This window comes from Macaca mulatta, chromosome 12, assembly GCF_049350105.2.
Source record: "Macaca mulatta isolate MMU2019108-1 chromosome 12, T2T-MMU8v2.0, whole genome shotgun sequence".
NCBI classification, from domain to species: Eukaryota; Metazoa; Chordata; class Mammalia; order Primates; family Cercopithecidae; genus Macaca; species Macaca mulatta.
This window is the reverse complement of record NC_133417.1, coordinates 80,842,641-80,986,819: the sequence shown is the minus strand read 5'-3', so window position 1 is coordinate 80,986,819 and position 144,179 is coordinate 80,842,641. Positions and strand designations below refer to the sequence as shown.

Below are 144,179 nucleotides of genomic sequence, written 5' to 3'. Positions count from 1 at the left end.
TTGCTGATTCCAGTGTGTAACCAAAGTAGAAAAACTGCTTTATTCCCTTTTTGTGGATGGGGAAGCTGACTTCCAGAGAGCTTGTGTGTTCTGCCCATGTTAGGTGGTGGGTGGAAATGAACAAAGAACTGAGGCATCCTAACACCTCTTCTAACACACTTTCTATGGTGCTATTCATCTTGGCTTGAGATGAACAGTACTCTCCACTGGGGCAGCCCTCAGTTCACAGGCACCCTGGAGCCTGCTTGCCTTCCAATTTTAGGAGAAAAGATTAGAAAGCAGCTATCATACTTCTCCTTCTAAAATATCACCAAATAGTGTTGGGGGTGGGGGATAGGAAAACAGTATCACTTTCTTCCTTGTCATTTTAGTGAAGGGAATAATCTTACTTTTTACAACATTCCATTTTTCCTGTGGGACTTTGTAAAAGTAATTTCATTTTGAATAAAAACAAAATGCCATTTGTAAACATTGTAATTGATGACTGAATTGGCTTTTGTGTGTCAAGTATGTTTACCAGCAACCTAGGATACAATGTTTAAGCCAGTTTGTTGTTGCCTCTGCCTTAGGTAAGACAGACGGGTGCTGCCCACCATCCAAATATTTCTCAAAATTTTCCAAAGCTTGTCCGAGCACTCCTTCTTAACCATACCACTCTTCTAGATATTTAGGAGCCACTAGGTCAATCCATTTACAGAAAGTAGAGAGAGCATGTTCTGGTTATTTATTGCTGTATGACAGATTATCCTGAAACCTAGCAGCTTAAAACAACAACTATTTTATTATGTCTCATGATTTTGAGAGACAGGGCAGGGCTCAGATGTCTGGCACCTGTGCAGAGATGGCTGGAAGGTCGAGATCAGCTAGGACTGTCAACCAGAGCACCTACATGTTTCCTCTCCAGCATGTTGGTCTCAGAGTATGAGGAGTTGTTTAAAAAAAAATTACATAACTTGCCAACTTTTTCTTGTATTTTTATTTATTGTTTGGTAAAATATTCATTACATAAAATTTACCTTTTTAATCACAGAAAACCTATAACCAGTAAGCAATAACTTCCTCTTTCCCTTCCCCTAAGCCCCTGGTAACCTATTGTATTAGTCCATTTTCACACTGATATAAAGACACTATCTGGGACTGGGTAACTTATAAACAAAAGAGGTTTGATTGGCTCACAGTTTTGCACGGCTGGGGAGGCCTCAGGAAACTTACAATCATGGCGGAAGAAGAAGCAGACACATCTTACATGGCAGCCGGTGAGAGAAGAGCATGTGTAGGAGGAACTGTCAAACACTTGTAAAACCATCAGATCTTGCTGGGCGCAGTGGCTCATGCCTGTAATCTCAGCACTTTGGAGGTCGAGTGGGCGGATCACCTGAGGTTGGGAGTTGGAGACCAGCCTGACCAAAATGGAGAAACTCTGTCTCTACTAAAAATACAAAATTACCCGGGAGTGGTGGCTCATGGCTGCAATCCCAGCTACTCGGGAGGCTGAGGAAAGAGAATGGCTTGAACCTGGAAGGCGGAGATTGCGGTGAGCCAAGATCACGCCATTGCATTCCAGCCTGGGCAACAGGGGCGAAACTCCGTCTCAAAAAAAAGAAAAGAAGACGAAACCATCAGATCTCATGAGAACTCACTCACTACCCCGAGAACAGCATGGGGGAAGCTACCCCCATGATCCAATCACCTCCCTCCCTCAACACATGGGGACTGCAATTCGAGATAAGATTTGGGTGAGGTTACAGAGCAAAACCATATCACCTCTATTTACTTTCTGCCTCTATGAATTTGCCTATTCTAGATTCTAGGTATTTTATATAAGTGCAGTTTTAAATATTCATCCTTTTGAGTCTGGTTGATTCGACTTAGCATAATGTCTTCAAGGTTCATCCCTATTGTAGCATATATCTGAATTTCATTCCTTTTTATGGATAAACAATGTTCCATTTTATATATGTACCATATTTTGTTTAGCCATTCATCCACTGATGGACACTTGATGAGCAGTTTCCACCTTTTTGTTGTGGTGAATAATACTGCCAAGAAGATGGTTATACAAACATCTGCTAAGTCTCTGCTTTTAATTACTTTGGGTGTATACCTAGAAGTGGAATTGTTGGATTATATGATGATTCTATGTTTAGCTTTTTGAGGAACCACCCAACTGTTTTTTCCATATTGGCTAAACCAATTTATGGTCCCACCAGCAATGCACAAATGTTTCAATTTCTAATTATCCTTGACAATATTTTAAATTTTCTATTACAGTCAGAATATCATAATGGGTATGAAGTGGTATCTCATTGTGTTTTGGTGTGTTTTGTTTTGTTTTGTTTTTGAGATAGGGTCTTACTTTGTCACCCAGGCTGGAAGCCAGTGGTGTGATCATGGCTCACTGCAGCCTGGACCTCTCAGGCTCAAGTGATCCTCCCACCTTAGCCCCCCAAGTGGCTAGGACTACACACATGTGCCACCAGTCCTGGCTGATTTTTGTATTTTTTGTAGAGACAGAGTTTTGCTATGTTGCCCAGGCTGATCTCCAACTCCTGGGCTCAAGTAATCTGCCCTCCTTGGCTTCCCAACGTGCTGGGATTACAGGTGTGAGCCACCTCGCCCAGCTCATTGTGGTATTTATTTGCATTTTCCTACTGATTACTGAGGCTGAGCATCTTTTCATGTGTTTACTGGCCATCAATATATCTTCTTTGGGGAAGTTATTGATGCGTTGGGCCATTACATTTGTTTTTTCCTTGTAGTTGTTAGGTTGTGTCAGACTTTTGTGACAGTTCAGGGTGTTCAGAGAGAGGATTCCAAAAGACCTGGATAGAAGCTGCAAGACTTCTTATGACTAAGCATCAGAAGTCCCAGGATCTCAAGGTTGGGTGCAGTGTGGCACGTGGCTATAGTTCTAGATACGCAGAAGGCTGAGGCAGTAGGATTGCTTGAGCCCAGGAGTTTGAAGCAATGATCAGATCCATGAAGAGCCACTGCACTCCAGCCTGGGCAACACAGCAAGACCCGTCTCTAACAAAAAAAAGTCCCAGGACCTCACTTCTGCCCAGTTCTATAAGTCATGCAGGTCACTGAGATCAGCCTAGATTCCAGGAAAAGGGTAGTGAAAATTTGTGGCCATCTTTAGTCTACCAAAGTATGATATTAAAATTAACTTTAAAAAGTCAATTGAGCCAGGCACGGTGGCTCAAGCCTGTAATCCCAGCACTTTGGGAGGCTGAGGCGGGTGGATCCCAAGGTCAGGAGATCAAGACAATCCTAGGTTGGAAGTGTGAGACCAGCCTGACCAAAATGGAGCAACCCTGTCTCTACTAAAAATACAAAATTAGCCGGGCGTGGTGGCACTTGCCTGTAATCCCAGCTACTCGGGAGGTTGAAGCAGGAGAATTGCTTGAACCCAAGAGGTGGAGGCTGTGGTGAGCTGAGATCACGCCATTGCACTCCAGCCTGGGCTCAAAAAAAGAAAAGAAAAGAAAAAAATGGAGCAACTCTGTCTCTACTAAAAATACAAAATTAGCCAGGCGTGGTGGCACTTGCCTGTAATCCCAGCTACTCGGGAGGTTGAGGCAGGAGAATTGCTTGAACCCAAGAGGTGGAGGCTGTGGTGAGCTGAGATCATGCCATTGCACTCCAGCCTGGGCTCAAAAAAAAAAAAAAAAGAAAAGAAAAAAAAACTCAATTGTTTGAACAGCAGTGACAACAATAATTAATGCTGCTACAACTTTGGATTAATACGGCTTCTTTTCTCCTGTGGTATTAAAGTATTTTCATCTATAAAAGTCTTCACTATGGCATTTTTGCACATTTTAGAGATCCTTAATTCTCTCCTTCCTTCCTTCTTTCTTTCCTTCTTTCCTTCTTTCCTTCCTTCCTTCTCTCCTTCCTTCCCTCCTTCCTTCCTTCCTTCCTTGCTTCTTTCTTTCTCTCTCTTTCCTTCCTTCCTTCCTTCCTTCCTTCCTTCCTTCCTTCCTTCCTTCCTTCCTTCCTTCCTTCCCTCTTTCTTTCTTTCTTTCTTTCTTTCTTTCTTTCTTTCTTTCTTTCTTTCTTTCTTTCTTTCTTTCTTTCTTTCTTCTTCTTTCTTTCTTTCTCTTTTTTTCTCTCTCTCTCTTTCTTTTCTTTTCTTTTATTTTGAGACAGAGTTTTCCTCTTGTTGCCCAGGCTGGAGTTCAATGGCGCAATCTTGGCTCACTGCAATCTTCGCCTCCTGGGTTCAAGCAACTCTCCTGCCTCAGCCTTCTGAGTAGCTGGAATTACAGGTGCCCACCACCATGCCTGGCTAATTTTTTGTATTTTTAGTAGAGATAGGGGTTCACCATGTTGGTCAGGCTGGTCTTGAACTCCTGAACTCAGGTGATCCACCTGCCTTGGCCCCCCAAAGTGCTGGGATTACAGGCATGAGCCACTGCGCTCGGCCTAGTTATGTTTTTCTTTCTTTTTCCTTTTTCTATTTTTAGAGATGGAGTCTTGCTCTGTCTCCCAGGCTGGAGTGCAGTAGCACAGTCATAGCCCACTGCAGGCTTGAACTACTGAGCTCTAGTGATACTCTTACCTTGGCCTCCCAAGTGGCTGGACTACAGGTGCATGCCACCATGTCTAGCTCAAGATCTCTAACTATGATATAGAGATGATTACTTGATTTTTAAAAATCACTTAGCCAGTCCACTTTATAATGATGGGTTGAAGCAGGAACCCTGAGTTTCAATCTCTTTTTATTTTTTTTTTTTAGCCCAGAGGTCTTTTACTATTGTTATTATTATTTTTTAACACCTATTATGCCATGAAGTCATAGGGAATAGGTTCCAGCAGCTCAGGCTCCTTCCCATTGGTTCTCACAAAGTGTGTTTCTCTGGGTGGAGCAGGCTGGCGCTTCAGTTGAACCCAGGTAACTTTCTCTTTGGCTTCTTTCTTTTTCTGATCATTTTCCTTCACGCGTTTCAGGAAGCTATCTCGGCTCTTAGAGTGCTTTATGTGCTCAATACGCACATTAATTCTCTTGGCAAGAATCTTGCCCTTAACTTTTTTGTTTACAACAATGCCAACAGCATGCTGGGTAACATTGTAGACTCTTCCAGTTTTGCCATGGTAACACTTGTGGGGCATTCCTTTTTGAACAGTACCCATTCCCTTGATGTCTACGATATCACCTTTCTTATAGATTCGCATATACGTGGCCAAAGGAACAACTCCATGTTTTCTAAAAGGCCTAGAGAACATATATCGGGTGCCTCTCCTTTTTCCCTTTGTGTTCATCATTTTGGTGAATTACTGGAAGAGTGGTTCCGGCTGAAAGGGAGTTTCAGTCTTGGCTCTGCCATTAACTGGCTGAGTGGCTTCTCTTTGAGAATGGGCTAGATATCCTCTAACTTCTCTTTCAGCTCTGAAACTGTACAAAAAGATGATGAATTTGATCAAGCATTAGGATGTTATAAAAATGTCTGAGTACAGAGTGATTTGTTACCTAGAAATATTCCCATGTGTCATTTATTTACTGGGCCAGAGAAATAACTTCAGTTTAATGACAATTATTATAATGGGATTGAATAATAGGATCAGCAAACACACAGTTATTATGGGAGCTAAAGGAGTTCTGAAGAAATGTCTTAAGGAACATTGACACAGAAGGGCAAGAAGGTGAGAAATAGAGCAGTTTACAGGTTTCCCAGGTGCAAAAGAACAAAAAATATGGTTTCTGGCTGAATAAATGTCTTATTCTAAGAGTGGTGTATATCAACGAGATCTGTAAACAGAGTCTAAAACCATAAACAAAATATGCAGCAATGAGGATAGTGCAGTGAGGGGAGTGGTGGTGATGGTGGTGAGGAGAGACAACTCCTAACATCGGCATTGTGTGCCTGTCATATACCAAGCACAGGGCCAATTGTTTTTCATAGTGAACTCATTTGCCTCTCACAGGGAGCCACACACTAGGTATTACTTTTTTCTTCTGTCTCATATATTTTTTTTTTTGAGACACAGTCTCGCTCAGTTGCCCAGGCTGGAGTGCAGTGGTACAATCTCGACTCACTGCAGCCAAGCTTCTAGGTTCAAGCTCTTCTTCTGAATCAGCCTCCCGAGTAGCTGAGATTACAGGTGTACACCACCATGCTCAGCTAATTTTTTATATATTTAGTAGAGACGGCGTCTCACCATGTTGGCCAGCCTGGTCTCGATCTCCTGACCTCAAGTGACCCTCCTGCCTCGGCCTCCCAAAGTGTTGGGATTACAGGCGTGAGCCACCGTGGCTGGCCCTTCCCTCTCATTTTAAAGATGAGGAAACTGATGCTCAACATTCTACTCATGGTCCCACAGCTAAAGGCTGGGGAGACATCAACGCTCATGTTTTTTTCTACACAAGCAGGCTTCAATAAGCCAAGAAATCATATATATGGGAGAATAGTGTTTGAGAAGGATCCTTCTGAAACATTAATTATCTCAATCTTGCCTTATTGTTGTCATACAATTTATTTCTACATATGTTTTGACCCTTAAAGTACTATTTTTTTCTTCAGATAGTCAGATAGTACTATTTTTCCCTCAGGCAGTTGATTATGTTTTAAAGTGATTAAAAGTAAATTAAGGCCAGGCACAGGGGTTCACACCTGTAATTCTAGCACTTTTGGAGGCCGAGGCAGGTGGATTGCTTGAGCCCAGGAGTTTGAGACCAGCCTGGGCAACATGGTGAAACCCTACCTCTACCAAAAAATACATATCTATATGAAAATTAGCTGCATGTGGTGGCACACGCCTGTAGTCCCAGCTACTTGAGGGGCTGAGGTGGGAGGATCTTCTGAGGCTGAGTGGCTGAAGCCTCAGGGAACTGTGATTGTGCCACTGCACTCCAGCCTGGACAACAGGGTGAGATGCTGTCTCAAAAAAACAAAAGAAAAAAGGTAAAATTTAAAAAATTAGCTTTATTTTTATAATTTCTGGAGCTCTTTATTTCTTCATGTATGCAGATCTCTATCTAATATCATACTCCTGCCCATAGAAATTCTTTAAACGTTTCTTTTAGTGCAGATCTGTTGGAAAATTCTCTCAGCCTTTTTTTTTTCCCCAAAAGTCTATTATTTCATCTTTAGTTTTGCAAGATCTTTTGCAGGGTATAGAATTCTAGGATGACAGGTATTTTTTCTTTCAGTACTTTAAGATGTTGCTTCATTGTTTTGGCTTATGTAGTTTCCAATGAGAAGTATATTGTAAGTAATATGTCGTCTTTGTTTTTCTGTCTGCATTGCTTTTTCCTCTGCCTTCAAAATTTTCTCTTTATCTTACCTTTTCAGTAGTTTGACTTTCATGTCATTGATATTTATTTGATTTATTTTCCTCTTTGGGGCACTTAGAGTTTTTTTGGATGTGTGGTTTGTTTTCTTGTTTTCTTTCATGATGATGATGATTATTTTTTAAATGGAGTCTCACTCTGTCACCCAGGCTGGAGTGCAATGGCACAATCTTGGCTCACTGCAACCTCTGCCTTCTGGATTCAAATAATGCTCATGCCTCAGCCTCTTGAGCAGCGGGGATTACAGATGCGTGCCACCACACCTGGCTAATTTTTGTATTTTTTAGTAGAGACAGGGTTTCACCATGTCGGCCAGGCTGGTCTCAAGCTCCTGAGACCAGGAGCTCCTGGTCCAAGCTGCTGGGTAAAACCCTGTCTCTATTAAAAATAAAAAAAAATTAGCCGGGCATGGTGGTGCATGCCTGTAGTCCCAGCTACTCAGGGAGGCCAAGGCAGGAGAATTGCTTGAACCCAGGAGGTGGAGGCTGCAGTGAGCCAAGATGGCTCCACTGCACTCCAGCCTAGGTGACAGAGCCAGACTCTGTCTCAAAAAAATAAAATATTATACATAGTTATTTTAAAGTACCAGCCTAATAATTCTAACACCTGAGTCATCTCTGAATTTAGATTTTAATTAATTATTGCTTTATCACTTGACAATATGTCTTTTTTCTTGCTTTCTTTGTTGTTTAATGTATTGGTCTGTTTTCATGCTGCTGCTAAACACATACCCGAGACTAGGCAATTTACCAAAGAAAGGGGTTTAATGGACTTATGGTTTCAGGTAGCTGGGGAGACCTCACAATCATGGCAGAAGGTGAAAGGCACACCTCACATGGCAGCAGACAAGAGAAGAGAGCTTGTGCAGTGAAACTCTTTTTTAAAACCATCAGATCTTGTGAGACTTAGTCACTATCACAAGAACAGCCTGGGAAAGACCCACCCCCATGATTCAATTATCTCCTACCGGGTCCCTCCCACAACACACGGGAATTATGGGAGCTACAAGATGAGATTTGGGTGGGGACACAGAGCCAAACCATATCATTTAATTTTTTCTTTAATGGCAGATATGTGTAGAACAGTAGAGACTGAGGCAAAGAGTATGTAAGTCCAGCGATGAGCACACCTCTTCTTTTTGTCAGCATGTTAGTGTGGTAGAATTAGTCAATTAAGTCAGCCATTGAGCTGGTTTTGCCATGTTGCTGCTATCTCTGTCTTCAGTGCACAACAGATTCAAATGCCTCTGGCAGGGGATGGCTATTTCCTTGTGTTTGATGTTAGGCCTGGGGTGCTGGAGAGATGCTCCATGTTTGTGGTTCACTTTCAGTTGTCAACTGTTCCTGAATATCTGTACCACGGAGGGGAGGGCTCCCTCTATGGTCTTGTCCCTCCCCTGCTAGTAGACAGCCATTTACACCAATTTAGTGCTAGGTTCATTGTAGGACCAGGGAGATCTTGGTTTTCGTGATCCATCTGCAGTCTTCAGCAGGGCCTGTGTGCCTGGGCCTGAGGGATGGAGCCTCTTCAGTGTTCCTCCTGATGGATGCCCCTCTCAAAGAAGTCAGACATCTGTGCTGAGTCTTGGGCAGGGGAGAGTTTCCAGCTTCTCCCTATTTGGAGCAGACCCTTGCTTTGTATTACTGCAGTATCCCAGGCCCAGGAGGTTTTTATACCTCTCCCAGGGCCAAGGGGCTTTTGTTTCTATTCTTTCCCCGGAAGTAGTTGATTTTTCTTTTCTTTTCTTCTTTGAGACAGGGTGTCACTCTGTCCACCAGGCTGGAGTGCAGTGGCATGCTCACAGCTCAGTGAAGCCTTTACCTCCCCGGGCTCAGGTGATACTCCCACCTCAGCCTCCTGAGTAGCTGGGGCTACAGGCATGTACGTCCATGCCCGGCTAATTTTTGTATTTTTTATAGAGACACGGTTTTGCCATATTGCCCAGGCTGGTCTTGAAACCCTGGGATCAAGCAGTCTGCAACCTTGGCCTCCCAAAGTACTGGGATTACAGGCATGAGCTATGACACCTGGCCAGAAGCAGTGGATCTTTGCCTGGATTCTTGGTATGACAAGCTCTGCTACTACTCTCCTCCCCTTAAGCTGCTTACAGCTTTTATGTTGTTAAGAGAGAAGGTTCTGGGGAGGTGGACTCTGTTTCATACCACTCCGCCCTGCAGCTGGTCTTACCTGTATGACTGAGTCTCCAAAGGGGGCTCTGCCCTATCTCCAACTATTCCTCCCAATCTATTTTGTGGTCACTGGGTGCATAAGAGCTTGGGAATAAATGCAAAGTTCCTTGTAGAGGCCCAGGGTTCCCATTTATTCTAAATTGATACACTAGCCCACATCTAGTCTTTAGGCATTTGTTAAAAATATTGCTCCTTTTTTTCTAACCTACCTTAAATGGTAGTCACCTCTTCCTTCTGTGCTGTGACAAAGGTAAAAATTTAAGTGTTCCTTTTTTTCCTCGAAGAAGTTTGTCAGTCTTCGGAATTTAGTTCATACAGTTGCCTTTATCCTCAGGGTCTCTAATGGGTTAAAGAAAAATTATGATTTTGTAAATTATCCATTTTTTTTTCTTGTTGTTAGGATGGGAGCGATGTTATCTTGAAACTTTCTAGATCCTAAATAGAAGTGGAGCTCCAGATGATATTTTAAAAACTTTTTTATTATAGAAATTTTCAAACTTTCAAAAAAGTAGAGAGAAAAGTAAGTACTCACCACGCAGCTTCTGCAAGAATTTATTATTGACATTCTTTCATACCAATACATACAGATCCACTTCATTCTTTTTAGCAGAGGTATAGTATTGTACAGTCTCAACATACTTCAGCTTATATAACCATTCTCATACTAATGGCTATTTAGGTTGTCTTCAACCAATAATAATATTGTACCAAACATTTTTTGTACATATTTCCTTGTGCTCTAGTGTGAGTTTTTATTCTGGATGGGTTACTAGAAGTAGACTTAATGGGTTATATATATTTTACATTTTGATAGATAATATCAAATTGTCCTTCCAAAAGTCTTTACCAAGTATATTCCCACTAACATTGTATGAATGGCACCAAAAGTCTTAATGTAACCTAAAAAGCTGAAGCTGCCAACTCTAAAGAAAAACGATAAAGTAGTTAGGTTTCCAGTTTGATTCACTGAAAGATATTCTCATTACAAAAGTCTATTTGCCATTTCAAAAAAGCATTTCATAGAAGGAAGTAAACATTGGTTTTTGGTCCTTTCAGTCCCATATTTATAGCTGAAGCTATTTGCTCTCAAGTGCAATTCATCAATAGTTAGGGCTTAACCACGTGAACAACATTTCTGGTTTCTATTAGCTGTATATTCTTGTACATCAGTGACTTTAGTAATGGCTCTGATGACTGGTGTCACAAGCAATGAGTGCCTTAGGCATTAAATAAAAAGTTGCTGAATGACAATCTATAGCTTCCAAGTTAAAAGAAAAAAAACAGAAAAACATCAAACACATTTGCTTAAGTCCTCATTCTTCTGATTATTGTAAATTCTAGCATCTCATAAGTATTTTTTCATTCAATATATACTTATATTTAGTTCCTACAACATACTCGTGTATGCTGCTATTTACTACAGATTTTAAAAAGTACACATGGATCCTTTTCCATAGAACTTAACTACATGCAAGTTGAGCATTCCTAATTTGAAAATCTGAAATCCAAAATGCTCCAAAACCTGAAACTTTGTGAGCACCAACATGACACCACAAGAGGAAAATTCTACATCTGACCTTATCTGAGGGGTTGCAGTCAAAACACAGGCACACAACACACAATTTATTCCAGGTCCTCAAGGGAAAAATAAAATTACCTTTAGGCTATGTGTACAGGGTTCATATGAAACATAAATACATTTTGTGTTTAGACTTGGGTCCCATCCCCAAGATATCTCTTTATGTATATGCAAATATGCCAAAACCCCCACAAAAATTGAAATCCAAAACACTTCTGGTCCCAAGTATTTTAGATGAGGGATACTGAATTTGTATATACATATCTATATATCTATGTATAGCTATCTGTTCACCTATCTATTTAGAGGAATCTGTTTATTCATCTAACAATTAAACCATTTATTTGTTCAGTAAACATTTGTCTCTAATGTTTACTCTGTTGTAGTAATGCTGTGGGAACTCAAGTTGAATAAAAAATGGTTCCTGTCCTCAATAAAGGAAAAATCTAGTGGAGAAATAGATAATGTTCACATCCTACTGGGGGTTTAGCGAAGGCTTTCTAGGAGATGTGGCATTATAGATGTTTGAAGGGTATGTCAATAGATGCCCTAGAAGGAAGTTCATTCCAGGCTGAGAAAATGTGCTGGGCAAAGGCTTGGGAGTGCGGAAGTGCATTGGAGAACAGGTAGGGGGCATGTTGAGTCAGCATACAGCCGATGCTGAAATTGAAATTGGAAAAAAACTGGCTAGAGTCAGTAAGGAGAAGTGGGCATCTTATAGGGTAAAGGCTATTTGGGGAAGGGCTTGTAGAAAAGGAGGAAGTACTTAAATAGGATTTTGAAGGATGAGTAGGATTTGATAGACAGGTTGGAGGTAGAAAAAAAATACCAGAGGCAGAGAGACCAACACGGAGCACAGTATTCTTAGGGGATCAAAGGAGTGAATTCATATGGAGGATAAGTGAGTGGTATCCAACATTGTGTTATATTCTTTCCTGTCTGGGGTTTTCACATAACCCATAATGTTTCACATAGCATTTCCTCTGCCTAGAGTCCCCTTTGCCAGTAACAGTTAAAATACTTTCGTTGCTATTAACAGAAAAGCAAGCTGGAAAGATCACGGATGGTTCAGGCTTCTGTTCATAATGCCATCAGGATTCTGGTTCACTGTGGTGATCCTGATTCTGCCTTCTCCTCCCTGCTGGCTTTACTTTCAAGCTGGCCTTTCTTCGGATAGAGAGAGAGCTGCTGCTGGCTCCTGGGCTGCATGTCCTAGCTCACATTCAAGAAGGGGAGGCAACTTTTCCCCCATCTTCAGACAAAAGTCCTGAGTCTCAGTTTGATTATCCAAATTTGGGTCACACTCCCCTTCTTCCCCCCAAGAACCAACTACTGTGACTTGTGAAGACTGTCATGTGCTGATTGGTTCTGGCCAGTTCATCTTTGAACCAATCACCATGGCAAGGAGATTAAATTGGACCAGTCAGGGCCCAATGCTTGAATGAGGGCAGATCTATACCAGCTCAAACCTACCTATGTAAGGAAAGTCTGTGGTGAGGGATAGGGAGGGAAGCAATCCCAGTCTACTCTGTTGATCCACTTGCGTGCCTAGTCAACTCATTCTTTCTTTAGTTTTCACCTTAGAGATCAGATATGCAGAATGGATTTCCTTGATATCCCAAACTGAGTCAGAATCTTCCTGTTCTAGCTCTTGGCACGCTATAGTCTTCCTTCATAATACTTACTGCCTTTAAACTACGGTAGTTTCCCCTTATTCCAGGGAGATGTTTTTCAAGACCCTCAGTGGATGCCTGAACCAGGGGATAGTACTGAACCCTATATGTACTGTTTTTTCCTATACGTGCATACCTGTGATAAAGTTTAACTTGTAAATTAGGCACAGGAAGAGATTAACAATAATTAACAATAAAATAGAGCAATTATAACCATATACTGTAATAAAAGTTATATGAATCTTTTTTTTCTCTCTCTCTCAAAATATTTTATTATCCTGTACTCATCTATTTTCAGACCACGTCTTACCATGGGTAACAGAAACTGTGGAAAAGAAAGTGAAACCAGGGATCAAGAGGACTACTGTATACACTTATTTGTGTGATTATTTGTTAAAAGTCTGGCTCCTTCACTAGACTTTAAGCTACATGAAAGCAGGGACCATGACTTTTTCTCAGCACAGATCCCTAACTGGTACATAAAAGACACTCTATAAAAATGGGCTGGGTGCGGTGCTCATGCCTGTAATTCCAGTACTTTGGGAGGTCTAGGTGGGTGCATTGATTGAGCCCAGGAGTTCAAGACCAGCCTGGGCAAAATGGTGAAACTCAGTCTTTCCAAAAAAAAAAAAAAAAATTAGCCAGGGGTGGTGCATGGTGCATGCCTGTGGTCCCAGGTACTTGTGAGGGAGGGGTGGGAGGATCACCTGAGCCTAGGAAGGTTGAGACTGCAATGAGCCATGATTGCACCATTGTACTCCTCCCGGGCTGCTGCCCAGTGAGACTTTTTTCTTCAAAAAAGAAAAAATTTTTGTGTGTGAAATGAATGAAAAAATTAGTGTCAACTTCTCTTCAATGATGAAAAATCTTATTTGATCAGCTTCAAAACTGGCATGGTACCGGGAAGGAAGAATATAAAAGTGAATACTAAGCACAAAGCTATATTGCAATGTGACCAAAAACTAAATATTATGCACAACAGAAAGATACTCCAGGAATTACATAGATTAAAAAACTCAGTTATTGTAAGTGACACTGTCAAATGCCAGTTCTGCATTCAAAAATCTTGTCATTTGTAATAATATTCATTCCCACTCTCTTTTGTTATCAAGGTTATGTTTCTTAGCAGTGCAAATCTTAAATGCACTTACATAGTCAGGACTGTTTTACTTTTCTTATAATAAACTGCATCAGAAATGTACAATCTCGGAACCAAGGCTATAAAGAGGTTTTTATCTGGGCTAAAGAAATGATTATAAGCCAGTGGAACTGCTGTCATTCAAAATACGCATTTTGACTCCTGCTGTTTTAAATTTTATTTTCATATTAATTTTTGGTAGCTTTCAAATAGAGTCTAGGAAAAATCAAGTTTCAACATTCTGAAATATTTATATCATCAAATGTAGATTTACTCCCTCCCACCAAATCTTAGCATTCTGGTCAAAGATGTTTGGTAATTCCACTTATAGAGCATCAATTAAATTTCATCAAATTATTTGAATATCTGTACTGTAATTACTTTGTATTCTTTCAGTGGAAAAAAGTCTCATTTTTTGATTGGTTGTGAATAAACAATGAAGTGTTTTTGTGACCACTAATTACTGATTTTGTCACTTTTTCATAAAAGCATATTTTTGTGCTATTGTGCAGAAACAACCATATTATCATATGTTTAGATTTCAATTGAAATATGTGAAGAAGGCCAGGCACAGTGGCTCACACCCATAATCCCAGCACTTTGGTAGGCCACCTGGATCACCTGAGGTCAGGAGTTCAGGACCAGCCTGGCCAACATGGTGAAACTCCATCTGTACTAAAAATACAAAATTAGCCAGGTGTGCTAGCACATGCCTGTAATTCCAGCAACTTGGAGGACCGAGGCAGGCGAATCGCTTGAACCTGGGAGGTGTTGGTTACAGTGAGCCAAGATCGCACCACTACACTCCATCCTGGGCAATAGAGTGAGACCCTGTCTTAAAAAAAAAAAAAAAAAAGTGAAGAAATTTATATTTAGTTTGACATCATCTTATAGTCTTTTATGTGTTCTTATATTATTTTGTGTTTACAGAGACTGAAATTTTCAATTCAGTAGTAGTGATGTATAAAGATCGGAGTGATATGATATTTGTTCCATAGGGAATCCATTATCAGCTTTGGCATGGTAAATGTGGGCTAATCTGTTTAATATAGCTTCTCTGTTAGTCAGTCTTTGGGTATAGCCACTCATTAGAGAAAATAATCAATCCACAGGGACCCTTTCTCCTCCTGATCCTCACCCATTTTTTTTGTCCTTAGTATTGATTGAAAATTATATAAATCCAGTCTGTCACTGATGGACATTTGGGTTGATTCCAAGTCTTTGCTATTGTGAATAGTGCCGCAATAAACATTCGTGTGCATGTGTCTTTATAGCAGCATGATTTATAATCCTTTGGGTATATACCCAGTAATGGGATGGCTGGGTCATATGGTACATCTAGTTCTAGATCCTTGAGGAATCGCCATACTGTTTTCCATAATGGTTGAACTAGTTTACAGTCCCACCAACAGTGTAAAGGTGTTCCTATTTCTCCACATCCTCTCCAGCACCTGTTGTTTCCTGACTTTTTAATGATCGCCATTCTAACTGGTGTGAGATGGTGTCTCATTGTGGTTTTGATTTGCATTTCTCTGATGGCCAGTGATGATGAGCATTTTTTCATGTGTCTGTTGGTGGCACATATACACCATGGAATACTATGCAGCCATAAAAAAGGATGAGTTTGTGTCCTTTGTAGGGACATGGATGCAGCTGGAAACCATCATTCTTAGCAAACTATCACAAGAACAGAAAACCAAACACCGCATATTCTCACTCATAGGTGGGAACTGAACAATGAGATCACTTGGACTCGGGAAGGGGAACATCACACACCGGGGCCTATCATGGGGAGGGGGGAGGGGGGAGGGATTGCATTGGGAGTTATACCTGATGTAAATGACGAGTTGATGGGTGCTGACGAGTTGATGGGTGCAGCACAGCAACATGGCACAAGTATACATATGTAACAAACCTGCACGTTATGCACATGTACCCTAGAACTTAAAGTATAATAATAATAAAAAAAATTTAAAAAAAGAAAATTATATAAATCCTATTATATGAAGACATAAAGACAATATATACAATTAAAGAAATAAAAGTCTTGGGCCCTACTTGACAACAAGACATTTTTTTTTTTCAGATTAAGCAAGACACAGGTAAAGCAGTGAGATGAATTTTTGGGTGACTTAAGGATTTGTTGGCCTTTCTTTTGGTGAGTCACATTTACATCTCAGTCTTTTTTTTTTTTCAAATTTGAATTTTATTTTATTTTATTTTATTATTTATTATTATTATTATTATACTTTAAGTTCTAGGGTATATGTGCATAACGTGCAGGTTTGTTACATATGTATACTTGTGCCATGTTGGTGTGCTGCACCCATCAACTTGTCAGCACCCATCAACTCGTCATTTACATCAGGTTTAACTCCCAATGCAATCCCTCCCCCCACCATGATAGGCCCCTTATTTTGCTTTGCTCATGGAAGATATGTTTGCAAAAATATGTTTCTCATTGCAGATATGTTTGAAACCATTACCCCCTTCACAAAACCAAAGCAAAAAACTGGCTGTTTCTGAAAACTGAAGTTCCTGACTGTTTCTCAAACCTAAGGTGAATTTTTAATAACCCATTAAGAGAACCAACTTACCCTAGTGAGATAAACTGACATTAGGACATCTGTGTTCCAGTCCTACCTTAATAGTAACTTTGGATGCCTGTCCAACATTTCTGTGCCTCAGTTTCTTCATCCATAAGATGCTTTCTAGTAGGTGTTCAATGCTTGTTGAATGAATGAATGAAATAATAATAAGCAACATTTACTAAGTGCTAATCACATACTGGGCACTTTGTATGTATTATCTCATTTAAGCCTTATGAAGCAGATGCTGTTATTAACTCTAATTGATAGAGGAGAAAGCTGAGCTTAAATTAACATTCCCAAAGTCACCAGCCAGCAGTGTGTGAATTTTGAACCCAGACTGCCTAAATCCAGTGCCAGTCTTCTTATGCATGCTATGTCTAAGTCCTCCCTCTGGCTCCAGGAAGAGAAAGTCAGCTAAAGGCAACTATCAGCACTCCAGCTATCTTTTGCCCGGTGAATTTGTGTCTGTGTTTTGTCATGTCACACCATGTGAAAAAGTAACTCAGCGGGGCTGGAATCTCTTTCTATGCACTGTCGGTAATTTTGGATGCAGGAAAACTACTTTACCTTTCGTGTTTTGAAGAGTACATAACTAACGTCCTTCTAAACCAAAGAGACAGAGTAATTGGCTTCAAAATATGTCCTGCCCTTTGATCTCTGTGGGGGTAAATGAGGGGCATTGAACTATTACTGTCATCTTACTCAGAAATCTAAATATAACATGCTTAAAGAGAAATAACACCTGGTGAAACAAATGGCCAATGGATGCTTCATACTCAAATGGCAGTGGTTGGAGGTTTGAAGGAGGAGGCCCCAGTATAGTTTATTGAAGCCACAGACGGTATCCTAATTAATATTTGGAAAGTGTATGCCTGGGCAGTGAGGCTGAGTTCATATAACTCTGAAACCTTCATTTCGTCTTGAAAACACTCAATGCCACATAGTGACCTAGCTGTGTGGAGTTTGAGATGAGATTCTACGTTCTTCCTTATGGTTTAGAAATACATTCCATATTTTGGAATCATATTGAAATGTGATTTATATAGTGAGCACATTTTAGGGCATAAACTGAATATTTCAGAAAGCTGAAGCTAACTGAGAGCGACTCTAGTTACATTGTGAGTGTCAAGGGTATGCAGAGACAGAGCTAACCTTGTGAATCTTGAACAAAATTGGAGATGCTACTGCACTTGTGAAAGGCCAAGGGGAGTGCCCAACCTATAAGGTCAGGCATGAACGGATAACATAACTGAACAAGTTTATACCTTCACCAATTTGTTTTTCAAATATCCTTTTTTTTTTTTTTTTTTTTTTTTTTTGAGACGGAGTCTCGCTCTGTTGCCCAGGCTGGAGTGCAGTGGCGCGATCTCGGCTCACTGCAAGCTCCGCCTCCCGGGTTCACGCCATTCTCCTGCCTCAGCCTCCCGAGCACCTGGGACTACAGGCGCCCACAACCGCGCCCGGCTAATTTTTTGTATTTTTAGTAGAGACGGGGTTTCACCGTGGTCTCGATCTCCTGACCTTGTGATCCGCCCGCCTCGGCCTCCCAAAGTGCTGGGATTACAGGCGTGAGCCACCGCGCCCGGCTCAAATATCCTTTTTAAATGCAGTTGGGACAAGAGGAGGAGAACAGAGAAGCAACCCTGGAAGGTGGCTGGGATAGACAGAGGAAATGTGATTGCTGAGTGTTTTCTCACCCAAAACAACGTATCTAAAAGTGATTACTGCCTAATAAGCTCTCAAAAGTACTTGTCAGGGCCTGGCATAGTGGCTTATGCCTATAATCCCAGCACTTTGGGAGGCCAAAGTGGGAGAATTGCTTGAGCTCAGGAATTCGAGACCAGCCTAGGCAACATAAGGAGACCCCATTTCTACCAAAAAAAAAAAAAAAAAGAAAAAAAAATCAGTCAACTGTGATAGTGCATGCCTGTAGTCCCAGCTACTCAGGAGGCTGAGGTGGGAGGATCACCTGAGTCTGGGGAGGCTGAGGCTGCAGTGAGCCATGATCACACCACTGCACTCCAGCTTGGGCAACAGAGCAAGACCCTGTCTCAAAAAAAAAAAGAGAAGTACTTATCAAAACACATAAGAAATTGTTAACTCTTCTCCTACCCTTAAAAAAGCCATATTAAGACTGTGATGCATGCCAACAGGCAGTAAAATACCCTCTCTGTTAATTTTGGAAACTTACCATGTGTCATAATAACACAATAGAATGCTATTTTAATGTCTGTCTTAACATGTCCTGTGGTGTTTGAGTGTGAATGACACAGTATCTTTTTGGTTTAACTGTGCATTTTTTTTTTTGCTTCCTTTGGTTTCTGTCAAAACAAAAGTATTCTAATGTTGTTGCATAAAAATATAAATACATTAATAGTTAATAATAGAACAATTTAATATGCTTGAAATATTATTAAAACTCAAAGCAAAGCATCCTTAAAATATTTTTACAACTATCAATTAGAAGTTCTAAAAGCAGTTTTCTATGTAATAATTTATGTTCTAAATTACATTTAGGGAGAGAGGTTTTAACGTGGCTGTTCAAATTGTATACATCATTTATTTAAATAAGTAAATGTAAAAAATAGAGAGCAGTAGTTCTGAAGAAATTAGTAAAATTAGTATTGTTAACTCAGAAAACTGAGTACCATAAATGTTCATTATACATTTATCATATCTTAGCATAATTACTTGTATTTACTAGAGTATTTTTCCTTGTATGAAATATCTAAATAACTACCCTTTAATCATTTGAAATACATTTATATGCATTTAAGATACTATGTTCATAGAATCAAAATCAATTAAATGTCTAAATATTTGATTATATATAATTTGTTTATTAGAAAAATTGAAAAAATGATAAAATTATTTAGTCCACATTAAGCCAATATTAATACTAATTCACTCAACAATGAGGACAAACAGAAGTCTTCCTATAAAACCATACAGGGAAAGATTATCTTTCATTTTCCCATAGTCCGTTTTATACTTAAAGGAAACCCCTCTTTCTAAATAATTAAGGATAATAAAATATTATGATTACTTTAACATTCTGGGTAATGAAAAAATTGTCACACATAAGAAACTTTTAGAGCTGGATCAAAAATTTCAAGGAAATACAATGTAACAAGATGGCTTTAAGACTAAATCAGACAATTGGACTGCTTTGTGGTTCAGAGGGCACTTTCAGCTTGCAGGTTCTTAGGACTATCAATAAGAACATAAATTATCCTTGTCTATGACTACAAAACATTCTGTTATTTGGGTCTGGTAGACAGGAGCTTATGTATTTGCTTCAGTTCTCCTTTTGACTCCATGTATGTGGTACTTTCAGTGATATGATTTTCAGAACTTCTCTTGACGGTCTTTTGTAGTACAGTAGACACTCCCTGTGTTAGATATTTTCTTCAGAACTAAAAATCATGGTAACGTGATATTTGCTAATTTACTTATTTAATATGTTATTAACTAATACTATATACATTAAATCAGAAGTAAAAGTTTCTGTGTATCTATCCATGTATCTATCTGTCTGTCTTGGTATCAGGTAAATCAATGTGAGATTACATTTATAAGATACATGACTGAATAGTGCTTCAGTGTTAGAAACCAAGTTTACTTGGAAGATCAGTGAGGGGCATACATCCTTTTAAACTTTTCAATTTTTGAAACTATGTACCTGTATTACTGTTCCAAAAAAGAAAACAAAATAACTAACATCTTACTAAGCTAGAATGGGGGCAATAATATTCTGTTAGTTTTACCACATACGGTAAGATGCCTTATTTTAAAATGTATCTTGAAGAGTCAGAATTATAATATTACCCAATTCTCTCTCATTGCCTTTTTCTGGTAATGCTATTTGACTTTCAGCTACTATAACTTCACTATTTGTTATAAATATAACAAATCACCCATCTTATAAGAACATTATGATTAAGGTTAGGGAATCCTGAAACACATTCTTTAATGTTTTGGGAAAACACATAACATGTTAGAAAAATCCTTATTATGTGGGACTTAAGAAAATGTACTTAGGGGCCAGTTTCACAGTGGTCCTCTTAAAGAAGTTGACATTTCCCATATTGGAATGTGTAGAAAACAGGTGCATGGCTGCAGGGAAGTTTATTTTCCCATCCAACCTAATAAAACCACATATATCCACTTATGTTTTATTCATGAGAAAACACTGGAAATGTATATTATTGTTTATTTTAACTCAGGATAGTTTAAGACAAAATATAGAACCAATTATCCTGTGTTTCAGTGGAATTATAAAGGCAGAATGATATTAGCTACTTGATTTTTGTGCCAGAAGTTGAGATTTGTAAACTGGTGACATCTCAATTTTTTGAAGTGGCTGCCAGGCAGCCTTAGTAATGGCAGTCACATAATTCTTATTTGGCTATGTCTTCAAATTTATTAGTGGTTTTTAATGAAAATGTTTTATTGACTTCACTGATGAGATGATTTTGTAAGATAACTTCCCTCATCCTCCTTAGAGAATCTTGTATGGGTCTGAATGTTTAGCCGAGTATATCATAGCAATGGTTTATTTTTATTTAATGCTTACCATGTGCAAAACATTTTACATGAGTTATGTCATTCATTCCTTAAAAAATCCTTATAATGTAGGTATTAATATTATTTGTATTTTACTGGTAAGAAAACTGAGACTCAGAGAAGTGAAGAAACTTGCCCAAGGACCTGTTCATAAATGTCAGAAGTGGGATTGATTCAGGTCTGTCTGACTCGAAAATTTGACCTGTTTTTACCATGCCATTGTCAGACTGCGGATCTTACTTTTATAATTGATTAGTCAGACAATATTTTGTTAAAAATACAATAGGCCGGGCACGGTGGCTCACGCCTGTAATCCCAGCACTTTGGGAGGCCGAGATGGGCGGATCACGAGGTCAGGAGATCGAGACCACCCTGGCTAACACAGTGAAACCTCATCTCTACTAAAAATACAAAAATTAGCTGGGCGTGGTGGCGGGCGCCTGTAGTCCCAGCTACACGGGAGGCTGAGGCAGGAGAATGGCATGAACCCGAGAGGCGGAGCTTGCTGTGAGTGGAGATCACGCCACTGCACTTCAGCCTGGGCGACAGAGCCAGACTCTGTCTCAAAAAAACAAAACAAAACAAAACAATAATTTATTACAAATTAAGCACCTCTAAAGGCTTTAACATATCAGCCTTAATACATAGCATTACCTAATAGATTACTTCTGGAGGTTAGTGTTGTTCCTGCTCATTATTAATTAAGTTTTATTATCTATAGTGTTTATTTTATTTATTTATTTATTTATTTATTTTTTGAGATGGAGTCTTACTGTCACCTAGGCTGGAGTGCAGTGGCGTGATCTCGGCTCACTGCAGCCTCTGCCTCCCGGGTTCAAGCAATTCTCCTGCCGCAGCCTCCTGAGTAGCTAGTATTACAGGCATCTGCCACCACGCCTGGCTAATTTTTATATTTTTAGTTGAGATGGGGTTTCACTATGTTGATCAGGCTGGTCTTGAACTCCTGACCTCAGGTGACCCACCTGCCTCAGCCTCCCAAAGTGCTAGGATTACAGGCGTGAGCCACTGCACCTGGCCTCTTTTTGTATTTTTATAGTTTTATTATCTATAGTTCTTTTTCTATTTTTATAGATTGGACTGTAATCTGTACCTAAACTATATATAGTGATATTCCAGATCTTTAAAAATGACTTACATGATAAAGTGTGTCTCATTTGTAGTTTCTTGCTGCATTTTGTGAGAGCCATTGTCTTTATATCTTTTTTTTTTGTTTGGAGACAGGGTCTCACTCTGTCACCCAGGCTGGAGTGCAGTGGTGCAATCTTGGCTTACTGCAATCTCCACCTCCCAGGTTCAAGAGATTCTCCTGCCTCAGCCTCCGGATTAGCTGGGATTACAGGTGTGTGACACCACACCCGGGTAATTTTTGTATTTTTAGTGGAGACAGGGTTTGTGCTATGTTGCCCAGGCTCGCCTGGAACTCTTGACCTCGAGTGATCCACTCACCTGGCCTCCCGAAGTGCTGGGATTACAGTTGTGAGCCACTGGGCCAGGCCCCCAATTTCATCTTTATGTCTTTCTGTGGGGACGGGGGGAATGGAATGCCAGGAAATGCTTCTGTCTATAAGATACTTCTCATTTGAGAAGAATTAAAGTCTGAGTTTGTTTTCACAATAAAGTGATCAGCAATGTAGAGAAACTGCTTCTGCTGGAGGAAGTAAATGAAGACAGTAAAACACTAGCTAAGGTTTATGGCCATCATAATTTACTCTATTCTACATGCCCTGGACACTTCCATTTACATTTTCTGCTTCTTTATTTTCTACTTATTCATCTGTTGCTTTGTCACTGCTGTGTAGTTTCATGTATTCCTTTTTGTCATCTCAACTGTTTTATAATCCTTCCAGAGCAGGACGCCATCTTCAAGTTTTGTTTTGTTTAAATATGATCCTGAAGATTTCAGTATTATGAGGAAATCAGCACTCTATTAATGTTAACTGAAAGAATATTGAAATAATCATTCCTGTGCAAAGAGAAGAATTAACACAACTAATTAAAAAATAACATATTTTTAAGTCAAAGTAACAAGATAAAATACTTTTTAAATTCTAAAACCATGATGTGCTTTAAAATGTGTCCCTTCTCAAGAGAAAAAAAAAAACAAAATAATTAAGCTATCAACAAACTCAGTTTTTCATGAATAAAATAATAAGAAATAAAAATATTTATTAAATTTTGTAAATATAAAGTCTCAGGCTGTGGGTAATAAGTATTTCATGAGAGTCAGATTCGTTTTTAGAGTGGAAATGAAGAGTACAGACATCTTATTGTCTTCATCCTGTGGCACAGAGCATCACAGTGGCTTCCTGAGTTGTTAGAGTGTTGGTTTGTGGGTGTGTTACTCAGGCTATTAGTCCTTCATTAGCAACCCAAGAACACTGATTTTACTATGCAGTTTGTCTGTACGTATTAGACTTATTTGTGATTATTTACAAACTATTTTTGAATCATTATTTGACTCTGAAAAATCCGGGCTAAACTTTTTTACTTGAGAGGAAACTAAGTCATTGAAAGAGTGAGTGAGGCCTGGTGTGGTGGCTCACGCCTGTAATTCCAGCACTTTGGGAGGCCGAGGCGGGTGGATCACTTGAACCCAGGAGTTAGAGACCAGCCTGACCAACATGACAAAACCCCGTCTCTACTAAAAGTACAAAAATTAGCCAAGCATGGTAGCTTGCCTCTGTAGTCCCAGCTACTTGGGAGACCAAGGTGAGAGGATTACTTGAGCCTGGGAGGTGGAGGTTGCAGTGAGCCGAGATTGTGCCACTACACTCCAGCCTGGACAACAGAACGAGACCCTGTCTAAAAGAAAAGAAAGAGTGGGTGACTTGCCTAAATCGTAGAACTGGGAGCAGAACTCTATCAGGTACAAGCTTATGTATCTCTTATTCTTTTATTATTTATATGCATTATGCTTGTAAAACATCTTCTAATGTTAATTTACAATGACTGAAAATTATCCAAGTAAGCCAAGTGTGGTGGTGCATGCCTGTAGTCCCAGCTACTCAAGAGGCTGAGGCCAGAGGATTGCTTAAGCTGAGGAGTTCAAGGTCAGCCTAGGCAATATAGTGAGATCCCCATCTCTAAAACATAATTTTTAAAAAAAATTTTCCAAGTAGGAAGAAATTTGGCATTAGTACTAGATAGAAACAATTCAGGATAGAATTTCCACATGGCAGACAGATTTAAAAAATATTAACAACTGAAGGGAATTATTGTAAACAATACATAATGGTTACTCAAAATTTCCTAAAGTACAGATATAGCCTACTCTGATTTTAACAGTGAAGCTTACAAAAGGAAGTGGTGATAAATTTCTCTATAGAAGAAAGAAGATTCTGAATATGTTGGTATTCATTTTTTTCACTGAAGAAAGAAGACGAAGTAAACTGGTTGCAGGAATTTTACTTGCTCATTGAAAATATGGACATAATTATGATAATAAGATCACCATAAACATCCTTGGTCTCCTTTTTTTCCTGGAAGAGAAAATGATTCCTTACCTTAGACAATCTCTCTAGAACTTCCAGTAGCTCTTTTTCTCTGCTTAAATCTCACTGTTTCCCTCCCTGATCTTGGTTTTGGGATGCAAGATAAATTCCAGATGAAGCTAGCAATAACACACCTCTCAAGACCACAGAAAAGATGCATGGGTTCTATTGGTGGGTGTTTGATTTATAATTTAGATGTAATTTTCTGTTTTGGAAGATGACTGAAGTATAGTCTTCTGAAAAGGGCCCAGAATATTCTTGGCTCTTAGAGTGGCCTCCCACCCCATACCCCACCAAAGTACTTGCTGAGTTTCCTGAAGCTGGGATAGCAATTAGGACCATAAAAATGAAGTTCATTAATGAAAACTAATTGAAAATTAATTCACCATGACTCCAGGGAAGAACTTGCATTTAAAATGTGTTGTTAGTGAGCGAGTCTCTAATCATCAGAGCATGGCAAAATACTTCAGAATGACACACAGGTTAATGAGGTGGTGAAGCATCAGAAGAACAAAGTCTTGTACTATTAAAATAGCCACCAGGCTTAAAACTGCTATCCTGCCCCTCCCTTCTGGCTTCCCTTTCTGCCTCATTCTACCTTCCTGTTTTATTATCACTAGACAGAGCAGATGCCACTTTAGTATCCCTTCCCTCAGTAAATCCTTCCCAGAGAAGAAATTCTGCAATGATTCTCCAACTTTTTATTCCTAAATAGAAACGAACTTTGCAAATGCCAATTTATCTACTCTCCAAATCTTGAGGAATCTGCTTTTTTATCTTTTAAACTTTTTATTATGGAAAATTTTAAACATATGCAAAACAGAATGCTATAGTGAAACACTTTCACCTCACTTCAACAGTTACCTACCAGGAAAACCTATTTTAACTCATATTTTAGTAAGAACAAATATTTAGACTTGTAATATTTTCACAAGATAGATATTGTATCATGACCAGTTTGCTTTTCTTCTTTCTCATTCATCTAAAAAAATGTATTAAAGTTACTGTACATGCAAGATGGAATATAAGAGGGATGGGTCCTTTATTTTTTTAAAGTTTCACCTGTATCCCTTCTGAGAAACCATCTAGGATCCTTTTGAAGCCTCTTTATGTGCAGAGAGCTTCTAATAGTATGTTTACATGAATGGATTTTAAAACTTCTATCATTATAATTTTATTGTGTCTTTGGTCATTTCAAGCATAATTATTCTCTATAGAAATACCCATTTTCATTTTGCTTGTCATACAATTCCTAGTTATATCTGATATTACAAATATTGGTAAGGTGGTATGTGAAAGAATCTAATGAATCTCTACTTTTCCTCTTTATAGTATTATTTAATTGTTTTGAAAATAAGGAATTAAGGGAACAATTTTGATGACAAATATTTTTTCTCCATTTGGTTTCTACCAGAATCAATTTATATTTCCTTTATCATCAGTTCTTTTAGCAAATCTCATCCTTCAATTCTTCCAAAATTCACTATTCAGGAATACCATCTTCAATCTCAACTGAAAGAAGATAGTGAATAGATTATCTTTATGATTATCTTTTAGAAAGTTTTTAAAAAGCTGTTAAACATTATCAGGCTGTTCTGGAAATCTGTTCTACCTTCTTTCAAGGTGTAGAATTTAGACATACTTTCATTGTAGAGCAAGCCTCTTTGAAAATCCCTTCTCTCTTCATGTACTCCAATGTGTATGTGAGTTTCTCTCTCCAGTTCTTGTAAGTCATTTCAGAACAATTCTGCTTTAACATTTTTTAAAAAAATGTTCTCTTTTTAAGGAGTTTCTCACATATTACTCTGATTTTTTTTTCAGCTAAATTGTTGTATAAATATATACTTAGGGTATTTCTGTAATCTTATAATGTTTTGAGATGAGACATTTTAAAATGAAAAAAGAAAACCTCCAGAGTAAAAAGTTAAACAGCTGAAGGAAACACCTAGCACTCCCAGGTGAGTGAGAGATTCGTGTTCAGTTCTAAGTGTATATTTAGAAAATTAAGTCGCTAAAAAATGTTTTTGTGTAATTCAATTTTTAAAATAAGATTTGATGTAATACTAGCATCCATAACCTTACTAGTACTGGAGCCAATTTCAAAGGAGAAATAGAGACACGAAAAAGACACATGAATTACTTTAATTTTGAGTATGTCTATTACATTTACCTGACATATTTGGTCAGATTTTTCCTCCCTTGACTGAATTTCTTCTGCACGTACAGTTACTACTGATTTTAAGAAATATTACACAGTCTGTTTTGTTTTCCTCCCTTGTCCTGCTCTGGGCTATACAAGTATACCATACTTAGTAAAAAGAACAATGTGATGAGTTAACAGGAATTGGGAAACAGGAAAGGAGGTAGACTGTTTAACTGAAGAAATCCATTATGAAAGAGAAGTTCAGAATTTAGTTCAAGCAGCAGCATATAAAGTTGTCTTCTCCTTTACAGATATACGAGCATACATGCAGCACGTGTGGCATCTGAGCATTACCGAATGAAATACATGGACACAACATTTCTTGAATCTCTGCATGAGTTTTTATTTTCTAGAAGTTACACTCATTTTCTGTGCATCAAAGTCTTTGGCATTTGCCATTACTGGACATTTTAGGACATGAGTAAAATACGTGAATGACAGATTCAGAGAAAATATGGCTGTTTTTCCTTTATTATTAACAACCATTCAATTAAATATCTCTAATTTTTATTTTTAGATAACTTACAATGGAACTTATAGTTGAGACTTGCTCTTGTAAAACTTTTTTTAACTGTTAAAAAAAAAAAGAATCCTTGGCTTAATTTAAGTTTGAGCATTTCAAAGCTGGTATTTGCAAACTCAGAAAAAAAGAGCTTTTCATTAATCCATGATTTTGGAAACAGTTACTTTAACCTGCAACCACATACAAATAGAAAAAATCCTAATGGGACTATTTTCTTACTAAGCCTGTAACAGTTTACATTCACCTAATGGCCTCGGGTTATGAGCAAACTACTCAATTAGAGAATTTAGGCTGGTTGCCCACATATTTTAGAGCAAATTATCCCTTCACAAATGCAGAACCCCCTATATAAAACGCCTAACCAGTATTTCCTGTAAAAAAATACTATTCCCTAAATTCCCACCTTGAACCTACTAAGAATTTCTCTTTTTGCTAGGGCAAAGATTTTATGGAAATATTTGTTTTTATATCACATACCTTACTGTTGGTCTTCCTGCTGGCTTGTGTTTTGACCTTCAAGCAGCTAAGAAATTATAATCAAAACACTTCTAATAAGATATTTCTTTTTAAAGTACTTTTGCTAAGTACTTAACCTGAGAACCTTAAGTTGGAAGGTGTAGAATCCTGCAAATTCTTTGATAACAGATCTTCTGCTTGGGGGGTTAAATGAATTTCATGGTTATCCTTAACACTTACTATTTCTTCTTAGGCCTCTTTCATTTAAAAGGGGGTCAGTGCTTCCAATCTATAAACACCCATTAAAAGTTCTCCACCCTTTTATACTTGGCTGCTGGTCTTAATTGTCTGCAGATGGGTGGATCACTGCATTTTTATTTCAAAGGTAGAGATTTGCAAAATGTAAACGAGCCTATTAAAAGTTCTAAATCAAGACTCTCAACATCCATTAAAAGGATCCATGTGTAAATAGGGACAGAACTCAATTGAAAAGTGTCTTTTTGTAACAAAAAATTTTCGCTAACATCTAAGAAAAGTGTATGTCATCATCAATGCATTACAAATGTATTCAACACAAACAGTGCTTTGCTAGAGGGCTATTTAAAAATTTCATGCAAACTTTGAACTAAGAAAAAAATGTGTTTGCAAAACATTATTGTTTTATTTTATAACAGTTGATAGATAAGAGATGCAATGTAATTATCCTACATTATAAATTTTCATTGGGTTGAAAAGGAACAAAAGCTTTTGTTATATTTTACACAGCGGAATAAAAATTCAATACAATATAGACCTATAGTACTGACAAAAATATTTCATTGTATTTAACATAACATCTTACAATGTGATTATTTTCAGTTCACGTACTGAATTATTATTTTCTATGTTAGTCAAATTTCTTTTAAAAAATGAACTGCAATTCACAGTATTGCTTGCGACTAAGAACTGAACCCCAGGCTAGCTGTTCTTGGCACTGTGGTGTTCTGGTTTATCTTGCCTAAGGCACTGACAGTTTATCTCAGATTCTACAGTTTCTTCCATTCTTCTTCCACTAGCTTTTCCCCTCAGTCTCGCTTTTCATTAGCCCACCCTGATGGTTGACCACTTCTAATCCATAAATTAAGCAGACAGAAAGCACACAAAGGTGTGCTTCTTTTATCTTTGAAAATCAAACCCATCACAAAATTTAATTTGATTTTCTTGGGTCTAAAATAAAATATTCCAAGGAGCAAAAAATATTGCTAGAATCCCTGCTCTTAAAAACCAGCTTTATATACTCACCTTGCAGTGGAGGATACAAGGGAATTGCTTTGGCTTTATTCACTTTGGCTTTGAGCCCCATAATCTGTGCCCAGTAGTCAAATCAACATTTGAACATCTGACAGCTGTATTTCCCTCATCCTTTCTCTAAATGCAATGCAGAATTAATTTAATTTTAGGGGAATGGTGTTTCCCCCTACACTCCAGTTTTAACACACAGATTATAGTGACAATATTTAAAAGCTGTTTTGATCTTTGAGATTGTATTTTCTTTTATTTTTTACTTAACTTTTCTGAGTGTGACGAAAAGGGAAGCAGAAGTTGGAAATCTAAATAGAAACAAAAAAACAATTTCAGCTATTCTCCTTGAGCTTGCAAAAATGCATTTACAAGCTCTCAACAAAATTTTACTTTTAAAAGCCATTTTAATATTTGTTATCTTTTACCAAGTAAAATAAGCTGATGCTTTTACATGTGGATCTTATTATGTGAATAGCCGTCTAAGCCTGCTATTGAACATAATCATATGAATTACGAACTGTGACTTTATTTCTTTTATAATCTTTGTAGTTCTTGCCATTACTTTTACATGTCTATGTCTGGCATTATGTAGCTTTGAAACTAGGCCAAAAATATTTATTGTCGTATATCTGGAGTTCTCATGCTTTGTGGGTGAGTTTGGTTTCCAAGCTGGGCAAAACTTATTAGCAGATACAGTTTTTGGCATTCATTTGAAAAAAAATCTTAAGTAATTTTAGTACCCCCTGACGTATAACCTTTTGCACTCCTTGAAATGTGTATGGAGTTGAAATTTCAATGCTTGAGCTATCTCTTTTTCCAATTTTAAGTAATTCTTCATTTATAAAGTACAAAAAATGGAACAAAAAACAACAAAAAGAAAAAGAAAAAAATGAAATAAAAGAATGAATTTCACTGCAAACTGGAATATTTCGAAATATTCACATGGATGGTTTAGATAAAATATTTCTCTGACGTGCAAATCCCAGAGAACTGGGACAGGGTACCACTGATACAGTGCAGTGCTAGTAATTTGTGGTTGTATGAAGTAACAATAATGATGAAAAGCAAAATATGTATGCATAAGTCTTTTACTAATCTCTTTGCAGCTTTACTTTTTTTTTTTTTTTTTTTTTTTTTTTTTGATACAGTGTCTTGTTCTGTCTCCCAAGCTGGAGTGCAGGGGCACAAACATGGCTCACTGTAGCCTCAACCTCCAGGGCTCAAGCAATCCTCCTGCCTTAGCCTCTTGTTAGCTGGAACCACAGGCGTGTGCACCATGCTTGGCTAATTTTTAAATTTTTTGTATTTTGATTTTTTTGTAGAGACAGGATCTTACTTTGTTGCCCAGGCTGGTCTCAAACTCCTGGACTCAAGTGATCCTCCCATCCTCCCACCTTAGCCTCCCAAAGTGCTGGGGTTATAGGTATGAGCCACCAAACCTGGCCTAAATTCTAGTAAGAAGAGTGATAAAGATATTCAGTTCCTGCCATTGGTTTATATACCAGACTCCATCACTATATCGTTGTTCATTATGGTTCAGGCATAGCATAGTACTCTTCATGTAGTTCATTCTGAGTATACTTTTGTGTACATAGGGTAATAGGTTACATAGGGTAACCTATTAGCACTATTTAAGATGGTATTAAGGTATTGTTAAACTGTTAAATGTTATTTTCTAAAAGAAGGTAACATGACTGTCACACAAATATAAAACTAGCACATATCAAAAATCCTTTTTAATGCATAATTAATGAGGGAACCAGTAAGATGTTATAAGTAATTAAAAAAAGAATTCAAAGAACCACATACATAGGGGCAATAAGGAATGCTGAAAATTGATGCAAAATTGATCTATCCAGATAGCAATAATCAATTGCATTATACTGGATAAAATCATTCGCATTTCTATGGACAAGAGTCATTTGTATTATCCATTTTCTATAATTTACAGGGTAGTAAGTAATAATACTTATACCACATACTTGGTAAAGATTATTTTGAGAATTAACATATGTTTTTTATGTTTAGATATTCATTAGTTTTTCTCAGCCAACAAATTCTTTCTGAATACCTACTATGTGTCAGGCACTGTATGTGCTGCTGGTGATCAAAAACAGCCCTCATAGATCTACAGTTTAGTGAGGGAGACAGACACTAATAAATGATCATAAAAATAAATGCGCAATTTTAACTGCGATTGGAGCCACAAAAAAGTCTACAGAGCTCTGAGAGAGTAAAATTTGAAAAAGGCAATCTCAATGCAAGTTAATTTTACTTTAAGTAGCATACATATTTCCTGATGTGTATGTTCATCAAAGGTGAGACTTTAAATTGGAAACCTATTTTAAAAAAATCTCTTACTGAATCAATTACTCATATAAACCAAATGATTCTGCAGCACAAAAATGAGTCTAATATTTACATATTTCAATCCTACTGTAAAAATATGTAACATAAAACTCTATATTAATTTATTAGTTAGGCTCATAGAAGGGAATCACAGTTGGTTAAAATTAGTAAAGTCAAAATTAAATCAGCTAATCTTTTGCCAATTACTCCACTCCCAGACTTCATTATGGTTATGCTGCCAATACCCTTGTGCAAAACAGTTACGTGGGATATATTTGCATCCTTCAGTGTTCTAGTTTTCAGAATCCATAATGTCGTGTGTGTGTGTGTGTGTGTGTGTGTGTGTGTGTGTGTGTGTTTTAAGAGAGGGCCTCTCTGTCACCCAGGCTGGAGTGCAGTGGCTCCATCTCACCTCACTGCAACCTCCATCTTCCAGGCTCAAGCAGTCCTCCCACCTCAGCCTCCCAAGTAGCTGGGACTACAGGCATGCACTACCATGCCCAGCTATTTTTTTGTGTTTTTAGTAGAGAAGGGGTTTCACCATGCTGTGAAGGCTGGTCTTGAACTCCTGGACTCAAGCAGTCTGCCTGCCTCAGCCTCCCAAAGTGCTGGGATTACAGGCATGAGCCAGCAAACCTGATGTTCTGTGTTCTGTAGTGCTCTGAGTCCATGCTGGGTTATACCATGCAGAGTATTACTGAGGACTTTTGTTGCCCATCTACTCCATTCACTTAACTTCATTCTCATCATTGTCAAATATCCGATTGGAAGATACTACATTTATGAAGCCTAATTTGATAACATGAAAAGCAGTCACATTCACTTAAAAAAAAAAAACACAACAGTACAAACCATAAATTTATCATGTCTTCAAGACACTACAATGAAAACTGCTATCCCAGAGAAGGGTCTTTCAGAGACCGGGAACCAAATGAGTCGTCCAGATGAGTTGCTCATTTGCCATTTTCCTAGGCAGCTGGGTTATGCTCGAATTTCTCAGGCTTCCAGTTCTCCTGTGTGTAGATGAGATAAAACACTGCAAATGGTGGCTTCACGCAAAGGAAAGGCACCTGAGTATTAATGCGCAGCCTGTTGGGGATGCCCTTGTTGAAGTAGTGTGGGGAGGCTGGTGCCTGAGGGCCACGAGCTGTAGGTAACTGCATCTTGCATCTGCCTCAGATTTCCAAACTCGTGGCCCATTGTTGCGGTGGTGCTCACTCTCCACAGCTGCAGATCCACTGCATTCACTTTTTGAGCAGGTTGTAGATAACCACATTGCAAAAGGTAAGTTCGTGTATGTGAATTGACCCTTGCAAAACAATTAAAACACATATTTTAGAGTTTTCTTTTTTCCATAGTAGTGGCAACATATATGAGCTAAATTGTGGCAGGACGAGCTGTAGACAAAACCCCTCAGACACTAGGTTAAGAAGGAAGTGGTTTTATTTGGCGGGGAGCTTTGGCAGACTTGTGTCTCAAGAACCAAGCTCTCCAAAGAAAGAGTTCCTGGCCTTTTTAAGGGCTTACAACTCTAAGGGGTCCACATGACAGGGTCATGATAGATTGAGCAACCATGGGGTACGTGACTAGGTGAGGGTGGTGAGCAAGGCAAGTATTTCTCCATACCATTGTCTATGATCTATAGATAGCACAAGCGATTAGGGTACGGGTTTATCTTTTTTTGTTTAGATGGAGTCTCACTCTGTCACCCAGGCTGGAGTGCAGTGGCACCATCTTGGCTCACTGCAAGCTCCTCCTCCCGGGTTCACACCATTCTCCTGCCTCAGCCTCCCAAGTAGCTGGGACTATAGGTGCCCACCGGGTGGGAGTTAATCTTTAGCCTACAGGCCTGGCCAGTTGTGCCAATCAGTCTGTTATTTTTCAGTTTCTATTTCCTCCTTTCCTTTGGAGACAGGAGACAGTAAGAGAAATGGCCTCCTTCCTTATAAGTCATTCATACTTGTCCAAATACTCCTTTTGATAATATGTGGGAAGCCACTAAAAATGATCCAGCACCTTCTATCACACTTTAACCCTTTATCCTGTGCCTTAGATTGGGTTTCCTAGAAGCAGACCCTTAGATGAGGATTCATGTGTGATTTATCAGGAAAGTACTCCTGGGAGAAACCAATAAGGGAATGTGGAAAGCAGGACAGGACAGAGAAGACAGTCAAACAAGGATAGGTCTCAGGCTAACCCTCTAGAGGGTTGCTTCAGCCTGTGTCTGAAGGGGAGCTCCGAAAGGTAAGTTATGCCTATATTGTCCTGACTGGAGGGTAAGGGATCTGGTCTTTCATAGTTCTGTGCCAACCAGTCCACTTGGGGGCAATGTGGCATGGGGGAAAGTAAATTCCCAGGCATGTTCTGGTGTTGGCCAAGTGGGATCCAGTGTCTTCTGTAAAACAGTCTGGGGTTTGCTGTTGGATGCAGAAACATACAAATAGGTAAAAAGGAATCTTAAGATACTGGGGAGAAATATTGACAGTGTTTGCAACCCTCTGTCTGTTCCCCCTAAATACATTCTCTACTTCCTGGGCATGTGGTTAGATTACATGCATTTCCCAGCCTCCTTGCCAAGTGTGGCCATGAAATTGTGTTCTTTCTAGTGGAATGGGGTGGTAGTGCTGTGTGCCACCTCTAAATCTAGGGTAGCCTCATCCATTCTTTCTCCTCCCTGCTGGCTAAAACTCGGGGTGAATCAGCTTATAGTATAGAGCTTATGATAATGATCTTAGGAATGGTAATGCAGCATAATAGAAGGACTGGAGTCCACAAATGACTCCATAGAGCAGTTTTTTGATGATCCAGAACATTTACCTTGGACTGTTAAGTAAGAAAAACAAACTTCTTTTTCAAACAACTGCATTATTTTTGGGTCTCTATCATAGCAGCCTAGCATTTTTCTAGTTAATACAATATATTTTATTCTTATCAGAACATTATATGGTATTGTAGATCAAATTTTATAGTTTTTATTGTTTATTTCTCCTACTAGCATATATACTATGTGGGAGCAAGAGATTTGCCTATCCTTTTCAACATACTCAATAAGTACTTGTATTGTTCTACCTAACCCTATAATAATTAAAAATAAAACACATTACAATTTAAGAAGTTACTATAATGCCACATTAGAAGTGATATATAACAAATGGAAAGAGTTTAATTAAAATTAACCCAAACGATTAAGGAGATAATATACTGATGTGTTAAAAATGGAGAGGAGATAAATTATACACTCTTGAAAAAACAAGGCCGAAGGGCACCATGGTAACTGTTTTTGTGTATTGGCAAGGTGATTATAAAGAGGTTGCTGTTCAACCATTTTCCATGTCTGCAGAGGAAAAACTAGCAGGAAAGAGCTTAAACCGACCTGACAGTAATAGTGATTAAACATTAGAAAAGGCTCCAGAGTAATATTGTAGAATCTCTGTCCCTGGTGAATTTTAAGGACAAACCATCTGTCTTAGACATTTCAGGCAGACCCCTTGCAGGAAGAAAGAGGTCTGGATTAAATGACTCCTTAAGCTAGCTCCCTTTCAATTCCAGGAGTCTGTGCCACTATACAGGGGATCTGGCAGTGACATCTTTCACTCCATTAACTAGCCTGACTGTGGCATCTCTTATCAGTACCTTGAGAGAGTTATTTCTCTGGATGAGGCTGGTAGAGAGGAGAGTAGGGAGTAGGACTAACCTCCCAAAATAATGATATTAAAAAGTATATTTTGCACCTAGAACTCTAAGATACTATGCAATTTCTACACGCTCAACACACATTAACTGGAAAAGTCTTAAGACTTTAGTGCATTTCAATTGCTATGTTTTATTTAGTAAGATTAACTGCTATAGCAATGATGAAAAGACAGTAATTTAATGTCAACAGTGAAATTCCACAGAACAAAAAAAATTAGCATTGATATTCATTTATAGTATTTATTTACATTGGTGTTGCAATACTAGTAGCAATGTAATAATGCTATTTATGAATACTGTATTAAAATTTATACTATTACTATATTACTCAAAAATAATCATGTCCAAATATCCCTAAAGACAATCTTTTATTAGATGAATGATTTCCTAAGTCTTAGAAATTTATTTTTTTATTACTAAATACTATCACAGCTATTGTTTTAAAGGTCAACATTTTTTGATTGGTATATAACTATATATATTGCATTTTGACATGTTGTGAAAAACAATTATGGATTTACATATTTTGGGGAATTCCAACTTTATTTTATTATTTATTTATTTATTTATTTATTTTGAGACAGAGTCTTGTTATGTCACTTAGGTTGGAGTGCAGTGGCACAATCTTGGCTCACTGAACCTCTGCCACCTGGGTTCAAGAGATTCTCCTGCCCCAGCCTCCCAAGTAGCTGGGATTATAGGCATGTGTCACCATGCTCGGCTAATTTTTATACATTTTTAGTACAGACGGGGTTTTGCCATGCTGGCCAGGCTGGTCTCAACCTCTTGACCTCAAATGATCTGCCCGCTTTGTCAACTTTATTAATAAATAACTTTAGTGATGCTTTACATGTTTGTTACCAGACCAAAGATAAATTTTTGAATTCTTCCAGAAAAGATGAAAAAAACTCTGCTTTTATATTCTAAGATGGTGCAGTGTTTTGTTTATCTATTTATTAATGATAGATTCTAAAAATTACAACTCAGTAGGAGGTTTTCTTTTTTATTGAGGGAGAATAATCTAGTCAGACTTAGAAAGAAATCACTGACTACTCTTTAAGTAATGAATCTTGATGGTAAATATTGCTCTAAAACATATAAAGTGATGATCAGCCTCATTCATAATTAGAAAAGTACAAGTTAAAACTATAACGAGACACTATTTTTTAAATCTATCAATTGTTAAAAATAAAAATTTTAATCATATACTGTGTTGTCCATGATAGGAAAAGACGTACATTCCTGGTGGGAATGTAATCTAGTACAACCTCTATGGAGGGCAATTTGGTGAGATCTACTAAAATTTTAATTGCATACATCCTTTAACCCAGAAATCTTCCTTCTAGAAATTCTTTGCTACAGATGTACATTGACACGCAAAGAAATGGCATGTGCACAGGTTATATACTGTTGCATTGTTTGTAATAGCAAAAGACCAGAAACAACCTAAATGTCTATCAACAGAAGAACAGTTAAAGAATGCTACATCCTTTCAATTGAATATAATGAAGCCATTAAAGTGAATGAAAATAATTATTAAGATATATGGAGAATAGTGTATAGAATGAGCTACTCTCTGTGTTAACAAACAAACAAATATATACATGTATGCAAAAAATATATCTGAAAGGCTACTCAAGAACTGGTAACACTGGTTGCCTCCAGGGAAGGGAATCATGAGTCTTGAGGATGAGGTGGGATAAAAACTTAATTTTCATTCTGTACCCTTTTGCAACTTTTGAATTTTGTGTCATGCGTATATTACCCGTTCAGAAAAAAGCCAATTAAAGAAGGGAAATATTGTCAATTGAATAACAACTAATTTACTCTCCTTTGAGGATTATTTACATTTAATATAAAATTATCTTCAATTTCAAAGTATAGAATTAAGACAATTCTGAAATTTTAGACTCTGTTCATACTTTCCATGTGAGTTTATTGTGGGTTATAATTATTTAAAGTAAGAAAACACACTTCAAAACATTAAAATATTGCCCTACAGAAATATTGTAAATTACATTATTTTCTCCTTCACCTTTACAGTATGAGGTCCCTGAAGCCAGAAACCCTGTACCCTGTCACCCAGAAGGATAGAAGAGGAAAAAACTACTTTAAAAAGTATTATTTTGGGCTGGATCCGGTGACTCATGCCTGTAATCCCAGCACTTTGGGAGGCCGAGGTGGGCAGGTCACTTGAGGTCAGGAGTTCAAGACCAGCCTGACCAACATGGCCAAACCCTGTCTCTACTAAAAATAAAAAAATTAGCCGGGCGTGGTGGTAGGCGCCTGTAATCCCAGCTACCTGGGAGGCTGAAGCAGGAGAATTCTTGAACTCCTGGGAGGTGGAAGTTGCAGTGAGCCGAGATCGTGCCACTGTACTCCAGCCTGGGTGACACAGTAATACTCTGTCTCAAAGAAATAAAAAATAATAAAACTAAAAATTAAAAATAAAAGTCAACATGCCCAGGATAAATCTAAAATTGACAAATAATGAATTAGAAAAATGTGACCATTTTTCAATTGAAAAGATGATCAACATGTGCTAACCTTGAGATGCCCCAGATTATGGAATTATCAACAACTTTAAAGCAGCTGGTATAACTGTGCTCCATGAAATAAAGGTAAACAACCTTGAAGTGAATGAAAAGTTCTCAAAACAAAAATGGAAAAATGTTTAAAGGATTTAAAACTGTTTTCTTATTTTTTATTTTTTTGTTTGTTTTTATTGAGATGGAGTCTCACTCTGTTGCCCAGGCTGGCATGCAGTAGTGTCATCTCAGGTCACTGCAACCTCTGCCTCCTGGGTTCAAGTGATTCTCCTCCTCAGCCTCCTGAGTAGCTGGGATTACAGGTGCGAGCCACCACGCCCAGCTAATTTTTATATTTTTAGTGGAGGCGGTGTTTCACCATGATGGCCAGGCTGGTCTCGAACTCCTGACCTCAAGTGATCCACCCGTTTCAGCCTCCCAAAGTGTTAGGATTACAGGCATGAACCACCACGTCCAGCCTAAAACTGTTTATTATTTTTAAATAAAATTTGTTTATTCTAATAAATAAAATCATTTGAACAAGAAAAATGGCACTCTAATTAAACTTCATTTAAGCTGCATTTGAGAGCCTGCAAGACACTTTGGGGCAGCTTGGTTTAACTCTAGATTTACCTGTCTTCCTACTCTTCTTCTTCCTTCACCAGCATGCAAGTTATCTTCCTTCCTTGCCAGCCAGACAAGCAGATGGGAGAGGCAGGTGTGGCCTTCATTGTCAGCAGTTTTCTATTGTTTGATGTGAAAAGGGCAGCATAGTACTTTAAAGGTTGATCCAACCTCTTTGCATCTTACAAAATTAAACAGCTAAAATAAATAAAATAAGAAGGCAATTCTCATTGAATGTACAGTGCATATTGGTGGCACATGCCTCCACAAGATTTGTCTGCCTGCTTCTTCTGTTCTATCATTTCTTTGGAAGGCAGTGGATTTTTCTCTTACAATTCTGCCTTCTTCTATTTTGACATAAAATTTCTTGATCTCAGCCATGTCAGGTTTGTCAGACATGATATGTCTGACATACTATGTGTCATATGATCTGTCATGGAGGAAGTGGAGTGAGGCCCAGAGTGAGCAGAATCTAGTTTGTGCAGTGGCCACCACCTAGCTAGAAATTATTTTTAAAAAACCTGAATGAAAATTTTAGACCTAAAAAATAGCATACTCAAAAATTCACTGGATGGGCTCAATAGCAAATTGCAGATGACAGAGGAAGAGTTGGTGACCTTGAAGATAGATAATAGCATCTAATGTGAGAAACACATTATAGATTGAAAAATCAATAAGCAAATCCTCAGGAACCTGTGGGACAATATCAAAAGGCATATATAAACTATACCTCAATAAAACTGTAAAAAAGGGCCAGGCGTGGTGGCTCACGCCTGTAATCCCAGCACTTTGGGAGGCCAAGGCGGTTGGATCATGAGGTCAGGAGTTCGAGACCATCCTGGCTAACACGGTGAAACCCCATCTCTACTACAAATACAAAAAATTAGCCAGGCATGGTGGCGGGCGCCTGTAGTCACAGCTACTCGGGAGGCTGAGGCAGGAGAATGGCGTGAACCTGGGAGGCGCAGCTTGCAGTGAGCCAAGATTGTGCCACTGCACTCCAGCCTGGGCAACAAAGCAAGACTCCATCTCAAAAAACAAAAACAAAAAACAAAAACAAAAACAAAACAACAGTAAAAAAGTAGATATTATAAGACTGTATAAAAAAGGACAAACTAGATACTGTTTACAAGAAACCCACTTCAAGTATAAAGATACAGGATAGGTTTAAAGTAAAAGTATGAATAAAGATATACCACGCAATCACTAATCAAAACAAAGCTGGAGTAGCTATATTAATGTTAGGCAAAAGTCTTTAGAATAAAGAATACTATCAGGAATATAAAGAAACGTCACATGGTGATAAATAGTGAATTCACCAAGAAGATATAACAATATTAAATGTGTTTATACCTAACAACAGAGCTTCAAAATACATAAAGCAAAACATGTTAGCAATAAATTTACAATTACACATGAAGACTTTAACATCCCCCTCCTAGTAACTGATAGAAGTTGACAGAATGTTACAAGGATATGAAAGACTGGAACAATACTTTTGAAATCAACTATATTTAATTGACATTTATAGAGTACTCCATCCAACAACATTAGTATACACATTCTTTTCAAATGTTGTATATGGAACATTTATCTAGAAAGACAATATTCTGGCCAATAAAACAAACTATAAATTTTTTTTTTTTTTTGACACGGAGGCTTACCCTGTCGCCTAGGCTGGAGTACAGTGGCATGATCTCGGCTCACTGCAACCTCTGCCTCCCGGGTTCAAGTGATTTTCCTGCCTCAACCTCCTGAGTAGCTGGGATTATAGGTGTGTGCCACCACACCCAGCTAATTTTTGTGTTTTTAATAGAGACGGGGTTTGGCCATGTTGGCCAGACTGGTCTCAAACTCCTGACCTCAGATGGTCTGCACCTCGGCTTCCCAAAGTGCTGGGATTACAGGCATGAGCCACCACACCAGGCCACAACAAATTTTTAAAAAATAAAATAATATAAAACGTGACGTCAGATCATAAAATAATTAAATTAGAAACAAATCACAAAAAGATATTTGGAAAATCACCATATATTTGGATAGAACACACACAACACAATTTCTAAATACAGCATGGGTAAAAGAGAAAGTCACAAGGGAAATTAGAAAACATTTTGATTGAAGGAAAATAAAAATATAACATCAAAATATGGGGATGGAGCTAAAACAGTGATTAGTAAGAAATCTGTAGCATTAATTGCTAAGATTAGAGAATAAGAATGTCTCACATCAGTGATCAAAATTTCCACTTAAAAAATGAGAGAAGAGCAAGTTAAACCCAAAGCAAACAGATAGAAGGAAATGATGAAAAGCAAAAGTCAATGAAATTACAAGTAGAAAGCCGGGCGCGGTGGCTCAAGCCTGTAATCCCAGCACTTTGCGAAGCCAAGACGGGTGGATCACGAGGTCAGGAGATTGAGACCATCCTGGCTAACACGGTGAAACCCTGTCTCTACTAAAAAATACAAAAAACTAGCCAGGCGTGGTGGCGGGCATCTGTAGTCCCAGCTACTTGGGAGGCTGATGCAGGAGAATGGCGTAAACCCAGGAGGCGGAGCTTGCAGTGAGCTGAGATCCGGCCATTGCACTCCAGCCTGGGTGACAGAGACTCCACCTGAAAAAAAAAAAAAAAAAAAAAATTACAAGTAGAAAAATAATAGAGAAAAATCAATGAAATAAAAAGCTTGTTTTTTTTTTTTTTTTTTTTTTAAAGACACACCTTTAGCCAGACTGAGAAAAAGAGAGAGAGAAGATATAAATCACCAATATCAAACATGAAAGTAGCAGGGCTGGGAGTGGAGGCTCATGCCTGTAATCCCAGCACTTTGGGAGGCCGGGGCAGGCAGATCACCTGAGGTCAGGAGCTCGAGAGCAGCCTGGCCAAAATGGTGAAATCCCATTTCTACTAAAAATACAAAAATTAGCTGGGTATGGTGGCACATGCCTGTAGTCACAGCTACTCGGGGAGCTGAGGCAGGAGAATCGTTTGAACCCAGGAGGCGGAGGTTGCAGTGAGCTGAGATTGCAAGATTGCACCACTGCCCTCCAGCCTGGGCAAAAGGAGGAGACTCTTTATCCAAAAAAAAAAAAAAAAAAAAGACAAAAAAAGAAAGTAGGAACATCATCACTGATCCTACTGACGCGACAGATATTAAAAAGCTAATAAGGGGCCGGGTGCGGTGGCTCACGCCTGTAATCCCAGCACTTTGGGAGGCTGAGATGGGCGGATCACGAGGTCAGGAGATCGAGAGCATCCTGGTTAACACGGTGAAACCCCGTCTCTACTAAAAAATACAAAAAACTAGCGGGGCGTGGTGGCGGGTGCCTGTAGTCCCAGCTACTCGGGAGGCTGAGGCAGGAGAATGGCGTAAACCCGGGAGGCGAAGCTTGCAATGAGAGCTGAGATCCGGCCGCTGCACTCCAGCCCGGGCAACAGAGCGAGACTCCGTCTCAAAAAAAAAAACCTAATAAGGGGCCAGGCATGGTGGCTCATGCCTCTAATCCAGTACTTTGGGAGGCCGAGGTGGGCAGATCGCCTGAGGTAAGGAGTTCAAGACCAGTCTGGCCAACATGGCGAAACCCGTCTCTACTAAAAATACAAAAATTAGCTGGGCGTGGTGGCACACACCTGTAGTCCCAGCTACTCAGGAGGATGAGGCAGGAGGATCACTTGAACCTGGGAGGCAGAGGTTGCAGTAAGCTGAGATTGCGTCACTGCACTCCAGCCTGGGCAACAGAGGGAGACCCTGTCTCAAGCAAAAAACAAAACAAAACAAAACAAACAAACAAAAGCTAATAAGGGAATATTGTGAACAACTCTATGCTAGTAAATTTGACAACTTAGATGAAAGAGATCAATTTCTTGAAATACATAAACTGTTAATGCTCACTCGAGAACTAAATCATCTGAATTGTTTTACATTTATTGAATATTTTGAGTTTGCAGTTAAAAACTTTCCAACAATTAAACTAGTTTTGCTGGTAAGTTCTACCAAACACAAATACCAATACGTCACACTGTCTCCCAGAAAATACGAGGAGAGAACACTTTCCAACTCATTTACCAAAGACATTCCATAATAGGAAACTAGAGAGCCATATACCCATAAACATGGATGTGAAATCCTTAACAAAATACTAGTAAATTGAATCTAACAATATATAAAAAGTAGAGCATGTCATGACCACATAGAGTTTATTCCAGGAACACGAGGCTTGTTCAAGATTTGAAAGTCAATGTCATTCATTATAACAACTTAGTAAATAAGAAAAACCATATGATCTTAGTTGCAGAGAGAGCATTTGACAAGATTCAAAATCTATTCATGATAAATATTTTCCACAAACTAGAAAACCTCCTTATCCTGATAAAAAGATCTACATCTAATGTATTACAAGTGAAAGATTCAATGTTTTCTCCCTAAGACTGAGTTTAAGGCAAGGATATCTGCTTTCACCACTTCTTCTCAACATTATCCTGGAGATACTAGATAGTGCAGCAAGGCAAGAAATAAGATTAAAAAAAATACAGCTTGGAAAGGAAAAGATAAAACTGTCTGTTCAGACTATGTGATTTTAATATAAAAAAACCCCAAGGAATCTATAAAAAGAGTCCTAGAATGAATTAATCATTTTAGAAAAGTAATAAAAGGTACAAAGATAAAAATAATTTTTATTTCTAAATATTGCCAATAAATATTTGGGAATCAAAATTTAAAACAGTATAATTTATAATAGTACCAAAAATGAAATAATTAGTATAAATTTAAAATATAAAAATATGCAGGATCTATATGCTGGAAACTATAAAATAATGATAAAGGAAATCAAAGATCTAAATAAATGGAAATATTGTATCCATGGATAAGACAACTCAATGTTGCTAATAAGCCAATTTTTCTCAAAGTGATCAAGATCAATGCAACCCCAATAAAAATCCCAGCAAGATATTTTTCTAGAAATTGAGATTTAAAAGTTCATATAGAACTAGGTAGGTTAGCCAAAACAATTTTTAACAAGAATAAAGTTGGAGGACTCATACTACTTCATTTCAACACTTACTGCGAAGGTACAGTAGCCAAGATATTGTAGCAAAGGGCAAAAATAGAGAACATGGATCAATGGAAAGAAGAGTGAGTCTAGAAATAGACTCACTAATATACAGCCAATTGATTTTCTTTTTTTCCTGGGATGGAGTCTTGCTTTGTCTCCCAGGTTGGAGTGCAGTGGTGGCAATCTTGGCTCACTGCAACCTCCACTTCCCAGGTTCAAGCGATTCTCCTGTCTCAGCCTCCTTAGTAGCTGAGATTACAGGTGCGTGACACCATGCTCGGCTAATTTTTTATTTTTGTATTTTTAATAGAGACAGGGTTTCCCCATGTTAGCCAAGCTGATCTCAACCTCCAGACCTCGTGATCTACCTGCCTCGGCCTCCCAAAGTGCTGGGGTTACAGGCATGAACCACCGCGCCCAGCCAGCCAATTGATTTTTGACAAAGATGCAAAGGCAATTCAATGGAAAAAGGATAGTCTTTTCAACAGATGGTCCTGAAATAGTTTGACATCCATATGCAAACAAAATGAATGTTAACCCATACCTCATACCTTTAAAAAACCAACTCAAAATAACTATAAGACCTAAAAGCAAAATATTAAGGTATAAAACCTGTAGATTAAAACATAGGATAAATATTTGTGATCTTGGGTTAGGTAAGTATCTCTTAGATATGACACCAAAATTATAAATTTGCCTCATGAAAATTAAAAATTTTTACTGTTTGAAGACAATGTTAAATGAACAAATAGACAAACCACAGACCTGGAGAAATATCTGAAAATTACATATCTAAAAATTAGTTAGTATTCAGAATATATAAAGAATGTTCAAAACCCTTTAATTAAGACAAATGATCCAATTTTCTTTTTTTAACTTATTTTTTAGAGACAGTGTCTTGTTCTGTTGCCCAGGCTAGACCACAGTAGTGATCACGGCTCACTGCAGCCTCAGCCTCTTGGGCTCCAGCAGTCCTCCCACCTTGGCCTCCCAAAATGTTAGGAGTACAAGCATGCACCACTGTGCCTAGCCAAATGATCCAATTAAAAATAGGCAAATTACTGGGACAGACAATTTTATGAATACAGCCTATTGGAGGAATAAAGAGAAGTCTGGTCCACAAAGGTGGAGTCTGGAGATGACACAGGCCTTGAATATACTGTACAGGAATTTGATCTTTATCTTGTAGGGAAATATTGGTTCTGATTTCAGTTTTGCTACAGCATTGGGCATTTTCTGTAATATATGTATGTATAAAGAAAACTAGTGCTTTTGAATATATCTTCTAAGGGGAAGTTACTTTCACACTATAACTCAAAAACATCAAACTTTTAAAGTTATTCACAATTCAGCAGTATACATATCTACATGTGATTTTATTTGTATGTACATATGTTATAGACAGAATATAATACGGCTTGAACAAGAAGTTTGGTCTAGTGTCTATTATTTGAGAAAACTGTCTCTTAAGTTTTATAAGAAATGAGATGTATAGTTAGAATTTCCAGTTGTCTGTTTTCAGAGGTTTGTCAAATCAGTCCTACATTCTATAATTCATATATTGGTTCATGTCTCACAGTAGCCTGAGCCTTTTTCTCCACCTCTCCCTTCAGTTTTTCCTCTTTCATCATTCTTAGAACTCTCATTTCGCTCATCTCTTTTTCATTCTTTCTTCAAGCTTTTGCAAGATCTTTTTCCAAAAACCAGACATTTTCCTATTGTTTTTATAAGGCATCTTCTTGTACTCGGTCTTCCACTGGTGACCACTTTGTAAATCACCATGACTTAATATTTTTCCTGTTACCTACTGTCTGCACATGTTTTACTAAGCTCCTCAGGGCAGGAAATCTGTCTTCCATATTTTATGCTTTGTGAAATACCATGCACTCTTATGACTCCTATTAACAATAAATCTCAGTCTGAATTAGCTAAAGCTGTATCTTCCTTATTTTATATGTAAACTTTACATGCATACTTGGGAAGACTCAAGTTTCACCAGCTACCTGATTTGTCATGTGTATCATTTATTTTTTAGGAAGCATTAGGATGTCACCTTTTGGAGTTACTGAGCACCAAGCCAAGAATGTATATTTTTAACCTACTTAGCTAATATATATATATTTCCAGAATGAGAACTTTTTTTAATTGTAAGAAGGAAATATTCCTCTCTTTTTTGATAACTAGATTGAGCCCACATGGGGTGCTGAGACAGGTATACATGTCAGGATACCTTGTGTTCTAATTTTAAATCATGCCTTTCAGACACAAACAGTCTCTGGAATTATGCATTATTTATGACAATAGAAACCTTTAAAGTTAGACTTGAAAAATGTCAGTATCAAAATACATTCAATATTTGCAGTTACTTCACAGAGATCTAGACTTTATTTTCTCACTTTTTAAGTGGAATATGTGAACCACATTTAGCACACATTTACTTCAGGGGAGTGTGATGGATGAGTCCAAATCAGAAGTGAGCAAACAGAGGCTGACAAGCCATGCTGCTCATTCTGCTCTTACCCCATGCTCTTGGTTTTTGGTGTTATGTTTTTCCTCTATTTACTTCCTTCTTTTCCCAAGTACTATCTATCTTGTCTACCAAGCCCACTTTCAGGAGGTAGGTGATAGCAGCTCCAAGTGCCATCTGCCTTATATATACAGCATATGCATTTTTAGTCAAAATTCTAAAAGGTGAAACAATGTCAGCCACAGGATTTGAGTAGTGTGACCTTCATGGACTCATTCTACTTAAAGGCCTACCTGATGAGCTACCCAAAATATTTTCACCTAATAAGATATATATTCGTTTTCTTTTCCTCCCATAACATATTACCATAATTTACCAGCTTAAAATCACACTCATTTATTATCTCACAGTTCTGTAGGTCAGAAATCCAGGCACAGAGTGACTCAGCTAGCTCTCTGTGCTAGGTTTCACAAGGCTGCAATCAAGGTATTACTGCGTTCCTTTTTGGAGGCTCTAAGGGAGAATCTGTTTCCTGCTCATTAGGTGGTTGACAGAATTTAGTTCCATGCACTTGTAGGACTGAGCTCTCCATTGCTTGCTATCTGTCAGCTAGGAGCCAGGAGCCATTCTCAGCTTCTAGAAGCTACCTGCATTCCTTGGCCATTTTTTTCAAAGTCAGCAATGATGCACTAAGCCTTTCTTTTCTTTTCTTTTCTTTTTTTTTTTTTTTTTTTTTTTTTGAGATGGAGTCTCGCTCTGTCACCCAGGCTGGAGTGCAGTGGTGCAATCTCAGCTCACTGCAACCTCTGCCTCCTGGGTTCAAGAGATCCTCCTGCCTCAACTTCCGAAGTTGAGACCACAGGCATGTGCCACTACGCCCAGCTGATTTTTGTATTTTTGGTGGAGACAGGGTTTCACCGTGTTACCCAGTGGAGACAGGGTTTCACCATGTTGCTGGTCTCGAACTCCTGAGCTCAAGCCATCTGCCCGCCTCAGCTTCCCAAAGTGCTGAGATTACAGGTGTGAGCCACCACGCGGTGGCATCGAGACTTTTTTATGATTTGAATGTCTATGATCTTTCTGCCTTATCTTTTCTCAGCTTTTCTTTTTTTTGTCACATCTGACTGACTCCAGTTGAAGAAATTTCTCTTTTTATGAGGGCTCAAGTGGTTAGATTGGGCCAACCAGATATCCACAATAATTTCTCTACTTTAAGATCTATAACTTAATCACATCTGTACATTCTTAGCAGTGCCTAGATTAGTGTTCTACTGACTAGGGGTGGAAAACTTAGAGAGACTTTAGAATTCTGCCTCCTATAAGATACACAACCTATATAATGAAAATGATAGAATTTTTGGAAAACATATATGAGGACACTTGAACAAATGCAGACTACTGAAAGGAAAGGCTCATATAGAAGAATACTGTTTTCCCTCAAATTCATATACGAACAGAAATTTTAATAAAAATCCACATAGAGTTTTAGGGGTTCTTGACAACTTGATTCCAAAAACAAGAGGAATAAATGGGTAAAAAAGACAATTGAATAGGAAAAAGAAAGTGTATTCCCCAACTCATTTTATGAAGGTAGCTAGCAAAATTTGATACCAAATTCAGAGACATTACCAAAAAGAAAAATTACAAGTCAGTCTTATTTGTGAGATCCCCTGAAATATTAAACAAAATGTTAGCATATTGAATCCAGCAATACACAAAAAAGATAATAGATCAATGAAAAGAATACCAAGGTCAGAAACAACTCCATACATATATGACTACTTGGTTCATGATCAAGATGGCACTGCAGGGTAGGGCAGAGAGGACCATCTTTCAACAAATGGTGCTAGTCTAATTTTCCACATGGAGGGGGTTAGGGATCTATATATGCCTCCCTTTCTCCATATGTAAGAACATTAATTTCAGGTCTGCCTAAACCAAAATTTAAAAAGCAAAGCAATAACATTTTAGAAGACAATATAAAAGTCTTAATGACCTTAGGGTTGGAAAAGATTTCTTAAATAGTATACAGATATCATTAATCATAAGGGAAGAGTGATGAATTTTACTCCATTGACAACTTAGTTTCATCAAAAGACATTAAGACAGTGAAAGTACAAGCCACAAAGTGGGAACAACATTTGTAGCACATATAATCAATAAAACTTGTTTCAACATTATATAATGGATTAATGAAAAAATAAGAAAAATACAAACAACCCAATAGAAAAATGGGGAAAGACCTAAACAATTATACAATGCTCATATAAAAAGGGGCTATTCTTCATTAAAAATCAGGGAAACGCAAAATAGAGTCACAATAAAACGGCATTACACATTCATTAGAGTAATAAAAATTAAAATGTCTGACAATATCAAGTGTTGGTGAGGATGTAGTGCAACAGAAACTTTTGTATATTGTTGGTTATATAAATTGGTACAATCATTGTGGAAAATTTTGGCACGATCTTGTAAAACTGAATATATTAATATATACATTCTCTACAAACCATGAATTATATACCAAGGTAAAGGCTCCAGGGAAATCTGTGTTTATATGCTCCAGAATATATATAAATATATATATATTTACACCACACACACACGTACTTAAAGAGTACTTAAAGAGTATGTGTGTGTGTGTTTACACAAACTTTCACAGCAGCATTGCTTATAATAGCCTAAAGCTAGAAGTAGCCTATATGTCCATCAGCAGTAGAATAAATTATGATACACCAGTGCAATATAGTAACCTACAGCAATGAAAATGAATAAACTACAGCCATATCAACATGGGAAATCTTAAAGACATAGATTGATCAAAAAAGTTCAAGACATGTAAATGAAAAACTTACTCTGTGATTCCATTTACATAGAGATAAAAAATAATATTGCTTAAGGATGAGTAATTATGTAGTAAAACTAGAAAGAAAAACAAGAAAGTAAATACGGTAATAATCACGATGTGGCCATCTCTAGGCACTTGAAGGTTGTAAGGGAAGGAGCACATTGGGTCCTTTTGGAGTGTTGAATGTTCTACTTTGGCCCATATGGGTTAACATGAGTGTTTGTGTTATTGTGCTAAATAGTATACTTTAGTTTTAGAAACTTTTCTGTATGCTTGCCATCACCAACAAATCATTCTAATCATTTTTTTCTTCATACATTCTGATTCTTCCTCTATTCAAAAACATCTACAGTGTCTCACAGAGACTTGTAATTGCTACAGCAAGACTACAAGGAGAACAAATAATTAAAGGGATTCAGAATAAGCTACCATGGCATGAAAGTTATTTTGAGCTGAAGGCACTTGAGTTCCCGAAATCCCTTATATGCCTAAAAGCAAAGTCTCCCCAAATAACTCAATTGTTATAAATCCCCTCCTGGGGAGCAACTCTTAATATTTTCCTCTCAGAGAGGAGACATCTGCACTACACCCAGACATTGCTACAAAACTATATCTTCCATCTATTCTCCTAAAAGTCCATTTGTCTTTCCAAGAAGTGTTTTGTTTTCTCTCAATGCTTTGTCTCTCCCTCACTTCCTTTGAAGAAGTCATTTACTCTCCTAGAAAGGCCTCTCTGCCCTTCTTCGTCCCCTATTAAGATGATATATAAGCTCCAAATTCTAACCATCTAGGGTCACAGTTATTTGTGAATTTTTCTTTCTTTCTTGCTTGCTCTGTGTGTGTTTACATATGTAATTAAATGCTTTTTTTTTCTCTTGCTATCTTTGTTGTTTTAATTTGTAGGCCCCCAAAGAGGAAACATAAGAGAGCAGAGGAAAAGTTTTTCCTCCCTGACACAGCTCAGTCTTTAAAAACACTTCGAAAGTCGGTTCTCAGGAACAAAAAAGCCTTGTCAAGACTGAAACATAGCATTTGACCCAATTCCTCTCCCAACTCTGGCCACAGAGATTGGCTGAAAAACACCTAAACCAAGAGCAGAAAGACAGGGTGCTGGAAATAACATTGAAAAAGATTTGGGGGCCAGGAGGGAACAATGGGCCTTGATAGGAAAGGTGGAAAAAGAGAATATCTAAGTGGGCTGAGTCCCATTTCAGTGGACAGGGCAGGAGGCCTATTAGCTGTTATTATTGCAGCTTGTGAGGGCTGCCTGCTGTCTAAATATGCATCACCCAGCAAGAGACATCCACTTTCTTCTGGGCTGCCCAGTGGGAAGCTCAGAACACCTCTGTCAAAGATGAAGGGTGAGGTTTTGGACCACTTGACATGGTACCATATTCCTTTTTCCATTCCTCACAACCCTTCTATCCCTAGAGATTTAATCTGCAGGGCCCGAGAATCTATATTTCAATAAGCACTGTGGTGACTCTTATGCAGGTAGCCTCTGGCACTGGCATACCACTTCCCAGAGAAACTCAGCAATAAGAAGAATCTCCAGTGGCATTTGTTAAAAATTCACATTTCCAGGCCCCCTATACCAGACAAGTGAAATCAGAACCTCTAGGGGATGGGCCTGAGAATTTGAGTTTTTGATAAGGGACCCTGGTGACTCTCAGAGAAGTCTGGGAAACTGCTCTAGAGACTCACTTTTAAAATTCTGTTCTCAATATATTTATTTTTATTTATTTATTTATTTTTGAGACTGAGTTTTGCTCTTGTTGCCCAGGCTGGAGTGCAATGGTGCCATCTCGGCTCACTGCAACCCTCTGCCTCCTGGGTTCAAGTGCTTCTAAATATGTTTAAAAACAAAACATCTTATTTACAATAAAGATATATGTATTTTGAAAAAATAAGTACCCTGCAGAAAATAACAAATTGCAAACGATAATATATATATTTTTTCTCCAGCCCAGTGCTGCAGACCTAAAGATCCAATGTTTACATCTTCCCTGGAAGTCACAAAAATATGTTAAACGCAACGCGTTCAAATTGAAATTACCCTCTTCCCCCAAACCTGGCTCTCTTCCAGTGTCCTCCATATCTCAATGATGGCATTATTATCCCCCCACTGGGTCTGCTAGAGATTCTGAGTCATCTGACTCCTCCCTCTCCCTCAGTCCCCATCCCATCCCATGATATTTGAATCCATCACCAAGACCTCCCACTTTACTTCCTATTGTTCCATTTCCCCGACTTCTGTCCATCTCCTTGTTCCTACCCCAATCCACTTGGATGCCTACCAACACTAACACCACTCATAGATTTAATTAATCCAGTGTTGACTCTGCTTGTGTTCCCACACTGCAGCTGGAATGACCTTTTCAAAACACAGATCTGATCATGTCAAATACCCTCCCCCTCTCTTTTTAAGATTACAGTTCTTAATATGGCCAATAAGACTCTGCTTGGTCTGGTCTCCAGCTTCAAACTGGTGCACTTTCTCCCTGCAACCTACGCTCTAGCCACAATAGCCTCCTTTCAGTCCCTCAGGCTTGCAGTGTTCCCTCCTGACAAAAAGGCTTTACACATGATATTCCCTCTGTGTCCCACTCTCCCTTTTTCAGTTTCTCATCTTTCATGCTAGTGTGACTTCCTCAAAGAAGCCTTACCTAACCTCTCTGACCAGACCAATGAATGCCACTTATGTAAGTTCTCATAGCACCTAGATAAATTCAACCTATTTGTTAAACTAGACCATTTAAAACTCCATTGGTTAGAGCAATTTGTTTCCTTTCTCCAAGTATTCTCTGCTGTTCTTCTCTGTTGTTCTTTGGATTTCACTTCTTTAAACCATATCCCAGAACAATTTCAGGGTTAGCAGGGGGTAACTCTTGACATTTGGACTCTGCTAAAGCAGCATCTTCACTGGCTTTCCCACATCCTCTCCGGCTGCTGTTTTCTTATCATTTTCCAATACCGTGAACATTAGCCTCTATCACAGCACTTATATAGTCTTAGTCTGCATTGTATTTTTTTTTTTAAGGTTTCTCTCACTAGTGTCAGCTGCTTTAGGACAAATGGTTTATTTATCTCTGTATCCTCAGCACTTAACATGGGGCCTTGTCAATAAATATTTGGAACCACGCTGTAGCCTGAAGTCCAGCTACAATAGCGTGTATGTTGATTTCTCTGCTTGTAATGTCTTTCCCTCACTTTATTCGCTTGATGAACTCTTCTATAAAGGATATAAAGGAGGCAATGGTTTAGTGTTACCTTCAACAGTGTACATAATCTTTCTACATTTGTTTCCTCATTTGAAAAATGATACTATACTTAAAAGGTTGTTGGGAGGATTAAAAGAGTTAATGGTTAAATACTTATCTCCATTCTTTTGCCAGGTCAGATCTCTACTCTTGGTAGAGCAATTGCCTAGGGAATTTTATCTCAGGATTAGGTGTTTGGAATCTCGTGCATCCAACCGGCTCTTCCCTGTCCCCTCGCTACCTTTTTTTTTTTTTTTTAGAGGTGGGGTATCGCTTGGTAGCCCAGGCTGGAGTACAGACATTGATGGCTCAGTTGAAACCAGAGGACACATTATTGGCAAGTGGAAAGCCATTCTTCCCAGTCTTCTTAGGAAAGGAAATCTTTCTGAGGTGAGATGTATTTGTAAAACTGCACAGGACTTTAACACTTTGCAACAGCAAAGATTGAAAAACAAAATGGCTAAATTTCCATATCAAAACAGGTGAAATGTTTCTGTTCATTTTCTTCTACATTTGGAAAGTGCCTGATCCACAGTAACACACTAAGCTGTAGTTCCCTTCCCCTCAGCCTTTCAAGTGTACAGAACTGTAACTAAATATTTAGGCAATTAGGGCAAGCAAATTCCACAGTGAATTACGTGGTAGCCTCTAGTATAAATTTTCTTACCAACCAGACAATGTTCAGCTTCTTCTCTTGACAACCTGTTTGCATTGTCAAAGTTTAAATGTAACATATTAAAATTATTATACTCTTTAAAAATCATCGAAACTTTTTTTGTGTATGTAAATACAAAAAAATCATGAAAAATGTTTGCACATGGGGTAAAGCACATAAATGGGGTAAAGCATGATAAAAACCTTCGCTGAAGTTTCCCTGCTCACACATTACTGTGTGCACGTCTAGTATTTTTCTCATTCGGGTATCATGTTATTTGTCTTTTCCAGTTGAGAAGGAAACTTAATACCGTTTAGGCAGCGTTTCAAATCCGAGTCAAATACAGCCTGGGTGGTTTTTTGTGGGTCCACTTATCAGGACCTGTCAAGAGTGTTCTTGGGGTTAAGAGTTCTAAGATAGAAAACTCAGCTTATGCTGTTACCCGCAGGTTTTAAAGCAACATGATATGGCGTTTGAAGCTTACCTCACACCGGTGAGGTAAGCATCCAGTCATCAAATGACCCTTTTTGACGTCCATGACTGACAGGGACTCAAGCACTCCTGGGGGCCAGGCTGACTTTTCTCCACTGGCTTGGTTGGGAACTGGCTTCTTCGGAGCTGTGTACTCTTAACTTGCTCTGCTGCCGGCTGGCTGACAGCTGATAGGGGACTCCTCAGGACGGACTCCCTTCCAGATGCACCCATCTCCATCCTCAACTTCCCAACCTTTGTCCTCCCCACGCTTCGCTCGCGCGGCGGTCTGAGACCACCAGGACCAGTTTCAGTGGGTTTCCTTCTCCAGCGAGACGGCAGAACAGGCTTTAAAAGGAAAGCAGGCAGCGGAAGAGTAAGAAATAACTATATTCTAAGAGTAATAATAAATTGCAGTACATGACTGCCACACGACAACGGGCAGCCTACGCAGGCTGCGGAGGCCACAGACACAAGCTCCTAACCTCCCGCCCGACCCGCCCCAACAACTGCCAGCCCCGGGTAGGGTCACGTGACAGGGGAGTGGCGCGCGCCGGCCGCGGCGCCAATTGGCGAGCGGCGGGAGCGCGGGGTTTGATGGGAAGGAGTTGGCTGGGCCTGTCTCTCTGTCAGTGGCGGCTGCTGCTTGTTCTGGAGGCAGGCTGAGCGGTGGCGGCCGAGACTGGCGGGGGTGGACGCCCGGGCCGGGCTGCGCCCGCTTCTTGCAGGTAAAACGCTCAAGGCGAGGGCAGTTGGGGGGCTCTGCAGTGGGGAGGCATGCTGAGCTGTGCCCCTGGGAAATAAGCTGCGGGTTCCCCGCTTGCCTCTCCTTGGTGCCCCCGCCTCCTGCCAAGTGGCCTAGAGCTCTGCGGCGGCTGCTGGTCAGGCTGCGCGATGGTGCGCGCTGACCCAGGCTCGCCGCCTTGTTCCCTGGATTTCCCAGCACACTGGCAGTGGTGGTGCTGGAGTCTCGAAAGCCTTTTTTTCCACTCTAGGGCTAGTAGTTTCTCCAGCTTGATTCTGGGAGATTCCAGGTAGTGACTGGCTTAAGCCCCAGCTCTTTGGCCCACCTGTGTCGAGCTTACCTCGACACAGGTGGGGCAAAGAGGTCAGAAGGTCCCAAACTAGCATTTCCTACGCTCAGCTATCCGCTTTGAGCGTTCTGTCCGCGTCTTCTTTTTCTGAGTTGTGTGGAGGCTCCAAGAGTTGGAAAGACCAGAAGGGACTGAAAACTGTCAGTGTCATGCTGCCGGGCTCTAGCGTGTGGGCGTGGAGTACGTGCTACTTAGAGAAGAGGCTCTCCAACCATTGTCCTTATTCCAGGGATGGTGGGCTGTGGGGCGGACGGGAAGGGCGAAGATGCATAGTATCAGAGGCGTGGCAGGAGGAGAAAAACAAATCTAAATTCCGTCGGTTCATAGTTGCGGATTGAGAAAGAGTTGGAATTGGTCAACTCAGCTTTGCTGATGGTGCTCTCACAGTGCTAAGCAAGACCCGTGAGTCACTGAGTTTTCCATGTTCTGCTTTTCCCACTTGGCCTCCAGTGTGTGTTGCTTGGTGTCTACTGTTTTCTTGGGAGTCAGCATTGACAAAATGGACTCTATTCAACAACGGTTTGGTGGGTGTGAGTAAGCTTGGTTTCAGGAATATGTTCAAACTGGCAGGGAATGCTAATCTCTTTTCCTCAGCAGCCCCCAGAAGACCAAGTTGACTTTTAACACATTTTCTTAAACAGGAGTGGTGCGTTTAAAATTAGAATTTTAAGGTTTTCTGTTATCTATTGAGATCAGCTCAGTAATGCTGTTAATAAACCTATATAGTGTTTATATAACATATAAACAAGAAAATACAAGAAAAGGAGGAGTTATATGGCTATTAAAAAGATATGATTTCATATAGAAATATTTATAATCAAATAGTAATTTTTTGGTGGTATTTAGTTCAGATGAAAATTGACTTACCATGAAAGCAAGCACTTAATCATTATATATTAAGAGGGTTTAATATATAATAGAGATGTACTTCTTTTCATTAATTTTTTTTTGAGGAGCAATAAATGTGGCTTGGGCTATTTCAGAATTGTCTTTTCAGTTAGGACATTTGAAAGTTAGAGTTCTAGAACAAATCACCTTTACTCTTCAATTGTATAGTACAGTATGTTATGGAGGTACTGTTGATGGTGATTAAATAGCTTATATTTAACTATGGAATTTGATAAACTTAAAACTTCCTTTGCTGTTTTCTTCAAAGGCCTACAAGATTATTTAATGGCAGAGTCTACAGAATTTTTTGCTCTATTTCTTATACTAGAGAAAATGAAAGCAATCTATTTTAGTAAAAATACAAACTGTGATATAATTTTCCAATTTTAGAATTATGAAATAAGTGCTTTCTTTATAAGAAGTTGGAAAGAAATGTGTTCCATATAAATACTAGGTGTGTTTTCTGGTAATAATAATGGCTACAATTGATTAAGCAGTTACTATGTGTTGTACACTGTGCCAAATGATACATAATTTCATTTAATTTATACAACAATTCTGTGAAGTGTAGATATTTTTACCATTTTGCAGATGCAATAACTGAGGCTTGGAGAGTTTAAGTAATCTGCCCAAGACTGCATAGCTAGTAAGTGATTGAGCCATATTTTGAATCCAGATCTATTTTATTACATTATTTTAATGTGTCTTGGAGTGAGGTGAAAATTTAAGAAAAACATTTCCCAAGATTTAAAATTCTGACACCCAAACCTGAGTGTAAATAGCCATTAGTAGAAAACATTCAAATAAGGTGGTCGACATTATTGTTCATTGAAAAACACATTTAGGTCGGATGGGGTTGCTCACGCCTGTAATCTCAGCACTTTGCGAGGCCAAGGCAGGCGGATCACTTGAGGTTATGAGTTCGAGACCAGCCAGGGCAACATGGTGAAACCCTGTCTCTACTAAAAACACAAAAATTAGCCGGGAGTGGTGGCACACACCTGTAATCCCAGCTACATGGGAGGCTGAGGTAGGAGAATCACTTGAACCCAGGTGGCAGTGGTTGCAGTGAGCTGAGATTATGCCACTGCACTCCAGCCTGGGCAACAGACAGAGTGAGACTCAGTCTCAACAAAAAGAAAAACACACTTAGATGCATCCATCTCTTAAGGTCATGACAGGTCCTGTTGTGGTATCAGACCAGAGTGGAAAGAAACGCTCTGTACATGTTCATGGGAGAGTTCTTGGAGAAAAGTCACTTGAGGTTGAACCATCTGTCCAATCCAGGACAAGTGAACTGATTTATGCCTCAGAAGGAAATGCAAGGGTTATTCGGTTCCCATATATTTTCCATGTGTTTGAAAGAAAGGAGAGATGGATTAGAAAATAGCAACAACCACAGCAGTAAAAACAGTTTGTATTGAGCAATCACTGTGTGCCAAGCACTGTTGTAAATAGTTTAGAATACATTATGTCATTTAAGTCTTTCAACATTTAAGAGGGTCCTTAACTATCCTTCTTTTACTGATGAGGAAATTGAGTAGCAGATAGGTTAAGTAACTGATATGTCCAAAATTGCACAGTAAGTGGTGGGCCACAGGACTTGGAGTTAAGATACTTGCGTGGAAAGGAGAGAACCAGTGGTTGAATACAGAAGAGGTCTGAAATTAAAGGTATGGAGCAATATTTGATTTAATTGTTTACTTTTGTTATGTTTTCAGGTCTGTTAGAAAGTACCACTTATTACATGTGCATTACAGTAAATCAGTTCTTTTAATATTGGAATTTGATAGAAAAATTGCTAGTGCAGGTTGACCGTTTCTTTGATTATGAACCTGAAAGCCTGGATATGGCATTTAATGACTATCACTCTAATATTGTTTTAGACTACAAATTTAACAGCATAATCCCTTGCTTCTGGGGTCTTAGAGGCTAAGATGTAGATTGTTTCATTAATACCAAAACAATTCTTTAAGCAAATAATTGTCAAAATTGGTATAGTGATATTATGCATGTATTTCATATTGTAATTACTTTAAAATTGATATGCAGTAAACAAGTAAAGGCTGTGCTTGCAGACTTCTAGTACCAGTTCTGTCCCTAGCTGGAGCTACATGATTTTGCAAATCATTTAACTTCTCTTTAATGCAGATTTAAACACTCAAATGTAATCAAATAAAGGAATTGGGTTACACGATACATTGTACTAATACTGTTTCGTGTGCTTATTACTCACTTTTCAAATCAGTAGATTTGTTTACCAACTATTTGATAATGTCAGAGGTGCTTTCATATATTTTACATATAAATATTCCAATCTAATCTATACAAAGCAGACTTTATTTCTGATTTTGTGTTATTGGTAATAGCTGGGTGCTTAAAAAATCAAAACTAAAATACTATGTTTGGCTCTGCTGCTTACTGTCTTTGGGATATTACTTAGCACACTACTTCACTTCTCTTAGATTTCTCATTTTTAAAATGGAGGGATAGTAGTATCTAAATGCTAAAATTAATATAAAGCATTTGGGCTGGGCGTGGTGGCTCACGCCTATAATCCCCAGCACTTTGAGAGACCAAGGTGGGCAGATCACTTGAGGCCAGGAGTTCGAGACCAACCTGGCCAACAAGGTGAAATCCCTGTCTCTACCAAAAAAAAAAAAAAAAAAAATTACCTGGTTGTGGTGGCGTGTGCCTGTAGTCCCAGCTACGCCTTTGGAGACTGAGGTGGGAGAATTGCTTTAACCCTGGAGATGGAGGTTGTAGTGAGCCAAGATCTCACCACTGCACTCCAGCCTGGGTGTCAGTGAGACTCTGTCTCAAAAAAAAAATGTATACACACACACACACACACACACACACACACACACAGCATTTGTTTTAGGGCTGCTAGAAATTAAGTACTTACTAAGTGTTTAACTGATACTGTTGTTTGATATTGTTGTTGTCATTAGTTTCAAATATTAAAAATTCTGATCATAGTCTCAGTGTGTGATGGTTACAAACTTGACATTGAAGGATGTAATTCTACTTCAAAATATGTAGGTTGGTTGTGTACAGAACACTGCTAGACACCATACACTAGTTCCAGAATAGTGGAATGATGTGTATTTTGAGAATAACAAGTGATTCATATGAATCTACTCCCTCCACCCACCTTTTTGGTAATTATTTTTAGCATCTCAAGAGGGTTTTTAGATTTACTTACTGTCATGATTCAGATAGAAATTTATAGTTTAATTCATGAAAGTTCCTGGATTTTCTACAACCACATTTTAGAAAATACTAAATGATTAATAACATTTAGCTTGCAACTTAAATATGACTTGACATTCATTATAGTTATAAACTTTAGAGTTTTTCAGGACGGATTATAGGTGTTTCTGTCCTTAAAAATTACTTTGTGAGTAAAAGTATTTTACGGTTAAGCTCTTTGTTACTTTTCTAAGAAACTCCAAGATAGCTATGCCTTATGCTAGTTATGGTATATAAATAATTTTGCGGAGTGAGGGTTCTTACTTGATACTGGTATTATTTTGTGTTTACATTTACAGTTAAAAAATGTGAGAAATACGACATAGGTAGCCTTTTTGGGGATGGAAAAGAAGTAGTTTTATACATTGGCAAGTATCTAACTGTAACCTGGTTAAAATATGTCAGTTTGAAATTATACTTTTAACAATTCAACTTAAAAGAATAAAAATTTACATAATCATTGTCCAGTAAGTTGATTTAGAATATAATATTGTTGAGTCTGTTATAAAACATTTGAGAGTCATAGAAAAACAACTAAAAGAAGTGATTATAGAGCTAGCTGAATTGAAGGTCAACTAGCTTCAGGGACTTGTACACAATGTTAGGGAGAAATGTTTATTTGGGCATTGAACAGTAGTGTTTAGTAATAGAGGCTAGAAATCTGAAGATAAAGGGACTCTAGGCCATATTTCTTCTGAGCTATTGGACAAATCACTAAACCTCTTTTCACTTAGTTTTCTTATCTGTGAGATGGTAATACTAAAGACTATCCTATGAGAAAGTGGTGGTATTATTAACTGTAATTTAGAGAAAAGAAAATTAAGGCTCAGAATCATTAAGTGATTTGCTAAAGGTCACAGATAGCCTTGTAATCCTTATTTTCTTATTAATAACTTGGTTGCAGCTTTCTCTTATTACTTGTAAGGTTATATTCTAAACATTGTAAAACACTCCTACTCCAGATAACTAGTTTAGTTGGGAGACAGCTGGATGGTAGAAATGATTTTATTTAAGTATATAGTATGAAAGTAGTATGGTAAAACTTTGTTCCCAGAACAACATAGAGAACATATTTTAAAGAATAGAAAATAGCAAAGTGGTAAGAATATACATTTATAAACTTCATTGTCATTTGAAAAGCTTTTCAAACTTTATTTTCACTTTTAAATCTGTTCTGGTTTTGAAGAATGGATTTTTAAAAGGTGGACTTGGCAGTGTGCGATGACTCACGCCTGTAATCCCAGCACTTTGGGAGGCCGAGGTGGGCAGATCACTTGAGGCCAGGAGTTCAAGACCAGCCTGGCCAACATAGCAAAACTCTGTCTCTATCAAGAATATAAAATTAGCCAGGCGTAGTGGTGCACACCTGTAGTCCCAGCTACTCAGGAGGCTGAGGCACAAGAATCGCTTAACCTGGGAGGCGGAAGTTGCAATGAGGTGAGATCTCGCCTCTGCACTCTAGCGTGGGCAACACAGAGAGACTCCATCTCAAAAAATAATAATAATAAAAAAAGATAGACTCTATCCCAATAACTGTCTGATATCAAATTCCATATATGTGGAGTCCAAAGAAATTAATATTTCATAACATTTTTTAGGCAGTATTGCAACATCTATAGTGGGTATGCTGTGTATTTAACTTAACATTTTAAATATTTGCTTTATTTCTAGCTGTGAATTCCTTTGGACAATTGATGATATTTATCATTGTGCCCAGTTTCTACAAATAAAAGATGGGTGGATTATTTTCTCGATGGAGGGTAAGGTACTTTTCTTTACAGCTAGTTCTTGAGTCTAATATAAAAGTGTCACATAAAGCTATTTGTGAAAGTCTTCTTTCATTATAGCCCTGAATAGTAGTTTGCTGTTTTCCTTAACTTTTTTTCTTCTCTTTTGAATTACTTTTCTATTTTTTATTTTGATACTTCCACTTGTTCTGTAGGTGTCCAATGCCTCTGTGTAACAGAATTATTTCATTTGGATGTATGAATTATTTTTATTTCTGTATTTCTGTATTTGTGTGCAAATGGCTATCTTGTTTTCTTATACTTCCTAAATTTCAAGCTTATTTGAAAGGTAGTTGAAAATAAGTACTCTAGGCCGGGTGCGGTGGCTCACGCCTGTAATCCCAACACTTTGGGAGGCCGAGGTGGGCAGATCATGAGTTCAGGAGTTTGAGACCAGCCTGGCCAACATGGTGAAACCCTGTCTCCACTAAAAATGCAAAAATTAGCTCAGCGTAGTGGTGTGAACCTATAATCTTAGCTACTCGGGAGGCTGAGGCAGGAGAATGAACCCAGGAGGCAGAGGTTGCAGTGAATCGAGATCGTGCCACTGCACTCCAGCCTGGGTGACAGAGCAAGACTCTGTCTCAAAAAAAAGAAAGAAAGTATTCTATACAATATTTGTTTCTTACACACTGTATCTTTTTACTTGAAGCTTATCATAAATATTGACTAAAGTCACACTGCATGTGCTTTTAGAATTTATAGGTTAAACAAAATTAGAAATTCAGTTTGATTTTATTGGATAAGCTTTTAGAGGAAGTATCTCAAAGTTACAGCTCGAAAATATGAATTATATAAATTATATAACCCCGTCTCTACTAAAAATACAGAAATTAGCTGGGCGTGGTCGTGGGCGCCTGTAATCCCAGCTACTCGGGAGGCTGAGGCAGGATCGCTTGAACCCAGAAGATGAAGGTTGCAGTGAGCCGAGATTTTGCCACTGCACTCCAGCCTGGGCGACAGAGCTAGACTCTGTCTCAAATAAAAGAAAAAAAAATTATATAAATGCTTTTTTCAAATGTAAGAGGAGATAAGGTAGTCTAGGATAAACTACTTATTGTTTTTTTCTCCTTACTACCATAATAATAGAGTCTAACTATACTTGGTACATAACTTAGGTTTTGGGCTGTTGCTGGAACAGCCTTGTTTTGGATCAGCATTATATTGACCCTGTTATGACCTTTTAATAATCTGCCCAAGGATCAAATTTATCTCTTCTTGCCTTGTCTTTCATATTAGGTTGAACCATATGAAATTGCCAGTATTTAACTGCTTGGGCTTAGCAAAATGTCAATTTCATATGGTTAACTCTAATGTTAACAACTCTTATGGGAACTACAATGACCTGATATTCATTACCCTCTTGGATTGTTGAGTATGTAATTGGTAAATATTTTTTCGAGTGTTTTATGAGTGATTTTGGCTGATTTTTATTCTAGATGTATAAAAAATACCTTTGGCAAACAAGCTTCGCTATAATGAAGTATTCTTAGATGTCCTTTTAAAATCTGATCTTCAAAAAGTACTTTAGGAATTTAGAATGAAGATAACCTGTTGATTTTGACCTCCAGAGTCTTAAGTGAACTTTTAGCAATAGCCAATCAGACTATTTTTAGTCTGTAAATTTTTTTAATGTGTTAATTCTTTTGAGTAATCATTCCTAAGAAATTTTTTTGGAGGAAAATGTGTGGTATTTTAAATTTTTAATTTAATTTAAAAATTTTTTTGAGATGCAGTCTTTCTCTGTCACCCAGGCTAGAGTGCAGTGGTGCGATCTCAGCTCACTGCAATGTCTGGCTCCCGGGTTCAAGCAAATCTCGTGCCTGAGCCTCCTGAGTAGCTGGGATTACAAGCGCATGCCACCACGCCCAGCTAATTTTTGGATTTTTAGTAGAGATGGCGTTTCACCATGTTGACCAAGTTGGTCTCAAACTCCTGACCCTAAGTGATCCGCTCACCTTGGCCTCCCAAAGTGCAGGCGCGAGCCACCGTACCTGGCCAAAATTTGTTTCTTTCTATAACAGTGTGTTTTATTGAGGTTAAGAATGGTAAAAATTGAGCCATCAGAATTCAAAGTCTTTCTAGGATAAAAAAAGTTAAGTAGGGAAATGCTTATTTCTTTACTCTTACGTAGTTCTGTTTGCAATTATAATTTTTATTTAAGTAAATCTTAGTTATAAACAAGAATACATATTTGCCTGATAACATTTGAGAAAATTCAATTTTGAAATAAATGTTCTTTAATGATTATATCAAAACATAAAAGTTTGTGATACGTTTTAATGCTGTCTCTTGTTTCTGTTTCTGTAACAGACAAAACCTTCAACTGTAGAAGTTCTAGAAAGTATAGATAAGGTATGTTCTTTGGCTGTAAGGTATTTTAATTCATTTTAGGTATTAAATAAATATTATTGTAGTATATATTATTTTGGAGACCAAATCTGGTATGGGAATTGAGAAATGATATAGAGTGAGTCTGAGAACTTTAATGTTATGTGACCTCAAAAAAATCTAAAGTCTATCAGTGACTTAAGAAGTCTGTTTCAAGTAATAGAGCCAGTTAGAATGAAATTAGATCTGTAGTGTGGTGTAAATAAATGTTACAGGTAGGACAAAATAGGTGAGATACTGTATAATAGTTTTTATCAGTCTACAAAATTTTCACAGCTTTTTATATAGTATAAAAAATGATTTTCTGGGAATATGGAGAGTGATAAATAGATGGGTTACGGTTTTAATTTTTATTAATTCTTTTTCTTATTGCCAGATTTTTAAAATGCCTTTTATAGGAGGAATTATTACTTATTTGACTCAACAAATATTATTGCTGATACCAATTTCATTCCCTGAATCTTTGCCAATTTGATAGTTTAAAAATAGTAATTAATTTTGCATTGTAAAATTGCTTTGTTAGAATAAGCATTATAAATTTTTAACCTCAGTTTTAGTTTTCTTTTCCATATTATGTTCTGTTTTAAACGGTTAGGGTATTATGCTTTATTGAACTTTAAATAAGAGTTTTTTCTTAAATATCTTTCCTGTTAACATTTTTTAACATTTTAATTTCTTTATGAAGTTTGAAATTTACTAACGGAATAATTTTCTCTTAACAGGAAATTCAAGCATTGGAAGAATTTAGGGAAAAAAATCAGAGATTACAAAAATTATGGGTTGGAAGATTAATTCTGTATTCCTCAGTTCTCTATCTGTTTACATGCTTAATTGTATATTTGTGGTATCTTCCTGATGAATTTACAGCAAGACTTGCCATGACACTCCCATTTTTTGCTTTTCCATTGATGTAAGTAAATTATTCTTTTTGTTGATCTTTTCCTTTTCTGACTAGAGAGTCTTAATGTATATCTAGTATATATATTCAGTCTCTTTATTATTAAATGGTAATATCTGATTGAGTTTGAATTTCTTTCACAATTTGAAAAGATTTTTTAAAAATAGTAGAACAATTGTTTTAAACCTTCATTTGTAATCCAATATACCTGAGGAGTATTACCTAGTAATATGAGTAATAATTGCTCTATATGGCAATGTTTTATGATTTTCTAGTAGATGACCATGCTCCCCTAGGGGCATTGGGTGTGGAGTAGGGGGTAATGGCAAGTGGGGCAGGGTTTGTAAAACCAAAAGAATAACTGCTCAAATTATTCTGAATGTATTCCATTCACCCCAACTCTCTTTCCTTCTTTTTACTGCTGTATAGTCACTGCTATAAAGCAATTGACCCTTATTTTATAAATATTTTATAATACAGCACTGTATAGGAGGTATATCATGACTGAGAATTTTGGGAGACAATTTGATAAAAAGTTTGTTTATTCAGTCAACAAGTATTTATGGGTACCAATTGTTTAGACATTGGATTATAATGGTGTATGGTACATAAAAATACAAAACTCTCTGACTGTATATCTTAGACTGCAAACATTAAGTAATGAGTATGATGAATGTTATAAAAGAGAAGTGTAAAATGCTATGGGAGCATTTAATAGGGGCATTGCCTCAGTCTGGGTACTACTATAAAAAATGTGTTTGTTTAGTCTTTAGTGCAGGGCATATTTTCAAATTGGAACTCCTGAAGCTTGTAAAATTATAAGTTTGTATGTAGCTACAAGAGCTGAAATTGAGTGCTTTCATAATATTGCAAAATAATTGTCTCTGCTAATTTCTTTTTTTTCACGTTTTGAAATCTTTTGGAATGCTTTTATCCCAGTAGTAGTGGATTTTATAATTGTGAGCCCCTTTTCCTTGTTTCCCTTATACTTTTTTCATAAGAGGAGAGAAAAGCAATTTACAAAGTAGAATGAGATGTTTAGTTGATTTAAGTACTTTTAAACACTCAGAAATGCACTTTACATCTATTTCCATATAAAGATTAATTTTTTTGATCATAAAAGACTTGTATCTAGTTGTAACGGAATGTCTGATAGGGAACTCTACTGTGTTAATTATAATGGCTATCCAAAAACTATGATTTAGATTTGCTATTATGATTCATAAAAGTTTTTTGGGGGGCAAATAAATTATATACTAATTGTTCTTTAGAAGCAGGAAAACTTTATTTCTTTAAAAAATGTAATTTCTTCAATTCAATCTTTCTGATATTTTGGGTATGAAGCTTTCTAATCCTTACTGTGTCGCTCTGATTTTTCTGCATCACCTGCATCTAGTATATCTTGGCTTGTTTAGCTTGATAGCCATTTTTCACTTTGTCTCATTGATATTTGTGACCTCGTTCTCAACTGTAGTAGCTTCTATTTTAGTGAGCTTTTCACTTTTTGAAGCAAAGACTGGTTATCCAACAAAGAATAACATTGTCCTTCTGATCGATGACAATCAAAAAAGCATGAAATAAAGCACAATTTGAAAGTGGATGTGGTAAAAAGAAAGAAGACTTAATGCAGGAGATTTTCTTATGTGTGTAACGTGAATTGTTGCCTTTTGTGTGCAATGTGAGCTTATCCCTGGACTTTTTTCTTTGGGAAACAGTGTCTTAGTTTGTTAGTGTTGCTATAAAGGAATACCTGAGGCTGGGTAGTTTATAAAGAAATGAGGTTTATTTGGCTCATGGTTCTGTAGACTGTGCAAGAAGTATGGCACCAGCATCTGCATCTGGTGAGGGCCTCCGGCTGCTTCACTCCTGGCGGAAGGTAATGGGGGGACAGCATATGCAGAGATCACTTGGTGAGAGAGAAAGCAAGAGATAGGGGAGGTGCCAGTTTCTTTTTAACAACCAGCTCTCTCAGGAACTAATAGAGGGCAAACTCTCACAATGCCCTAGGGAGGACATTCATCTGTTCATGAGATCCGCCCCCGTGACCCAAACACCTCCCATTAGGCCCCACCTCCAACACTGGGGGACAAATTTCAATATGAGGTTTGGAGGATCAAATATCTAAATTATAGCAAACAGTTTTGAGGTCTGGACTCGGATTTACTTAAAGACTTAGAGGCAAAAGGGACAATAAAGTATGTTGTTTTGCTCAACACTGTCTACATTGATTATATAGTTTAGAAATCTACCTGATATCTGTAAAAAGTGACTGCTGTCTACACATTCCCGGTTTCCCAAATGCTTTTACTGGAAAGGTCATGGATCAGGACTGAGCATATATTGTATAACTATTCCAAAATTATTCTTTATGGTAGAATATCAATACTCTATATAACATCCTTTGAAATTTATTATAGTTTTACTTCAGAATGTAATATGGAGGAGTTTAGTATAATTCCACTTGTTGTTTTTCTGCCTTTCAGATTCAATAGTATATTTATCTCCCTCTGATCTTTTCAAGTATTACTGAAACTTAAATCATAATATAAGTGCTGAATTTATTTTGTAGGAGTCATTAAGACTACACACCATATTGAGGGAAGGTTTGAGTTACGTAAAGTTACAATTTTGTATTTCTGCATTATTCTGGCAAATATGCATTACCTTGGGAGTTGGTTCATTTTCTAAGTCAGCAACCATTAAGTTTTGTTTCTGTGTTAACTAATGCTACAAGCAATCTTGTAGACTTTTACTTCTGGATACCTTACTTTTATAAATTTTAACTTTCTAGACATGTCATTCTCTGTAATTTTAGAGACTGATCATCATCATGAGGTATTGACCTTCCCAAAGGAATTAGCCATAATTTTCTTGTTTGGTTTGTTTTTGCCTCTCAAAATGGGGTTGTTGGGGAAGAAATTTAAGCAAGGGAATTGAGGAAGGTGATCATATTCCTATTTCTCTTCTTGTATCTACACTTAAATTGAAAGCCATTTAAGGATAGGGATTTGTTCTTATATAATTTTCATGCCTCCTGTCTCTCCCCACAAGTAGCACATGTTAGGTATTTCCTCAATCCAGCTAGGTTGACAAACATAATTTGTAACCTTTTGAAGAAAGTTAAATGTTTGTTTCATGATACACTAATAAGAATACAAGTGTATTTTAGCCAGGCGGGGTGGCTCACGCCTATAATCTCAGCACTTTGGGAGGCCAGGGTGGGTGGATCACGAGGTTAGGAGATCGGGACCATCCTGGCTAACACGGTAAAGCCCTGTCTCTACTAAAAATACAAAAAATTAGCCCAGCATGGTGGTGGGCTCCTTAGTCCCAGCTACTCAGGAGGCTGAGGCAGGAGAATGGCATGAACCTCGGGAGGGAGAGCTTACAGTGAGCCGAGCTCAAGCCACTGCACTCCAACCTGGGCGACAGGCCCAGAAATAACCTCAAAAGGAATTTTTAGATAAGGCTTTTATATATAATAAAGAAGACATTTGTAAGGAAAAATGGTGTTGAGTTATATGCCCCCCAAAAAAAAACAAAAGCAAGAAGTACTCAATTCTTATTTTTTACATCAAAATAAATCATTGTTACTATTTTGCCTAAACATGAAGGTAATTTTTGCTGAAGTCTTTGGTGGTTAAATAAGCTGACAAAGAAGTCGACATAGTTATAAATATTAAGACCTGTATATCAATTCAACTTTAGCTTTTGTTTTTTTTGTTTTGTTTTGTTTTCAGACAGAGTTTTTACTCTGTTGCCCAGGCTGGAGTGAAATGGCGAAATCTTGACTCACTACATCCTCTGCCTCCCAGGCTCAAGCTCTCGTGCCTCAGCCTCCTAAGTAGTGGGAATTATAGGCATTCACTACATTCCTGTCTAATTTTTGTGTGTTTTTTTGTTTGTTTGTTTTAGTAGAGATGGGGTGTCAGCATGTTGACCAGGTTGGTCTTGAACTCTTAGCCTCAAGTGATCTGCCCATCTCGGCCTCACAAAGTGTTGGTATTACAGGCATGAGCCACCATGCCCGACTCATCGTTAGATTTATATATTGCTAAATCTCATCTAAAAACATTTTTATAAATTGGATAGGGCTTATGATACGGTTGTTTGAAAAAGAACACAAGTTTGGCAGAAAGGGCGAAAGAGGTAACAAAATAATGTTGTATAATATGAAGGTTGGTGAAAAACCACCAGGTTTATAGAATGTTAATTCTTTACCCAAAGTAAGGAAGGTTTAGTTATATTGATTGAATTGAGATATTCTGCTATATTTCAACTTTTAGCATTTTTAGTTTGAGTACAGTGAAACACTGAATATTGAGGTTTTAAAGTGTTGAAGCTGTCCTCCGTGTGATTCTATTATATTGAAGTTCCAAGTATTTGCTGCTAGGACACATATTTTTTTAGTTCAAGTCATTAGATATTATTGAACAAAAATACATGCTGTAGTAATGTTCCAAGTAGCATTAATTTCATTCAGAAAAGAACAAATGCTTCGATGAATGTGAGTCAAAGAATTTTTATTTCTCAACTGATTGTATATATAAAGTAGTGATTTTCTATACCAATTTTATATTCAACTGCAATAATAGTCTTACTGTTTCTAATAATTTTTTTGGTTGATTCTTTGAGAGTTTCCAAGTATGTAGTCATATAATCTGTAAATAGCAATAATTTTACCACCTCCTTTTGTTTCTTTCATTTGATATTTTTTCTTGTTAGATATTTTTGATTTTTTTTCTCTTGGCTAATTATGTTAGCTTAACAGGACAGTGTTGTAGAGAAAATAGTGGACATACTTGATGTGTTTTTTTGGGAATTCTTCTGATGTTTCACCATTGGGCATTATTCTGACTTTTGGATTGAGACAGATACATTTGATCATGTTAAGGAATTTTCTACCTATTCTTACTGTATTTAGTTTTTTTTTTTTTTTTTTTTTTTTTAAATCAAGAAAGGTTGTTGAATGTTGTTAAATACAATTCATTATCTATGGAGATTCCATATGACTTTTCATCTTCTCTTGATACGAAGGGATTATATTAAACATTGAATCATTCTTGAATTCCGGAAAAATTTCTGCTTTCAGTATTGTGATCATTTTATAAAAGCATCCAAAAACTTTTCTTTATTTTCATTCTTTATTTGTTGAAATAATAGCACTGTACATGTGTTTGAAACTATGATACTTTCTGACCACTGCTTTAGTTTTATGCCATGGGTCTTGATATATAGTGATTTATTTTGGTTATTTACAAGATGGGATTTTTTTAGAGGGAGTTATAATCTGTGAGTTATTTATGGATGGCAAATATGTATTTATATTTTTATTTATTGTCTTAGTTACAATTTCTAGTTTTATTGTATTGCTTTCAGAGAATTTTAAATATTTCTGATTTAAATTTATTGAGTTTTTTGGTGGAATGTTATTTGGTCAATTTTTTAAGTGTTTCATGAACATTTGAAGATATATTCTCTTTTTTCAGTTACACAGAGTTTAATATTAGCAATGAGAACTACCTTATGCTGTATAGATCTTCTATATCCTAATAAAAATGTATTTCTACTTTTCCTTGTATTTCTTTTAGTTTTGTTTTATGAATGTTGATGCTTTGCTTTTTGCATGAGTATTTCTGTTATATCTTCATTGTAAACACATCCTTTAAAAGTAATTTTTAATTTCGAAAAAATTATAGGTTTACAGGAAGTTGCAGAAAAAAATGTACAGGCAGGTTGCAGGTACCTCACCTAGCTTACCCCAATGGTAACATCTGTACAGTAGTTTTTCCTTCATCCACAGTTTTGCCCTTTGCAGTTTCAGTTAACTGTGGTCAGTTGTAGTCTGAAAATATTAGTTTTTCAAGAGAGACTACATTCATATAACTTTTATTGCAGTATAGTTATACTTGTTCTATTTTATTATTGGTTATTTTTGTTAATCTCTTACTTTGCCTAATTTATAAATTAAATCCCTATACCTACATGATATGTATGTATAGAAAAAAACTTCATATATGTTGGGTTTGGTACTGTTCATGGTTTCAGGCATCCACTGGGGATCTTGGAACATATCACTGAGATTAAGGGAGAACTACTGTAGTAAACTTTCACACCCAGGAAATTGACATTGCTTCAATCCACGGAGCCTATTCAGATTTCATCAGTTTTATATGAATTCCTTTGAGTGGGTTTTATATTTCTATGCAGTTTTATCGCCTGTAGCTTTGTGTAACCACCCCACAATTCAGATCCAGAACTGTTCCATCACCACAAGGCTCCTTTTTGCTACTCCTTTATAGCCATACATGTCTTCCTCCACTTTCCCCATTCCTAGCCCCTGCCATCCATTAATCTGTTTTCTATCTCCACAAATTTGTTATTTCAAGAATGTTACAAAATGGAATCACATAGTATGTAACCTTTTGAAATTGGCGTTTTTTGCTCAGTATATTCTTGAGATTTATCCAAGTTGTTCAATGTATCAATAGTTCCTTTCTTTCTCTGAGTAGTATTCCTTGGTGTTAATGGACCATGGTTTAACCATTCACCTACTGAACACCATTTGCATTGTTTCCAGTTCTTGCTATTACAAATAAGCCTGCAATGACTATTTTGTACAGGTTTTTATATGAACATAAGTCATTTCTCTGGGGTGTATGCCCAAGGGTGCAAATGCTGGAGTATATAGTGAGTACATGTTAGTTCTATAAGAAATTGCTAAACTTTTTTTCAGAGTAAATATACCATTTTACATTGCCACTAGGTGGGTATGAGTGATCTAGTTTCTCTACATCCTTGCCAGCATTTGGTGTTAATCACTATTTTCTGTTTTGACTGTTTTGATAGGTATGTAGCAATATCTCATTGTGGTTTTAATTTTTATTTTCCTAATGGCTGAGGATGTTTCATGTGCTTATTTGCCATTAATATGTATCTTTTTCAGCAAAATGTTTATTCATGACTTGTCCAATTTTCTAATTGGATTATTCGTTTTTGTTACTCTTGAATTTTGAGAATTCTTTATATATTATAGATAAAAGTTCTGTCTGGGCGCAGTGGCTCACGCCTGTCATCCCAGCACTTTGGGAGGCTGAGGCCGGTAGATCACGAAGTCAGGAGTTCAAGACCAGCCTGACCAACATATGAAACCTCGTCTCTACAAAAAATACAAAAATTAGCCAGGCATAGTGGCGCGTGCCTGTAATCCCAGCCACTCAGGAGGCTGAGGCAGGAGAATCACTTGAACCCAGGAGGCGGAGGTTTCAGTGAATCGAGATCGCACCCCACTGCACTCCAGCCTGGGCAACAGAGCTACACTCCATCTCAAACAAAACAAAAAACAAAACAAAAAAACAAAAAAGAGTTCTTTGTTGGATATATATGGTTTACAGCTTTTTTTCCCCTAGTCTTTAGATTGTCTTTTCATTCTCCCAACAGGGTCTTCTGCAGAGCAAAAGTTTTTAATTTTGATGAGGTTCAAGTTATCAGTTTTTCCCTTTGTTAATTGTGTTTTTCTTGTCAATTCTGAGACCACTTTACCTTGCTACAGGTTGTGAAGGTTTTCTCTTACGTTTTTTTCTATGCCTTAATTTTTTTTTTTTTTTTTTTTTTTTTTTTTTTACTTTTAAGTTCATAATCCATTTTGAGTTAATCAAGGTTCAGGTCGAGGTGGTTTAATTTTTGTTTTTTGTTTTTGCCTGTGGATATGCTCAGTTGCTCTAGCAACGTTTTTTGGAAAGGAATGATGTTTTTTTTTTTAAAACTTTATAATGTGACCTTTTTTTAGTTTAAAGGTTTTTTAAAAAAATTTGACCATTGGGGTTTTAAGATCACAACCCTTGTTTTGTTTGCATTTGCCTGCTATACCTTTGTCTATGGTTTTATTTTCAACCTTAAAAGACTCTTAGTTTTAGATGCATCCATTTACATTATAGAGTTGGGTTTTGTCTGGTGATACAGTGTGGAGGTCTTTTTCTTTTACCTTAGTGAGTTTAGCCCACTTAATATTTGTTGATATGAAAGAAGTTGGTCTGTTTTGAAACCATTTTTTTTTTGGCTTTTGGTTTTTATAATTATTTAAAACCTTTCACTATGTGATACATTCACTTTGGGTCAGTTATTTATAGGTTGTGTTGGTATGAAGGCATATCTTCCTGTGTTCCAGGCTAACTAGAATTTTCCTTATGATTCAGGATTTTGTGTGTGAATTTGTTTAGCTGTTATCTTTTCCCAGCCAGTGGGGCTAGGCAATTGTATTTCTTTCACAATACAAAACTTCCCCCCAACCCCCTTGCCATAGGAACAGAACATTCTTTGTAAATAGTGCACTTCTGAATAATTTCTTTTTAATTTCTGCCTTCTCTGTTTTTTTATTGGAACCAAACTGAGGAGCTTCTGCCTGTAGCTGTGCATCTTGTTCTCATTGTTACAAACGTGGGTTTTAAGTTTTACACTTGGAAAAGTTTACCTTGTTACCTCTTTGTGAAATAGGCAGTTTTCTTGTTTTGCTTCCACTTTTTGGAGCCCCTGTGTAATAATCTCCATTGCTTTTGAGAGTGCCTCCACATAATCTGATGGTTGAGTTTTAGTTATATCTCTGTTTTACCAGAGAAGGAATTTGCATTTTTATTTTTGTTCTCCTTGTTTGGATTATTTTTAAGAAGAGAAGGGGGAAGTGGAGCTTATGCCACTATTCTCTAACTAGAGGTTAGTAATAGTATCCTTAATATCTTCAATATCTTCACAAAGTATGTTGCTATATTTTAGTAAGTTATTTTTAATTATTGGGAGAGCAAAACCTTTGTTGGGATAACTAAAACAGAGTCCTGAAGTACTTTAGTTCTTTTTCTAAATTTTATTTAAAAATAGAAAAGGGCTAGGCATGATGTTTTATGCCTATAATCCCAGCACTTTGGGAGGCTGAGGCAGGAGGATCACTTGAGGCCAGGAGTTCAAGACCAGTCTGGGCAACATGGTGAGATCCTGTCTCTACAAAAATAACAAAAAATACCAAAGAACTTCATTTAATTTAGCCCTAAAGAATAATAAATTCTATGTGTTTTACCTTTTCAAGTCTTGAAGACTTGACATATGGAAATGTCTGTTGTTTGATAGCTCATGTTATCCAGGAAGAATTCTGATAAAAACCAGAGGAAGAGTTTATTGTCCACAGAGAGGATTTAGTGAGTTTTATTTTGAAGAGAGTATATTTCAATTTTTGTAGTATTCACACTGACAATTATATATGCTTTTTGAAAAGTATCTACTCATTTAAGAAAATTTCCTACAGAATTCTAGCCACTATCTCTGCAATTCCATCTTTTTTTCCACCTGTTTTCTTTCTCTGAATGCTTTTTAAAAGTCTTCTCTTCCAGCCTGCTACTATTTCAGTGGGTTTGCACTGGAGAAGTGATATGAGACTTTTCTATTATTGTGGGATCCTTGAGGGTTATGGGCATTATGCTTAACCTATATTCTCTTATCTCCCTTCTCTTGGTAAGGACAAAGCCTGGTGTTTTTTGTACTTTTAGGTAATTAATCTGGTGCTAGTTATTTGGTGTTTTCATGTCACAAAAATAAGTCATCACAATATTAAAAAAAATGTATTATCTATTCCTATGTAACAAATTGCCCGAAAACTTAGTAGCTTAAAACAACAAATGTTTATTATGTCTCAGCTCTTGAGGATCAGGAATGTTAAAAGCAGTTTAGCTGGGTAGTTCTGTCTCAGGATTTTTTGTTCTTAGGTAAATTGCAGTTAAGCTGTTGGTAGGGGCCACAGTCATCTCAAGGCTTAACTAAATCCACCCAATCACTGTAGATAAAGTCATTGCAGATCTTTACTCCCTCTGCTGTTATCAAATCTCCAGCTCACTGCTAGACATAGAAATAGACTGCTATTTCTTTTTGCTGTCATCAGCAATGGCATTTTCAATCCCCCTGACTTTCTTCATTCTGTTCTTGTGTTCCTTTTGCTTTTCCCTTGAGGTCTTTTTCTTTCCATATAGGCTATTTTTTGGCAAGCTTATGTTTAGTTTCCTTTTTCTTTGTATAATCCAGGAATTTATAAATCATGCCAAAGCTAATTGTCTCGCCATCATCAAAATGGGTTCTGAATTCAAATCCCAAGATATCTGGTGTGGTCTTACTCACGTTGGCTGATTTTTCCCTAATCTACTTCTGAATTCACACAGGCAGCTATTAGCAGGTATCATTTCTTTGCTGAGTGTTTACCACAGCTCTTTCTTCCTCACTGCGTGGACCTTTTACTTGACTTCTTTGACTGTTCTCATATCATGACAGCTGTCTTCTCACAGAGCAAGTAATCCAGGAGAGAGAAAGACAAGTGAAAGAGTAGGCCCAAAATGGAAGCTGCAGTCCTTTATAACTTAATATTGAAGTGATACACTATCACTTCTGCCATGCTGTTGGTCGCACAGACCAACATTGGTGAGAGAGGACTACACAATGGTGTGAATACCAAAGGACAGGGATCACTGGTGACTACTTGCAGGTTGACTTCCCAAAATAGCAATCTGTATTTCAGAGTGAAGAACTAATTTTCGTACTTATATTCTGAAGGTATTTCCAGTAAATCGATTTTTTTTTAAAAAACAATTTTTTTTTTAAAAAAACAATCGATTTTTTTTTTTTACAAGAGATACAATGTATGTTTTAAGATGATGAATAATGTTTATATACTTCTTTCTTTTTTTTCCTTTTTTTTTTGAGGCAGTCTTGCTCTGCCGCCCAGGCTGGAGTGCAGTGGCATGATCTTGGCTCACTGCAACCTCTGCTTCCTGGGTTCAAGTGATTCTCCTGCCTCAGCCTCCCAAGTAACTGGAACTACAGGCATGTGCCATCACGCCTGGCTAGTTTTTGTATGTTCAGTAGAGATGGGTTTTCACCATTTGGCCAGGCTGGTCTCAAACTCCTGACCTCAGGAGATCCACCTGCCTCAGCCTCCCAAAGTGCTGGGATTATAGGCATGAGCCACTGTGCCCAGCCTTATGTACTTATTTCTGCCAGGTTCTATGGAGAAGAGGTATTTTGCTACGTTTACATTGAATTTAGGAGATGACCCTGACAAGTTTGTGATGAGGATTATTCATTTAGTTTCTTTTAATTCTTTCAATTCATTCAATGTCTTACTAATGCAAGGCCTAAAGAATTATCCTTATAAAATCTTTGGAAGGAGATATTTAGCTAATTTTACTTATGAAGTATTTATTTGAAGGTAAGGTTTTTGTTTATTTTTCCCCCAGCTAGCTTAATCTCTTAGAGTAGAGACTGTCCCTCTATTGTTAAATAATAGGGAAGGAGTAGCAACTTATATGTGTGTAATGCTCTTACATTTGTAAAAGCATTTTTCCTTAATGTGTGGGAATAGACAAATTAAGTTTTTGGAATTGATGCTTATTTAGTAAGGGATTCTGATATTCTCTATCTTTTGAGGGGTGCATAGATTCCTTTCAGACTGATGAAAGCAATGATCTTTCCAGAGAAATGCACTTATGCACACAGAAGTAATTTTGCAATTTGAGGGGATCATCAGAAGGTCTGTGGACTTTAGGTTGAGAACTCCTCCTTTGAAAGCAGAGGTTCTGATGTTCTCTGGCAGAAATTAAATGCTTTTTAGTTTTCTATATATAAAGGGAAACAATGTACCTAACTCTAATTGGAAATACATGTTTTCATTTTACATGGCTTCTAATTTGCTTTTTCTAATGATGTTTTTTGTTTTGGAATTTTGCTTCCCCTTTAGCATCTGGAGCATAAGAACAGTACTTATTTTCTTCTTTTCCAAGAGAACAGAAAGAAATAGTAAGTTTAATTCCAATTTTTAATAAATGTTTTAAAAATACCTATCTTAGAGTGTGCTGGTAAGACAGGTTGTAAAATATGATCTTGGAATGATAATGTGGTAAGTATTGAAGAGTTGTTTATTATAAAGCATGACGAAGGTTATAAATGATCAAGATGGTTCTGTTTTTAATTCGTGTTATTTCTGTCTTACTCATTTAGATTTTTTTTACACAAAACAAACTTTTTTTTTTTTGAGACAGAGTCAGGGGGATAGGAAGAGCCTGTCGCTCAAGCTGGAGTGCAATGGCATGATCTCGGCTCATTGCAATCTCCGCCTCCTGGGTCAAGCGATTCTCATGCCTCAGCCTCCAGAGTAGGTGCATGCCACCACTTCCAGCTAATGTTTTGTATTTTTATAGAGACAGTGTTTTGCCATGTTGCCCAGGCTGGTCTCGAACTCCTGAGCTCAGGCAATCCACCTGCCTCGGCCTCCCAAAGTGCTAGGATTACAGGCTGGAGCAACGGTGCCCAACCAAAACAAACATTTTTAAATAAAGAGAATTTATATTTGTTAAATTAATCTTTATGGAAAACTTAGTTTGTTACAGAGTCTTGTTTCATTTTTACCTCAACCCATTTTTTCATCCCATATATTATTTTGAAGTATATCCCAAATGTATCTCTCCATTTTCATACCTAGAAAAGAATCTTAATATCATAAAATATTAAATATAAAAATATTAACTTTTCAGTTATCTCATAAGTATCATTTGCTTTTAAAAAATTTTTATTTGTTTGACTAAGGATCCAAATAAAGTTTGTACAAATATTAATGTATGATTTTCAAATTGCCCTCCTCACTCACAACCTCTCTTCTCTTCTGCTCACATTAGGTCCTATAATCTACCCCAATGACTATTTCCTTGCTGACGCTCTTGACCCTTTTGCTCCTCCTTCTCATCCTACTTATCTGTCAAAACCTACCCTCTTTAAATACAATTATATGCCTAATCAATGACTGGCAAAACAGTATTCTGATTAAATACATTTACAGGTTCAATCTCATGGAAGTAGCTAAACTTATTAGAGGAAAATCATACAACATACTCACCTGACCAAACTTATTTTAAATCTATGATTGCAGGTATCAAATATGTACTTAAAACTGCCTTATGGTCCTATTATAGTTCCCCAGTAAATTCACCCTTTTCTCTGTCAGCGTGATGTTTATTACTGTATTTCTCTTCAAATCACTAATACCTGCCTCCTACCAAAACCCAACAATCAAATCTAACCAAACTGAAACCAGCCAACCAACTGACCAAATAAAAAAGCCAAAAGTCACAAACACACAAACCCTGCAACATCTACCTGGTCACTCTTAATCTACAGTCTTACTTTATACAGAAAATAGATGTAAACAGATGAGAGCTACCTATACCACCAAGTGAAGCTGTCCTTCAGTATCTGTGAGGGATTGGTGCCAATACCCCCAAGAATAAAAATGGTGTAGAATTTGGATGTAACTTACACGTCCTCCTGCATACTTTAAATCATTTGTAGATTACTTGTAATCTCTAATACAATGTAAATGCTGTATAAATAGTTGCTATATTGTATTTTAAATTTGTAATTTTTATTGTATTGTTATTTTTAATTTTTTTCTGAATATTTTTGATCCATGGTTGATTTAATTCCATGAGTGCTGAACTCATCCATATGGAGGGCTGAATGTATGTAAAGTTAGCTCTGTCTATACTCAGTAGGGTCTCAACCTTCATTATATTTTGTAAGACTGGCCTTGATCTCATCTATGGCTAACCGTCATTTAAGCTCTGGATTTTAAATACTCTGGCCATCTCTAGAGCTTTGCTCTTATAGTTATCTCCTGTAGTTATCATCTCTTTTGCATCATTTTCTATTTTATTATTCCTATTGGCATATAATTCTGCCTCAGTATGACTATTTCGGGGGGAGGAAAACCTCTCCTGACCCTACATTTCCTTTAAGCTACCACCCATTTCTCTTTCTTGTTCAAAACAAAAATTTTTAAAAAAATTGTTTATAGTTGGTATCTCTTCTTTTCCCCCACCTACTCCTTCTCAGCATAATTTGTTTAGGTTTTGTTTCCACCATTTTTACTGCAGTGGCTCATTTCAAGGTCACTCATTATCTATGTCTTGTCAAAGCCAGTAATCAGCTCCCTTTTCTTATCCAGCTTGATCTCTTAATAATATTTGAATTAATTAAGTTATTCACCCTTTTTCTGAAAACTTTTTATCTTTAAGCTTCATTGACAACACTTCACTGGTGGTTTCTTTTTAGTTTTATTTGCCTTACTTCTTCTACTAGAATTCTGTCTTTGGCTTTCTTTTTTTTCGGTAACTTGTTTGAGTCTGCGCTGTCTGATAGAACCTTCTATGATGATGAGAATAATCTGTATCTACTGTTCTATATGGTATCTGCTAGCCATTTGTGACTGTTGAGCACTTGAAATGAGGCTAGTGTAAATGAAGTACTGGATTTTAAATAGCTTAAATTTAAATAGCCCCATGTGGCTCCTGGCTATTATTTATACATTGGACAGTACATCTCTAGGTGATTTTATTCACTTCCACAGATTTAAATATTGCCTATTTGTTAATAATTCCCAAATCTAAGTCCTTAGTCCATACTCTTCCCTTCAGCTATAGACTTGTATATTTAACTGTGTAATTGACATTTCCACTTAGGAGTTTAGTAGGCATCTCATAAGTAACATGGCCAAAAGAGAATTAATATTGCTCCTCCCCTTTATTCCCACTTGTTCATATCTGCTCTTCCCTTTGTCTTCTCCATCTCAGAAATGCTTACCCTATATGACTACTAGTTAAAACTTGTATTAGTTAGGGTTCTCCAGAGAAATAGAACCAATAGGAAATATTATGAGGAATTGGCTCAAGCAATTACGGAGACTGAGAAGTCCCAAGATCTGCAGTTAGCAAGCTGGAGACCCAGGAGGGCTAATGGTTTAGTTCCAATCTATGTCCGAAGGCCTGAGAACCAAGAGAGCCAGTAAGTGTAAGTTCTTGTTTGAAAGCTAGCAGGTTCAAGACCCAGAAGGAGCTGATGTTTCAGTTTGAGTCTGAAGGCAGGAAAAGATAGAGGTCCTAGCTCCAGGGAGTCAGGCATGGGGTGTTCTCACTCTCTGGAGGGAGGAGTAAACTTTTTGTTCTATTCAGGCCTTCAGCTGATTGGCTGAGGGCCACTTCATTAGGGAGAGCAATCTGCTTTACTCAGTCTACTGATTGAAATGCTAATCTTACCCCAAAGCAACCTCACAGACACCCAGAATAATGTTTGACCAATTATCTGGATACCTTGTGTGACCTAATCAAGTTAACACATACAATTAACCATCACGAGACCAAAAACTTGGGAGCTATTTTTGATTCTTCTTTCATATTCATTCACATTACCAGCAAGTCATATAATCGTTACCTCCAAAATGATCTTGAATCTGACCAGTTCTCACCTTCTTTACTACTACAGTTTTAATTCATTATCATCTCTTGCTTGCACAATTGCTTCTTCACCAGTCTGTTTTTAAGGTATAAATCAGATCTTGTGTGTCTTTTGCTTAAAATTCTCTAATAGCTTCCCATTGCAACCAGAATGAAATCTGAATCCATATCCTGACTTTCTAGCTTATTCCTATTTCTCCAACCTCATCTTTCACTCTCCTTTGTTCACTTTTGCTCCAGCCACACTGGCCATCTTTTTGTACTACAAACAAGTTCCCTGAACCTTACAGTTTCTTTCTTTCTTTCTTTCTTTTTTTTTTTTTTTTTTGAGACGGAGTCTCACTCCGTTTCCCAGGCTGGAGTGCAGTGGCATGATCTCAGCTCACTGCAATCTCCATCTCTTGGGTTAAAGCAATTCTCCTGCCTTAGTCTCCCAAGTAGCTGGGATTACAGGCACCCGCCACCATGCCCAGCTAATTTTTTTGTATTTTTAGTGAGACAGGGTTTCACCATTTTGGCCAAGTTGGTCTCGAACTTCTGGCCTCAAGTGATCCACCTGCCTCAGCCTCCCAAAGTGCTGGGATTACAGGCATGAGCTACTGTGCCCAGCTGAACCTTACAGTTTCTTAATTTATAAAATGAGAACAGAAAAAATGAGTAAGACCTAGTATTTGATAGCACAATAGGGTGACTATAGTCAATAATAACTGTACCATTTAAAATAAAGAGTATATTGGATTGTTTACAATTCAGTGGATAACTGCTTGAGGGGAAGGATACCGCATTCTTCATGATGTGCTTATTTCACATTGTATGCCTATATCAAAACATCTCATGCACCCCATAAATATATACGGCAACTATGTACCCAGAAAAAAATAAAATGAAAACAGAAGTATTTGTTTTGATAGGACAGTTAAAAGTAGTAAATGTTACTACATATGAAAGCATATAAAAATTGCAAAGTGTTACATAAACATGAGCTGATGGCACTGATTCTTCTTTTCTGATTCTTATTTTATTTTTCTTAAATGAGTTAGGACTCAGTACAGTATTCATTTGAAGTGGGAATAGCAGGAGTCCTTGTCTAGTTCCTGATTTTAATAGAAAAGCTTTTAATATTTTGCCATTAAGTATGATGTTTGCTGTAGTTTTAAAAATGTTGATGCTTTTTTTATCAGATTAAGGAAATTTAAGCTTCTGATATTGTTTTTGGTGATATTTAGTAATATAGCAGATGGTGGAAGAATAGGAAGAAGTTTAAAGCAAATATGCTTTCTGACTGCAAGGAATAGCAAGATAGCAAAAGAAATATAAGAAACCCTTTTCAAGAGTCCTTTGAAACACTTCTTTAAGGAAATCAAATGTATGAATATTTTTAACTTATGTAATAGGCAGATCTGGACTTGATTATTAAAAGGATTTTCTTTTTGCTTTAAAATATATTTCAGAGGTTCTTTCTGTTTTTAAGTGTACTAATTCATTTGAATAGGTATTACATGTATGTTTAAAATCGACTTTGTAAAAGATTGTCTTGCAGTCGCATAGTATTTTTTTAAGCCTGAAGCTATTGGTCCTATCCTTGTTTTTTATTCTTGATTATTTTTAGTTGTTTTGTTTTACAAGTTGGACCCTATATAAATTAAAGCAGGGATTGGTGGCTGCAGCCTGTAGGCCAAGTCCTGCCCACTGCTTTGTACAGCTCATGATTGGCTTTTATATTTTTAAATTATTACAATATTAAAATGAATATTTTGACATGTAAAATGTATATGAAATTCAAATTTCAGTTTTTGTTGGAACAGAGTCATGCTGTCTTTAACTGCGTTCATCCTACAATGGCAGAATTGAGTACCTGTGACTGACTGTATGTGGTGCTCTCATCACTTCAGGCACTTGTAGGACTAATCATTTCATCATTTCACATTGTTTTTCAACCGATGCAATTATAACTTGATGGCAGTTTTTAAGTGTCATGTGTATTGTTGTACTGTGACAACTTTATTTTATTTTTATTACCTATGCATACCCATCATGTAAAAACCAGAAAAGAAAAGTGGACTTTGAATGTTGCACTTTTAGTACATAATGGAATGTGGACTATTTTGTTATCGAAATGCAAAGCATTGTATTTTTTATGCAATGATGTTATAGCTGTGCTAAAAGAGTACAATATGTATTTGACATTACAATACTAACTACGCATCATCATATTCCCAACTCACAGAAAGCAATGGTCATAAAAATTAGAAAATTTAAAATGGAATATATTATTGCAGAATTGCTTCATGAAACTGAAAGGGAAAAATGGAGCTTCAGCCAAAGAAAGTTTCTGAGTGGCTTGTTTGTGAAGAAAGGGAGGCTATTTACCAATGATGAGTTAATTAAATTGTGTTTGATTGCTGCAGCAGAAAAAATGTGTTCAGGGAAAATATACTTAAGACTAGTAACGTTTCAGCAAGAACAGTTGCCTAAAGAATTGAGAAAATTCAGAAAAACAAACATGAGTAGTCAATTAAAGAACAAGGCAAATTATTTCAAGTGATCTTCCTTGGCTGTGGTTGAGTTGACAGATGCTATCAGTACCACTCAATTGTAGTTTGAGCTGTCAACGCTGAGCTTGAAGTGACTGAAGAATTAGTCTCTATAAAAAGTCTTTGCAGAACAACTTTAGGTGAGAATATTTTCAATGAAGTTTAGAAAACAGCAATTTACTACAACCTGAAGTGGAATCTGCTAAGATGTACTGTAACTACTCATGGTAAAAATATGTATGTAGCAGAAAAAGACTTAGTTGTACAAATTGTACAAAACTTTTGAAACTGTAAGGTGTTTAAATTCTATGATTATTCATTGTATTATTCAACAACAGGTACTTTGCAGAACATATTTGAATTTGTTATTGTGTAGTGCCAAAGGGAACATCATTGCTCTCAAGGACTTAACCATTGTTAGTTATGTGAATTTTAATTATGAATAGAAGCTATTTTGACTTGCCTCACAGCAGTTTGATGGCTTAGCAGTGGTAAAGTTTTATTGTCATATTTTGAGCTCAAAACCTAGATTGAAATACTTCCAAATGAGAAGAACCAACTTCAGCCACTGTGTTTGAATACTGACTGGCTTTGGAAATTAGCTTTTGCTACAGCCTTGATAATGGTTCTTAATTATTGCAACCTAAGATTGCAAGGCAAAACAATGTATATATGCAAAACCTATAATGTGGTAAAGTCATTTAGAAAACAACATTGTAATGACAAGTAATTTTTTAAAAAATGCTATAAAAATGAAAACAAGAAACAGAATTGCCATTCCCACACAAATTTGCAGCAGATGCATTATCCAAGCTGAAATTATAGTTCCAGTAGAATTTTTCAGACCTCAAGGCAAGTGCAAAGGAAATTTCCATGTTTCTAAATCCATTTCACTGTATAATTGAAGAGCTTCAGTCTTTGGAGGTGATTAACTTCCAATGTAATAATACTCTAAAAGGGAAATGCCAAAAGAAGAATCTAATAGAATTTTGTAAATGCCTTCCAAACTAGTGAATATGCTCAATTAAAATCATATGCGTGTGGATTGGTATCAATATTTGGCAGTAACTACCTGTGTGAAAAGATATTTTAAAAAATCAGATATGTAAAATCTCATTACAGATCAGCATTAATAGATTATCATTTGCAATCAGTTTTGATGATAGAGAACACTTAGCTTTGAACCTCAATTAAGTGAAATGTTATCCACCCCCAAAAGTATTCCATTCTTTTCACTGGTAGACTTATATTACAAAAAATTGAACTCAATTATTATATAGGTTGAATATCCCAAATCTGAAAATTCAAAATCTGAAATGCTCCTAAATCCAAAATTTTTTGAATGCCAACATTATACTCGAAATGGTCCTTGGAGCATTTTGGATTTTGGATTTTTGGATTTGGGATGCTCAGCGGGGGCGTATTCTGCAGATATTCCAAAACTAAAAAAAAAATTGAAATCTGAAACACATCTAGCACCAAGCATTTCAGATAAGAGATACTCAACCTGTATTTGAATTTAGTCAATAAAGTTTGTGGAAATTTTGTATTTCTTTCGTATTTCTTAGGCTGGGTGCAGTGGCTCATGCTGTAATCCAGCACTTTGGGAGGCCAAGGCAGGTGGATCACCTGAGTTCAGGAATTCAAGACCAGCCTGGCCAACATGGAGAAACCCTGTCTGTACTAAAAATACAAAAATTAGCTTGGTGTGGTGGTACACACCTGTAATTCCAGCTTGGGAGGCTGAGGCATGAGAATTGCTTGCACTCTGGAGGCAAAGGCTGCAGTGAGCTGAGATCATGCCACTGCACTCCAGCCTGGGTGGCAGAACAATACCCTGTCTCAAAAATCAAAGTACGTACTTGATTTTGCTTTTTGGTCCATAAAGCCCAAAATACTTAGTTTTTCCTTTACAGAATAAGTTTACTGACCCTTGGATTAAAGTACAGATGTTTGGCTTGGTCTTATCTAACAAAAAATTACTATTCTTTTTGAAGATGTTAGCAGATTTCTCCCCCTTTTAGTAATAAGTTAGCTAGCACATTAAGGACTGCTTAATCTATTTTGAAAAATTTTTTTATAGTAAAATCATCTTTTTATATGTTTGTGTTTCTTTGAATCTTTATATAAATGGTGTACTTTGAGTTGGTTATTCAGGTATTTGTTACCTAGAATTTCAGTGAAGAAGTAATAATTTTATTTATAAATTTAATTAAGTATTAAGAACAGTTATTTACGTTTCATTCGATAACATTTAAGCCATAAGTTCTTCTTTCCATATGGAATAGTGTGTCAATCTGTATTAAATATTTCTAGAGAAAAACTAGAAACTTAAATACATTTGTAAATCCAACATTGACATTCATAAAAGGTATCCTTTGAGATGATTCTTTCTGTTCCACCATGCCAACCTATATAAGCAGGCAAATCTTAGAAATGCTTAATTTTGAAAAGTTATTCATATTTTTTTCCATGTCCCTTCTCAGATTCAATAAGATAGATTTTCAAGGTTTTTTTAAAAAGTCATGCTTACTATCTTCAGGCTTGACTAAGTAAAATATGTACTTATTTCCTTATAAACAAAGAGAACATTTTTATTACCAGTGTATAAAAAGAGATTTGATACTAATTTTGTAAATTAATGTGGGTGAGGTGTTGAAAGGAAAAAGAAATAGTAGAAAGTAATGTTTCTGAACACATTAAAAAATGTGTGTATATATTTCAATTTAGAAAGGTGCTTTATACTATGTAAAGTCAATTTCTCCCCTAAATGGTTTGTAATATATAACACAGGCAAAAATATGAACTATATGTAGGTGAAGATGGAGATAATTTTTGTCTCTACACATCAGTTAAATTTTGAGACATCCTAAAATGAGAAAGTTTTCTTGTGTTTGCTACCGTGTGTCATTTGGCATGATGTTTTCTTGTATCTAAATATCTTAATATTTGATTTAGCTTTTATTGAAATCTTGTTTTCTAGATGAAGCATTGGATGATTTAAAATCCCAGAGGAAAAAAATAGTAAGTTAACTTTTATTTAAAATTAATTTATATTAAACTAATAAGAACTGAATAAATAATGTTTGTGTGTTGGAAGTTAATAACTCTCCAAGGAAGAAATATGCTTTTAGATAGCATTTTAATGATGAAGTGAAATTGTGAATATTTTTGCTAGTTAAAAATGATTGATAGGAAAAAGTAGTTTAGAAGGACTTTTGAGATTCTGAGAGTCTATATCAGTTGGAAGCTGAGAAGTAAGTAAATGAGTCATATTCGAGGCCTAAATGAGGCAGAGAGGGTAAAAAGGTGGGTACCCAGATTGTTTATTAGAGCTAAATACAAAAGGACAAAATATCTCCACATGTCAGTTCTAGGTTTTCTTGACACCAAGAAAGAGAGGGAATCAAGATTAGTTGTAAGAGAAATTCAACATGAAAGTACTGAAGAAGAGATGGGAGAGAGAGATATATAATTGTTTTCTTCAGAGTTTTCCACTTTCTGTCAGTAACTCTGATCACATGATATCTATTGTGGGGCTAGTTGATGCATCCCTTCAGATGTGTTGGAAAGAGGACCATGAGTAAGACAGAAGGAGCTCTAAATGTTGATAATATAGTAGTCTGTAATAAGTGAATTGAAGTTGGTGTTTGACATAGAGCTACTAATTTTTAATGTTTATTTTTGAAGTGTGAAAATGATAACTGCTGATAGTATTATGTTGTGTAGAAATGTATTTAATAAAATGTAATCAGGTGCAAATGATCAATTTGATACATTTTAGTCTAGTGTGTAACAAGTAATAATTAAGAAACCAATATTGTGAAGGTTAAGACTAACGTTAAAAATTATTCTGTGAATTGATGATATTAGATACTGGTTTTAAGGGCTTTAAGTACCTGAAAAGTAAGAGGACTTTAATTTTGAAAGGATTCCTTCGCTTTATTTGTTTGCTTCTTATTAGGTGTCCTATAAAGTATTTATCAAAATTGCATTGACAATTTTGGTGGTTCTAAATTGCCAAACACAGAATTATCTTATTATTATATTTCTGCTAGTCTGAACGTTATGGAACAGCCAGAAATTCAAAGTGAGAAAATACTGATAGCATCAGTGATTTAGAAGTTGTGATATGATTGGTTTGACTTGCTGATGAGATAAAAAGAAAAGCTGGTACTGGTGATCAGAGACAAGTCCTGCTTATACCAAAATGGAGAAATATTAGTTAAAGTAGAAAAGATGAAGAGGAAGACAAAGGAGAGCAGAAAAGAAAAAAATCCTAAGTGATGAGAAGCAGCCCAATGTCTCTGGCATCACATGGCCAGAAAACAGGATCTTGAAGAATATATGATTTGGAAAATCTCTCAATAGAGTAACAGAGCCGACTTGGAAAATTGTGTGGAAGGATAAGTCAAGCTATTTACTTTTAAATAGCCTTTAAAGGAATCGCAACATAAAAGATGTTCCATTTTAAGTCTGACAACAGTTAAAAAAGTTCAGAGTTCAATAGCTCTGTATGTTTAAATGGTTCATTAGGCATCAGTATTAATAATGCAGTATGGCATTTCTCTTGCAGTATGACTAAAGAAAAATAAGTTGGCTGTAATTCACTTTATTAATTAAACACAATTTGCATTTACTTGATTATTATTGTTGGTTATAATACTGTTTGCTACTGGAACTAGTCTGTGGTCTTGACTGTTCAAGCCTTTAACAGAGCTGCTTTGTTTGAGTAGTTTTACACTTTGGTTTTTTTTTTTTTTGAGACAGAATTTTGCTCTTGTTGCCCAGGCTGGAGTGCAGTGGTACAATCTTGGCTCACTGCAACCTCTGCCTCCCAGGTTCAAGTGATTCTCCTGCCTCAGCTTCCCAGGTAGCTGGGATTACAGGCATGCGCCACCACACCTGACTAATTTTGTATTTTTAGTAGAGACAGGGCTTCACTATGTTGGCCAGGCTGGTCACTACTTGATATTTTATTAAAAGTGGTTTCCTTGGGGATGCATCCCTTTAATCTGAATAGATTTGTAATGTAATTTGAAATTTGTAAAATTGTAGTTTGTAATGACAGATATGAATTATCAATTGATTAAAAAGTTAAATTAGGAAAAAGCATCTTAACAAGATTTTAAGAGCTTAATGTATTTACTTATTAATATAAAGTTAGGAAGTAATCTTTAGTTATCTAAAAAATTCCCAAGTCTAGATCTGCGTGCATTTTACCACTCACGTATTTTGTGGTCCTTTAACAAAACTTGAGTTTTTAATAATCACTGAGTAATCTGTGCAAGCAGATAATCCCTCTGCATCCATGAGCATTCCTTCAAAACAGTTCAGAAATCAAGCTCTACCAAAATACATGAGTCAAGATTACCTCTTTAAATGACTTCATGAAAATTTTGTGCTTTTTTCAGAATAGTAGTCCTATGTGGTAATTTCTAGCGTTCCTTGGGAAATCTGTGTTTTTCTGAATCCTGAGAAAAATCACTTGAGAAATTGGGAACATGAGGAAAAGTGTTATACTTCCCTGAGAATTAAAGCTTAACAATCAACTACAGATGTTACTAGTTCAAAGGAATTCACTAATGTCAGCTGAAGGCAAGAGCAAGAAATTCTGACATGCTGAGTTACAGGTTAATGTTGACATTTCTGGGAGCAGTACAGAATCATACAGAAGTGGTACAATGTAATCATTTAGTCTTGTGGGCATTTATGCACTCTCTTATTAATGGTGAGTCATTCTTGCAAATAAAAATGTTTATATACCTACTATAATTTATATAAATGTATAAAGTATACTTTGTACAAATCCTATGCATGATATTCCATGAAATAAGTTTTGGAAGGAAAAGAAGTCCTTAAATTGGCAAATTTAGCTTTTATTCTCTATAGAGTTTTTAACCTTATTGTGGCTTCAAATGTTACATTTTTATATTACTCAGTAATATTTTCTGGCTTTTCCCAGTGTTTGAATATTCACTTTAGGCTACACAGTAACAGAAAAAATGCAAAGAAGAAAGATGTGACTATTATTATGGAATACTCTTACATGAAAGCAGAAAATGATATAACATCTGAATTAGTAAAAACATCATCAATTTCAACAGCAAACCCCAAATCAGGGATACCAGACAGTATTTTCAGCATGATAAAATGATGAGTTTATATGGTGTAACATGCTCCTTAATACTCTGAATTGCAAAATCAATGCAAAATGAAAGAAATGAAAGAAAGTTTTCTTACATCTGGAATATCTTTCACAAATAAATGTTGGTTAGGGAAATTAATGATTTGTGTGTTTTAAAATTCTGTTTCAAGAATAATTTTAGTATGAAATATTTGTAGAATTATCTTTCAAAATTTAAAAAATTTTTTTGACATTTATTTTTGTGCTAGTATGCACACAATAAGTTTTGTGCACTTTTTTGCTCTTGTTGCCTTTTATCTTTTAATGTTTTCTATGATGTAATGGTTGTATCAAGTAGAAATAATTTTTACATGTCATAGAAATATACAGTCTCATCACAATGTTGACTCTTAATATAATCATGTATTTATTATTCTATCTTTTAAAATAAAAAAGCCCCTAAAACTTTTAGTACAACCGTATTACAGAAAAATGATTCATTCTTTAAACTAACACTAACAATAGCCGATAAGCTCAAAAATAAAAAATTGCAAAAAAATGTTATAGTGTTTTAAAGTTTACGAATTTGTGTTGGGCTGCGTTCAAAGCTGTCTTGGGCCACATGTGGCTGGTGGCTAAGGGTTGGAGAAGCTTGATTTAGAGAATTCTCAAGAATTCTAGTTTCTTTTTCCTGAATCTTGAGGTTCATATGTTGAGTTTTTGGAAATAGTTTGTTTCAGGCCCATTCTGAGTAACTGAGGTGTCACTGAAAATTATGTTAATATTTTAGGCACTGTTGTGGACTCTTTCTCCTATATTATATATTTTAAAAATTGCACAGTAGTGCTATGAAGTATTAAAATATCTATGCAGAGGAGAAACTGAGGCTGACAGATGTGCTAACAGTCTTCCTAAGAATGGAAATGTGCATTGAACCCAGATCTTTTCTCACTTTGAAGTTTCAAGTTCATGTTCTTTCCACTGAACAGTGTATTTAAAACATATTATTACTTAAATGTTGTATGGATGTGTGTGAATTAAGCTATTATGTGAAAATATTTTGTTAGAAATAAATGTAAAAAATGGGAGATAGATTTGCATCTTTTAGTACTTAAAAATTATTTTATTTAAGATAAATAAAAACATAGACACACTTGAATACTTGCTGAATAATCTACCAGGAATCAGTCATTCGATAAAGTAGCATTTCGATTTGGAGTTTTGTTTGTTGTTTTAAAGATCACAGTTTAATCTTTTTAAACCTAGTAGTAGTTTTAGAGTTATCTGTCCAAATCAGTATGGCTGTTTACATTTACATTATTTAAAATGAAATAAAACTACAGGCTAGGTGCAGTGGCTCACACCTGTAATCCCAGCACTTTGGGAGACTGAGGCAGGTGGATCACTTGAGGCCAAGAGTTCGAGACCAGCCTGGCCAATATGGCGAAACCTCATCTCTACTAAAAATACAAAAATTAGCCAGGTGTGGTGGCACGCATCTGTAATCCTAGCTACTTGGGAGGCTGAGGCAGAGAATCACTTGAACCTGCGAGGTGGAGGCTGCAGTGAGCCGAAACCATATCACTGCACTCCAGCCTAGGTGACAGAGTGAGACTCCATCTAAGACAAAACGAAGCGAAACAAAACAAAAGTACAAATTCAGTTCCCCTGTTGCACAAGCAACATTTTAAGTGCTCATTTATCACATAGGGCTTAGTGGCTACTATTATGCTGACATAGACCGTTTTTGTCATTGCCTAAAGTTTTACTGCACAACACTGCTAGAACATCAAAAGTCTACTGTGTAGTGATCAGGGATTTGTTTCTTTGATATTCCATGTAGATTATGTTGGTTTGGGAATGTATTTTATTATGCCCTCTTTCTACCCCCGTTCCTAGTTTCTCTTTTTTTTCTAACCCTAAAGTGATACTATAAACATCTCCTTTACATCAGAAAAATCAACTTGCCTATTTTGAGAATTTATCATAATTTTGCAATAGGAAAATATTTTAGTTTCATTAAACCAAGGTAAGGCTAATAAATCATTCATCTAAGTACCTACTTCTTAAATGTTGAATTGAGTGTTTAATGAGGAATCTGTTAACTGCTATTGTGGCAGCATATTTTTAACTCAGTAAATGTGCTTTGGGTTGCATTTTAAAATAAATGTCCTTTGGAATGAATATGACATTTAATCTAAGTGGTTATCAGTGGTCACTGAGAAAGAAAAGGTTCTTTTCCAATTTTTGCAAAAGCATTTTATCCTACACATTAGATAATTTGTCATAACTATGACTGTCTTGTACTAAAGTTCAACCTTTTTCTGATGTTGAACTAGCCGTAACTGCTCGTGATACTTTACTAGCGATTATATTTTAAGTTAAACCCGTGTATTAAGTTATAAAGTGACTTGAGTGCATGGTAAATAAAATGCTACAATAATGAAGTGATTTAATTATAGTCCCTAGTGTGAACATAGAACTCAGTAAAATTTTTACTTAAATTCTGTGCTCAGTTTTTTCTCTAAAGTTGTTTGAGTCTAAGTAAAAAAGAGGTGAGGGTTATCTTTTAAAGTCATTTGAACAAATTCCATGGCTGTTCTCCCAGTTAGTGAGTTTTCACTGCATTTGCAGGAAGCTAATTGCTTCTGCTAATAAATAATCTAAAATCGATGCTGACAGCAGTTAATTGGCACAGAGATTTTATTTTGTAAAGCTCTTGGCTAACGACCTTCTTTAAATTAATAGCATTAAGTGCTATGAGGAAATAAATCTAAGGAATTGCCTGTCATTTGCTTGTCATGTCTAATAACTTCCAATAATGATGGCTGATAGATTTTTGCACATTCCATTATTGAAGTTGGTGCATGTAATTATTCTCCTCATTATATGTAAACAATTAGGAATATTTGGTATTTCCTCACAGTAAAGCTGTTAAGTACAAGTAACATATTAGAGGTTAGAAACCATTTTAAAATCTGGATTTTAATTATTCGAATGTAGGAAGTCTTTCATTCTATTTGGATATGTTAAGGATATTTAAACCTTTTTGAATAGGACTTATAAAAATAAGTAGTGTGTGTTTTGAAATGTGACAATTTATGGAAATTTTTGTTCGTAGCTTGAAGAAGTCATGGAAAAAGAAACTTACAAGACGGCTAAATTAATACTTGAAAGGTTTGATCCAGACTCAAAGAAAGCAAAGGTAAGACTGTGATATAACTACTATTTTATTATAAATTACACATTGTAATAGGTCACTGTAATAACATTATTATAATTGACAGGAGTGTGAGCCGCCATCTGCTGGAGCAGCTGTAACTGCAAGACCTGGACAAGGTAAATAGCTTTGTAGAAACTGCTGCTGCTGTTGGAAAGATCCATATTTACCCAAGTGAGTTCAAAAGTGTGTTGGAGGTGTGCAAAAACTTATGTAGAATGCTTCTATGTAGATTTATATTTGGTAATTTGGGATATGACTTAGGGTGGATAGCAATGATTTTATTTCATTTTGATTTTATGGGAATATGTTGTTAGGATATCAAATATGTGTTGAGATTAAATATATGATTGGTTTTAATCTTTTAAAATTTAAGTAATTTCATCAATATTTTGTAAATATTTCCCACTTTCAAATAATAATCTCTTGGAATATCTGTTATGAAAATCCTTACATTTTATGTTTTATTTTTGAAAAATGTTACGATTTCTATGAAATTTTAAGTTTCTTCTAAAATAACACTTAAGAATAGAATAAAATAATTTAGAAATAAGAAAAATGAAAATTGAATTATCGCTATATTATGTTAACTCTTTATTTTTGAGGTTGTATTACCATATTATTAATGAAGTCATTGCTATTACATCATTAAATGTTATATAAAATTTTAACAGTCATTCCATTAAGTGGTTACATAAAATATTCCCAAGACTGGCATGGGAAAAGCTATTCTGAGTTTGCAATGACTTTTGTCTTTGTTCTTTTCTTTAATAATATAGTTTGTAAGGGTTTTGTTGCAATATAGAATGTTACTTTTAAAAATTTAACTTCAATTTTTGCAGCCCCCCAGAATTATAACCTACTTTGTAAAGGTAGGATGACATTTAGACCTTTGAATGGAAATCTTTTTATAAGTATTCACAAATATCATGGATATTAAATAAGTCATAATAATTTTAGGTTTTCCAGTTGGCAGGGCTATATGGGAAGAATTCCCTCCACCTCCACGTTTTCCATAAGTAGGATTTTGGTTCATAGAAATATTAACATTTTTTTTTGTTTTGAAGCCTTCACTTTTGCAAAAAGTAGAAGTTCACATATGATTAAAATGAATTAGGCATATATACTTGCAATGAAACTCCTACTTTCATAACCAGTTTAAAGTTTTCTACAATGTATGTACTTTCTAGTAAATACAAAAACATTTTTTGGCCTATAAGGCAGATTTCTATAATTTCTAAAGCATTTTGTATAACTGGAACTAATTTTTCAAGAATATCTATATCTATCTATATCTATCTATCTATCTATCTATCTATCTATCTATCTATCTATCTACCTACTTACCTATCTATCTATCTATCTATCTATCTATCTATCTATCTATCTATCTATCTATCTGTCTGTCTGTCTGTCTATCTACAAAGTCTCGCTCTGCCCCCTAGGCTGGAGTGCAGTGGCACAATGTCAGTTCACTGCAACCTTGGCTTCCCTGGTTTAAGCGGTCCTTCCACCTCAGCCTCCCGAGTAGCTGGGATTACAAGCATGCGTCACCACGCCTAGTTAATGTTTGTATTTTTAGTAGAGATGGGGTTTCACCACGTTGGCTCAGCTGGTCTTGAACTCCTGACTTCAAGTGATCTGCCCACCTTGGCCTCCCAAAGTGTTGGGATTACAGGCATGAGCCACCATGTCCAGTCAAGAATATTTTTTAGTTAAACTCGTAGAAGCAGAGAGTAGAAATATTATTTCTAGGGGTGGAGAGCAGGGATGGGAGAAATGGGGGAAATGTTAGTCAAAGGATATAAAATTTCAGTTATTTAGGTGAATAACTTCAGGAGATTTAAGTACAGCATGGTGAGAATACTAATACTGTGTTGTATACTTGAAATTTGCTAAGAAAGTAGATCTTGTGTTCTCAGCACACATACACACACACACACACACACACACACACACACACACACACACACACACATAAAGGTAACTGAGTTTTTGGATTTGTTAGTTAGCTTGACTATAGTAATCTTTTCCCAATGTATAAAATACTTTAAAAATGACCTTAGTGAATGTATTTTTAAAATGTGATATTTTGTAGAAAGCTGTTGTTATTACTTTTTACTAATATATGTTCTGTCTTATTAAAGAACAAAATTATGATACCCTTTACTAACATTCTTCAGTATTTATTATATTTAGGCAACATAATTATTTTAAAAATCTGAATTTATATTTTCTTAGTAAAGTTTGAAACCCAAATAATTTTTTTCCTTCTGATGTCATATTGAAATTATAGAAAAATGATTGCTGATCTCTAGCAATCATTTTTCTATAATCCATGCTTTGGATTCCTGTGACTTTGCTTTTCGATATTCTTTTAGGAAGAATTAACATTTAGGTATAATATTGAATAATTGTTATGTGCAGACAATATGGGAATAAAGAAATAAATAACATGGTTTTTGACCTTAAGCTTATGGCCTAATTATTTTATTTTAAAAAATACTTCTTCTGGTGTACACTGTTGTAGTGTTCATTGTTCTTCCAAGTATGTAGTAATTAATTGCTGTTTGGAATTTTTTCTTAAAAAAAATTCTAAATTATATCCCAGATTTATTCTACTTTTTGAAAATTATACTTTAGTTTTGTGTTTAATTTACTTGTTTTGAATATCTCTTAGTTCCTATCATTTCTATAGGTGACTTAGTCATTAATTTTGTTTAATTTCTGTATTTCTGTGAGTTTGAAGTCAGGTCTTTATTTTTTTGCCAAACCACTGTTCTCTCTTTTTCTTATTGTTTTTAGAATTTAGCGTGTTTCTAAACTTAAACAATAGAAAGTGGAAAACAAATACTAAAAGATACATGTATGTACCTATGTGCCCTTGAAAAGATCTTTCCAAAATGAATCTGATTGTGATATTCTTATCTTAGTAACTCTCCTGCATGATTACTGAACCAGAACTTTGAGTCATGTGTACTAGGCATCTTTCTTTTTATTTTTTGTTATTAAGTTGTTCATGATGGATATTATTGATTATAAATTTTGAGGATAGTATTCTTTGATTTGCTAAGGTTTAACACTAAAAGTAGTATCATGTTTACCAATTGCTCTAAACTAACCTAGTCCCTCCACTCTCACCCCTTAATAGACTTTATTTTTTAGAATAATTTTAGATGTATACAAAAATAGCAAAGATAATATAAATACTCCCACATACTCTTGTGCTGAGTTTCTCTTATATTAACATGTGGTACATTTGTTACTGTTTGATGCTTTATTGTTAACTAAAGTCCATAGTTTATTCATATTTCCTTAGTTTTTATCTGATATCTTTTTAGTTCTAGGATCCCATCCAGATACAGCATTGCCTTCTGTTGTCTTGTCTTCTTAGGCTTCTTTTGGCTCTGACATTTCTCAGACTTTCCTTGTTTTTAATGACTTTGACAGTTTTGCCCCAACTCTTTTCTATAAGGAATTTTTATCTATGGGTGCTTAATCTTAGAAAATCAGGGCCATCACTTGATATGAAGGAATAACCAAACATAAAAGTAAATATATGTATATATTCGCATTAAATGGCATTATTTTCTGCTTAGATGCTTAGTATTTTAGTTCTGTAGAAATTATAGACTGGGAGATGGGAAGACTTAATGTCTTTAGTAGATTAAAATGTAATAGTTTGGATGTAAATGAAAAATAGAATTTGCCACAGTATGAATTCCTGAATAGTTTCTATAGATTTCTAAAGAAATCTAGATATTTGGAGCTGGTGAAAATTAAACTTGTCTTTAAGATTTTGATTGGTATACAGAACTAAATTTCATTTTTATGCACTAGTGTCTGATTTATTCTTTTTTTTTTTTTTCTTCAATGCATGTTTACTGAGTGTCTGCTATCTGCCAGGTACATTTTAGGCCCTGGTGATACAGTAGTGAACAAAACAGATAAAAACATTTCTCTCCCTTTGTTGGGAGTGAGGAGATAGCCAGTAAATTACTGTTAGGAGAAAATAAAGGATGGTGAATAGGGAGTACCTTGAGTGAGGGCAGGTTGAAATTTAAAATAGGATTGTCAGGGAACACCTCATTGATAAGGTGACATTTGATGAAAGAAATGAGAGTATGAACCTTTTAGATATCTGAGGGAAGCACATTCCAGATAGAGGAATCAGTAAGTGCAAAGACCCTGAGTGAAGAGCATGTCTGGAGTACTGTAGAATAGCAGGGAGGCCTGCATGACTGGACTAGACTGAGCAAGGGGGAGATTAGGAAGAGTGGCAGTGAGAAAAGTAACAAGTAAAAGTAACATCTCATGTAGGGCCTTGTAGAATGTGGACCATTGCAAAAACTTCAGTTCTCAGTTAGGTTTTTTTTTTTTTTCTAAGAAATTTTGTTTTGTTTTGAGCAGAATATTGACATGGTCTTAATTATGTCTTAGAAGGAAGTGTACTGTATTGAGAAGAGGCTACAGAGGGAGCAAAAGTGAAAGCAGGAAGATTAATTAGGAAGCTACTGCAGTAATGTAGGAAAGCATTTGATGATGGCTTAGACCAGGGATATCCAATCCCTAGGCTACACTGGAAGAATTGTCTTGGGCTACATATAAAATACACTAACACTAATGATAGCTGATGCTAAAAAAAAAATAAATCTCATGGTGTTTTCAGAAAATTTGCAAATTTGTGTTTGGTTACATTCAAAGCCATCCTGGGCCACAAGCAGCCTGTGGGCCATGGGTTGGACAAACTTGGTTTAGACCTTGGATAGTAATATTGGAAGTGGTTTTTAAAAATAATTAACTAGGCCAGGCATGGTGGCTCACGCCTGTAATCCCAGCACTTTGGGAGGCCAAGGTGGGTGTATGACTTGAGGTCAGGAGTTCAAGACCAGCCTGGCCAACATGGTGAAACCCCGTCTCTACTAAAAATATAAAAATTAGCCAAGCCTGGTGGTGGCTACCTGTAATCCCAGCTACTCGGGAGGCTGAGGCAGGAGAATCGCTCCAACCCGGGAAGTGGAGTTTGTAGTGAACCGAGATTGTGCCACTGCACTCCATCCTGGGCAACAGAGCAAAACTCTGTCTCAAAAACAAATGATTTGTTTATATTTTTTAAAACTTAATTTCCTCTTTCTCTTCACCCCAGGTTAAGGTGATTTATGAAATAGTCAGATTCTGTATATATTTTTAAAACAGAATCCAAAAGATTTATTGATGCATTGGATATGGAGTCAAAGAAGGAGTAGTCAAGGATGACCTTAAAGATTTTGGCCTGAGTAACTGGAAAGATGGAGTTGCCATTTACTGAAATGGTGGAAACTGCAAGAGAAACACTTTTTGGAAGACGTGAAATAATTTTTTTTTTTTTATTAATGAAGAAAAGAGGTTTAATTGACTCACAGTTCTGCAGGCTGTACAGGGAGCATGGCTGGGAAGCCTCAGGAAACCTACAATCATGGTGGAAGGGTGAAGGGGAAGCAAGTATGTCCTACATGGAGGAGTAGGAGAGACAGCACGAAAGGGGAAGTGCTACACACTTCTAAACCAACAGTTCTCATGAGAACTCACTCACCATCATGAGAACAGCAAGGAGGAAATCCATCCCCATGATCCAGTCACCTCCCACCAGGTCCCTCCCCAAACACTGGGAATTACAATTCGACTTGAGATTTGGGTGGGGACACAGAGCCAAGCCATATCAGGGTTTATGTTTCATTTTGTCTATCTGGCTTGATTGACCATTGTAGCAGGGATGGTATGTATATTGGAAAATGCATCAGGCAGGCGTAAGTAATTTCTATATTCTTGGGATTTTAGTAAAGTTATTAAATAGAAGACATCATGCATCACTTTAGTCTGCAATAGTATTTTTTTTTTGCTATAATTCAATTTTTTTTTATTTATTTTATTATACTTTAAGTTCTAGGGTACATGTGCACAACCTGCAGGTTTGTTGCATATGTATACATGTACTGTGTTGGTGTGCTGCACCCATTAACTCATCATTTACATTGGGTATTTCTCTTTAATGCCATCCCTCCCCTCTCCCCAGACCCCACAATAGGCCCCAGTGTGTGATGTTCCCCACCCTGTGTCCAAGTGTTCTCATTGTTCAATTCCCACCTATGAGTGAGAACATGCAATGTTTGGTTTTCTGTCCTTGTGATAGTTTGCTCTGAATGATGGTTTCTAGCTTTATTCATGTTCCTACAAAGGACATGAACTCATCCTTTTTTACGGCTGCATAGTATTCCATGGTGTATGTGTGCCACATTTTCTTAATCCAGTCTGTCATTGATGGACATTTGGGTTGGCTATTGTGAATAGTGCCGCAATAAACATACATGTGCATGTGTCTTTATAGTAGCATGATTTATAGTCCTTTGGGTATATACCCAGTAATGGGATGGCTGGGTCAAATGGTATTTCTAGTTCTAGATCCTTGAGGAATTGCCACACTGTCTTCCACAATGGTTGAACTATTTTACAGTCCCACCAACAGTGTAAAAGTGTTCCTATTTCTCCACATCCTCTCCAGCACCTGTTGTTTCCTGACGTTTTAATGATTACCATTCTAACTGGTGTGAGATGATATCTCATTGTGATTTTGATTTGCATTTCTCTGATGGCCAGTGATGATGAGCATTTTTTCATGTGTCTGTTGGCTGCATAAATGTCTTCTTTTGAGAAGTATCTGTTTATATCCTTTGCCCACTTTTTGATGGGGTTGTTTGGTTTTTTCTTGTAAATTTGTTTAAGTTCTTTGTAGGTTCTGGATATTAGCCCTATGTCAGATGGGTAGATTGCAAAAATTTTCTCCCATTCTGTAGGTTGCCTATTCACTCTGATGGTAGTTTCTTTTGCTGTGCAGCAGCTCTTTAGTTTAATTAGATCCCATTTGTCTATTGTGGCTTTTGTTGCCATTGCTTTTGGTGTTTTAGTCATGAAGTCCTTGCCCATGCCTATGTCCTGAATGGTATTGCCTAGGTTTTCTTCTAGGGTTTTTATGGTTTTAGGTCTAACATTTAAATCTTTAATCCATCTTGATTTAATTTTTGTATAAGGTGTAAGGAAGGGATGCAGTTTCAGCTTCCTTTGTATGGCTAGCCAGTTTTCCCAGCACCATTTATTAAATAGGGAATCTTTTCCCCATTTCTTGTTCTTGTCAGGTTTGTCAAAGATCAGATGGTTGTAGATGTGTGGTGTTATTTCTGAGGCCTGTGTTCTGTTCCATTGGTCTATATATCTGTTATGGTACCAGTACCATGCTGTTTTGGTTACTGTAGCCTTGTAGTATAGTTTGAAGTCAGGAAGCATGATGCCTCCAGCTTTGTTCTTTTTGCTTAGGATTGTCTTGGCAATGCGGGCTCTTTTTTGGTTCCATATAAACTTTAAAATAGTTTTTTCCAATTCTGTGAAGAAAGTCATTGGTTGCTTGATGGGGATGGCATTGAATCTATAAATTACCTTGGGCAGTATGGCCATTTTCACGATATTGATTCTTCCTATTCATGAGCATGGAATGTTCTATTTGTTTGTGTCCTCTTTTATTTCGTTGAGTAGTGGTTTGTAGTTCTCCTTGAAGAGGTCCTTTACATCCCTTGTAAGTTAGATTCCTATTTTATTCACTTTGAAGCAATTGTAATGGGAGTTCACTCATGACTTGGCTCTCTGTCTGTTAATGCTGTATAGGAATGCTTGTGATTTTTGCACATTGATTTTGTATCCTGAGACTTTGCTGAAGTTGCTTATCAGTTTAAGGAGATTTTGGGCTGAGACGATGGGGTTTTTGAAATACACAATCATGTCATCTGCAAACGGACAATTTGACTTCCTCTTTTCCTAATTGAATACCCTTTATTTCTTTCTCCTGCCTGATTGCCCTGGCCAGAACTTCCAACACTATGTCGAATAGGAGTGGTGAGAGAGGACATCCCTGTCTTGTGCCAGTTTTCAAAGGGAATTTTTCCAGTTTTTGCCCATTCAGTATGATATTGGCTGTGGGTTTGTCATAAATAGCTCTTATTATTTTGAGACATGTCCCATCAATACCTAGTTTATTGAGAGTTTTTAGCATGAAGGGCTGTTGAATTTTGTCGAAGGCCTTTTGTGCATCTATTGAGACAATCATGTGGTTTTTGTCTTTGGTTCTGCTTATGTGATGGATTACATTTATTGATTTGCGTATGTTGAACGAGCCTTGCATCCCAGGGGTGAAGCCAACCTGATCATGGTGGATAAGCTTTTTGATGTGCTGCTGAATCCGGTTTGCCAGTATTTTATTGAGGATTTTCGCATCAATGTTCATCAGGGATATTGGTCTAAAATTCTCTTTTTTTGTTGTGTCTCTGTCAGGCTTTGGTATCAGGATGATGTTGGCCTCATAAAATGAGTTAGGGAGGATTCCCTCTTTTTCTGTTGATTGGAATAGTTTCAGAAGGAATAGTACCAGCTCCTCTTTGTACCTCTGGTAGAATTCAGCTGTGAATTCGTCTAGTCCTGGGCTTTTTTTGGTTGGTAGGCTATTATTGCCTCAATTTCAGAGCCTGTTATTGGTCTATTTAGGGATTCAGCTTCTTCCTGGTTTAGTCCTGGGAGGGTGTATGTGTCCAGGAATTTATCCATTTTTTTTAGATTTTCTAGTTTATTTGCATACAGGTGTTTATAGTATTCTCTGATGGTGGTTTGTATTTCTATGGGATCGGTGGTGATACCCCCTTCATCATTTTTTATCGTGTTTATTTGATTCTTCTCTCTCTTCTTCTTTATTAGTCTTGGTAGTGGTCTGTCTATTTTGTTGGTCTTTTCAAAAACTAGTTCCTGGATTCATCAATTTTTGAAGGGTTTTTTTGTGTCTCTATCTCTTTCAGTTCTGCTCTGATCTTAGTTATTTCTTGCCTTCTGCTAGCTTTTGAATGTGTTTGCTCTTGCTTCTCTAGTTCTTTTAATTGTGATGTTAGGGTGTCGATTTTAGATCTTTCCTGCTGTCTCTTGTGGGCATTTAATGCTATAAATTTCCTCTACACACTGCTTTAAATGTGTCCCAGAGATTCTGATATGTTGTGTCTTTGTTCTCAGTGGTTGCAAAGAACATCTTCATTTCTGCCTTCATTTTGTTATTTACCTAGTAGTCATTCAGGAGCAGGTTGTTCAGTTTCCATGTAGTTGTGTGGTTTTGAGTGAGTTTCTTAATCCTGAGTTCTAATTTGATTGCACTGTGGTCTGAAAAACAGTTTATTGTGATTTTTGTTCTTTTACATTTGATGAGGAGTGCTTTACTTTCAACTATATGGTCCATTTTGGAATAAGTGCAATGTGGTGCTGAGTAGAATGTACATTCTGTTGATTTGTGGTGGAGAGTTCTGTAGATGTCTGTTAGGGCCTCTTGGTGCAGAGCTGAGTTCAAGTCCTGGATATCCTTGTTAACCTTCTGTCTCGTTGATCTAATATTGACAGTGGGGTGTTAAAGCCTCCCATTATTGTATGGGAGTCTAAGTCTCTTTGTAGGTCGCCAAGTACTTGCCTTATGAGTCTGGGTGCTCCTGTATTGTGTGCATGTGTATGTAGGATAGTTAGCTCTTCTTGTTGAATTGACCCCTTTACCATTAGGTAATGGCCTTCTTTGTCTCTTTTGATCTTTGTTGGTTTAAAGTCTGTTTTATCAGAGACTAGAATTGCAACCCCTGGTGTTTTTTTGTTTTGTTTTATTTTTCATTTGCTTGGTAGATCTTCCTCCATTCTTTTATTTTGAGCCTCTATGTGCCTCTGCACGTGAGATGGGTCTCCTGAATACAGCACACTGATGGGTGTTGACTCTATCCAATTTGCCTGTCTGTATCTTTTAATTGGCACATTTAACCCATTTACACTTAAGGTTAATATTCTTATGTGTGAATTTGATCCTGTCATTATGATGTTAGTTGGTTATTTTGCTCGTTAGTTGATGCAGTTTCTTCCTAGCATCAATGGTCTTTACGATTTGGCATGTTTTTGCAGTGACTGGTACTGTTTGTTCCTTTCCATGTTTAGTGCTTCCTTCAGGAGCTCTTGTAAGGCAGGCCTGGTGGTGACAAAGTCTCTCAGCATTTGCTTGTCCATAAAGGATTTTATTTCTCCTTCACTTATGAAGCTTAGTTTCGCTGGATATGAAATTCTGGGTTGAAAATTCTTTTCTTTAAGAATGTTGAATATTGGCCCCCACTCTCTTCTGGCTTGCAGAGTTTCTGCTGAGAGATCTGCTGTTAGTCTGATGGGCTTCCCTTTGTGGGTAACCCGACCTTTCTCTCTGGCTGCCCTTAACATTTTTTCCTTCATTTCAACCTTGGTGAATCTGACAATTATGTGTCTTGGGGTTCCTCTTGTCGAGGAGTATCTTTGTGATGTTCTCTGTATTTCCTGAATTTGAATGTTGGCCTGCTTGCTAGGTTGGGGAAGTTCTGCTGGATAATATACGGAAGAGTGTTTTCCAACTTGGTTCCATTCTCCCCGTCACTTTCAGGTACACCAATCAAATGTAGATTTGGTCTTTTCACATAGTCCCATATTTCTTGGAGGCTTTGTTCATTTCTTTTTGCTCTTTTTTCTCTAAACTTCTCTTCTTGCTTCATTTCATTCATTTGATCTTCAATGATACCCTTTCTTCTACTTGATCAAATCAGCTACTGAAGCTTGTGCGTGCGTCACGTAGTTCTCGTGCCATGGTTTTCAGCTCCATCACGTCATTTAAGGTCTTCTCTATGCTGTTTATTCTAGTTAGCCATTTGTCTAATCTTTTTTCAAGGTTTTCAGCTTCCTTGCAATGGATTCGAACATCCTCCTTTAGCTTGGAGAAGTTTGTTATTACCGACCTTCTGAAGTCTACTTCTGTCAACTCATCAAAGTCATTCTCCATCCAGCTTTGTTCCATTGCTGACGAGGAGCTGCAATCCTTTGGAGGAGAAGAGGTGCTCTGCTTTTTAGAATTTTCAGCTTTTCTGCTCTGGTTTCTTCCCATCTTTGTGGTTTTATCTACCTTTGGTCTTTGATGATGGTGACCTACAAATGGGGTTTTGGTGTGGATTTCCTTTTTGTTGATATTGAAGCTATTCCTTTCTGTTTGTTAGTTTTCCTTCTAACGGTCAGGACCTTCAGCTGCAGGTCTGCTGCAGTTTGTTGGAGGTCCACTCCAGACCCTGTTTGCCTGGGTACCACCAGTGGAGGCTGCAGAACAGCAAATATTGCTGCCTGATCCTTTCTCTGGATGCTTCGTCTCAGAGGGGCACCCGGCTGTATGAGGTGTCAGTCGGCCCCTACTGGCAGGTGTCTCCCAGTTAGGCTACACGGTGGTCAGGTACCCACTTGAGGAGGCAGTCTGTCTGTTCTCAGAGCTCAAACTCCATGCTGGGAGAACCACTGCTCTCTTCAGAGTTGTCAGACAGGGATGTCTAAGTCTGCAGAAGCTTCTGTTGCCTTTTGTTCAGCTATGCCCCGCCCCCAGAGGTGGAGTCTACAGAGGCAGGCAGGCCTCCTTGAGCTGGAGTGGGCTCCTCCCAGTTGGAGCTTCCTGGCAGCTTTGTTTTCCTACTCAAGCTTCAGCAATGGTGGACGCCCCTCCCCCACTCCAGGCTGCTGCCTCGCAGTTCGATCTTGGACTGCTGTGCTAGCTGTGAGCAAGGGTCTGTGGGCTTAGAACCCGCCGAACCAGGTGCGGGATATAATCTCCTGGTGTGTGGTTTGCTAAGACAGTTGGAAAAGCGCAGTATTAGGGTGAGAGTGTACCGATTTTCCAGGTAGTGTCTGTGATGGCTTCCCTTGGCTTGGAAAGGGAAATCTCCCGACCCCTTGCGCTTCCCAGGTGAGGCGATGCCCCACCCTGCTTCGGCTCATCCTCTGTGGGCTGCACCCACTTTCCAACCAGTCCCAGTCAGATGAACCAGGTACCTCAGTTGGAAATCCAGAAATCACCCATCCTCTGTGTTGATCATGCTGGGAGCTGCAGACTGGAGCTGTTCCTATTTGACCATCTTGGAATGATTTGCAGTAGTATGGATGTGGAATAATTAATGATGGAGGAGAGAGTAGGGAGAATTGATTTGGAACTGTCCATGAGTAGGCAAGAGGGGATGTGATCTAGTATACAAGTGGAGAAGTTGGCTTTTGACAAGTGTGTAATAACTCATCTTTAGCAATGAGGAAAGTCTGAGAACATGGGCAGATATAGGTGGGTGGTCAGGTTCTATCTGTTTTCTTTTTCTGAGATGAAGTCTCACTGTGTCACCCAGGCTGGAGTGCAGTGGCGTGATCTCAGCTCACTGCAACCTCCACCTCCTAGGTTCTAGTGATTCTCCTGCCTCAGCTTCCTGAGTAGCTGGGATTATAGGTGCCTGCCATGCCACTCAGCTAATTTTTGTATTTTTAGTAGATATGGGATTTCACCATGTCAGCCAGGCTGGTCTCAAACTCTTGACCTCAAGTAATCTGCCCACCTCAGCCTCCCAAAGTTCTGGGATTACAGGTGTGAGCTACTGTGCCCAGCCAATTTTCTGATTGTATCTCTATTTTCTTAGTGAGGATGAGGTTGGGGGAGATAATGTTGGAGGCTTGAAGAAAAGGTATGGAATAATGCCAGGGGACTCTAAAGGCTACTTAAAATGAGTAGTCATACATTTAATGGAGGATTCTGTATGCTTTTCCAGTTACGGTCACCTGTGTCGGTGCCAGCATGGAGTAGGCAAATGGTTGGTTTTAACCAGGGTTGGGGTTTTGCCTAATGTGTTAGATAATTTGATAAGGGGGCCAGGAGCTGAAGTTGTTTGTAGGTGAGTCATTATAACAATGGATTATGGAATTTAAGATGATTGTAAGGGAAATAAAGGCATGAGTGGTAGTGTTGGACAGTCAAAAGGTGTTGATAGTATTAATATAGGAATCCACAAACTGCAGCCTGCAAATGTGGGCCAAGACCTGTGTTTTATGGCTCTTTGGCGTAGAATGTTTTCACATTTTCAAAGCATTCTAAAAAATAGAGAATAAGAATATGTAACAGGACCTTGTGTGCTCTGCAAAGCCTAAAATGTTTACTAGGTGGCTCTTTCCAAAAATGTTCACTGACCTGTTAATAATTAATAATTAATAATTAATGGGTTATAGATCTCGGAGTTGGAAGAGGTAAACTGAGAGGTTAGTGTGGTTGGAGAACAGGATGCTTAAACCTGAGAGGGGATCAGTTATTTCTGGTTGCAAAGTTACAGGAATAGGTATCATCATAGGAGTGAATGATTGAAATAGGGAGAATGATCACATTTTTGGAGTATACCCTAAAAAATGAGTCTTTTTGTTTTGAAGACATGGTCTCACTCTATCACCCAGGCTGGAGTGCAGGGGTGTCTTCATGGCTTACTGTGACCTCATCCTGGGCTCCAGCCTTCCTCCCACCTCAGCCTCCTAAGTAGCTGGGACTACAAGTATGTACCACTGTATCCAGCTAATTTTTTAACTTTTTGTAGAGATGGGGTTTCACTGTGTTGCCCAGGCTGGTCTCGAACTCCTGGGCTTAAGCGATCCGCCAGCCCCGGCCTCCCAAAGTGCTAGGATTACAGGCCTCAATCACCACACCCAGCCTAAAAACAAATCCTTAACTGACCCTCCTATTGTTTTCTAGGGGGAAACCACCTACACATTTTCTTTTGCCTTTTGTCCTCAACCCTGCACCTTTACTAATGAAATGTAACAAAAGAAAAGTCAATTGTATGTTGCCACAGCTAGATTCAGAATCAATTATTTTTGCAGAGACATTTAATGGTTTTTGGAAATAGACTACAACTTCTTATTTCAGTAGGTTTTAGAGTTTACTCACTTGTGTTCCATAGCATGTATTGAAAATTAAAGTAGAAATTATAGATTTTTTTAATCTTTATACCAAATGGAGCAATACTTTATATTTTGCTGTTTTTTGGGGATGTGTTTGATTAAGAGAATCTGAAAATGCCTTATAAAATAATAAATTCACCTGAATAAATTTGCCTTATAAGAAATTTGAGTGTTCTTTACGTAAGTATCAAATTTATACTGTTACAATTATTTAGTATATAACAAACCATCCTAAAATTTAGTGACTTAAAATAGCATTCTTTTTTCGCTCATGAAATTTGCAATTTGGCTAGGGTTTGGTGGAGACAGCTTATCTGTGTCTCACATTAGTTAGAGGTACTTTACTGAGCTAGAGGATCTACTATCAAGGTGGTTTATGCAGCTGGAAGTTGGTGCTGGCTGTTGGTTCCTCTTCAGATGGACTTCTCTCTGGGGTCACTTGAGCTTACTCTTCCCTGGTGGCAGGTTCCAAGACCAAGGAGCACAGGAGACAGAAAGTCCTGGATTCCGGCACAACTTTGTTCTCTTTATCAAAATCAGAGTACGGTTTCAAGGAGAGGGTACACAGACACCCTCCGCTCCCGTTTGTTGAAAGGAGAATCAGAGGATTTTGGAGTCTTATTTTAAAACTGCCACATGTACTTTAATATGGATAACAAAGGCATATCTATCCCAATCCAGTTTTCATTGTTTATCTCAAATGCCACCATCACTGTAAACCCTTTCTTCATCCCATCTAGATGACTAATTTGTCAGTCCTCACTTCTTGTGAAGTCCTCACTTCACTCTATAGTACTTTGTTGGCTCCCATTATATGGCATTTAGCTTGTATTAGAATATTTAGTGAGTTTGTTTTTCTTGTCTTAAAGATAGCTTGCTACCTCTATATGCAACTCTGCATCCCCTTCAATGTGCTTCATTGTGCTTAGTGGTTGCTTAATAAATGAGTTGAAGAAAATAAAAGTAAACATTTATTTTGGCATTCCTGTATTTTTTTTTTTTTTTTTTGAGATGGAGTCTCGCTCTGTCACCCAGGCTGGAGTGCAATGGTGCGACCTCGGCTCACTGCAAGCTCCGCCTCCCGGGTTCACGCCATTCTCCTGTTCTCCTGCCTCAGCCTCCCAAGTAGCTGGGACTACAGGCACCTGCCACCATGCCCAGCTAATTTTTTGTGTTTTTACTAGAGATGGGGTTTCACTGTGTTAGCCAGGATGGTCTTGATCTCCTGATCTCATGATCCACCTGCCCTGGCCTCCCAAAGTACTGGGATTACAGACGTGAGCCACCGCGCCCGGCGGCATTCCTGTATTTTGTTTAAATATTATAAAATAGTAATTTACCAAATAGGACATTGGTGAACTGCAAGTTTCATGTGGTTTAATGTTCAGATTGCCAGAAGTTAGACCAGATCAAAAATAAATCATTAAGGTGATAAAAGAAAGTAAATGTTAAGACAACTGTAAAGCAAAATGTATTTTTAATTTGAAAAGTAGAACAAAAGAATAAAGTCATCTAAAGGCTGGCAAGTGTTATGTATTATTATTGATAGCAAGCTTTCTGCTTAAAGATAGCTCTTTTGTGTGGACTCTTGAAGTTAAGCTGAGATTCTAAATGCAGCAGGCTGACTAGCAATCTTAATTCTATCTGCAATCTTTATCTGCCTCCATGTAACATATTTACAGAATGGACATGAAGATGGGGACATTTTTGAGAGGCCATTTTCCTGTTTTTCACAGCAAATAAGTTGGGTAATAGGCAGTTGGAAATTTAGCATTGAAATGCAAGAGGAAAGTAGATTCATTTCATAGGTGTTTATTAAGCTCATACTCTGTACCAGTTACCTTTCCCACATTATGTGTCTGCAGAGATGCAGTTTCTGCTTATTAGCTTTTGATTAAAAGGGGTATACACATGTAAATAAACAGTATGCTAAGGACCAAAATGAAGGTAGGCACGAATTAGAATGCATTATAACTTTTAATAATAATTTGCTATGAGAATGGAATTGAAAACATACTCTTCAGGTAAAGGATTTACTCCATGTGCAAGGACTGGAAGAGAGAAACAACTTGGCACCTTGAGGCACTACAAATATTGCCATATCCCTGAAAAAGGAAGGTAGGATTCATATGAAGGTGAGATCAAATTATGAAGGGCTTTGTCTGCATCATTATGTAGTATAGTTCTGGAGTTCAGGACTTTATCTTATACACAACATGTAAAGTAAATGGAGGCTTTAAATTTTACATCAAGTTAGCATTTTACAAAGAATACTTTTTGTTTTGGTAACATGGAGGTTGGATTGGAGAGAATATGACTGAGCCATAGAGATCAATTAGGAATATCATCTAATATAGTTACAAGATAAAGGCCTGTACTAGATAAGGTTATAGCAATAGTGTTGAGGAAAAAGAAGAGATTTAAGAGATAATTCAGGAGTAGATTGATACAGGCAATTAGATTTGGAAAGTGGGGCGGGGTTTGGGGGTGGGAGGAAGAATCAAGATGTGACCTAGGTTTTTGGTTTGGACAACTGTTTAGATGTTAGTATGTTATGCCAGATAAAGAACATAATTGGAATACTGGTTTCTGTAGAAGATAATAAATTTACTTATGGATCTGTTGAATGGGAGTTATAGCAAGATGCTGAGGTTCATAGGTAGTTGATTATTTCATATGGAGCTAAGGAGAAAGGTTAAGGTTATGGATATACAGATTAGAAATAATTGGGAAGCATAGGTGATTATTACTGGAAATATGAGATTGAGTGAAATTGCCCAGAGAGAGAAAATAGAGTAAGAGCACCCAAGGCAGAACTACAGGGAACATTGACATTTAAGGGTAGATGAAGAAAAAGGAGCCCAGGAAAAAGAATGAGTGATCAGAGTCAAAAGTAGAGCTAGACTGGTAGTAAGCAGAAGACTGAAATGAGGCCTTTGAATTTGACAGGTTGCATAACACAGAGAATATGGGCATTTTTGTCATAAAAACTAGAATTTGAATCCTGGCTCCATCTCTTATTTTACTGTGAGAATTTTAGCAAGTTACTTAGCCACTGAACTTTGGTTTCTCCTTTTGAAAACTGGGGATAGGAGTTACCCCAAAGGATTGATGTAAATAGTAGATGAAATTAGTAAATTCGTATATAGTGCCTAGTATGGTTCCTAGCAGAAAATAGGGATTTGATAAAGAGTAGCTATGATAACGCAACATTAGTAGTGGTATTATAACATTGTTGGTGACCAAAGCAATGATACTTTCAGTGGTGGGTAATACTGTGGTAGCTAAAAAGGAGCAGAAAAACCAGATTGAGTTGGGTTAAGAAGTGAAATGCAGAGAAGAATTTTTTTTGTTTTGTTTTTCAAAAAGCTTTGCCTCTATAGGAAGGAAGAGGTTATAAAGTCATTTTTTAGCAATAAAAAGACATTGACCTATTGAGAGTACAATTTTGGTAGCGAAATAGAGTAGACACAATTTGGAGCAGCTTAGTATGAGTGAATGTGAAGAGAAGATATAATGAATATGGACTTCAGAAAAATTTGGAAGTAGAAGGAAGAGATGTCTTTATTATTTTGACTATTTAAAGGAATTACATTCAAATAAATTAAAAAATACTGAACTGAAAACAATAGAAATTTACCTGAAAATATATCCCTGTGCCCTAACTATAGTACTATAGTATAAAATTATACTATAGTATAATTTTTTCACAAGTATAAAAAGCAGAATTCACCGTAAGTCTGTTTCCACATCTGCATATGTGAATAGGCTTAAAGATTCCCTCACCCCCATTACTAAAATCCAGTTTCTGAAATTTTCTCTTGTGAGTCTTAGAACTGGACACAGTACTTCAGAAAGCCTTTGACCACTGCTAGGGAAAATATGAATATTGCCTTTATAGTTTTGCCAACACTCTCATGTTAAGGAAATTTGTAACATAGTGGGGTTTTAGTTCACGTAAGGAGCCAGAAAAAAACAAACAATCCTGTCAAAAAGTGGGCTAAGAACATGAATAGACAGTTCTCAAAAGAAAATATACAAATGGCCAACAAACGTGAAAAAATACTCAACGTCACTAATGATCAGGGAAATCCAAAACCAAAATGCAATACCACCTCACTCCTGCAAGAATGGCCATAATAAAAAAAAATAAAAAAATAGTAGATGTTGGTGTGGGTGTGGTGAACAGGGAACACTTTTACACTGCTGGTGGGAATGTAAACTAGTACAACCATTATGGAAAACAGTATGGAGATTTCCTTAAAAAATAAAAGTAGAACTACCATTTGATCCAGCAATCCCACTACGGGGTTTCTACCCAGAGGAAAACAAGTCATTATACGAAAAAGATACTGCACACACATGTTTATAGTAGCACAATTTACAATCACAAAAACGTGGAAGCAACCCAAATGCCGTCAACCAATGAGTAAAGAAACTGTGATATATTTATGTGTATATATATATAGTATTCATATACATTTTATTTTTGTATTCATATATATATATGAATGAATGATGGAATACTACTCAGCCATAAAAAGGAATGAATTAACAGCTTTCGCAGTGACCTGGATGAGATTTGGAGACTATTATTCTAAGTGAAGTAACTCAGGAATGGAAAACCAAACATCGTATGTTCTCACTCATAGGTGAGAGCTAAGCTATGAGGGTGCAAAGGCATAAGAATGACACAGTGGACTTTGGGGACTCAGGGGAAAGAACGGGAAGGGGATGGGAATAAAAGACTACAAGTAGGGTGTAGTGTATACTGTTTGGGTGATGGGTGCACCAAAATCTTACAAATCACCACTAAAGAACTTACTCATATAACCACCTGTTCCTCAATAACCTATGGAAATAATAATAATAAAGGAACTGGTACTATTAGCTAGATGAAAATCCAGGCCTCCTCATTATTGTATGGTGTTCTTCCTACTACAGCTTGATAATAGAACAAAGACAACCTTCTAGCAGCATAAAAAAAGTGTTTTAAAAAATCTGATAATTAAGGGATGAGGATTATAAAACATCCCAATATTATTTAATAGCAAACTGAAATTTTCTACATAATTTGCATGGAAAGTAGCAAAATATAAAATGTATAAATTGTGAATTTATACATTTAAACGACTTCACAGATAACTTTAGAGAAACATTTAATGTGTAAATTAGTATCTGTATATTTTAAATAATTGCCTTAGAAATTCTAGGTTGTTTAGTTTTTGATTTATTATAATCGTTGGAACCTTTAGATGTGCACTATTTCTGCTAATAGTTATTGCCCGTTAAGTACTTCGCATGTGCTTTGGCTGAGTTCTTTGTCTTGATTTTCTCATTTAATCTTTACAACAACCGTAAGAGGTAAGTATTCACATTGTGAGAAAGCTGCACTGAGTGATGTCATCAACTTGGAAAAGGTGGCATACACATCTAATAAACAGGGTGGAGCTAAAATTACTACCATTTGATCCCAGAGTCTTTGCTTTGCACAGCTATGCTGTTTTATCATTAATTTAAGCTTCTGTTTAATATAGTAGTTTAAAAAATATATCATTTGGATTCTATTTGCTTCATTTTTAATTGATATATAATTGTACATATTTTTGGGGTTACATACTTGCATACAATTTATAATGATTAAATCAAGGTAATTGAGATATCCATCACCTCAAGCATTTATCTTATGTTGAGAACATTCCAATTCTTCTCTTCTAGCTATTTTGAATGGCACATTATTGTTAATTGTAGTCACCCTACTGTACTATCAAACACTAGTTCTTATTCCTCCTATCTAACTATATTTTGTACCCACTAACCAAACTAACTTTATTCATAACTCTTAATAAATAACCTCTTTGAAAAGAGGTTGGTAATGGGTCTGTTTGCTTCATTTTGAATTTAAACCTAATATAGGCATGTCATCATCCTCAGTGAGTGTGATTTTTGTTGGGTCATTGATCATTGATGAGGGTGTTAAAACATACTCCAGTTGAGAATTAACCTTATGGCATGCTGCTTATGATTTTTTTGCCAGATTCATGTGGAATGCTTGGTGGCTCTTTTGGGGGCTTTGGGGGCTTTGTATCTTACAACTGAGGCAGGAAATGTGGAATATATCTAATATGACTATTTTGTTGAGTACTGGAAACTTTTTAGAGTAATTAATACAAAACTTTGTGAATCACAAGTAGTTAAAAGGAGATAAATCTGAGGTATTTTAAATTGAGACTACCAGAATATTTTATAATATTTTGCCAAATATAGATTTGGTACCTTGTTGTTATTTTAAACTATTGAAGATATTGTAACTTTTGTTACTTGCTTTTCCTTTGAAAATTATGAAACTACATTTTCTCCCTTTTGTGACTCTGCTGTACATTTTCCCCCTTTGCCTAAGTTTAGATTTAGAATTATTAAGGGACGTCTCTTTTATGGAATGCTTGACATGGTGTCCTTTGTTAGCTAGTCACCTTCCAGTGGTGTACTAGTGACAGTAAAAGCATTTCAGGTAATTTCCACTGGGTAAATGTACATTTAGAGGAAGTAGTCTCAAGTCTTCATGAAGAGGAAGGATAATAGCTGCTTTTATATAGTCTAATAAATGCTAAACTTTTATTTATCTGGAAGAAAAATGCCGCTTTTTGAGTTATGCTTTACCTGAAAGTTGGCTGAAAAATGATTTACAGTATTTGATACCTTATTTTCAAATGAGCAGTTTAAATTATCAAATCCTAATATGATTTTATTGATCTCAGTACATTTTGCAGCATTTAACAGTTTTCCTAATGTGCAACCACCTATTAAGGTGCTCCTTGTGAGTAAAAAATAAAGTTAGCAGCTAATTTGCAGAGTTAGGATATGATTTGTTCAGGTGAAAGCTGAAATTTTCTACGTAATTTGCATGGAAAGTAGCAAAATATAAAGATGCTTCCATTTTTGTAATGATACTATGCTTATAATTTATTATTGCCATGGCTTGGTTAAAGACTAAATTGTGAACCAATGGAAAATTAGTTGGTCCCAGTAATTTTAGCTAAAATCATTTGAAAATACTGAGTTGTGCACAAAAACTGTCATCTGAAGTAAGTATTCATTAAATGTGAGCTATCAGTTTACATACATTATCATATTTAATTCTCATAACAATTATATTACTTAATAATATTATCCTAATTTTACAGATAAAATAACGCGTTTGTCAAAGTTAAGTAACCCATCTGAAGTCATGTAGCCAGCGCCAGGATTCCAGCCAAATCTTTTTGACTTCAGGACCCCGGTTCTTAGCTAGTAGACTAGATTGGGATGAACTAAGATCTGATGCTAGACATGTACTTTCAATTGCAATGAACTTCCATGAAAATCTTTAACTGTCAAGTAGAGTCCAAGTGTTTTGCTTCTGGACGTATGTATTTTTACTATTTATGCCAATTAAAAATAACTCATTTAGTTTCAGCTCACTAATTCAGGATTTGTGATAATTTAATGTGGTAGGTAGAATTGAAAAAGTATAAAGGCTTCTTTATGTGAAATCTTACCACTGACATTCAAGTAAAATATTGGTGGGAATGGAGAATAGTAGAATTTAATTTTATGTTACTGAGTACAAGTCATGAAACTTTTTTTGTAAAGAGCCAGATAGTAAATATAGTTAAATGGCCTTGAGAGCCATGTGGTCTCTGTTGCAAGGACTCTACTCTTCTAAAGCAGTCATAGACAATATGTAAACAAAAGAACTGGCCTGTGTTCTAATAAAACTACAAAAGCAGGCGGCAGCCTGGATTTGGCATGTTTGCTGACCCCTGTTACAGAGAATCTTGTAATTTCTGTAACTATAAGCTTAAGATTTATTAATGATGAAACATTGTTTATATGGAGTAGATCTGTTGAATGTTTTGGCCAAAACAAATTTGCCAAAAGGATAGCAATACCATAAAGGAGAATGGAAATGGTACCTCCTAATAGTAAAAATACTTTTTCAGCATTTCTGTGACTACTTAGATTAATTACTTTGATAATTCCAGAATATACTTATTCACTTATCTCTTAGTTTTTAGTTTTTTAAATCTTGAAAAACAAATCTACAATTTGGAGTTTTCACTAATTCTGATAAACTTTCTTTCCTTTATCATAATTAGGAAGATTACTGTAAAAAGACTTGACACGTAATTAGGTTACTTTATTTTACTGAATTTGTTTTGAAAAGTGGTATCAGTAGCTACACTTAGATCACAGCTTGTTGTATAAATGTACAGTTGAACTGTAAGTTCAGAAATAGAGTACTTTGTTTTCAATGTCACATATTATAGATTTCTTATTATAAGTAATTTTGACACTACAATGCCTTTTGGGGCTGTAAAATTTTAATAAATATAAATTGTTTGTGATATTGGCTAATATGGTATATTGGAAATTAAGTCTAGTATGTACTTACTCTTCTCAGAGATTCGTCAGCGAACTGCAGCTCAAAGAAACCTTTCTCCAACACCAGCAAGCCCTACCCAGGGCCCTCCTCCACAAGTTCCAGTATCTCCTGGACCACCAAAGGACAGTTCTGCCCCTGGTGGACCCCCAGAAAGGACTGTTACTCCAGCCCTCCCATCAAATGTGTTACCAAGACATCTTGGATCCCCTGCTACTTCAGTGCCTGGAATGGGTAAACAGAGCACTTAATGTTATTTACAGTTTATATTGTTTTCTCTGGTTACCAATAAAATGGGCCATTTTCAGATGGTATGGAAATGGCATTTCATTTGGAAATAGCAGAGCAGTTATCTGATTAAGCAGGAGTTCCATATTCAATTAGCCATAACTCTTTACAGCTGGCACCTTGCGATACTGAAACCTATTTCTCGAGCTCATTTAACTGTTATGGCTTCTTTGTTTAAATGGCAATAAAACTTTGTATTATTCTGTAGCCAACAGTACAGCATATCTTTTTATATTCAACTTTAGAATGCCTCCAGATTTATATAAAATGGGGATAGAAGAAAACACTTTTGGAATGTATTGATGTTTTTTGCTAAACTCCATACATATATTTTTAAACAAGACAACATATTTCAGGAATAATACTCCTGTATTATGGTATACTTTTGTTAATGTGGGCTAGTAGATTTTTTTTAAGGCATAGAACCTTAGTATTTTCTGATAGATATTTTATAAAGCTCTAAAATGAACATATTGTCTTTATTTTATAGATTATCTCTTTTCACTGTGGTGGATCTCTAGGGGAAGATCCCATTCTGAAGTGTAATAGACTATAGTACCCTGCAGTTTCTTTTGGAGTGTGATTGGGGCATGGAAGTCCACTGCTTTAGCACAGATCACGTTGTTTTACATAGATTTCCATGTCATATTGTTGTATATGATAGTAAATTATTTGTTTTAAATTATTTAATTCTAATGTAGATTAATTTGTTATTTCATGACTAATTACTAATATATAATTAATAATGATTTTGAGGCTACGCAGTAGCTGATATCAGGTAATCAGAGTATTTGTGTAGTAAAATCATTAAAAAATGGAAATGTTATGTAGTACAGTAGATGTTTTTCCTGTTTTCCTTCACAAATGCAGCATGAGATTTTAGAAGACTAAAAAACCTCTTCATTTATTAACAAATTAAGAATACTGACTATAAATGGAATGTATACAAATCTTAAAACTTTTAAAATAGTTATGTAAAACAATACTTTTAAATTTGACATATAATGACAATACTTAAGGCAGCCATATATTTTATGCAATTGAGAAAAGTTAAATTGATTGAAAATTAATGTTTCTGTTGTTATCTGGTTGATTTGAGATACCCATGATTTGTAAATTAAAATTCCTGGTTGTTTAATGAAATAACATTTTTGGGTGCCAATGTATGGATTATATACCTTTGTATATCTAATTTATTTTAAGCAAAAAGTTTAGCAACATATATAGTAATAAAAACTGTATTGTACATGTAAGAATAGGGCTATAGAAGGAATAATAGCCTAGATTTTATGATCATGTAAATATAACATGTTTTACTAAAGTTTTTAATTAGTTTCTGTGTGAAAGACTGTGTTTAAATTGTACATTGCCAAAAATGTGAATGAGTTAAATAATTTATTATAAAGAAGATTAATACTTAATTTTTTCTTTATGCCATATTTGTGGAAGAGAATCAATTTAATGTGTATGACCACAGAGCTCCCATATGTTTGAAAATTAATAACCAGCAGGTACTTGATAATTTGCCAAGCTGTGTAAAAATGACCAGTATTCCTACAATGATTGCTTTTGATGTTTGTATTAATTACCATTGTCTATAACAGCATGAATATAAAGATGCATGTGCAAGAGGTTTAAGACATTTTTATGAAATCTGTTATTTCATGTATCCAGATTCTTTTGTGGATATGTTCACTTTAAATATGTAGAAGTAAAATACTCTAGCAAAAGTTAAGTTGGCTTAAATGCTTTCCAAATCTAATTTGGCTTGCTTATTCAAGTTGAAAATTTGATAATGAGGGATGACCATGTCTGGATTCAAGTTTATTTTTTGATGATAATAATTGAATGTTGTTAGCACAAGTAAACCAGTAACTTAGCTGATGGAATCTTTTTTTTTTTTTTTGAGACGGAGTCTTGTTCTGTCGTCCAGACTGGAGTGCAGTGTCGTGGATCTTGGCTCACTGCAACCTCTGCCTCATGGGTTCAAGCAGTTCTCCTGCCTCAGCCTGCTGAGTAGCTGGGATTACAGGCGGGCACCACCAGGCCTGGCTAATTTTTGTATTTTTAGTAGGAGTTTCGCCGTATTGGCCAGGCTGTTCTCAAACTCCTGACCTCAGGTGATCTGCCCACTTTGGCCTCCCAAAGTGCTGGGATTACAGGTGTGAGCCACTGCGCCCTGCCAGTGATGGAATCTTAAAAGTGTATTTGAGAGCCGGGTGCAGTGGCTCACGCCTGTAATCCCAGCACTTTGGGAGGCCGAGACGGGCTGATCACCTGAGGTCAGGAGTTCGAGACCAGCCTGACTACCACGGTGAAACCTCATCTCTACTAAAAATACAAAAATTATCCAGGCCTTGTGGCAGGTGCCTGTAATCCCAGCTACTTGGGAGGCTGAGGCAGGAGACTCGCTGGAACCCAGGAGGTGGAGGTTGCAGTGAGCTGAGATCATGCCACTGTACTCCAGCCTGGGCGACAGAGTGAGACTCCGTCTCAAAAAAAAAAAAAAAAAAAAAAGTGTACTTGATTTCTAATACTAAGAACTTGGTCTGGAACCTGACTTTTATTTACTAATAGCTATAATTTTGACATCAGTTGCCCTTTTATAGATGGTAGTAGCCTTTAAGTTTGTGATTATTTACAAATCAAATTTCCTTTTTATTCCTTTAAATTATAGGAATTTAGTATAATGTATTGTTATCCTAAAGCCATCTTGAATACTTGAAAGATTTTGTCACAGCCATTTTGAAACCTTTGTATCCCTATATTGCAGGGCGTCTTCTAATAGGGTTCCATTTTGTTTCAGAGTCTTCTATGAAGTCTCCATGTAAACCTCCATTGCTGCCCACCTTATTATGTTCATTCCGTCTTGTTTTACAAAGGCAAACATCACATTTTATTTTGTCACTTTCTTCTCAGTGCCTTCTGTGTGTTGTTTCAATTCAGAGTATCTCCTGCAAATAGTTCTCTTTCAGTTTTCAGAGGTTATAGGGTTACAATTCATAACGTTTGAATGTGTAACTCTTTATTTTTATTATTTTTATATAAAATAAAAATTAACTAAATTTTATGTGTTATTCCTCCACTCCCCACTCACTATTAGTCTCTTATGATATTGTCTAATTTATTACATGAACACAGTATATTTCTTTTCACTTATTTAGGTCATTAATTTCTTTCAGCAATGTTTTGTACTGTTTGGTGTATAGATTTTGCACATTTTTTGGTTAAATTCACATCTAATTATTTCATATTTTTAATGCATTTGTAAATGGTATTGTTTTATTAACTATTTCCAATTGGTTATTGCTAGTTATAGAAATACAATTGATTTTTGTATATTGCTCTTGTATCCTATAACCTTGATAAACTAATTTATTGGCTCTAGATAGTATAACGTTTTTGTAGATTATGTAGTATTTTCTACATAGCCACATTGTCTGAATAAAGAAAATTCTACTTCTTCCTTTCCAATCTGGTTTTCTTTTATTTATTTTTCTTATCTTATTATATGAGCTATAACCTTCAGTACAGTGTTAATAGACGTGCTAGGAGTGGACATCCTTGCCTTTTTGTTGATCTTATGGGAGAAGCAATTATTCTTTCACAGTTTAGCATGATGTTAGCTCTAGGGTTTTTTGTTTTAATAAATGCTCCTTATCGGCTTGAAGTGCCCATCTATTCTTAGTTAGCTGAAGGTTTTCTTTTAAATCAGTAATAGATTGTGGATTTTTTCAAATGCTGTTTCTACAGCTATTGAGATGTTTTTATTGGACTTTGTTTCTTTGTTTTAATGCCTGTTCATATAGTGAATTACATTGATTTTTAAATGTTAAACTAACTTGCTTTCCTGGAATAAATCTCATTTGATCATGATGAATTATCTTATATGCATATTGTTGGCTTTGATTTGCTAATATTTTGTTAAAAATGTTTATATCAGTACTCATTAGGAATATTGGTCTGTGGGTTTTTTTTGTTTATTTTTTCCTTGTCGTATCTTTTTCTGGTTTTGGTATCAGAGTTATGTCGGTTTCATTTCATAACATTATGAATAAGTATTCCCTATTCAATTTTCTGGACAATTTGTGTAGAATTGGTATTATTTCTTCCTTAATTTAAATGTTTCCTTAATTTTAAAGATTTGACCAGTTGAAGCATCTGGGCCGGTTTTGTTTTGTTTTGTTTTTTTCCTGAGAGAAAAAGGTTTTTTTTCTTTTTTTTTAAACTAAAAATTCAATTTCTTTAAGAAAAACTATGACAAATATCACACATGAACATAGATGCAAAAATTCCTAACAAAATTTTAACAAATAATTATTTTTATCTTCTTGAGTGAACTTTAGTAGTTTGGTAGTCTTTCAAGGAATTTGTCCATTTTATCTAACCTGTAGAATTTATTGGCATTAAGTTGCTCATAATATTCCCTAAGTATTCTTTTAATGTTTTTACAATCCAGAATTATGCTATTTTTCTCATTTCTGATGTTAATAGTTTGTATCTTTTTTTCCCTGATTAGTCTGGCTAGAGGTTAACAATTATATTGATCTTTCCAAAGAACCAGCTTTTCGTTATTATTTTTGTATTTCCTATTGTATTAATTTCCTCTCTGATCTTTATTATTTCTTTTATTCTGTACTTTGGGTTTCATTTGCTCTTCTTTTATAGTTTCTTAATATGGAAGCTGAAATTATGGATTTTAGTCCTATCTTCTTTTGTAATATAGGTGTTTAATATTATAAATTTTCTTCTCATTATTGCTTTAGCTGCATATCATAAATTTCGATTTTTTTTTTCATTTTCATTCAGTTCAAAATACTTTCTAATTTTCCTTTTTTCTTTGAATCCTGGGTTATTCAAATGTATGTTATTTAGTCACCAAATATTTGGAGATTTTTCAGATGTTTATCTGCTGCTGATTTCTAATTTAATTCTATTGTTAGAAAGCATACATTGTGTTATTTGAATCTTCTTATGTGTATTGATACTTGTTTTATGTCTGAGAATGCCATGTATTGGTAAATGTTTTATATTTACTTGAAAGAACATATATTCGTGGGCGATTGGTCCCAGGATCACCCAGTGGATACTGTAATGCACGGATGCTCAAATCTCTTAAAAGAAATGGCATGGTATTTGCATATAATCTATACATAACCTTCCATATACTTTAAATCATCTCTAGATTATATATAATGCATAATAGAGTGCAGTCAGTTATCTTTTAAGGTGATTTAAATAATAAAAAGTCTTATATATTTACCCACATGATAACTGTTTTAGATTCTTTATTCCTTTGTGTAGATCTTGCTTTCCATGTGCTATCACTTTCCTTCTGCCTGAAGGACTTCTTTTTAACATTTCTTGTATTGTTGTTCTTCTAGTGATGAATTCTTTCAGTTTTGTATATCTGAAAAAGTCTTCATTTAAAAAAGATGTTCATACTGGATATAGAATTTTTGACAGTTTTTTTTCTTTCAGAACTTTACACATACTGTTTCATCGTTTTCTGACTTGAGTCTTTTCTGATGAGAAGTCTGCTGTCATTGTTATCTTTTTCTCTGTACAGAATGTATTTTTTTTGGTTGTTTTTAAGATTTCTCTCTCTCTCTCTCTCTCTTTTTTTTTTTTTTTTGAGACAGAGTCTCGCTCTGTTGCTCAGGCTGGAGTGTAGTGGCACAATCTCAGCCCACTGCACCCTCCACCTCCCAGGTTCAAGCAATTCTCCTGCCTCAGCCTCTTGAGTAGCTGGGACTACAGGCACGTGTCACCACACCCAGCTAATTTTTGTATTAGTAGAGATGGGGTTTCACCATGTTGGCCAGGATGGTTTCTGTCTCTTGACCTTGTGATCTGCCCACCTCGGCCTCCCAAAGTGCTGGGATTATAGGCATGAACCACCGTACGCGGTCAAGATTTTTCTCTTTATTATTGGTTTTAAGCAATTTGTTCATGCACTGTGTTGGAGCAAAATTATGTTTCTTGTATTTGGGATTTGTTGATATTTTTGCATCTGTGGGTTTATAGATTTAATCAAATTTGGAAAATATGCATTATTTAAATAGTTTTGTCTTTTTCTTCATTTCTCTCCTCTTCTTGATGGACTCCAGTTATATATATATATGTATTAGGCTGCTTGAGATTGTTCTGTGGTCTTGCTGTCACCCAGGCTGGAGTGCAGTGGTACGATCATGGCTTACTGCAGCCTCCACCTCGCGGGTTCAAGCAGTCCTTCTACCTCTGCCTCCTGAGTAGCTGGGGCTACAGGTGCATGCCACCACACCTAGCTAATTTTTGTATTTTTTTTGTAGAAATGGGGCTTCCTCATATTGCCCAGACTGGTCTTGAACACCTGAGCTCAAGTGATCTGTCTACCTCGACCTCTCAAAGGCTGGTCTTGAACACCTGAGCTCAAGTGATCTGTCTACCTCGACCTCTCAAAGTGCTGGAATTACAGGCATGAGCCACTGCACCTGGGTATCATTTTGTATGGTTTCTATTGCTATGTCTTAAAGTTCGCAAGTTTTTTTGTGTACAGTGTCTAAACTGTTGTACACATAATCTCTGGATTTTTTTATACTAGACATTGTAGTTTTTATCTGTAGAAGTTCAATTTTGTTTTAAGTTTTAAGTTTTTTTATGTCTACTTAGCATACTGAATCTTTAGATTCTCAAACATAGGAAATATAGTCATAAGAATTGTCTTAATATTTGTCTACTAATTCAGTCATTTTCATGATTTCTGGATCAATTTTGATTGATTTTTCTTATTGGTGATATTTTCCTGCTTATTGGCATGTCTAGTAATTTTTAATCTGATGCCAGAGATTGTGAATTTTACCTTATTGAATGCTGGGTTTTAAAAATTCCTATACAGTACTCTTCTGAATACTTTACCTAATGGCCTGTGTGTTAGGAGGTTTGTCCACTCTGATTGGAAATGGGCAATATTCTTGGCCCTGTATAAACGCTGTTTCTTTTCACCTTTTTGAGTAGTCTTTTTCCTCCATCCTCAGATAGTTTTCTCACGTGCATACACCAGTCAGTACTCTGCTGAATTCTCCAGTAGACCCTCTGCAGATCTTTGTTGTTGTTTCTCTGTGCCTTCTCTCCTGCTTGGTACCCTTTCTTGTGAACTCGACCTCCTCAGAATTCTGGCTTTGTCTCCTCAACTATGAGAGCCTGCTACACTTCACCTGGGTTTACTTTCACTGCCAAGTGGAAACTATAGGCAATAAGCTGGGGCAGTTGTAGGGCATGTTTTGTTTTTAGTCTTCTCAGGGAACAATAACATACATTGCTTGATATCCAGTGTCTTTAAAACTGTTACTTCATATGTTTTGCACAGTATTTTAGTTGTTTTAGGTGGGATGTTAAATCTGACTCCTGTTACTCTATTATGGCCTGAAATGGAAGTCCCCTGATTTACTATTACGTAGGCTTTTAAGAGTTGGAGCACTTAAAAAAATCAGTTTGTACAGAACTAAGCATAATTTTATTTGCTAGTAGTTATGTAGGAATATACTATAGAATCTACTAGCAAAGGTAGTTCTAATATAGCACATATTTAAATTTATTTTTGTAGTACCGTATTATTAATGAAAACTTGAATGTTCTTCAGAGATTTATAAGAATTACTATTTTGCTATTTTGTTAAAACCTTTTAAAAGTTCTAACAAGCATGGGTAGTTCTTGGTAATGGAATTAAACTTTATGTATATTTCATGTATATAAATTTTGTATGTATTTATTTATTTAATAGGTCTTCATCCTCCAGGTCCACCTTTAGCAAGACCTATTCTCCCCCGAGAACGAGGTGCTTTGGATAGAATTGTTGAATATCTGGTTGGTGATGGTCCACAAAACAGGTAATATTTACTGGGGTGGTAGATAAATGAAAGTGAAAACAGGATGTGTGTGTGTGCACACACTAGGTGTTCTACAGTTTTGTGGCACCTATTTTCTGACTTCATAGCATAATGGAATATTTTATAGCCCTGCAAAAGAGTACATATTCAATTATTTGACAGTAGAAGTTTTGACAACATAGTCTGGGCTAAATCCATTTTGAAAAAATATTAACTCTGCTATAACTTTTAGAGAAACTAGATTATTTCATTGAAACTTTTAAACTTAAAGAGCAAAAACATAATGCACCTCTGATAGGTTCTAAGAAATAGAGCTTTATAGGTATCAGTACTGGACTTGGTGATAGTAGTACTTTTAATGTTTAGAGGAATTTGCATGTATTTAGTACTTAGCAGTTCTCAAAATGCTTTTCCAATTCTTAAAATAACTCTAGGAAGATCGTATGATATGTACAGAGCAATTGTCAAAGTATAGATTTTTAAAAAATTCATAGGGTAGTAGATGTTTGACAGCTCTCCTAATTATTATTTTAAAAAAGGAATCAGAATTTAATGTTTATGTAATGAATTGTATGTTATTCAAAATATAATGACATTTGATATAGTGAAGTATTCGTTGAGTATATCCACAGAGAACTGAGAAAGTATATAAATAGAAAATGAGGAAGATGTTTAGTGTAACTGGGAAAGGTATAAGAATCATGTATAGAAATTAATCTTTGGGTTGTACTAAACAAAATTAAATATGTCTATTTGCTGCAAGACTTCTCAGGTTTTAATAATGTTCATTGTGAATCTCTAAGAGGGTTCCAACTTTTCCAGCCTTATCACAGATTTGGAGGCTTTCATCCCCAGCACTATACTTTGGGAAACACCAAAATTTAAGTGTTCAGTTGTCAAATATGTTTCTGCTAACTTAGTAAAGACGTATTCATTTAACTGTTGCTTAGTTTATTTTAAATTTGATGTATAAATTATATTTTTAAATGCTTGAAATTTGGGCTTTGGTTAATTTTGACTTTTGTTTAATGAATATTGTTTGTGGTTTACTAAGTCTCATATAATTTGTTATGGCATATTTAGCTGTGTTAAAATATAAATTAGTCATGCTGGCTAAATTAGTCTCTGTCATGAACTTTGTCTGCTTTTGTAATTGGTCTGTTCATTTTTCCTTACGGTGTAGGTATGCACTTATATGCCAGCAATGTTTTTCTCATAATGGCATGGCTTTGAAGGAAGAATTTGAATACATTGGTAAGAATTATTGGGCAATGAGATTTAAATAATTTACGCTTAAATATTTTATTCTATGCCATTTTCTATGCAGTGTCATTTTATTTTATATACTGTCTTTGTATACATTGGTTAGGCATATTATCCTTATTTTAGTACATAGAGCAAAGCAGGGAAGACAATTCAGGTTTTTTCCTGTGTAATGTACAGCCTCTAGGCCAGTTGTTCTCAAACCCCACTGTGCATCACAATCACCCGAAGAGCTTAAAATAATTTTGATGCCCAGGACCCATTTACAAAGAGTTTCATTTAATGGACTGAGTATGGCGTCCAGGCATCAGTATATTTTTTAAAGCTCTGCAAATGATTCTCATGTGTAGCCACTGTTAAAAACTGTGGTAAATTGAAAATACTTCTAAAATATTATGTACTACATTTTCATGGGTAAATGTGCAAGGTTCTGGATTTTAAAATACCTAATGATTCTGGTGACTAGAATGTAATCTCACAAATTCTTTTAAGTCATTAATATTATTCTGCTATCAACCTGCTGTGTAACTTATTATATAGGTAGCCTGCTATGTAACCTATTATGCCTTTTCTGCCTTTAATTTTAAAAATTAAAATTCTAATAATTAGGAAGTATGCTTTAGTTCTGTTTAGAGCATCTACCATATTATTATTTAAATAACATGCGCAGTAACTTTTAAAAGGTTCTTTTGAATATCTGCAAAAATAATCTTAAGTGAGTTAACTAATTAGTCCTTGAACTTTGTTTGGTTTGTGGTTTTGCTTATTTTTAAAAAATTCTCTGCAGCTTTTCGATGTGCCTACTGTTTTTTCTTGAACCCTGCGAGAAAAACCAGACCTCAGGCTCCAAGACTTCCTGAGTTTAGTTTTGAGAAGAGGCAGATGGTGGAAGGTTCAAGTTCAGTTGGTCCCTTGCCATCAGGAAGTGTGCTTTCATCAGACAACCAGTTTACTGAAGGTATGAATATGTTAAACAGTTTTGCCCCTTAATAACATGTGTTGTTTAGCAATAATAAAAGCATAATGCTTTTAGATAAAGATGGATTAATTTATCAGATTTTGCTGCATGCATATGTCAACTATTGCTCTGTTACTGTAGCCTTCTGTGTGATAAGTGTGATATGTTTTACTTTTAACATGCAGATTGTATTGTGATAAGCAGCATCTAGCATCAGCTAGTTAAATACTGTTTATGGAGTGACCTTTTCTAAAAAGTGTTGGGAGATTTGATTAGTAATATTTTCATAGGTTATTTTTTTCAATTTATCTGAGTGAAACAGATTATTGAAATTATGAAACAACTATTCAAAGGATAAAATACAAAATTTGTGATTAACGTTGATAGAATAGGTTTGTATCTACCACATGAATTGGTAGAAATTACCAGAAAGCAGGAAACTTTGGAATTATAAAGTTATCCTTGCCTTTTTTTTGGATTACTGTTATCAATAGGACTGGTATTTCATTGAAACAATTTATAAAGGTTCAGAAGATAAACATTGCCTTTGATGTAAAAATCAACCTTGTTTTAGAGAATTTATCAGAATTTATTGGGTTTTGGAATTTATCTTACAATTCTGTTTTAGGAATTCTTGAGGAAGTTTCATAAAAAAAATGGAAAAGATGAGGTGGAAGATTAGACTATTGCCAACTGTTTCTTGCTACAGTGTTAATATTTGGCCAGGAGCTCTTTGTTAATCAGCTCTGAATTATGAAGATTGCCAAAATTATGAAATAGGCCATAATATTTTGTTGCTATGTGTGATATGGAAAAAAATGCATATTAGAAGTTTAGTTCACATAATTTATTTACCAGTCAGGATTAATTATTTTAATTTCTAGGAATTACCATTTACATATATTTGATATTTTCTTCATAAAAACATTGAGTACTGTAAAAATTGCTTTAATTGAGAATATTATATGAAGCAGTGAATTTTCAGATATCAGAAATTTAGTATGGGATTTGAGTATCTATATATTTTTTTTAACTTTGAAGAGTGAACCTAAAATGCGTGTGTTGAATTGGGCTTGGCTTTTGGCTTACTAACAAATATGGAAGTGAATTTGAATACAGATAGCTATGATAGAGGCCTGTTTCTTCCAACACTGAATCAATGCATTCATCTTCTCCAAGTCTGCAGCATCAACTCCAAACAGAATGTCCATTTTTTTTCTTTTGCTTAAGTTGTGCTCTGAGCTGCATGCTGTCACATGCAAACCATCTGCCTTGCCATTGCAGCCTCTTGGAACTGAAAATTAAAGGATTGCATACAGAAGATGCCTAGAGGAAAAATTGAAGTCTTTTCCATGACTAGCCCTGCTTATAGAAGCTAAAGTGAATATCTGTAAGCTAATTATTGGAACAAAAACAAACAAAAAAGACAAGACAAGAAAAAACAGCCAACACAGTGAAAATCTTGATAATGAGTCCCATGCTTTTTATCTTCTGCTAAAGTCAAGATAGTTAGCAAACAACACCTAGCTATACCTTTCCTTCTTATCTAATCTAGGAGGAGCAATACCCCAGATGTCTCATTTTCTGTCTGAAATTCCTGGAAAGAAGTCTTACTTGCTCAAACCCAACCCCAATAAGGTAATGTTATTACATGAAGACAAAACTGGAGGCACGGTTTGATAACTCCATAATGCTAAAAACTGAAGCAAGAATTCCATTTTGTTAAGATAGTTTCTAGAATAATAACTTTCATACTTCTCTTTGGATTCATCAAAGTGGCCATGAGCATCTTTTTCTTTGGCTTTCCAGAAGATTGAAACTTTTCTCAAGACTTCTAACTCAACACTGTGGCACACAGTTATCAATTCCAAGCTGGCTTCCTTTAGTAAACAACTAGAAGTATATCTGATGAACAAATGAAGCTGCATTTGTTTTGAACACCGGTGGCTTATGATTATATTGAACTATTAAGGTCATATCATCTCAATCATCTACTCTTTGCTAACAGCTAATGTTTTAGACTTCTGATTTCTAAATGATGTAGATACTTGCGGTCTGAAAAAAAAACTTTTCTGCTTTAATTCTTATATTATTAAAAGTATTGAAGTGGCTCATTCTTAGCAGCAGAAATTGTAGAGATGAAGTTATTGAAGTTACAGATGGAGCCAAAAGGTAACTTTCTTCCATCTGAACTTTTCTTTAAACAAATATCAGTAATCATTTTTATGAGCAATCAAGAATTAATAGAAGAAATATATTTTTTTCAATCTGTGATGTAAGGATTTTGAAGTTAAGTTTTGCCTGGATTCTGATTTTGGAAGATTTCTCATTTAGGATGAGGCACAAAGCTGTTAAAATTTCTGGACCACTCTTTAGAAAAACATACAGAATCTTGGAAAGTTTTCAACAAAGGAGGAGACCTAGAAGAAATTTCTCCCATTATTTTCTCACCTGAATACCTAGAGTATTTTTTTTCTGGAATTTTACATCCAGATGCTTTGGTAATAGATTATTAGAGAAATACAAGAAATTATGGATATAGATTGTCTTTTTATTTGAGGGCATACTAAATACGCCAAGGAATGAACTGCTTTTAGGCTCCTCAGTTTCTTTTATGGTTAAGTGGATAGTACCGTAACACTTGAATCTCTGCTAAGTTACATTACAGTGGTTTATCAGTTTTACCTTTTTTTAAAAAGCATTCTTTTAATGGTATGTGATAATCATTAGAGTACTAGGTTTCTACATTGTTGGTATTCTAATGCAGTGATTTTTTTGGCTAGCATGTTTAAAAAATGTTACTGTTAATATTTGTGTTTGTATTGCCCGGTTGTGTTTGTCTAGGTCTCATGCAATTATTTTAGTAGAATATAGTTTTTGTCCAATTGAAAATAACTTCCTGATAATAAAACTCATGGCATCTAATCAATACTATCAAAAATAGCAAGTGAAATTTATATAAGGTAAAATTTAACTTGATAATACGATTTTAAAGGTCCTTCCCTTTCTTTTATGCAAAATACTGTTACCATTAGGTTGCACTGAACGAGGGAAAATTCTAAGTTTAGTATTTTTGTTATGATGCTCCAGGAAATTAAAGTATTTGATAATGTAAATTTTGTTGAATTCCATGTATTTACCAGATCTATTAAATAATCTTTTTATACCTTTGTTTATATTTACTTATGTGCAGCCTTCTCAAGATGTAAACTTGCTTGCAGTATGTTTTTGCATGTTTGTTTTAGATATAGAGATCTTTTGGCCTTCTCACTCCCTTTTCTAAAACACCTTCACTTAATAGTTTAGTTTTAGATCATTGCTTAATAATTAAACTCTTGGCCAGACACGGTGGCTCATGCCTGTAATCCCAGCACTTTGGGAGGCCGAGGCGGGTGGATCACGAGGTCAGTTTGAGACCAGCTTGGCCAATATTGTGAGACCTTGTCTCTACTGAAAAATACAAAAATGATCCAGGTGTGGTGATGCGTGCCTGTAGTCCCAGCTACATGGGAGGCTGATGCAGGAGAATCACCTGAATCCGGGAGGCGGAGGTTGCAGTGAGCTGAGATTGCGCCACTGCACTCTAGCCTGGGCGACACAGTGAGACTCTGTCTCAAAAAAAAAAAATAATAATAATAATTAAACTCTTAACTTGTCTAATTGATTTGTTCAGAAGTAGTAAATAATTAAATGGTATTCTGTGTGTTGATGAATACTAGCTATTATGAGTGGTTATAATTTAATTGAATTTTATTTACTGAGTTATTGAGTTGAGTTGGGGTGAAATTTATACCTTTGTTTCTTAAATATAAGTTAACCATTTTCCTTAAGGCAGGAAAATCTTGTAAAAAGTGCCTTGTTTAAAACTTGTGAGTTCAAAGACATGTTGTCAATTTTAATTTAACACAGTTCCTTTGGGTAAGTTTGTAGCTTACATATATAGTGGGCACTGATGTGTTAGCAAGGCAAAAATATATGAAGTTGTTTTGCTAGACTATTATTTAATTTTCTTAAAAAATTATTTTTTCAAGAACTAGAGTAAAAATGTAAACATGATATTCTTTTATTTTATTATTATTATACTTTAAGTTCTAGGGTACATGTGCATAACGTGCAGGTTTGTTACATATGTATACTTGTGTCATGTTGCTATTCTTTATATGTTTTTGCATGTGTGTAGTTTATAGGTGAGGCAGTGATATTCATTATATAATTACACTGTTTTATGAGTTTCAGTTTTCTAGCTGAGTTGAGACTTTGTTCAAACAACCGGAAGCCAATTGTTACTATTTGGTAAAATAATAATAATAATAATAATAATCTCCCAAGAACATTGAGGTTGCGATGGGGTAATGGCAGGAGTGGGGAAAGAAATTGCATGGATCATTTTTTGTTTTATCACATTGTGGTATATTGTTTTCTTGGCATTATAGATGCCAGAGTTGAGTTTAAAATTTTTCTTACAGATGGAATTAGGTAATTCAGGTAATTGTTTCATATCTGAGTGGGCCATAAAGGGAAGAGTAGGGTTGTTTAATTAGTGTGAACACAAAGCCTGGTTTCTCTCATAGTATTTTATGCCCAAATATTAACATCTTCTGAAATATATTTTATTCCACCAAGCTCTTTTAAACTACAAATTCACAGAAGAAATTTGCTGTTTTTGTTAGAATGGGCAAATGATGAACTTCCATAAAAATGAAAAAAGTATGTTTGTAACACATTAAGTAATCTTATAAAGCTCTGTGGTTATTAAATGTAATTCTCTGTTAATCATTTACACTTAATTATTTAGATCTTGTTTGATGACTTCTTACAAAATGGCATTGGCATCCAAACATCCATTACCTATCTTATTTAGACTACCTGATGTCTACATCGTAGGTGTCATATCACATACCAATTTTTTGTAGTGTTACTGCTGGTAAAAAATTGCTTTTCTGCAAATTAACCCAGGAGAAGAAACTTAATCATTAATAGGCTCTTTGATTATTTTCAGTTTCCACACATTTCACCAATTTTGTAGTCTTCCACATATTCTCTAAAATACAATAGTGACTGGAAAACTTTGTGTATCTTGTTGTTTTCTGATTATGATAGCACATGGTATTTCTATGAATTCTTGTATTGCAGACATTTAAAAATTTCAGTATTGTAGTTCTCCTCCTTGTATTAACCACTTCTTTATGGCCCCAGAATTTGTACATTAAATTGGCTTTGACAAGTAAAGTCTATTTTTGAAAATAGTAACATCACAAAACTTTAATATGACAAGCCTTGAATTTTGATACCTCTCCTGTTTCAGTACAGTATTGAGGCAGTCTGTCAGATAGAATATGACAAACTATGTGGGCCTGTTTCCACTTAAACATGTTTATTGGTGAGTTACATCCTGGATTCTGAGCTTTTTGTTTTTTCATTTCTTGTGGCTTTATTGGTTTGTTTCAGAAGGCTTACTAAACTATAAGAAATTGTGAAGTTCTTGCCAAGTAAATACTGCTCTATGGCTAGAGAGTTGTGGAAAACCATGATGCTTAAAATTCTGTCTTGGATACATTCTGTGAGGGTAGAATTACAAATGATTGGTGACTCCTGAAGTTTTCCACGGATAACTTGTTTGCCCTTGTAGCAGAAATGATTTGTACATGCCTGGAGTTTCATTTGCCCTTTCTGCTTTTCCTTTCTGCTCTGGAGCATTGAAATAACAAAATTCGAGTGACTTACTGCTTTTCTAACTTGGATTTTTATAAGATTCCAAGTGTGTAGCAATGCTATTTTAAGTTCCATATTAAGATACAAATAAGATTTTAAAAAATGAAATTTGGCACAAATTAATTTATGGACATTCCTTACTTTTTGTGAGCATAGGAAGTTTTCATATAGTAAAACTATAGAATTTGGGCCTTTATTCTACGTATCAAAAGGAGGAAGGTAGTTATAACTGATTATATAAGCCAGAGTCCAAGATATCTCTTTAAAGAAATAATTATTTTTAAGTATTTTAAAAGTCTTGGCATAGAGTATGTGAGCTATAGATAATTTGTGTTTGTTAAAACTGGTATGGTAAAACCATGGATTTCTAAGACTTCCATATTAACATGTGTGCATATAACACATAATTTCTTTGCAAAACAATTCTATTTATTTAGCAAAACTGACCTTTATTATACAAGGAACTTAATTAGAACTTTTTGCTAAGGCTGGCCTTCCCTCCAGAGTTTTTGAATTAGTAACATTTGTAGTATATCTTAAGGAATCATCTATAAGAGTAGAAATATCTGCTTTTTTCCTGAACTGATATGGTTTAGCCATATTTCTCCTAGCAAAAATGTTAATTGCTGTTGTTTACATAAACAAATAAATACTTTAAAGCTATATTTTTATCTTTAACATAGAAATTGGGTGGCCCAAAAATTATCTGCTTCAGTCATTCCCTCCCCCATCCTGTTCTTTAAATTTTAAAGAATTAAAGGCAGTTTATTCAATACAATTGTTATATTATTATTAAGGGATTTGAATTGAGTAATACTTAAAAAGAGAGTTTAAAAGGAGTAAATTTTCGGTAGGGACTAGTACCCTTACTTCACTTCTGCTATGGAGATGGGATTAAAAGACTCTTCTCTTTCTCTCCCTCACATGCTAGGTATATAGTACATTCTGACCCAGAGGTTAAATACAGAGGACTTATCTTGCAGAGGGATGAGGAGAGACTAGCCATGCCTTTGGAAAAGATAGAAACCTGACTTCCCGGTTTTTCGATAATAGAGATATATATCAGTGTAGGAAAGCACCATCCACCCACACCCACCCACACCCACCCACCCACAAAGTATACATTTACACATTGCTTACAGGGTTCTCTGGACACAAGGGAAACAGTTTCTTCAGGAAATGTAATCTGGACATTAATATATTTGCATTGTTTGCTGGACTATTGTATTATAGCACATAATTCTGTTGGGACTATGATTTTTGGACATTCAACTTTCAGATGTGTCTTTAGTAACTTATTTTGTATGAAAATATGGGACATTAGAAAAAGTATAATTATGGGTTTATTTCCTCTGAATTACTTTTTTTCTTCTACCATACTAACTGTAAAGGGAGTTATGTACTTATTTTAAAAGACTTTAAGGATAATGTTAGACAATTGTATGGTTTCTGTGTGTGTGTGTGTGTGTGTGTGTGCGCGCGCGCGTGTGTGTGTGTATTTATTTTTTGCTTGCCTTATTTAGCAGTTTTAACATTCGGGTATTCCTAAAGTTTTGAATCTTTATCTTTTCAGAATCTTTAGAGCAAGATGTTCTTGATAATAGTACAGAGCAGACAGATGACAAAATGCCAGCTACAGAACAGACACACGAAGGGATTGAAAAAGCATCTGACTCAGAGGAACCAGAGGAGAAACAAGAGACTGAGAATGAGGAAGCCTCAGTGATTGAAGCTAACTCCACAGTTCCCGGAGCTGATTCTATTCCTGATCCTGAACTAAGTGGAGAATATTTGACGGCAGAGTAGTAAATGCTTCCACGTGCCTTCAACTGCATATTTATAGTCTTGTTGATGTCAGTTATTGCTTTTTCGGTGGCACTTTCTTTTTTTGCCCCTCTAAGGGTATGCTTGTGTATCATTTGAATTCAGATTGCCTAGCTATTTGAACATCTCAAAGTTATATATACTGGGTATTAAAATTAAAAGCAAGTGATATCAGTGAAGTAAGATCCTTTTGAATGTACAAAGACCCGTGCTATTGAGACAGGTTTTAGATATTTTTTATCAATTCTAAAAGTAAACAAACATGATTGCCTTCTTGTTTTCTGTATGTATAACCTGTAAATATCCATTTTGACATAGGAAGAACTTTGGTTAAGAGTAAGTTCTCTAATTGTGTTTGTTTTAAGGAATGAAACTTGGTTAAGATTTTGACTACTTCATTATTAAAAATTGATAGAATTTTAGCTCCTGAGATATTTACAACTGGGGGAAATGTCTATTTAGGCATTTACATTAAGTGATACGAAACTTGTTATTGTTACTACATAGGCACTGGTACGAATTCTCAATAAGAATGCAATGGAACAGTTAGGTAGAACCATAACTACATAGGCACTGGTACGAATTCTCAGTGAGAATGCAATGAAACAGTGAAGTGCAGTGTTTCTTTTTGATGTCTTTTATTTTACAACTGGGCCAAAGGCACATGATGTATATAATTAGTTTATATTTACACATTAGCATATAGGAAATATTTCTGCACTTGACTGTACTTGAATTCCGAACATTATTTATACATGTAAAATGATGATATATAAGTGAATTTTGTGCTCTTGTTTGTATTTTATTAAGGAAAATAAAAATAATCTGGCATCAGTTTCATTTTGCTAAATATCTAGTCTTCTTCAAACAGTATCTTGGTGGGTGACTTGGCTGCCTGAAAAATCTTAGGAGGAATAGCTAACAATACAATAAATCTGTAGATTCTTCTTAGAGCAAATTATGATACTTTTATTCAGACTTGTTTCCTTTCTAGTTAAGAGAAATAGTGACATTTAGAGGTTTTAATCAGAAGTTAGGTTTTTCTGATTCAGGAACGTCTTAGGCCAGGCATTTGTAATTTTTAACTTTGAGAAACAAGTTTTGTGAGAATAGGATGTGGATTGCTGGTAGTTAATTGGATTTAATATTTGTATTAAGGATTAACTGGAAAAAATGTATCTCAGTGCTAATTCTTGGACCTTTAATACAGTGTGCTTATCTGTTATGGCCTCCTTTTATCTCTCTTCTCCAGTATTAAAAAAAAAATGGAAATCAAGTTATTATGCTGAAGGGAAAAATATACCTGTATAAGAATGGTGTGTCTGGCTAATGTTTCTAAGTTGCACACAGTTTATTAAAAACCGAACAAAACATTTTTATCATTTGAAAATCTATTTTTATGATTTAATATCTCATATGTGACAATTTTTTTTTTTTTAACTCAATCTGTTAACAGATCTGTTAACAGTCTGGGACATCTTGGTATAGTAACCAGAGTTTTTGAGCCTACCGTATTGGGCTTAAATTTCAGGTCTGTAGTCTTGGGCAAGTCACCTAAACTCACTGAGATAATTTTTTCACCTGTAAAATGGGAAGAATTATGTTTATTTTTGAAAGGTATTAGGATAATTAAAAATAATGTAATGTGCCTAGCACACTACCTGATAATGGTGGTGTTGGTTCTTATTAACGTCTTTAAAATATGCAAGGACCGTAAGTTTTTCCTCTTGCAGATAAGGAAATTTAAAAATAATGTGAACATGTAATTCAGCTGCTCAGATTCAAGCCAATGTTTTTTGCATCAGCTTTTCTTTATTGTATGTATGTGTATAAATGCATAGATTAAGGAAATAGGAAACTGAAACTCTATAGAATAAAATCTTTTTAAAAATAATTGCATCAGGTTTTTTGTATGTTACTTACCCATATGTAGTTTAGTAACATCTTGCTTAGTTATGTTGTTACAAAACGTTCAAATTCTGATATACATTGCTTGAAAATGAGTGAGTACCTCAGAGAAATTTGATAGACTCAAACGGATAGTATGACAAATACCTTTGAAAGCAATATGGAGGAAGGTTAAAAGAGGATTAGTAAAATTAATGCAATAGGTAACATGTTTGTAACCATATAGTATCCTTTTAGACACAAAAGCTTATTTTCGTTATTATAATAATAAACAGTTAATGGTTGAAACAGTAGTAAAATGTCCTATTTTGATTATTAAGACTAGTATAAATGAGGAAAGCCAAACTATTAAGTACCATTAGCTAGAGTGATCTTAGCTTCCTTGCTTACAATTGCTCAATGGGTCATCATCTAAACTCTTCTATGTCCTGAGCATGATCTACAAACATGGTCTAGCTTCTGTCTCTCCATCTTCCCTCCATCATTGTGCTGTGGCCATATGGAACTCCTTTCAGTTCTCTGACCATGCCCTTTCCTGCCTCAGATTTCAGCTTAAATTTTCCCTCCTCAGAAAGATGCCTTCCCAAACTCCCCATCTAAAGCTGGCCTCTGCCTTTTACTCTCTATCATGTCGCTCTCTACTCACCATCCCTATCACAATGTGTATTTGATTTGTTTGCTAGTTTACTGTCTTCACAACATAGTGTCTGTTTGTGCAAGGGTCTTATTTTTCTTATTCACCTCTGAATCTCAAGGGTCTAGCACAATGCTTGATGCATATTGTGTGAATAAATACTTTGTTGCCAAATCCAGTGAAAACTCTCTGTTCTTGTTTCACTGCTTGGCAGTATTGACATTGTTGAATACTCTTTCTTTGAGACGCTTTTTTTCTTTTGGCTTTTCACATATCACACTACTATTCTCTTATTTCTCTGGCCTCTTGCTCTCAACCTTTAAGTGTTGGTGTTCCTTAAGTTCGACCTACTATCATCATTTCTTCATTCTGCATATTCTTTCTCTAGGCATTCTTCTCAACACCAATGGACTTACCATCTGTCTCTCTGAATCTCAGATCTCCAGCTTTGATCTGTTTCCTTTACTTTAGAGCTATATATTTGCCTGCCTACTGGCCTGTCTCTCACAATCCATATATTCAAGAATGAATACTATACTTTGCTTCAAACCTTCAGAACATTCAAACCGTTTATGTTTCTCATCTAATCAAATAGTTACCCTCTAAGCCAGAAGCTGTAAACTCACCTCTTTTCCCTTTATTCAAACTGTCAATTTTTGTCTCCTAAACATCTTCTAGTTATATTCTCATTTCTCTATTCACATCACATTAATAATGATGATAAACATTTGCATTCTTGTTCTGTGCCAGGCAACATGCTAACTGCTGTATATATATTATTTTATTTGTACTTTGGCAAGAATCCTGTGAAGATTTTTATCTTTGGACATATAGAAGAGAAAGCTGAGTTGTAGAGAGAATATGTATTTAAGTTCGTTTGAGCTACTATAACATAATACCACAGACTGGGTAACATGATGAAGAAAAATTTATTTGACTCACAGTTCTAGAAGCTGGGAAATCCAAAGGCATGATGCTATCATCTGGTGAGGGCCTTTGTGCTTTGTCATCCCATGCCAGAAGGCAGAAGGGTAAGAGAGGGCAAGAATGAGCAAGAGATAGAAGTTGCAACCTCAAGCTCTTTTATAATGAGCATTAATCCATTCATGAGGGCTTCACCCTCATGACCTAAACATCTCCATTAGGTTCCAGCTTCCAATGCAACAGTTTAGCATAGGTTTTCAACACATGTTTTTGTAGCATTCAAACCATAGCAGGAAGCAACTTTTTTAAAGTTGTATACCTGGTAAGTGGAAAACAGGGATTTAAATGTAAGTAAATGACTTCAGAAGATTTACTCTTAATTTCTGTTGTACTGCCTTCTAATTTTGGCCTCCATCATTTCAGATCACCAAAGCTGTCTCTTAACTGGTTTCTTTGTCTCCCACCTTGTGCACTTGCTATATGTTCTGTGTGCTGCAGCCTGAGTTTTTAAAAAATGGAAAATGAGGGGCCGGGTGCAGTGGCTCAAGCCTGTAATCCCAGCACTTTGGGAGGCCGAGGTGGGCGGATCACCTGAGGTCAGGAGTTTGAGACCAGCCTGACCAACGTGGAGAAACACCGTCTCTACTAAAAATACAAAATTAGCCAGGCATGGTGGTGCATGCCTGTAATCCTAGCTACTCAGGAGTCTGAGGTAGGAGAATTCCTTGAACCCAGGAGGCAGAGGTTGCAGTGAGCAGAGATTGCGCCATTGCACTCCAGGCTGGGCAACAGGAGTGAAACTCCATCTCAAAAAACAAACAAACAAACAAACAAACAAAAACGGAAAATGAATCATGCCACACCATTGCTTAGACCTTTTAATGACTCTTTAGTGTTCTTGGAATGAAGTCCAAATTTACTAATAAGGCCTGCAAAGCCCTGTGTAATTTTGCTCCTAGTTATGGCTGGCATCTGCACCACAACTATGGCCACTGCCACCTCCCCCACCACACATTTTAAAAGTAACAATACTAGCGTTTTCTGTGCTTTGCATATACAAAGTCTTCTCATCTCCCAGCCTTCTTGAGCTTTTCCTCAGCCTGAGATACGCTCCCACTCACATAGACATTGGGGGCACTAAATAAAAATAGCTGTTTAATTGAATTGGAATCGTTCCACTTGGAACCCAAGTTTGGAAATTTTGCTACTTGTTAAGCTAGGCCTTTTATTTTTAGAGTTGCTATTTCTCATACAAACTCATTTTATGCATTAGACACACACAGTCACTATTGTTATGGAGAACATAATTGTATCAGGAGAGCTATAGCTTTGGATGTGGATGTGTGTGCGTCAAGGGAGCGATATTCTGATTATATGATGATTTTCATTAAATATAGTATGCTGAGTTTCTAAAAATCCTAAATGACTTAGAAATGGTGCTATATGTGGTTTGTTTGACCCCTGCAAATCTCATGTTGAAATTTGATCCCCATTGCTGGAGGTGTTTGAGTCATGGAGCGGATCTCTCATGAATGTCTTGGTGTTGTCCTTGCAGTAATGAGTTCTTGCTCTATTTGTCCCCCTCTGGAAGCTGATGGTTTAAAAGAGCCTGGTATCCTCCCTCTCTTTCTTCTTTGCTTCCTCTCTCTTGCTCTGTGATCTCTGCACACACCATCTCCCCTTTGCTTTCTGCCATGAGTGGTCTGAGGCCCTCACCAGAAGCCAAGCAGAGGCTGGCACCATGCTTCTAGTACAGCCTGCACAACTGTGAGCCAAATAAACTTCTTTCCCCCCCGCCCCCCCGCCCCCAATAAATTACCAGCCTCAGGTATTCCTTAGCAACACAAATGGGCTACGACTCAGGGGCATAGGGATAGCAGGCACCTAAGCCAAGCCAGAATGCAAGATGATTCGTATTGAACCACGAATTTTACACTGCCTCTCAATGTTGGTGTCAGCGTTTAAGGTTATTTAAAAAATATAACCTTAAGGTTATATAAAGTTTTATTTAAAAAATAAAACCTTATAAGTCTACTTTTATTTCCAGTGGATAGCAACTACTTAATTGTCTTAAAACTTTTTTCTTACAATATTACTTTACAATATTACCTGTTGGATTTATTATCTGTGTACAAATCAGTTAGTTGAAAGGCCAAAGAATAAAGATAGTTTATGAATTATGAATAGCTGTTTTGAAATGGTCATGGAGATTAGCTACTCTAGAAAATTGGGAGAAGATACTGTATTAAGTTACTATCTGGTATAACTTCAATTAATTGTGAAAATTATAGCAGAGATCTAGATATAGTTTATGAACTCCTAAAGAGACATTAAAAGGAATTCAAGTACTTATGTAAAGATGAACTAAGGTAGAGATGGTTGTGAATTGGTGATCTGCTATATGTTACAGTTATGTAATTTGACTTGTTTCAAAATTATTAAAGTTTTAAGTGTATGCATTCTACTGGTCAATAAGTAAATATATTCAGGCTCTGAATGTAGACAGATGAATATATAAATAAAGAAAAGTACATTTGTTAGAATACAAATAAGAATAAAAATTAAAATGAGTACAGAATGAAAACCTTATTAAATTGTATCATTCCATATATTATTTGTCTCATTCTAATTTCTTTCCTCCTCAGAAACTAATCTACATTTTCTACTTTAATGCTATTTTAAATGACTAAAAATTACTAAATTTATTGGGTAGTAGGTATCCTGCCCCAGTTGCCCGACTAAAAATTACTAAATTTATTGGGTAGTAGGTATCCTGCCCCAGTTGCCCGACTAAAAATTACTAAATTTATTGGGTAGTAGGTATCCTGCCCCAGTTGCCCTTTATCAGTTTGCCTGTGTATGAAACTTAGATTCCATTTAATTTTCCATTCTTGGTCCTCCAGAGCATCTATCATACTGGTTTAATTCATACTATTAATGGACTTTAGGAGAAGGAAACACCATCCAGTTATATGGTTCTATATTATTTGATGCTTTTTAAAACCTAGATTTTCTGCTTTATGCATTTTTCTCTATTTTTTAAAGTATTTATACTTTCCTTTTTGTTTGGCAGCAGAATTAATGGAAGTTGGAAGTACTCTGGAAAGATTGAAAAATGTTCTCAAAAATCTCCCTTGTAAATTAGACTTTTAAGTTTTTAGTCCAGGATTCTGTGAGAATAGGCCAGATTTTCAGCTGCCAAAGACTTTTACCAGATCCCTGGCACTTGATTTAGGACAACTGGAAAAAATCATTTATTTTCATGAAAATAAATATTTTGAAGGGTGAAGAATGTGGGAAATTAAATGTACATTGTTTGAATACCTTCTCTTGGTCAGGCACTGTATGCTCAGTACTTTCACACAGTTCTCACAACAACCGTGTGAGGAGATAGAATCCTGTCAAACAGATTAAATTCATTCCCCAAGACTATTTAGTTTATGGGCATTGCAAATGGAATCTGAACCTAGGATCTTTAAGTCCATACTCTTTTTACTACTTGTGAATCCTCTCCTTTGGCAGATGTAAAAAATAGATTAATGCTCTTTTTGGTTTTTCATATTTTTGTGATAATTGTTACTTCTTCAGGGCAGTCTTAACCTGAGACTTGCCAGACACCCTATTCAACACCTTTCCTTGAAATTCCTTCTAATGTTATCTCCCATATCAAACTATGAACTCCTTGAAGGCAGGACCATATCTGTTGTTGCTCATCATTTTATTCCCAGTGTTCAACACATGGAAGACAGTATCTGTTGAATAGGTAGTATGCACAGACAGACCACACAGAATGGGAAATATATTCTTAGTGCAGATTTTGTAGTGTGGGGAATTTTGCAAATCTTAATTGTTTGAACTATTGAGTACGGAAAGGGCCAGATAACTTGTTCTTCACAATTTAGGCAAACTCCAGTTGGTTCCTCTGTCTTTTTTTGAACCATTGTCCACAATGCTCTTGGAGCTTTCTAAGACACACATCTTTAAAAATATTCCAATATCCCTGATGAACATTGATGCAAAAATCCTCAATAAAATACTGGCAAACCGGATTCAGCAGCACATCAAAAAGCTTATCCACCATGATCAAGTGGGCTTCATCCCTGGGATGCAAGGCTGGTTCAACATTTGCAAATCAATAAACATAATCCAGCATATAAACAGAACCAAAGACAAGAACCACATGATTATCTCAATAGATGCAGAAAAGGCTTTTGACAAAATTCAACAGCCCTTCATGTTAAAAACACTCAATAAATTTGGTATTGACGGAACGTACCTCAAAATAATAAGAGCTATTTATGACAAACCCACAGCCAATATCATACTGAATGGGCAAAAACTGGAAAAATTCCCTTTGAAAACTGGCACAAGACAGGGATGCCCTCTCTCACCACTCCTATTCAACATAGTGTTGGAAGTTCTGGCTAGGGCAATCAGGCAAGAGAAAGAAATCAAGGGTATTCAGTTAGGAAAAGAAGAAGTCAAAATGTCCCTGTTTGCAGATGACATGATTGTATATTTAGAAAACCCCATTGTCTCAGCCCAAAATCTCCTTAAGCTGATAAGCAACTTCAGCAAAGTCTCAGGATACAAAATTAATGTGCAAAAATCACAAGCATTCTTATACACCAGTAACAGACAAACAGAGAGCCAAATCATGAATGAACTTCCATTCACAATTGCTTCGAAGAGAATAAAATACCTAGGAATCCAACTTACAAAGATGTAAAGGACCTCCTCAAGGAGAACTACAAACCACTGCTCAGTGAAATAAAAGAGGACACAAACAAATGGAAGAACATACCATGCTCATGGATAGGAAGAATCAATATCGTGAAAATGGCCATACTGCCCAAGGTAATTTATAGATTCAATGCCATCCCCATCTAGCTACCAATGAGTTTCTTCACAGAATTGGAAAAAACTGCTTTAAAGTTCATATGGAACCAAAAAAGAGCCCGCATCTCCAAGACAATCCTAAGTCAAAAGAACAAAGCTGGAGGCATCACACTACCTGACTTCAAACTATACTACAAGGCTACAGTAACCAAAACAGCATGGTACTGGTACCAAAACAGACATATAGACCAATGGAACAGAACAGAGTCCTCAGAAATAATACCACATATCTACAGCCATCTGATCTTTGACAAACCTGAGAAAAACAAGAAATGGGGAAAGGATTCCCTATTTAATAAATGGTGCTGGGAAAATTGGCTAGCCATAAGTAGAAAGCTGAAACTGGATCCTTTCCTTACTCCTTATACGAAAATTAATTCAAGATGGATTAGAGACTTAAATGTTAGACCCAATACCATAAAAACCCTGGAGGAAAACCTAGGTAGTACCATTCAGGACATAGGCATGGGCAAAGACTTCATGTCTAAAACACCAAAAGCAACGGCAACAAAAGCCAAAATTGACAAATGGGATCTCATTAAACTAAAGAGCTTCTGCACAGCAAAATAAACTACCATCAGAGTGAACAGACAACCTACAGAATGGGAGAAAATTTTTGCAATCTACTCATCTGACAAAGGGGTAATATCCAGAACCTACAAAGAACTCAAATTTACAAGAAAAAAACGAACAACCCCATCAAAAAGTGGGCAAAGGAGATGAACAGACATTTCTCAAAAGAAGACATTCATACAGCCAACAGACACATGAAAAAATGCTCATCATCACTGGCCATCAGAGAAATGCAAATCAAAACCACAATGAGATACCATCTCACACCAGTTAGAATGGCAATCATTAAAAAGTCAGGAAACAACAGGTGCTGGAGAGGATGTGGAGAAATAGGAACACTTTTACACTGTTGGTGGGATTGTAAACCAGTTCAACCATTATGGAAAACAGTATGGCGATTCCTCAAGGATCTAGAACTAGATGCACCATATGACCCAGCCATCCCATTACTGGGTATATACCCAAAGGATTATAAATCATGCTGTATAAAGACACATGCACACGTATGTTTATTGCAGCACTATTCACAATAGCAAAGACTTGGAATCAACCCAAATGTCCATCAGTGACAGACTGGATTAAGAAAATGTGGCACATATACACCATGGAATACTATGCAGCCATAAAAAAGGATGAGTTTGTGTCCTTTGTAGGGATATGGATGCAGCTGGAAACCATCATTCTTAGCAAACTATCACAAGAACAGAAAACCAAACACCGCATGTTCTCACTCATAGGTGGGAACTGAACAATGAGATCACTTGGACTCGGGAAGGGGAACATCACACACTGGGGCCTATCATGGGGATGGGGGAGGGGGGAGGGATTGCATTGGGAGTTATACCTGATGTAAATGTCGAGTTGATAGGTGCTGATGAGTTGATGGGTGCAGCATAGCAACATGGCACAAGTATACATATGTAACAAACCTGCACGTTATGCACATGTACCCTAGAACTTAAAGTATAATAATAATAATAATAATAATAATAATAAATATTCTACGGCTCATTTGTATATTGCAACTCCTTAGGCAACTTGCACGGAAGCCCTTCAGAATCAAATATCACCTTTTCAGCCTTTTTCCCAGTACTCTCCTGTATACTCCGGCTATAGATAAATATTTCGTACATCTGAGAGATGCCATGCACTTTCATATGATCTATTATTTTTAAATTCTTATTTCTTCAAGACCCAGCATTATCTGTAATCTTCTGAGTGACATCATCCTCAACTTTTCTAAGCAGTTACTTGCTTTTTTGTTCTGATTGCACTTTATACACTTTATGTAACTTGTACTCTCCTGACCTCTTGTTATTTGTTCTGTCTACCTCCCTCGTTTGACCTAACACTGAAGATAGGCCATGTTCCTCAATTTTTATTTTCTCACCTTTGCTCTCCTCAAACAAAATAACAGGAAATAAAAACAAAACCTGGCATGGTGCCTGCTACAGGTATGTTGAGTGGGTTCATATAACTGATAGATCTGACTTTCTCAGCATCAATGGTTGGTGTGCTGCTTCTCTTGAAACTCTTACAAATCCAGGAATTGGAGCTTGAAAGTGAGAAGGACTAGCTTAAGACATAAGAATATGAAAAGTGAGCACTTTGAGGGCGGGGGGATTCATGTGTTTTGTACTCTAACAGCCTGACACAGGAGAAGCTCTAATCATGAATGAATTGAACTGGAGATGAACTCACAGCACAGGTGTTCAGGGCGATTACAGTACAGGAGCTCATCCCTCATTCACATGAATCCATGATTTGGGTAAGGTTTCTAACTTGTACATAAAATATTTTGTGTTTGTTTAATGAGTTCCCATTGTTGAAGATCCCAATACCCCTCACCCCCTGCTCCCATAAATAGCTATAGAATGAGGTATTTAAACATATTTTTTGTTTTTATATTAATTTTTATTCATTATCTGATTTCTGACTCAGTGTTATAACTGACATTAAGTCAGAAGTGGTCTGGATAAAGTTGCTGCTTTTTTGACATCTGTATCTAGTGGAGCCTGGACACTCTCACATGCATATACATCCAACATGCAAAATAATGTAAGAATATTTTCTCTTTCGGTATATAGACCATAGGAATTCAGACCTTAAAGTCAGACACATGCATCTAAAAAGTTTTAAAAGGGGCTGGGTGCAGTGGCTCACACCCATAATCCCAGTACTTTGGGAAGCTGTGGTGGGCGCATAACCTGAGGTCAGGAGTTTGAGACTAGGCTGGCCAACATGGTGAAACCCCGTTTCTACTAAAAATACAAAAATTAGTCAGGGTGGGGAACCCTATAATCCCAGTTACTCCAGAGGCTGAGAGGAGAATTGCTTGAACCCTGGAGGCAGAGGTTGCAGTGAGCCGAGATTGCAACACTGCACTCCAGCCCAGGCGACAGAGCAAGACTCTGTCTCAAAAAAATAAAATAGGCCGGGCGCAGTGTCTCATGCCTGTAATCCTAGCACTTTGGGAGGCTGAGGCAGGTGGAGTGCCTGAGCTCAGGAGTTCGAGACCAGCCTGGATAACATGGTGAAACCCTGACTCTACTAAAATACAAAAAATTAGCCAGGCTTGGCTGCGTGTGCCTGTAGTCCCAGCTACTTAGGAGGCTGAGGCAGAAGAATTGCTTGAATCCTGGAGGCAGAGGTTGCAGTGAGCCGAGATCACACCACTGCATTCTGACCTGGGTGACAGAGCGAGACTCCATCTCAAAAATAAATAAATACATAAATAAATAGCATTTAAAGGAAATGTGTTACTGTACATGGCAAGTGTAATTGAAACTTGCTCTATTTGTGGTATAATTTATGAATTAAAGCCAACCAAGTTATTAATTGTCTTTTTTTTTTTTTTTTTTTTGAGGTGGAGTTTGGCTCTTGTTGCCCAGGCTGGAATGCAATGGTGTGATCTCAACTCACTGCAACCTCCGCCTCCTGGATTCAAGGGATTCTTCTGCCTCAGCCTCCTGAGTAGCTGGGACTACAAGCGCATGCCACCACGCCCAGCTAATTTTTGTATTTTTAGTAGAGATGGGCCTTTACCACGTTGGTCAGATTTGTCTTGAACTGCTGACCTCAGGTGATCCTCTCACCTCGGCCTCCCAAAGTGTTGGCATTACAGGCGTGAGCCACCACACCCAGCCTCAATGTGGTTTTTTTTGTTTTTTAAATTGTACTTTAAGTTCTAGGGTACATGTGCACAACATGCAGGTTTGTTACATACGTATACATGTGCCATGTTGGTGTGCTGCACCCGTTAACTCATCATTTACATTAGGTACATCTCCTAATGCTATCCCTCCTCCCTCCCCCCACCCCATGACAGGCCCCAGTGTGTGATGTTCCCCACCCTGTGTCCAAAATGAAACTGGCTACTTGTGCCTTACTGTCTATAGCAAGAATTCTAAAGACTTTGCACAGCTGCCATGAGTTGGCTCTTGTTTTATTAAATTACAGTGGTTTGCTTTTTAAAAATATCTTTTTTAGCAGCAACAAAAACGAAAATATATTTGGAATGGACTTGTATTCTCAATTAAGAATATTCACATAGCTAAAGAATACATGAATTTTCAGAATGGGATGCTGTGAATTGTATGAAATAAGGTACAGACTGAAAGAAAATTGATATGCTTGAGACATGTGTTGGGTAGATGTTACGGGTTCTTCCCGGTCCTTTTCAGCACAGTGTTTTCCGTTTTGAAGACCGGATTCTTTTTGTATGTTTGTATGATCTTCTCTTCAATAAGGCAGTCTCCTGTCATTGGGCTTGATGAAATTAAATTATGTTTTATTTATTTCAAAATAACCACAATCATTACAGAAAAAGGAGGGAATTTTTTCTTTTCCACTGTTTCCCCCTGCACCTGAACCATCAAAGGAGAAAACCACAGCTGTTTATGTTTTAGTACATTCTGATAAGACCAATTTATCTACCTAGCAAACAATTGTAAGCAAAAATTTGAAGCCAGAGTGAATGTCCAACAATTCTTTCAGGTCGGGATGGCACAAGACTACTAAATTGTGTGTTGGCAAAGTAGTGCTGTGTATCTGGAGTTGGAAGAAGAGAATGGGAAGCAGATGCCTTGCTTTCTAATAAAGAAGCTGAATTTGGGGCAACTGCATTCCAAATGAATAAGAAGAGGTATGGCAGCTGATACCTTCTGTTTTTAACAGTGCCTCCAATGGACATGTAAACAACTCAATTTGTGTGTTATAGGTTTTATTATCTCTAAAGAGTGATTTATATCCTTATTTCTGCATTATTGTCCACGAGGTACTGCCCTCTGTCAGGGGACCTGCACTAACTAATTTTTTAGACCTTTGTCTTCATTAGTACAGCAATTTTAGCTTGTGATCATTGTACTAGACCTCATTGATAAGCTAAGACAGTCTGAGATTCATAGTGCTGACATCTAACCTTGCCACTGGCTTCTTGACCCTTCTGCTTCCAAAACATGGGTTCATATTTTTTTCAACCCAAAGTAGATCTATTTTTCACACACATTTTGGGTAGTTTAAAGGTTGTTCAGAATCAAATATTGTGCTTTCAAATTTGATAATGTATGAGTACAGAAGGATGACCTTTGATACATAGTCAT

At 36.5% G+C, this 144,179-nt stretch overlaps 2 protein-coding genes and 1 non-coding gene across 4 annotated transcripts; 1 reads left to right on the top strand and 2 right to left on the bottom strand.

Moving 5' to 3' along the window:
* Positions 1-4,765: 4,765 nt before the first annotated feature.
* Positions 4,766-5,282, bottom strand: LOC699687 (large ribosomal subunit protein eL21). The gene has a single exon (XR_003721568.2). It is a non-coding gene; the product is annotated as a large ribosomal subunit protein eL21 (transcript).
* A 33,144-nt stretch (positions 5,283-38,426) lies between these two features.
* LOC144333279 (thymosin beta-4-like) lies at positions 38,427-38,598 on the bottom strand. Its single transcript, XM_077956523.1, is given in 2 exon segments — positions 38,427-38,559; positions 38,561-38,598. Coding segments are annotated over 2 exon segments (171 nt in total).
* A 14,974-nt stretch (positions 38,599-53,572) lies between these two features.
* Positions 53,573-132,531, top strand: LNPK (lunapark, ER junction formation factor). 2 transcript variants are annotated; one of them, XM_015110408.3, is made up of 14 exons: positions 53,573-53,680; positions 59,861-59,949; positions 62,290-62,331; positions 63,090-63,277; positions 75,033-75,091; positions 84,094-84,134; positions 90,359-90,442; positions 90,525-90,576; positions 112,749-112,961; positions 120,778-120,883; positions 122,067-122,137; positions 122,934-123,104; positions 124,660-124,742; positions 130,390-132,531. In XM_015110408.3, exons 2-14 carry the CDS (start codon positions 59,923-59,925, stop codon positions 130,396-130,398), a joined length of 1,146 nt encoding a protein of 381 aa, XP_014965894.2. In that variant the 5' UTR covers positions 53,573-53,680; positions 59,861-59,922; the 3' UTR covers positions 130,399-132,531. The 2 variants fall into 2 exon arrangements, with proteins under 2 accessions (XP_014965894.2, XP_014965891.2); XM_015110405.3 differs by lacking the exon at positions 124,660-124,742.
* Positions 132,532-144,179: the final 11,648 nt, after the last annotated feature.

Excerpts from the sequence above, each read along its gene's own strand:
- LNPK (XM_015110405.3), top strand. The coding sequence starts at position 59,923 with ATGGGTGGATTATTTTCTCGATGGAGG. Across the intron at positions 59,950-62,289 it reads GATTATTTTCTCGATGGAGG|ACAAAACCTTCAACTGTAGA; the intron begins GTAAGGTACTTT and ends TTTCTGTAACAG. Across the intron at positions 62,332-63,089 it reads TTCTAGAAAGTATAGATAAG|GAAATTCAAGCATTGGAAGA; the intron begins GTATGTTCTTTG and ends TTCTCTTAACAG.